Source organism: Hyaena hyaena, unplaced genomic scaffold (assembly GCF_003009895.1).
Source record: "Hyaena hyaena isolate Hyena2069 unplaced genomic scaffold, ASM300989v1 scaffold_271, whole genome shotgun sequence".
In the NCBI taxonomy this organism is placed as follows: domain Eukaryota; kingdom Metazoa; phylum Chordata; class Mammalia; order Carnivora; family Hyaenidae; genus Hyaena; species Hyaena hyaena.
In genome coordinates, this window is record NW_024080902.1 from 804,798 (window position 1) to 939,646 (window position 134,849).

Consider the following 134,849-nt stretch of genomic DNA (forward strand, 5'->3'; position numbering starts at 1 on the left):
TTTTTCCAGAAAGTCTTTTTTTGTGCTCTAATGTCATCTCTTTACAATTTATTTTTAATTTTTTTGTCTTCACTTCCTCAAGGGTTCTATATAATCAGTTTGGCTTTCCTTTTCTGGGGTCCCCTGAAGTGTATTCTGATTTTGCTTTGCTTGCTCATGTTGTTTCTTCAACATTCAGATTGTTTTGCACCCTTCATCACTGTCCTCAGGGAGCGTCTGTTCTGGTGGATCGGTGGCGAACAGGCTGACCAATCATTGCCAGTCCTGGAAGGGAAGAATTCTTGCCAACAGGGGCAGAAAAGGGATCACAATTAAACTGAACAAGTGTTTTCTGCTCTCAGCTTCCCCTCAACCAAGACTGCTAAGGTGTGGCAAGCCCTCACAAGACCAAAGATAGCAAGCAAGCAAACTCGTTGCCACGCTGCATCCTGTGTCCCCTCAGGGACCCACAGAAACACCAACATGCTTAGTCCTGGAGGAAAGACAGGGCCTCTGAGCCACCTTTGGTATATCAGCTGTCTTGGGCATCAAGGATAATAATTTCTACCCTGAGCTTCATGCCACCTCAGATGTACCTGCTACCCTCTACCAATTTGACTGTTCTGCTTGTTTGAGTCCACCAGAGAAGCAATGGAAGGAAGACAGAGTCAAGCTGCTACAAGAACTGTGTATATTAATGATTTTACTAATTCTAATAGTTTAGCAAATAGTTTTATATTTCCCATGTATGCAAAAGAATAAACTACATATAATAGCATTTTTGTTCCTTTTTATGAAAAAGGGCTGAATCATTCATTTTATTACCTGCCAAAAACAAAATAATAAGCCTGTGACTACTAGTTCTATATAATTTAGCTTGAACCCAAGCTTCAGTGCAGCTTAACAACATCATCATTACACTGTGAAGAAAATGGAGACATTGCATTGTGTTTCCATGTAGGGATCAGATTTCGGCCTCAGTGTAAGAAAAGTTTAAGATATGTTTTAGGAGAGGGGCGCCTGGGTGGCTCATTTGGTTAAGCATCCAACTTCCACTCAGGTCATGATCTCATAGTTTGTGGGTTTGAACCGCATGCTGAGCTCTGTGCTGACAGCTCAGAGCCTAGAGCCTGCTTCAGATTCCATGTCTCCTCTATCTCTGTTCCTCCCCTGCTCATGCTCTGTCTCTCATTTAAAAACAAATAAACATTAAAAAACATTTTTAAAGATATATTTTAGGAGATTTAGATCCAGTTCAGAAGACATAAATAAAATCTTAAATACCACACTGTTAGTTAAGAAATAAATACTTGCCACTGGGAGTCATTCCCTACTAAGCATTGATTGGATTGGTTTATTATGGAAGTAATGGCCCCTTATTTTATTTCATATTTTATTGGTCTGTAAAAAATTCTTTTTACTTATTTACAGCATTATGAAGTACTACTGCTTTACATAACCACTCATGAGAAATGTTCCTCCTGGGGTGGTGTGCTGTAGCAGCCCTGTCCATGTATAACATTATGTAAATGTGTACATGTGATCATGCATATATACTGATCACAGTTTAGTGAAGTCTGAGTACCCCTCTTGTTCAGTTGAACTCTATCTCCCTTTCACCTCTTTTTTATACCTTTCCCTACCTCTGCTAACCATAAACCATGTAATAACCCACCACATGAGAAACCTCTTATATTATTCCACATTTAAATAATCATGTTTATACCACACTTAATATGTAATCTACAGAATCTTTCTTTTTAATCTTTGTTTTATAGGAGATATTATACATTTGTTTCCTCATTGGTTGTACAAATCTCAACAAATCATTTGGCATAGCTCTAATTTATTTCCTTTTTTAAAAACTTTTTTTATTTATTCTAAATTTTATTATGTATTTATTAATACTTTTATTTATTTTTGGGATAGTGCAAGCAGGGGAAGGGTAGAGAGAGAAGGACAGAGGATCCAAAGCAGGTCCTGCACTGACAGGCTGACACCAGCAAGCCAGATGTGGGGCTCAAACTCATAAACCACGAGATTATGATCTGATCCGAGCTGAAGTCAAACACTCAACCGAGTCACCTAGGTGTCCCTAAATTTTATAATTGTTTTTAAAATGAAACTTTCTTCTGTGAAATACACAGATCTTAAATGTCTAATTTAATGATTTTGATATGTAACCAACACCCTAATCAAGATATGAAATGCTTCCATCATCTTGGAAAGTTCCTGAGTGGCACCTTGAAGTCTGGTTTCAGCTCTCACTGTTCAGACTGCTAAGGACATTTACACACACGTTTTGTGTCGGTAAATCAATCCATTTGTCTGCCCAAGACAAATGAATCAACTTACCACGGAAATATTAAAAATAGCCAAAACTGGGGCACTTGGGTGCCTCAGTCAGTTAAGTGTCCAACTTTGGCTGAAGTCATGATCTTGAGGTTAGTGAGTTCAAGCCCCGCATCAGATGGCTCTCTGGTGTCAGCATGAGCCTACTTTGGATCTTCTGTCCCCTTCTCTCTCTGCCCCTTCTCCAGTGGTTCTATTTCTCAAAATAAATATATTTTTAAAAAATAGCTAAAACTAAAATGATGGACCATATGAAGTGTTGGTAAGAGTGGAGAAGAAACTGAACTGTCATATGCTATTGGTGGGAATAAAAATGGTGCAGTCACTTTGGAAAATGGATTGACTGCTTCTTAAACAGTTGAATAGACATTACTATAGACCCTACCATTCTACCACTGGGACAGGGGTGGGGGGCATTGAATGAAATGGATGCATTTGTATATTGTCCAGGACTCAAGCATGTTGGTGTTTCTGTGGGTCTCTGAGGGGACGCAGGATGCAGTGTGGCAATGAGTTTGCTTGCTTGCTATCTTTGGGCTTATGAGGTCTTGTTGTGACATCTTAACAGTCTTGGTTGAGGGAAAGATGAGGGCAGTAATCACCTGATGGGTTTACTTGCCCCCTTTCTTGCCCTTGTTGACAGAGAATCCCTCCCTCTCAGAACTGGTAATGATTGGTCAGTTTATTCAGTGGTGGGGACAGTGATGGAAGGTAAAAAGCAATCTGAATGTTGAACAAACATAACATGAGCAAGCAAAGCAAAATCAGAATACCTTTCAGGGGACTGTGTAACCCCAGAAAAGGAAGGCTGAACTGATCATAGAGAATAAAGCATTCTTTCTTTCTTTTTTAATTTTTTTTATGTCTTTATTTTGAGAGAGACAGAGAGTGAGTGGGGGAGGGGCAGAGAGAGTGGGAGACAGAGAATCTGAAGCAGGTTCCAGGCTGTGAGTTGTCAGCCCAGAGCCCGACACAGGACTCAAACCTACAGACTGTGAGATCAATCATCACCTGAGCCGAAGTTGGATACTTAACCAACTGAGCCACCCAGGCACTCCTAAAGTATTCTTTAAATACAGAGAACAAACTGTGGATTGCCAGAAGACAGATGAGTGGGGGATGGGTGAAATAGATAAAGGGGAGTGAGAGGTACAAACTTCAATTTATAAAATAGATAAGTCATGCAGATGAAAAGTACAGTATTGGGACTTTTAATAGTCCAATAGTCTTTTAATAATGTTGTATAGTGACTATATTTATCATTGTGATGAGCATGGGCAAAGTATAGAATTGCTGAATCAGCAGGGTGTACATCTGAAAGTAATATGATTTGTATGTTAATTACTCTTTAATAAAAAAAAATAGAACAAAGCATTCTCTTTGAGGAAGAAGTGGAGAAACAAAAGAATTAAAAATAAATCTTAGCAGCCAAAATAGCTCAGTTGAGAGAGCGTCAGACTGAAAATAAATCTTAAAGAAATGACATTAGAGCACAAATATAGATTTTCTAGGAAAAATATGTATATATTACTTAAATTATTTTAATTTATGTTGCCTATGATTTAAACTTAATATAAATTTTAATATAAATTTATACTATATGTTATATGTTATATATAAAATACATAAATTAAATATATTATATAAATAGAAACTAAAATTTTAATTAAAATTATAATTATTATATCATACATATGTATAATTAGTAGTTCAAAATTTCAATAGACAAACTAAAAATGAAGATGGTCACAGCTGAGAACAGCTTTACTAGCCAGAAAAAATAAAAAACAGTCTAAAATACTGAGCAAAACCACAGTGCTGGAGAGAACAGAAGAAGCAAAGGAAAGACTGCTCTGGAAATCTGGGAACTGTAGGGAGTCTTTTCAAGGTACCGTCTGGATAAATCATCTCCCTTAGAGTCTCCCCCTCCCATCCCATTTTGGTGATGCTGATGCTTCTGGTATGGGGGCCAAAGCAAGAAACACAAAACCAGAGAAGACAGAACACCAAACAAGCTATCACAAAGGCAGCCTCTTTTGCCTTGTAAATGTAACTTAGTATTTAATAATAGAAACTTCAAAAAAACTCATGTATAAAAAGTAAAAATTTAATGATATTTAAAGCAAGAAAAATCATAGAAATAATGAATTTCACTATCCCAAGGAAGCCTTACATTTTTCCCAAAAGTAAGGACACAGTACAAGAAATTTGACTTGCAAGATTATTATTCAAGTTGGTAAGGTTGTATTACTTTTTAAGTCAAAAGTATAAAACTGATGCTAATGTGTACATCAGATTCACCTTCTTTTACAGCTTAAAATACACTCCCATAAAGTTGTGTCCATACTGAGTTTCTGAAAACTAAGCTATATTTTCCCCACTGATACTTTCTGTTGTTAAACAGGGATGTTTTTGTTTCAAAAATTAATTAATGTTCTGAACCTAAAAGAATGGAAATACAAGAATGAACACTTTGGTGAAAAATGTGTTTTTGAAAAGTAGATTTGATTAATACTTTTCTCATCATTTACAATAAAGTACAAACTACACTGAACCCAAATCACAAAGCCTTAGGGTTTGAGGAACATGAGAGAGAGAGGAACATAGAGGGTCACAGCACTGTTTTCTAATTTCTACATGGATGGAGCAGACTGCTTCTCTTTGGTATGAAAGAATCCATTTATATGCCTGTAAATATTTGTGTTTAAAATCTCAACATTATAAATCAAAGCCCAGCATTAATTTCCTAATCCTTTACTTTTGACAGGATGTTTACCTAAAGCTTTTTGTATTTAAAAAGATCCTCACCTTTAATTTATTTGAAAAAAAAACCTGATGTCTTTCATGCTTGATCACCAGTGAGGTAGATAAACAGCCACAGTTGGTATTCTGGCCAGAGAAAAATGACAAGAAGCAATGAGGGAGCATAAGGCAAGCTGAGAGCATAGGACAGGCTAACAGCACTCCACCACCCTGGGTAGGATATATGTGACATTCCTCAGACACTCCTGGCTGCCCGAGAACAGGGAAAAGGAAAGAAAGCAAACGGTTGACTGATAGAGATTAGAGTCATTCAGGACTGGAGTCTCCTTCAGTTTATGGATAACTTAGTAAACTGCAAGAAAAAAGCAATCTTATCCATAGCATAATCTTCAGAAACCTATAGACTCTGTTTCTTGGAGCCTGAATATCATCCTCATCAAGATGTAAAGGGGTTTAAGTGTTTGCCGTCATGATGTGGGAAACAAAGGCAAATGAAAAATGAAATTCCCTTACTGCCTACAGCCCACTGTAGGGACTTCAGACAAGTCCCTGAAACAGGCAGAGTGACCTCCCTCTAGGAGTTTAGCTGCTTTGATGAGGACACTTTGCTGGGTCAAAAGGGAATCTTGGCTTAATATTACCCTGACCCCCCCAGGATCCTGTAAGTCTACTTTAACATATAAAAATTCCTTTGGAAACTTCCTTTATCTCAACTCCCCCAAGATATGTGCTGGCAATTATACTCCAAGTATGGCCCCCTGATATACATCTGAAGGGTCTCATGATTGAGGTTTTACTAAACAGTAATAAATGGCATTTTCCTAACAACAGCTAGCCCCTCAAGGTCCTGGAAACCTTGCTCCCAAAATTCCTTAGAGACTTACACTGTCCCTAACCTCCCCCCAACCTAAGGGTATATAATCAGTTAACCATCAAACCCCAGTGCAGGTTTTCTGCCCATACATCCTGTCCCTGTGCTTTAATAAAATCACCTTTATTGTATCAAAGATGTCTTCAAGAATTCTTTCTTGGCTATCAGCTCCAAACCCCACCATCACTCCAAAACCCCATCAAGGAGTATATCAATTACTAGCTTATTGGTACAGTTAAAACTTTAAACAGAGGTATACATATATGGTGTACAAAGTGGATTCTTAAATGCCTGTTGATTGCTGCAAAATGCCATTACAGATCAAGTGGCTTACAATCAGATAAAGAACTTCTTTTTAGCAAAGGTCACTATCTGTGGAGAAGATGCTGAAGGATTTTGCAAACAATGTCTGTACCAGCCAAAGGAAGGTAGGCGTCTTGATGATGAGGGCTGTTGATATTATTGGCCTCAGACACTCTGTCATTCAGTCATACAATTTGCTTTTCTGAGAGCTCATAAGTAAGCCCATTTATGAAATGTGAATACCTCAAAGTTATGGAAGGATTTTGTCTTGCAGGTTGAATTTGTCTTTGTAATCTCAGCATCGCCTGGAGTCTGGCACACAGTAAAAGTTCACAACATGTTCCTGCTTGAAAGAGCTTTGCGTTTGGTAAGTCATCATGACTCCTTATAATAATTACTGCTCTCAGGCAAATAATGTCATAGGAATGCTGCTGTAAATGTAAAGAAAGTTTATCTTGAAATGGTAACATAGCCACAGCTAGATTACCTTCTTAGTATTTGTTAATTGAAGGTTGAACCAAACAGTAACCTTTGAAAAATTATAGAATTCTTGAAATAATCGCCCAATTCTTTTTCACAGAAAACATCTGCTACGTTCCTACATGCTTAAACATTCCCAACAGTGACAATTTTTATCCAGGGAGGGTGGGGGAACATGAATGGATGGAATCAATTAGCATGCCATTATTCTAGCTATTAAGACAAAGAGATGGGTAGTAGGTTCTGTTTGCAGGAACACCAGTGTGTAAAATAACAGCAACTACCTTTTATGAATGCCTACTAAAAGTCAGGTATCAAACTAGGCACTTTACATATAATATTACTAATTCTCACAGCAAGCTGCCCCATATCAAAGTTAATGAGCAGCTGAGCCAAATACAAACCCAAGATCTGCCAGATTCCCAAGACTGTACTTTAAGATTGGTGGGCTTCTCTGGGGGCTGGGGCTGTTCCAGAAAAGCAGGGGCTCAAGAAAAATTGCTGAGCAGCAGCAAACAAAAGGTGTGGGTGATATGCTGAGACTGGATGGGAAGTCAGAGAGAGACTGAAACAGAGGGCTAAGCAAAACCATGTCTGAGAGAACAATAAAGCATGGTTACTCATTCTCCTCATGAAATATTATTCAAGCTTTTGGTTGGGAGAGTTATGTAAATGGCTAATGTAGTGCTGGAAAGCCCTCTGGTGGGGTTCCTGAGGCTGCACCCAAGGCATTCCCCTTGGCCCTACTCTCCATTTTGTGGGGTCATCTAGAAATCCATAGATTCCAATTATTTTACTTTCCTTTAATGATTCTAAAAATGCTTAGTCTTACAAATATATATTTATATCATATCTCTATTTCAAAAGGACAGTCAGAACAGAGAGTATAACTTTGATGTTGCTCTGATTTTTATGTTGTGAGAGCAAACCCCATTTTTTGTCTGGTTTTTGATTACTTCATTTAAAAATTTATAGTAGGGGAATAAATTCATATCTAATTTTGAAATATGTTGAGTTGTTTAGATGCATGTTTCAAAGTTGTTTTAATATATTCTGAGGAGTGGGGCGCCTGGGTGGCTTAGTCGGTTAAGCGTCCGACTCTCGCTTAGGTCATGATCTCGCGGTTCGTGGGTTCGAGCCCCGCATCGGGCTCTGTGCTGACTGCCAGCTCAGAGCCTGGAGCCTGTTTCAGAGTCTGTGACTCCCTCTCTCTCTGACCCTCCCCTGCTCACGCTGTCTCTCTCTCTCTCCTAGAAATAAATAAAACATTAAAAAAAATTTTTTTAAAATATTCTGAGGAGCATGGAGGAGGGCACTTGTGCGGATGAGCACTGGGTGTTATATGGAAACCAACTTGACAATAAACTATTAAATATATATATATATATATATGTTATATATACACTGAGGGAAACGATGGCCCTTTTCCATATAAACAACCTGGATCAAGTAAAAAATTTGCAAAAGCTATAAAGAAATTCAGGAGAAAGAGCTGACTGTGACAGAAAAGGTGAGAAATCACTTTTCCTGAGTAGAAAAATAAAGTCATTCTGGCTAATGTGGAGCCTCCACAGTTGAAATTTCCTTTTTTTCTGTCAAATTAAAGAGAAGAGAAAGATAGTTTTGAAAGGAAGAAACACAAAATCCTCTGAAGAGATTACTTCAACAGCTAAATAGGAAGAGGTTGAGATAAAAGACAGTTACCATGTTGAGAAATACTCCTGGGGGTCATTCATCTTTGATGGTGTGAAATTGTATTTTTATTCCAAAAATTGACACCTGAAGTAATATGGATAAAAAATTCGAGGTTCAGTTTTTAGCTTTAGGAAAGGATTAAGACTAAGAAGACCTAAAGGTAAGACAGAAAAATAATTCACTATATTTACATGTCTTTAAATATTGCCACATTTATTTACCCTGGTCATGCATGATATGCTATCTAATTTTAATTCCAAATTTCAGAAAGAAAAAAACCCAATTATTGAATGGAAAAGCTCCTTGGACAGGGACTATGCTTTATATATCTTTTTAGCTCTCCTCTTCTGTTCACTGGCAGCTCACAGGAAATGTTAGTAAATGAATGCGGAAAGAAATCTGTGTTTTTTATTCAACTGCTCCTTAAGAAAGTCTATCCATTTGAACTCTAGGCAAAGAACCCAGGGCCCAGGGCCAAACTCAAAAGCTTTCTTGGAGCATGTTTTTGCACATGTGATGCTATTGGGTTGAAAGTGTTCCCAACTGGAGAATATATACATCACCAAAAATATATTTTTTTAATGTTTATTTATTTTTGAGAGAGACAGAGAGTGTGAGTGGGAGAGAGGCAGAGAGAAAGAGAGAGAGAGGAAGACACAGAATCCAAAGCAGGCTGCAGGCTCTGAGCTATCAGCACAGAGCCCAACACTGGGCCGAACTCATGAACAGTGAAATCATTACCAGAGCCAAAGTCAGATGCTTAACCAGTTCAATGAGCCACCCAGGCACCCGATACCCAAAAGTATTCAAATTCATTTTGTGTTTAAAACCCTGTGCCTTCCTAAGGCTGTAGGTATGTATAGCAGCTCTTGGTGATATTGATTGAGTGCCTACTATATTCTGGGTGATATGAATCTTTTTGATAACTCAGCAGGTTAGGTATGTGAGCCCATTTTACAGATGAAGAAATAGGCTTATAGAAGCAAAATAATTTGCCCAAGTTCACCAAGCTACTGAGTAATTCAGTTTGGATCTTAACCAAAGTTTTTTCTACTTAACCATTGTTGATAGAAGCAAGCTTGTTGGAGGTGTATGAGGAAACAGAAACTTATGTAATAAATTACAAAGTCCAGCCTCTAAAGCGACAGCTTTACTTTTTGTACTCTGCAATGATGACACGGGTACAATATTTTATTCACTTTAAAAGAAAAAAAAGCTTTCCAAGTGTTATTTTTGAATTCACAATATTCCCATGAAGAACTGCAGAGAAATTCTTCACTTTTTACATTTAAGTAAATAGAAAAACAAAAACCTAGAAGACAAAGGCTGTAATGCAGTCTTTCCAAAGCAACCCAGGAAGGGAGCAATGTGAAGAAGGTGGAACACAATGGCTTGTGCTTCATAATTAGTGCTCTAACCACAATGCACTGCTGCTATGCTTGGAATAACTGGGATGTTGTATTCTTGCATTTCATTATTGGGAGTTTTGAAGTAAAATTTGAAGAACATAAGATCTCTAAAAAAAAAATAGAGCCATTAATAGTGATGATTTACATTACAAAATTTTTCTAAGTCTCTAGGGTTTCTTATACTCTGAGCTTTTGTAATACAATTCAACACTTGCTTTTGAATCTATTAGGTATTGTGACCTACAGGTTGAGGTACAGGATTATTTCTTAAACATAAAGTGTGTAAAGAGTTGATGATTAAAGAGCATTGTGAAATAAAGGAAAGCTACCTTAGAAATAACAATAGTTTGGGTACCTGGGTGGTTTAGTTGGTTAAGCATCTGACTTCAGCTCAGGTCATGATCTCATGGTTCATGAGTTCGAGCCCTGTGTCAGGCTCAGTACTGACAGCCCAGAACCTGCAGCCTGCTTCAGATTCTGTGTGTGTGTCTCTCTCTCTCTGCCTCTTCCTCACTTGCACTCTTTCAAAAATAAACTCCTTCAAAAATAAAATAAGATAAAAATAATAAAAAAGAAATAACAATAGCAAATAAATATTGAGAATTCACCACCTAAAAGGCACTATACTAAGCATTTCATACTAATTTAGTAATCCAGTGGAAGGGATAGTATTATCATTCCAATTTTACAAATGAGGAAACTGTGACACAGAGAAAAATTACTAGCACTCATAATTTTCAACCCTAGAGTCACATTTATAATTCTCTGTAACCAAGAGAGAAATAGTACACAAATATTAGAAGCATAAGGTAACTTATAGATCATTTTGTCCATCATTTCTCCCACTGGTCTCCTTATAAGAAGATATGGGTCAAACGAGTCCCTGGCCAAATAGTTTTGGAGATCAATTTTTTCTCTTTCTTGGTCAGTCACAAGTTCAGATCTTTTGAATTCTTCTACAAGCTTATATCACTTCAGAATAAAAGTTAAGTTTATTCATTAAAAAAACTATAAAACAACATGCTAAAGACATTTGAAAAAGTTCTTTTTCATATATGTTAACAATCCCCCTTTGGCAATTTTATATTTTTATGTCATTAGCCAACTTTTCTTTGTTTAGCAAAACTACCTTAAGCAAAAGTGATTAATTAAAAATTGGCAAACTACAACTACCAATCCAAATCCAAGAGAAAAATGTTTTTTATATTTTTTAAAGGTTATGAAAAGAAAGGAGACTATATAATGGAGTCCTTATGTAGCTCTGCAAAGTTTAATATATATACTATCTGGTCCTTTGCAGAAGGACCAACCGCTTGCCAACCGCTGGAATAATCTAACACTGAAAGGGCAGGTACAATCTAAAGAAGTTTTTCTCACCCAATGTAAACATGACATTGTTTTCTCTATTTCACTACTGAAATAACTAATTTATAGAATTAAGTAGCAGACAAATCAAAATGTTTACTAAGTGTATTTATTTAGATTTGGCAGGCAAAAACATCATTCTACAAACTCAGGAGTATAAGAAATAGAATTTATTTCTGTAACAACTTACTATTTCTCATTCTACCCAGGGAGTTGAAAGTCAATGTCAATTTGGGATTCCTTTCTTTTTCCCAAGGCTAATTTTGAGAGGACATTTGGTTACAGAGTACCACATGTTGGTACTGCTGAGACAGGCCTACCCTTTCTGCTCCTGGGTTACTGGTCCATCTCAACTCTTATGCAGCCCTGCTTCCCACCCACTCAGCCTCTTCAGGACTTTCCTCTCAGTTACTTCCTTGCCACTGTCTAAGGCTACTATGGGATGGCTACATAGAAGCTGGTTTCTTCCTGCTTGGATGATTTATTGCTTATAATTGTTAACATTTACTTGTCTCAAGTCTTAGGCTTTCCCTAAGCTTTAAAAGCCATAACTCTTAGCTTCACTATATTCTGTAATATCTCTTTTAGAGCATTTGTTACATTATTTTCTATTTTTGAATTTATTTGCTCCATGGTTTCTAAACACCTTTTGAGAATAGGCACCATTTTGTTTTTCATTTATGTGTCTCCTGTTTACAGTAGTTGCAGACACATATTAGGCCTAAAATATTGGTTCATATTAATGAATGTATCTCCATTACAGAAGACTTTTCAGACTTGATTATAGCTTTGGCAGCACTTGAGTTCTTGTATACATCAATAATAAACATTAAATTTCCCTTATTCTTTTACTTCCCTTACATCCAATGAGATTTTGTGCATGTGTATATAAATATTTACACACACACACACCTGAGGTCTTTAAAGTTTCACATAAATATAATAGAAAGTGGAACGAGAACTGGCGAGGATATTAGATATTACCAACTTTGATGGAGCTTTTCATTAAATATTAAAATAAGGTCCAGAATAGCTTCTGGCATATGGTAGCCACTAGCTGGGTAGACATTTAATGAACTTTGTACAAATATAACAATCAATTATTTTAGATACACATTTTGTCTTGGCCTACACATACCCTAGCTCTCAATGTAGAAATGAAAGAGCTCTAAGTTCCCTCTAATTTCCGTAAGTATTAACTTTGTTGCCTGTTCATCTGCTATCAAAAATGTACTTCTACAGACAACAGAAGACATCACTTTATATGCCTGTCAAAGAGTTCAACCTTGTTTTGAGTACCATTCAATAGCTTCAATGTAGAGCTGAAGCAAGTAAAAGCCATGAGGGAACCATACAAAAAGCTACATCCCTGACTATATTCCAGCTTACTTCTCCACAGAATTATCCTTAAATTATGACTTATTTGCTTATTGGCTTTGTTCTGAGAAGAAAGGTTGCACATTCCCTGTGAAATCACAGTTGAAGATTATGGGTGGTTCTAGGATAATGTGTCAACTGAAATTCAGTTAAACACAGAGGTATGTGTCTAGGGCTGTATCCTGGACAGCACAACTCAATCTGACAAACTGAGCAATCTGGTCACTCTGGAGATGGTCTCTGCTGAAAAAAAAAAGGTGGGTACTTAATCAAGCATCAGCAGATACCTGAAATGCCCCTTAAAAGTACTTTTCTACATTACTTCAGTTCCATCCACAAGTAGCCTTCTGATTATTACACAAAGAAAGGATATGTTGTGATTTGGAAATGCGACCAGTCCAGTTACTGGAGTGTTTTCCATTGTAATTCTAAGCTGATAAAATTGATTTTTAAAAATGTATTCATGATATCAGACACATACAACTTTAGTAAATATCGATAAGGTCCAGTTATTGCCAAGAACCACTCAGCTAGCTGCAAATTCCTAGACCAAGTTCTGAAAGGATGGGGACTATCTACTTTAATCCTAGAAAATCAGTAGCTGTCATCCAATGCCTGGTATATGTAGGAGATTAGATATTTGCTGAGTGGAATGAATAAATGATGTGCACATAGAGCTAAATTCATTTTGAGGCTTGATAGCCCACTGTAGTTCCTCCAGTTGATTCCAAATTCTGTCTCCTTGAATAGGCCTTCCTATTTAAATTTTAGCAAAGATTTTGTTCATTGTTAACATTCTTTACATAAGAATTCACAGTGTAACTTCCTTCTAAATTCTGGTGCCAGAAAAAATTAACTCCATGAAAAATTAAGTCCTTTCTTTTCTCCAGTGTAAAAACTTCATCATCCATGCAGTCTTTTTGTCTTCACTGCCAGGAAATTCAAAGATATATTTACGTATAATTGCAATGATTATTTTATCTTCTGATAAGATTTCTTTTAAATAATACCTCATTGTTTTAATCTTTTGTTACATTTTAACATAATGCTATTTCTAAGTTATCCATCTTAATATCTACTGACTTTCATGGTAAAAAAGAACTGCCTGCTTGAGACCACTTCTCCTTGCTTTCATTTCTTCCATCAACCCCCAAGTTATTAGTATTTTATGATGCCTTGTTGGTTACCTTTATCTTTATAATTTTTTATCTTTTTTCTTTGCTTCCTCTGCCAGAGACAGTGTCTCTCAATTCCTTTTTTCGTGTCCTCCCCACCTTACCAATCTCCTGTGAAGTAAGGACATAGATGCCCTCTCCCCTTAGGTCTTTTCCACCTCCTTTCAATCTTCCCATTTTTAACAGATGTCGTTTTACATTGTCGAGGTTATTTATATTCAGCACTATAATCAATGTTTACGGTGCTTTATGGATTAATTCTAAATCAGTATATTACTGTAATTATGTACATTCACTGAAGAGTTCAGCAGTATACTTCAAGCATTCTTGTATTCCATATTGTTTTCTTGGAGCTCCTACTTTCTTTTCCCTTTTACTTAAAAAAATACAATATGCATTCTTATTGCTTTTGCTATAGTGGCATTGCGATGGAAGTCAGCTCCAAGGTAACTTGGAGTCATTTTGCCAGTACCTTGCTGCATGGCTGAACAAATTGATTACTTGTTTGAAGTCTGCATGGAGTAAGAGGTACTTGACTTTTTAGAAAGCCATCACTATGGATGATCTCTAAGTTAGGCATTCAGAGGATTTCAAAGAAAGTATGTCCTTCCTTAGTGAAGTCACAACACTCAAATCAGCTTCATAAAATATAAAGTTAAAGCCATTCCATGATTGAGTGAGTGGCGGGAGGGGGAACCTTCAAAGTAAACTTCTAAACAGGCAAGAAGCAAATGTATAGAATATAAGAAAAAAAATGTACTTAAAAAATAGAACTATCCAAATAAAAAGCTAAGAGTTGGTCTGACACAAATAACAACAGAAAGTATTCCTAGCAGTAATAAAATGTATATTTAGTATTTAAGACAAATAGGGCAATAGTTTCAAAATAAAGTAAATCTTAAAAGTAGGTCAAATTTACATTCCCCTTAATCTAATGGTTTATATAGGCTTAAATCAGGTATTCATACTTAAAGCTTCTAACTAGCAAATTCTCCTATCACCTGAGTGCTTTCCAAGTGCAAGGAACTATTCTAGGCACCAGAGATGAACTTGAACCCAGACAGGTGTTCAAGGACTTGCAGTCCAGAGGCAGCATGCATGAAAGCAATAAATCACAAAACACTGTCCAGGGTGCCATGTGAGTAAAGACCACCTGCCTGCCTGAAAGACTTAGGGGAAGAGCACCAGGTGAGATCTCAAGGATAAGGATTTTCTTAGGAGACAAAAGGAAGGGAAGGGTATCATAGAAAGCAGGAACAGTTCAACAGACAAGAGATCTGAGAAATCAGCTGTCTGGATAATGGCTTATTATCCGTGTGAGGATAGCAGAGAAAGCAGGACAGTCAGGTAAGAAACCTACCAGAAAGGCTTTACGTATCACATGACAAAAAATGATTTCATTCTGAAGTAACTGAAAGCTTTTCACAGCAAAGAAATGAAATAATCTGATCTGTATTACCAAGATAAGACCAAAAGGAATTGGGACATGGCACAAAATCCATGAGAAAGTTCAGTATAGTGTTACTTTGCTAGGGCTGCCATAACAAAACACTACAGACTGTGTGGCTTAAACAACAGAAATTTTTCACAGTTCTGGAAGCTAGAAATCCAAGGTCAAGGTACAGGCAGGATTGGATTCTCCAGAGGCTTCTCTTTTTGGTTTGCAGATGGCCTCACGTGGTCTCTTCTCTATATGTGTATATCCCTGATGTCTCTTCCTTTTCTCACAAAGGCACCAGTCATATTGAATTGGGGTTCCACTTAATGGCCTCTTTTTACCTTACTACCTCTTTAAAGGCCCCATCTCCAAATACAGTCATCTTCTTAGGTAATGGAAGTTAGGACTTCAACCCAAGAATTGTGCAGGAACACAACTCAGTCTATAATACAGGGACTAGCAGTAAGAATGAGTAAAGGAGGATAAATGAAGGATAGTTGAGAAGGAGAAATCAAATACTTGACTGGTGAGTCAGGTATACACAAAAGATGAGGAGTTCTGCTTGATCTCTGCTTTAGACAATCAGGTATATGCTGGTGCCATTTGTCAAAACAAACAAACAAACAAAGAAGGAGGCTTGGTATGTCCAGAAAAGTAAGTTCAAGTTGCATTTGAAGTACTCATTTCTAGTTAACAGATAAGTAAAATTTGGAGCTTAGGAAAAAATGATATATTAATGATATGATATAATCTAACAATATAAATGGAAACTAAGGGTACAGAAGATTATCCAGAAAGGAAACATAAAATAAAAACAGAAGGGAATGGAATTTGGTAAATAACATTAAAGGCTGCATGAAGAAGCCAATAATGAAGGCTGGGAAGGTATATCTAGACAGACAAAGAATCAGAACAGAGTGGCACAAAAATTAAGGGCAAGAAGAATTTAGTGGGAGATGGTTGTTAATCCCTAAGACTTTTTCAGAAAGTTAATGGTATTTTATTTCAAAGATGTGCTTTTTAAGAGTTCTCATTTGTGCTTTTGAGTTTTGATTTGCTTATGTGACTAAACTACAATATTGTTTGTGATGATTTCTCACTATCCAAAATATGTTCAAAATACCCTGTCAATATAACATTCCTTATTCTTTTTGAAAATTTTAAATCTTTAGAATGAAAAAATATCTTTAAAGCAAAAAATGTCAAATATATTAAACTAATCTGTAAACTGATTTTTTTCAAGACTAATCATTCTTGAAAACAGTCACATTTATGTTGGAAGGGAAATTTTGAGGTTAGTTATCTACAACAGTGTATGTGCCTTAAACATTGTAGAAATGGCAAGGTATGTAATGGGTTAATATTTGAACAATGTAACACATCTTGGAATGCCATGGTTTTACAGCACCAGGTAGCCTGAAATCTGTTTGTGAAATATATTTGAATGGCACTACTGATTTAATGTACAAAATAGAAAACAAGTTGCAGAGGGGAGTAACATTTGTCAGTTATATTGTGAGTATTATCTTTAGTTATATTGTGAGTATTATTTTTAGACAATCAGCTATAGACACTTCAGAAATCCACATTACTCTAGAGACCCAAAGGCACAGATACAATTGATTTATTATGTTTTTAAAAAGTGACAAAAGGGAATATTAGTTCTGGAAGGTTTTTAATCAATTCAACACTATTATACACTAGAGAAAAAAAAATTCCCACAAACATTCCCTCACAAAATCCATAGTTTTATATTTACATAGAATTATTATAGCAATTTTAAATGTTAATCTATGATACAATATTATGTCAGATAACATAAAAAATAGTTTTTTTTAATAGCCATGCTCCCATTTTTGATGAAAGCTAGTTAGTTCATCCTAGTGTTAAACAGTTTAAAAATGCATAACAGACGTTCAGCCTTATAAAACCCCTAAGACAGAGGGTGTCAAACAGAATAAACAGAGGGCTCATCATCACTTATGTCTGAATCATCTTCATCTACTCCTTCAATGACTGATTTCTTCCCTTTACAACAGGATACAATTAATCCAATCAAGAATACCTGTAAATTTAAAGAAGTTACATGTTAGTTCTTAAATATAAAATCATTCAGAAAGTAATGAATAGAATATCTAATGTTATCAGTACGATACAAATGGGAAATTAAGGATCAAATCATACCTAGGTGTGATGCCCGTACTTACCCCCAGAAAGGCCCAGTTACCAAAATAGTATGCTGCACTAAAGAACCAGAATTTGTGAAGGAACAGGTATGTCCGGGTAACAGTACACTGATCTATAAAAGCAAATAAAGGACTATGATGAGATATTTTCTTTTTTGAAATGGACTATTAATACTTTATCTAAAAGATTATTAACCAAATAATGACCAAGGTCAGTAAAATATTAGAGACAGGATTGAAATCTAGGTCGTTCTCCAAAGTCAACTCTTTCAGTACCCTTACTATAGTGTTAAATTACCAAATAATAGGACATTAAAAAAAATGAATGCCACCACTGTAATCCTGGCTTTTAAGTATAAAACATATATATATTGGCTAGTTTAATTTGAAAAAGAAAAAAGCATTTTAACCTGGAGTGCCAGATATCTGCTAAAACAAGACAGATAAAAATTCTCCTGATGAAGATAAAACAAAGTAATCAGAATTGATTATAATTAAGTTGTACTTTTCTAAGAATCCAATTTTCAGTACAGCTCAGATTTTAGAGTTTTTTGAGATTTATTTTTTCTTTTTAAGAATGTTGTTGAAAAGGCTGCTGCTTTTTTAAATACAAAATTGTTATTTACTAATATGCTTACTGTTTGAATTTTAGATTAATATTATAACTTGAATTAAAAATACATCATACACCCAAATGAATCATTCACATACCTTTCTCTCTCAAAACGTAACTCTTTAAAGAGACTGGTTATTTATCATTTGTGTCAGACTCCATACTAGTTTTATCCAAAGAGTATCTCCATTAGCTTACAGAGTCCTCTAACCATATACACATATATCTAATATTTATTAGATATATCTAATACATATCTAAGGAAATATTTGTTTATTAAAACCATTCAGATAAGTCTGGGGCAGCAATAATATAATGTACCTGACTGAAAAATTATATATGCAGCAGCTAATAGAGGATTCTAATCTTCTAAACTTCAGAGGGTCTTTATTCATTATAGAGGAAAATTTTTATCTTACAAGGCAACTTTTCAGTCTGTTAATTACAAAAAAAGATTATGATTTCTGCATATTTTAAACAAAATTGATAATGGCAAGAAATTCCACATGCAATTGGGAGACCAATATCATATCCTATAGCTGATTAAGAAAATAAATACTGTTGATTTCTAATTTTATGAATTCTCTTCTCATCATCAATAAATGCTATAAACATAAAATTGAGCTGGGAAATCTGTAGTGCAATTTATTACCCAAGGGTTCTAAATCGCTTTATTTGGGGGCTGTCACATGGTTTTCTGAAAGTAGCCTTTAGGTTATGGTTTATGCAAGTACAAGATTTGTTATGTCAAGTTTTAGATATGTTACATACATATATAGATAATCTAAATCTTATCTACTCTAATCCCTTTCACTGTACTTCAAACTTTATTTCTGAATTGTTCAATACCAAACTGGACAAAGCAATCATTTTTTTTTCTGGCAGAGAAACATGCAGTTTAATAAGGAAGCAATCTCTTCCTTTCATAAGCAGGGACCACCTATCTAATGATGATATACTGATCCTCCATCAAGGGCCTACTTCATATTTTGCTCTCTCTCTCAACAGAAAAGTCTAGAAGGAATATTCAAAGCTCTCTAACAAAAACCAAAAAGGCTTCAAGCAGCAGTGTCTAAACAAATGTTTCTCTCCCATCCTATGGTTACCAGCACCCAAGATTATACTTGGGTGCTGTGCTGAGATGAGAGCTCAGTCTAACAGAGGAGAATCCCAGAGAGGAAAGTCATTAGTCATTTACTCTGCTCCCACAGTATTTTATTCTCACCTCTATTACAGCTCTTGCTTCAAAGTAACAGAATTACAAGCATACCTCACAGATATTGCAGGTTAGGTTCCAGAGCACCTCAATAAAGCGAATACTGCAGTAAAGCAAATCAATGAATTTCTTGTTTTCCCAGTGCATATAAAAGTTATGTTTATACTAAACTGCAATCTACTAAGTGTGCAATAGCATGCTGTTGAACAATATACATACCTTAATTAAAAATTTTAATTAAAATTTTAAAAATTTTTTTAAAACCATCACCTGAGTTTTCAGCAACTCATAATCACTGATCACAGATCACTGTAACAAATATGATAATAATAAAAAAGTAGGGATTTTGTGAGAATTACAAAATGAGACACAGACACGAACTGAACAAATGCTGTTGTATTATGGCACCAACAGACATGCTCAGAGTTGCTGCAAATCTTTAATTTGTAAACAATATAATACATTTTTGTACAAATACACTTTGTAATCTGCAAAGTGCACTAATGCAAAGCACAATAAAGCGAGGTACGCCTGAATTCAATTTGCCACTTTTCCCATTAGATAAGCTTGAGTACTCCATCAGTGTACTTGGCATTCATATTTAATGTAACTGCCAAAGTAAGCTAAAAATTTTTAAAAGGGGTGTTTTATTTAAAAATTGTATTGCTAAATAATACCTTTTCTAATTAACTAAAATCTGACAATATTTCAAGGATGTCAAAACAAGACACTTGCATATGTCTTGAAAATGAAGTATAACTAAAATGTCCAGTATGGTAAAGGAAGAGCCCAGACTCTGGTGTCTGACAAACTTAGTGTTGGATATCATTTGACCATTTCTTTGCCATGTGAATGGGCAAATGTGGACTGTTGAGACTATCCTTATAAAATGGAAAGATCACCATACTTCTGTACAGGGTCATTCTAAAGACTAAATGAGGTATACCAAAATCTCCATGTAAAGTGGTAGTTAATATTAATTTTCTTCCCCCTCCTAAAGCATAACTGAACCCATGATAAAGAACATACTTAAGAGTAGCTCAAGTGGTCTCACGAAAAACAATTATTATTAAGATTTTTAAAGTATATGAATGGCTTAGGCATTAGTATCATAACTATTGTGTCTATGTTCATTATTTTTATGTCTCTATAGTCAAAGTGTCACCACCCAGACCCCAAGGCACTACATTTACTGCTCACCTGCTTATATTCACTAATCTCTGTCTTATGTTTTTCCTTAAGCTCTTCTTTCTGGCTTACCTCTTAATTCAAGCAAATGAAACTGGAATCCACCCCTTAGGTGATGGTGACTGCCCTGAGAAGACCTCTCACCAGACCAGACCACCCAGACCATTTAAGCTAAACCCCTAACTTGTGCCGGTGTAGATGGAACAAGAAATGATCCCTGGAATGATCAGCAATTACCTTTACTTCATTATAATACTAAAACCTCTATCCAAGGAGGAGCCTTAGCCTCATTTACATCACATATATGTATAGACATGTTATTTTAAGGTTCATGCGTGACCTTATGCTTCCTCTACATATGACTAGGTTTCCCTATCTAATTATTCATCCTAATCTTTTTTTTTTCATTTTTTAAATTCTAACCTTAAACAAATGGTATTCATTCACCCATTCTTGGGGAGTCAGAGATTTATAAGCATTCCCCATGATCTCCTTATTTGGTGCAAATGAAAGTTTTTTGTGTGACAACTCAACCTGGTGTACTTTCTAACTCACCAAGGAGAGAATTCATGTTGGTTCAGTTACAAATTCAGATATAAATGGATTTGGCAAAATTTAAATGTGTATAATTCACTAATACGGTATCTGCTAAACAGTAATATACTTTTAAATAAAAATAATCCATTTGAACATTTCAAAAATGAAGAGAGGAACAAGCTGGGACTTGTGCAAAAAATGGTGTTAACAATTATTTTAAAAATAAGAACAGTATCTTCCATGGCTTAAGTATTATATAAGTTTAACCCTACAAGTATAAACATGTTTGAAAAAAGTTTTTCAACCTTCTCAACATTGCTACAATGTTCTAAACTTAAAAAATAAAAGTTCTATTACTCATTTCCATACTGAAAGACATTTCTGGAGTCAAAACAGAAATCTCAGGTCCAGAACAGGGATTATAAAATAGAGGCTGAAACGGCAGAAGCAAGTCAAATCAACTTATTTCTCCATGGAGGTCTAACCAACCATTCAGTGACATTTTAACTTGGTTTATCACTACTGATTCTTTTGCCCACCACAAAAAAAACATATCTCATTTTTCCTATCACATTATTTTACATGTTTACTATTTTTAAAGGTTGTAAATTTGACACAAACCTTCTAAAATAAGATTAAAAGGTAGTCATGGTTAGGGTTCATGTTGAAAAATGACACTGGACCACAAATCCCTACACACAGTGAGTATGTAACAACTCTTCATAGCTATTTTTATATATAACATATATATCATTATGTTTATATTGATATAAAGTGAACCAAGCAAGAGTTTTGGTTAATAAGTGCATGCATATATTTTATATTCAAGTGATGATTCCACAGTCAATCAACAGAGGGGGCTTTTCTCTTCACCATCTGCAATCTTCTAGCTGTTTACCTGAGTTATGGATATCAAGGAAATCTATGGATGTCTTTCTACAGTTATCTAAAAAAATTATAATTAAATATTTTGTTAATTATTTTTCAATTTTAGAATGAAAGAGTGCAAGTGGGGTAGAGGGGCAGAGGAAGAGAGAGAGAATCGCAAGAATGCTTTCCCCTCAGCATGGAGCCCGATACAGAGCTTGATCCCATGATCTATGTGATCATGACCTGAGCCGAAATCAAGAGTCAGATGATTAACACATCGAGCCACCCTGGTGCCCCTATAATTAAGTATTTTGAACTTGGTTTGACCCTCAAAGTAAATTTAAATCACTAGGTGTTTCATTTAAGGACTGTGTTCTAAAATCAAAAGTGTTCAGCAAACTTCTGTTGTTCCTCAAAAGGACATCTAAAAGTTCTAATTAAACTAAAGAGTACTATTAACAATGAAAAATTAAAATAGGGTTCAGATAGAAAAAAATTTTTCTGACGACAAGGTGGCCACACAAAAAATATCAAAATTAAGAGCCAAGAAAAGATATCTGGAGCACATGAATAAAATAAAATACTTTTGAATACTGACACTACAGTCTACCCTTCCTCCATCTCTTTTCATTATCATGGAACAAATAACAGAAAGTGAAATTAAATCTTTAATTTTCATATAACGGCAGCCATTATAAATACAACTGATAAATTTCATATATATGAAAAATGTATTTCCTGCTTCCTTTTAAATTATTTGTTATGTCATTGGGTTTTTTTTCAATATTTATTTTTGAAAGAGACAAAGAGAGAAAGAGAGAGGGAGTGAGCAGGGTAGGGGCAGAAAGAGACAGAGACACAGAATCCAAAGCAGCTAGCAGCAAAGAGCCCGATGCGGGGCTCAAATTCATGAGCCATAAGAGCATGACCTGAGCCGAAGTCAGATGCTCAACTGACTGAGCCACCTAGGCACCCCCATTATGTCACTGTTAATGTATGCTGACTGCCACTAAGATAACTTTGGTTATTAACTATGATAGGTCACATCTTCTAATTTAAATATATTTTTAAAACACGTAGTGTTGATTTAAGCCACAATTAAGTCATCATGTTATACCTTCACCTGAAATCAACTCAGAATTAATTATACTCTATATCTGTACTTCGTTTATAAAATGAATCCTTCTATTATATATGCATATATTGAGAAGACCTTTGAGGAAATTCACATACCATGGAGAATGAACTTTAAATTTTTTAAAAATGTTTTTATTTCTGAGAGAGAGAGAGAGAGAGACAGCGTGAGCAGGGGAGGGTCAGAGATAGAGGGAGACACAGATTTTGAAGCAGGCTCCAGGCTCTGAGCTGTCAGCAACAGAGCCTGACACAGGGCTCGAACCCACAAACCACGAGATCATGACCTGAGCCGAAGTCGGATGCTTAACCGACTGAGCCACCCAGGCGCCCCGGAGAATGAACTTTAGAGCAAATATTTTGTCTGACAAAAAAATGGCATAAGACTGGATTATTTAGAATGCCACTTCATTTCTCATGGTTGCCCCTGATTATGCTAACTCTGATTTCTGATTAGGGTCTTGATACTACTGAATATTTAAAATACACATGTAAATCTTAACTGTACACAGGCTAAGGAACTTGATTTTACTGTGATATGATTAGGAATTATTTATCAAATGATTTTAAGAAAGGGAATAACGTGTGGAGTGTAGACTGGCAGAGGGGATTGAGAGTAGATAGAGGTTCACTAAATTAGGAGACAATCTGAGTGAAAATGTGAACTGTCAGGTTAGAAAAACAGGCTGGACTGAAAGGTTTCAGAAGTAAAATTCCAGTATATCACTGTTTTATTGTCAAATATGTATATGAAACATATACATATAAAAAGCTTTGAGATACTAACTATATACATAGTTTATAAAAGGGCAGAAAATTTTTGAAATCTGTAATAAAAACCAAAGTTATATATTTATCTTAAGATTTAACAAATGGAGGTGCCTGGGTGGCTCAGTTGCTTGCGGGTCTGACTCTTGATTTTGGCTCAGGTCATGACCCCCGGGTCGTGGGATGGAGCCCTGTGGAGCCTGCTTAAGATATTCTCTCTCTCTGTCTCTTTCTCTCTCTCTTTCTCTCTCTGCCCTTTCTCCCACTCACTCACTTTAAAATAAATAAAACAATTTTTTTTTAAATTAACAAATAGCATATAGTTAACTCAGTATTTTGTTAAATTTCCCTGGGGAAGCTGAGTAAAAGGGAAAGAATGGTGAACATCAAAAATCAAAATTCTAAAGGAAACAGTTTTATTATATTTTATGAATACAAACTATATCAGGTTAATAAAGATAGCACTTCTCAGATGTTTGACACTAAGCCACGAGTTTTATAGTGATTATTTTTAAGAACCAGTATAACTTGTGTTGAGTTCGGATTACATTTAAGTAAGTTTAAGATATTTCAAAGATGGCTCAGTGGGTTAAGGGTCTGACTTCGGCGCAGGTCATGATCTCGCGGTTTATGGGTTGAAGCCGCGCATCGTGCTCTATGCTGACAGCTCAGAGCCTGGAGCCTGCTTTAGATTCTGTGTCTCCCTCCCTCTCTCTGTTTCTCTCCACTCCTGCTCCATGTCTCTCTGTCTCTCAAAACTAAATAAATGTTAAAAAAAATAAAAATAAAAAAGATATTTCAAAGGTGCTAAATTATTTAGTGCTCCAAGAAAGAATGTTCCTAATTTCATTTGTGTTACTCACCGGTCATATAAATTTATAAAAGGGAGTTATAAAGGTAAGCATTAGCATATAACCTGTAGAAATAATCACAAACTTATTAGTAAACTCTAAATTAACCAGATTTACTATCTATTAGTCTTAATTGACCATGGACAGTCAAATAAAGAAAAGGAATAGAAAACAGTTGTTTTCCACTACCTTTTTTTCATGTAGAAAAAGTTTAGTGGATATAGTAGAAAATATTAAAGTTGAGGGATAGAAAACGGAGTATCAGTTTCTTTGTAAGTGACAATATGATAATATGTGCCTGAGGTATACAGTGATAGGACAGACTGACCTTCTGAGAACTAAAAACAGAGAGAAATCTACATGTGATTGTTTAAAGAAACAAAAGACTGATGTTTTAGGAGTTAGCAACCTTAAGGAAGAATCTGCATATTCGTGGCTGAGAGGTTTCACAAATTACCTAGACTGGTTTTGGCATAGACTCCAGAGAACTTACAAAGCTTATACCTAATTAACTTCACTCTTCTTAGTTGAACTTTTATCATCACCTAGAAAAAGAACTTTGATATCAAGAGACTCTTGGGATCTCAAGCAAAATCCAAGAAAAGTGATGCTCTGGTCAATAACTAATTTTCTGGTCTGCATGGCAAACTCACTTGACAATGGACACAATACATGAGGCTATCTCAGCTGGATTTTACCAGCCAATAAGATCAATGAGGCCCTCTTTCTGACTCCATGCCTACCTAGAAACTATGTGACTATAAGTCTGATTTTCCATACAGATTCTTTCTCTCTGGTGAGAGTTCACTAACCCCAACCTTCTAGTCTCTTTGATAGTTATGCTTCCTATGGTAAATTAATAAACTCACAGCTGGCTAATACATTAGTTTCTTCTCTGTTCAGTTATCTGAAGCCAAATATAGATGGTGATTACCAATGTATGGTAGTATTTAATGGGCAGATTTAAATCGAATAAAGCTATCAATTCACAAACTTATTATCTGTCAAGTAAAAGATTATAAATTTAGAGTACTTAACCATGAAGGACTATTTCAATCTGTTGAGAACAAAGCTTTTTGGTTCAAGATGACAGACTGGGCACGGTCATTTGTCTCTTGTCCTTCCCAGGACCTCATTAAAGTTAAGAGTAGAGGAATAAAGCCAAGAGCAATCTTTTAACAGCAAATAGAATGGGAAGAAGGCCATCAGGTGATTAGAGATTTCAACAATAATCTGGAAGGTGAAAAGCCACATTTAAAAGCTTTCCAGTAAAACAACTGGTTTCCCTCCTATTTATTATAAAATATAATTTAGGGATCATTAGAAACCTCAGTCACAGAATTACCACGATAAGGCTTCCTAGTTCCTGATACTTAAATACAAATTAACATAAATATGAATACATCATCAGATATATATAGAAAATATCAGCATGAAGGAGAAAGAACAAGATAAACAGAATTGTTCCAAGGCAAACAGAATTGTAATTTTATTTAAAGGAAACCATTATGAAAAATTTATAAAACCTCAAGATATTGAAGATGATATTACATCCATAAAACAAAGATGTTTGAAAAAGATCAGAACAATGAAGTACTTGAGGAATCTAAGACTTTGTTATATGAAATAAAAAATTCAGGATATAGTCTGAAGATGAAGCTGAACACATACTTAAGTATCCAGAGTAAAATGGAAGGCATAAAATATGAACTATGGATAAGGCAAGTGATCAACTGAAAATATCCAGCAACTAATGAACATAAGCTCCCCAAGAGAAAGTGGAGAAGAGAGAACTTACCAAGTTAGCTTCAAAAGAAGAAATAGATTGGCATTAGATCTCTCACCAGTTAAAAATGAAAGACAGAAGATGATGCAATGCCTTTAAAATTCTAAAAGAAATAACTTCTTATACAGAATTCTAAGCACAACCAAACAACCCACCATTTATATCAATTGAGGGGAAAATAGTTTTCAGACATACAGGCAGTTTCTGATGTGTATTTCATACAAAGCATGTCTTTTTTTTTTTTTTTTAACTCAAGTAAAGTTAGAGGCATGGGGGAGGAAAAAGATATGGCTTATAATGAATCAAAAGTCCAATGAATAGAAATTATAACATTATAGAGGGACAGCAGATTCAGAAAGCAATTGAACCAAATAAAAGGAAGTCAATAGGTACTTAAAGTACAATGGATTTCATTCAACAGATAAAGTAAGCTACAGGATGGTAGGTATAGTAATATCTTATGATACTTTAGTAATATTTTTTTAAAAGTAAAAGAAAAAAAGTAGTTTAAAACAAAAAAAGTAGTTTAATTCCAAAAATTGTTGTTTTGAGAGAGACAGAAAAATATACTTATATAACATTTTCTTAACCTGAAGGAGCTTACAGTCCTATAAAAAAGGGTAGAACAGGGGTGTCTGGCTGGCTTAGTTGGTAGAGCCTGTGACTCTTGATTTAGGGGTCATGAATTCGAACCCCATATTGGGCAGAGAGATTATTTAAGAAAGAGTAGAAAAGAGATAAGATATATAAATGACTGTAAGTTAAGACAGAGTAAGGTAATGTGATAACAAGTAAATGTTATGGGAATTCAAAGAGAAAAAAGCAGACCACATGTTTGAAGGTTCAAAACAGAAGGTCAGGTTTGAAGTAAACGTCAGATAGTCAGGATTTTGGGTGATGAAAACAGGCAGGATGATGCAGAAACTATTTGTGACATTTCAATAACAAATAGATAAAAAGTAAAAGGTGGAAAAGATGGCCATGTTCAGAAAGTATATGAAAAAATAAAAGCTACATATTTGAAGGATGGTAGTAGTGGTAGTGGTAGTCCATCAATCCTAGACTGAATCTGTCAGAGGAAAAGGGGAAAGGCACTTCAGATTTCTATCGAAGGAATGGCATTACAAGAGTACTTCAGAATAGTGTTTTCCACACTGCGGCAAACCCTGAGAAGATTCTGAAGTCTTACCTCAGATTCACTGAATCAAAAATTTTGCATTCTATGTTTAACAAGCCGTTTGGAGACTCAGATACAAGCATAAATTTGATAATCACTGCTTCAGAACAATTAAGCTGATAGCGCTGTGTAGTGTGGATTAGAGTGGAGTACTAGTTAAAAAGTACAGAAATTCATGAGAGATGTCATTCAGGTGAGATCTGAGAGTCCATCTGAGAGTCCATCCCTTAGCAGCTGACTAGGTGTGAAGAAAGAGAGGGCTGAAGGTAACTGTGCTTTGAATGGTGGTAATGTGAGACATAATGAAGTCAGTAAATACAGTCCAAAGGCCACATCTAATAGTTTGCATTCTCTTTACAAGAACTATTCATTTTATATTTTTCATGTTTATTTATTTTGAGAGAGAGGGAGAGAGAGAAGAAAAGGAGGGGGAGAGAAAGAGAGAGGAGAGAGAGTGCACACGTGTGAGCAGGGGAGTGGCAGAGAGAGAGGGAGAGAGAGAATCCCAAGAAGGCTCTGTGCTGTCAGCCCTGAGCCTGACACGGGGCTCAATTCCACGAACTGTGAGATCATGACCTGAGCCAAAATCAAAAGTTGGATGTTTAACCCAATGAGTCATCCAGGCACTCTAAGAACTACTCATTTTTAAACATTTACCAAAATAAGGTAGGCTCTGTATATTATTTTCACTGGACTGATAAATATTATTTAGAGCTACACACAGATAGCTAAAAGGCTCACATCTTTATTTTGCTTACTTTCTTGACCATGAGGTAATGCCCTAACCCCACATACCACATACCACACTTGCTCTCAGCCATAAAGGAAATCTAATGAGAAAATGTGCAATGACTAACTAGTGAGATAATAAGTTATCACTAGTTCCCAATTTATGAAGAAATACTACAAACCACAAGGTCAAACAGGTTCAATGAAAATATGTATAACCGTAATAGCTGCAAATATTGGTTTTAAAGATAATTATTCTAGATGTTATCTAATAAGTAAATATAAAATATTAAATAACATTATCTAATTAAAACACTAAAAAACACAGGTATCAGGGGGGTGCTGACAGTGTGGAGCCTGATTGGGATTCTCTCTCTCCCTCTCTCTGACTCTCCCCTACTCTACCTCAAAATAAATAAACATTAAAAACAACAACAACAACAAAACCATCGCATCACCTCTGACCCTTTTCCCTCCTATCCGATACTAGATTCCTCAGCAAAGCCTACTGGTACTACCTGTAAAACACATTAGCATCTGACCACTTCCTGCCACCTGCACCACAAGCTCTCCCTTGGGTTACTGCAAAAGCTTCCTGTCAACCTGTTTTCGTCCTTGGGTTTATTATGGGCTATCTCAAGGTTTGGCAAAGTATAACCCAAGAGTTACATTTCACCTGTTTTTATAAGTTTTATTGGAACATGGCCACAGCCATCCATAATGTATTGTCTATGGCAGCTGTCATGCTGCAGTGGCAGAGGTGAACAGTGTGCCCCACAGAGCATAAAATATTATCTTATCCTTTACAGAAAAAGTGTGCCAAGCCCTGGCCTCTACGCAACACAGTAATCAAAGTGATCCCTTGAGAACATCATGTCATTGTTCTACTTACAATCTTGCATCTGAAAGTTAAGAGCGCAAGTCCTTAAACTTGACCGCTTCCTGTTCCTCTGCCTCCTCCAGGACACTCCCACTCTGCACTTGCTGTCACTTGGGTCTAGAATGCTTGTCCCCGGATAGCTGCCTTTGCTCCTCACTTGTTTAAGGTCGTTTTGCTCAAATGACAGCTTCTCAGTAATAATTTCCTTTCTACTCAAAATTTCCAATCGTCCCTCCTCTGGGCACCACTCACTCTCCTTTAGCCCTTTGTCTCTATAATACTTAACATTTGACATACTTATTTGTCTTCTTCTACTAAGCAAGCCTCATGGGGACAGGAATTTGACTGTTTTGTTCACTGCTGTATAACAAATACCTAGAATAGTGTCTGACATAGTAGACATCAATAAACATTTAAGTGAAAAACCACAGGAATAATAGGTAAGTAAAATTAAATGATCATATGGAATCCTAGAATCCTAGACATCTATAAATTTATCTTCGAATTTCAAGACAAATAGGACTGTAATCTTCAGTGTTACTAAAAAAGATTATGTCAATATCTTCTAAAGATGTGCAAACTGCAATAGCCAGTACTTAATGTTGGATTTCTCAAACAGGGTAACTTTCTGAATAAGGCTATCAAAATAATCACAATTTTAAGAGATGACTTATCGTTAACTTCCCACCCTCAAATTTTCAGAGTATAAGACAAAAAGGCCATATAGTTTTTCTTTTTAGGGCCACTGCCCTAATGTGCTTGAGTCTGAGGGTAAGGATGACATGTATTCTCCAGAACTGTATCTTATTAGTTACAAAATTTCAGAAAGCTAAAATTAATTAGCTTCACCCAATATGGGGTAGGAGGTGTTAAACTGATAGTCCATATTCAAATTTTCCTTTTAAATCACCACAGTAAGAGTCTGCTATCATTTTCATTTCAAATTATATTTATGGACCACCCAAGTGGACACAGCACCGCAAGAGACATTATCAAATAGTCATCACAAAACAGCAATGTCCTGTTTATAAAAAAAAATTTTTTTAAACATTTATTTATTTTGAGAGACAGAGAGAGACAGAGCATGAGCAGGGAAGGGGCAGAGAGAGAGGGAGAAACAGAATCTGAAGCAGGCTCCAGGCTCTGAAGCCCAGCCCTGGGCTGTCAGCACAGAGCCCAATGTGGGGCTCAAACCCACAAACCGTGACATCATGACCTGAGCTGAAGTCAGACACTTAACCGACTGAGCCACCCAGGCAACCCAGCAATGTCCTTTTTTTGACCTCAATCCTTAAGGCTTAGGATCTAATGAAATCTCTTGAGCAGCTTCATTTTCAGCCTATTAAAACTGGCTTTCCTTAAAATGTGTATTTTATTTGTAAGTATATAAATCAAACATAAAATGTCAATTAGTGTAGTAACTCCTTTAATAATACTGGTTTTTTCTTTTTTAATATTTATTTTTGAGAGAGAAAGAGACAGAGACAGAGACAGAGTGTGAGCAGGGGAGGGGCAGAGAGGGAAGGAGACACAGAATCTGAAGTGGGCTCCAGGCTCTGAGCGGTCAGCATGGAGTCTGATGCTGATGTGGGACTTGAACTCACGAGCCATAAGATCATGACCTGAGCTGAAGTTGTATGCTTCACCAACTGAGCCACCCAGGTGCCACTAATAATACTGGTTTTTAAACAGAGATAAGCATTACCCACAAAATGCATATTTGCTTATAGTCCAAAGTGTGGGTGGGTAAAAAAAAAAAATTTCACCTGAATCCATTGTTAGTGATCATGTAAAGTGCTTTGAGCAGTACTGCATAGTTACCTAGGTAAGACTTCTTCTAAATTAAAATTTCCTGGAACCTCAGAAGCTTAAGTAGGAATAAATGTTCCATATTCAGGGGAAAAGGATGGTACTAAGAAATTTTTCAAAGTTTCAGTAATTGCCCATGTCACTCACACATTTCAACAAACTGGGAAGAAAAAGTCTTCTCTACAATCAGTGTCTACTTGGTAGATGCATGTTTATTTTATCTATATTACTTCCATCCTTAAGGCTTAACAGTGTTTTATTAAATTATAGAATAAAATCTATTTTTTAAAAAAGAGTATTCACTTCTTGTCTTTACTCCCAATTTCATTTTCCTGAGGTACAGCCAAATTTCTAGACGTGTTTATGAGCAACAGCATAAAAAATGAGGAAATATACACACTGTTCCACCTACAACCATACAGTATATGTTTTTCTATACAGAAACATAAAGCTATATCATTACATTGTATACGGTGTTATTTCAAGAATTCTCACTGATGGATACATATTAAGTTGTTTTGTTTTCTTTTATTTCTTTCCTAAATGCAATGAGACTTGGAAACTGGTTAGCTGTTGGAAGAGCCAAAAAATGTGAATACGATTTCTAGATTTCCGTCTGAGTAATAGCTGTGGGCACAGAAAAGGAACAGGATAACTCCCCATGCTCCCCGCAATAACATGAAGGTGATAGGTAGGAAAAGTTAGTGGAAGAGGGAAGAAAAGATGAGTTCAATTTTAGACTTGAGGTTTGAGGGGCTGGCTGGGCATGCATTTCCATATAGATAAACTAGCAGACAGAAAATAAAAACAGATGTAAGATTCTGAATCACTTGATTAAATTATAATCCCTTCTTAAGTTACCCAAAATGAGTAGGCTTATTTATTGTCAAATAGCAAAGCTAAATTTATTAGACTAACAATAGTAAGGGGAAAGACAAGATATTTATAAGGCTTAAGGAACTGGAATGGGCTGGACCACTTCAATCAAGGTCGTGAAAAGTAGGGAACTGGGTAGAATTGGGCTAGGTTTATGACAGAAGTTTTGGATTGGTGGATACAATGAAATGAGAAGTCTTAAAGTAAGTTTTATTGAGCAATGAAGCTATTTTAGTAGTTTCAGAGTCAGGAGTACTTCCTGAAGCAAATAGATAAAACTATTTTTGTTCTCAGTATTATTTAACATAGGGACAGGATACAGGTCTGTGCCCAAACTTGCTGAACATTAGCAACATTATGTTGGTGTCAGTTCCCAACATTTTATGGAATTCAACAGGTTTTAAAATTTATTGATAAGCATTTGAGAATGGTTTAGACTTTAGATAGTCTATCATGAATTGTTAAAACATGATACTCTGGAAAGGACAATATGGTAAACAGAGTAAATCTGAAAAGTGTTCAGAAAGAAGAAGGGTAGGTTGCGGACACTATCAAAAGAAACTAGTTGGAAAATCTACCTGTTTTAGCTCATAGCTTTCAAAGCAAAAGCTTTACATAAAAAAAATGTAAAAACTGCTCTATCATTAACAATAAGTGATACATTTTGAGAAAAATCTTAAATTGTTTAAAGAAATTGGATTATATTACCATATAAAGAACATCATCTTTATACTTATAAACTGGTATATTATTAATAAGATGAAAAAATTCTTCAGTAAGTTTTAAAGTACTATGTGCCTTTAGAAAAGAAGTTTAATTTTAAAGAGTTTTTAATATGTTCTTTCTGTATTTAAACTGTCCTTCTGCATAGAACCTCAATAGGAATATATACTGTAAAGTTAAGTCAGAGAATGACTCATTTTACATGACTGAATATGTCTATAATTGAATCAAAATTTATTTGATGCTAGAAATTATACCAGAGTGACAGGAAAATGTGAGAGATGAATTATTCTGTAGAAGATTCAAAATTAAAAATAAACAAGAAAGATTAACTCACTTTCATAAAAATTTATACCTTTGGTTCGAAATTGCTTAGGGAATTCACTACTTTTATGTTCAAAATGTGTTCTGTCATCTTGTCGGGCAAAAACAACATACTGAACCACTGGGGATATAAACTTAAATTTATGTAATTTAAGAAGAATATATATATGTGTAAATTTTTAACAGTAATAAATAATGTATAATTGTATAAATAATATAATGTATAAAATCTGCTAAATGGTAGTTAGAAATGGTCATCTTTAGTAGTTTCATATCTTGGCCTATCCTTGGGACTGAGTGTTTAAAACAGTTATCATTTGCTGGTGTACAGCAGTTCCCATGTGGCTGTCCCTTCCCTTTATCATTCTCTCAACATATACACACTTATGTTTTCTGAATTATATATTGTAACTTAACCTCTTAACATGTCTGTATTTTTTAAGCAGAAGGATATCTGCTTTCATAACCAGAGTATAGCTATTTAAGAATTTTAACACTGATACCATATTTTTAAAAAATTTACTTTACAGTTCATATTTCCACCCTGTCATTTATCACAGTTTATTCTTTCTAGTATTTTTATCCTCTATTACAGGATCCAATCCCAGATCATGTATTACTTTTGGTTAACATGTCTCTCTAATATCTTTAATCTGTAACAGTTCCAAGACCCCCTGTCTTTTATGACACTGACATTTTTAAACCATACAGGCTAGTTACTTTATACCATGTTCATCAATTATCGATTTGGTTTTGTCTGGTATTTCTTCATGATTTGATTCATGCTCTCCATTCTTCTCAGGATGTCGTATCTGATGGCACATGATACACTGCCCTTGATGATAGTAATTTTGTTCACCTGGTGCAGATACTGCCCAGTTTCTCTGATGTACAGTCATCACAGCTACTACATTTCCTCTTACATTTAATAAACAATGTGTGGAGAACTCAGTGTGGTTTTAAGCTGTAGTCTTTAAAGTGAGTTTAATTCCCATTACTGTATGTTTATTTCTAAATATTGTATTTAGAATTAATTTGTCAATTACAAATCTGTTACTTTTTTTTATTCATTCATTCTGTTGTCCCCTGCCAATATTTTGATCTGTTCTTATTCCTTTATGAAAGTTAGCTGCTCTGTAATCTGTGTTGATAATTCCAATATTTGGTCTTTGCAAGTCCCTTTTTGCTGCCTGCTATTTTTTCTAGCTTTTTTTCAAGATGCTTTGTTTTCTCGTAGCTTAAATATTTGGCTCCAATGTCTTCATTTGTGCGGTGGAGGCAGTGGTGGGGATAATCCCAAACAGGTTATGCGCATTATGTGTGGAGCCTGACGTGGGGCTCTAAGTCACAAACTGTGAAATCATGACCTGAGCAGAAATCAAGAGTTGGACTGAACCATCCAGGCACCCCTGAGGCTTTTGTCTTAAGATCTTATCAGCACTTTGATACTTTTAAGAAATTTGGTATTTTACTCAGCAGTTTTTTTTTACCTTGGTGTTTCTGCCATGACAATCATTTCACACTTGTGGCCACTCAGCTCCCTATCCCCTCGTTAGCATGCTCCAATCAGGTTTCTGCGGCACTATCCCATCAGAACTGTTGTTGTAAGTCACCCAATTAACCCCACCAAGAGTCATATTTTAGTCCTTGTTTTACCTGACTTATCTTGACAATGTTGAAGTTGACCAGAGCCCTGTGATCTTGGAAACCATGATGGTTCTTTCTAAGCCTTGTTTACTCCTCCCTACCTACGGGAAAAAATCCTCTTTTCTGCCTGACCTCTGAAACAATTGCAGCTTCATGGTCAGAAAGTTTTCCTTATTGCAACATTTCCCCTTTTCCTACTGTCATCAACTGTTCATCTACAGTTTCTCTCTCTCTTTTTCTTTCAATTTGGCAAATGCCATCATCTGAAATGGTTCATCACTCTTCCCTTGGTTTATAGGAAACTATACTTGCCTAATTTTCCACCTAACTCACTGGCTGTCCCTTCTTAGCTCTTTGCTGGTTGCTCTTCTTATTTCTAACCTCTAACCACCGGACAGTCACAGAGCTCAGTCCCTGTACCTCTTCTCCACTTACATTCAGTCTCTTGGTGATCTCTTACCCAGTCTTACAGCTTTACTTCCCTTTGTACCCTGACTAATCCAGCATAAATTTCTCTAGAACTTCAGATCCAACTCTGCCAACTCAAGATCTCCACTTGAATATTTAAGGAATACTCAAACAAAAATGTTCAAAACTGAACTCTATGTTCTCTCTCAATGCATGAATTAAGGAAACAGAAATGTGGAATTAAGAATATACTGACTTTACAAAAAGACTTGAGGACAGCCACAGAGCAAGCTCCTGAATGTATGTTAGTATAATCCCATATTGAAAATTGGACTGAGGGGCGCCTGGGTGGCCCCGTTGGTTAAGCATCCAAATTTGGCTCAGGTCATTATCTCACAGTTTGTGGGTTCAAGCCCTGCGCTAGGCTCTGCATCGACGACTCAGAGCCTGGAGCCTGCTTCAGATTCTGTCTCCCTCTCTCTGTGTCCCTCCCTCACTCATGTTCTCTGAAAAATAAATGTTAAAAAACTGTAATTAGATTGATATACAACTGTAGTAATACCTCCATGCTTTTAGTTCATGTGTCATTTAATATATGGGATTTTTTAAGGCTGTGTAAAAAGCATGACAAAAATCCAAAACCAAAGCCACAACAAGGTAAGGAATTTTCTTCATTGTTAAATCTTTTCACTTACTTCTCTACAACTTTAGCCCCAAACTACCCTACTAACACTGCATTCTCAAAGGTTTAAGACTTGCTTGCTAAATCTCTCTCTGAAGCATCAACACTATTGACCTCTGGACACAATACTCTCTTGGATACTATAATGTTATACTATTCGGGTTTTCAACTCTTGTTTTCCAGACTCTTACTTCCCTTCTCCAATAACCTAGGTTTAACTCTTCAAACCCTGGTTTTCCTTTATATTGTCCATGATTTTCATCCCCTCATGGCTTCAAATAAGTATTTCCCTTACAGTTTTATTTTTAAAATTTATTTTTTTAATGTTTTATTTACTTCTGAAACAGGGGGGGGAGGGGGGGGGACAGAGAGAGAGAGAGAGAGAGAGAGAGAGAGAGAGAGAGAGAGTCAGTCAATCTAAGCAGGCTCTGCACTGGAAACGCATAACCATACGCAAGGGGCTCCATCTCAGGAATAGTGAGATGGTGACCAGACCTGAAATCAAGGGTCTGAGCTTAACTGACTGAGCCACCCAGGCGTCCCTCTGCTCAGTTTTCTGTAATTCACATAGTTCAGTTTAACACATCAACTTCTATTTTATCATCAGCAGCTAACTTGAGTCATCTTAACCATTTGCCCTAGTAAAATTATACCCTAACGTGAAACTCTAATGGTATATAGATCATTTGATAATTTTTTTAAGACTGGCTATATATATTAACAAATATACTTAATTAGAATAACCCACAAAAATCAAGCTTGATTTATACGACCATTTCATTTCCAGTTCCAAGTAAGACAACACAAGTTTACTTCAAGAAAATATAAAAGAATTAAATAGGACAGTGTAATAAGACTTAAGGTTCATGGATTTTTAAAAATAGTCATCTGGAAACATATTATCTTGCTTCATCCTTCACTGAATTCCCCAAATATTCAATGTCCCTACCACAATTTATGGTTACTACAACACGCCAAATATATTTATGTCTTTTTGCCTTACTAATGCAGGTGCCTTCTCTGCTTGGAATATCCTCTAGTATTTTTTGTTGTTGTTGTTCATTTAGATTTATTTAACTTCTTCTGCTTTTGGGCCCAGCTGAAATGTTATACCGCCTCCTGGGTAGAATAAATCATTATTACCTTTTGCTTTCCCATAGCATTTTGTCTATAATTTCTTTATAGCTTGCCACTTACTTTTCCTTCAATTGCAATTATTTATTTTCATATCCAACTGCACTAGGCTGTGTGCTAGTCAATGGCAGAGATATATATACTAGGTAGGTGTTTCCTCTGACACTTTTCCAAAATCTACCCCAGTATTCACAATATCTATTGTGTTTGTTCATTAAGGGACAATGATGAACATTGTCTTATTTTGTTCTCAAAAGAACATCTTCTTATTTTGACTCAAATATTTATACATGTTTATGTTACTTTTAATAATTCTGTGATTTTCTTAACTATTTTTTCACATAAACACCTATATTGTATATTAAGGCTTATTAGATTAAGTAGCAATTAAAGAATATATAAAGCTAGGAATGTAAAGATCCTTTTGCCATATGGCATTAAAAAGTTAAAGCTATATTTCTAATTTACTAAGATGACTCACTTTAAACATATAAGCTATGCACTACCTGTCAAAATAAGTCATATAATATTGTCATTTTAGGAAAACTTTATAAACATAGTATGATAGGTATTCTTCACAAATCTGCTAAATCATTCCCTTCTTGAAGAGGTTATTTTAAACACAAAAAACATGAACCATTTTTAGATGAATGGCTCTTTTGAATCTTAAGACATTATAAGCACTTAAAAGTAGAGTGTCAGTTGGAAACTAATTTGACAATAAACTATTTGTAAAAAAAAAAAAAAAAGTAGGGTTTCAGTAATATTTTCTATACGTTTAATAAATGTGAGACTATCCCTTATATGAACATAATATTACTTAAGAAAAAAGTCTCTAAAATGTACTGATTGATAAGAGATCCATTTAGAAACTGATGTCTTAATATCTTTCCAGGGAGCTTATTTTTCTCAGAATATAATTTTAAGTATATAATATAATTTTAAGTATAATTTTATAAATTATAATTTTGGCTTTTAAATCTGAAACTCTCCAAAATTCTGTTACTTGCAACAGACACATAACAAAGGTGTCATCAAATGCCTTATGGCATATTTATATTATAGCACCATCTATGCTAGTCAAATGTGCCCACCAAAAAGTCACAAACAGTAGTGCTGATTTTTTTCTCTGCATGCTGAGATAGTTCTGAATTTGTGTTAAATGCACACAGCCATACCAGCCTGTTACTGTACATTCCACACCATCCCCACCCCTATGTGTCAAATCTCATGTTCTAATCTGCTCTTCATCTTTCTCCATCATTATTTGTATTTTAAAAATCTACCCTGCTACCCTAAAACTATGATCATATTTTTACCATCCTCTTCTAAGTATGCACAGGAAAATCTAACATTTAAAGATGAAGTAGGAAACCAACAGGAACAACAACAAAAAAAGGTTGAGAAAAATTAATCATATCCATAAATCTAAAGGGTATGCTTTTGTACTGCAAAGTAACGTTTCAAATGATAAGTCAACTGAAATGTTTAAGAAAAATTTTCAACAGTACATATGAAGTCATTTTAACTACTGTAAATCAGATTAGACTGAAAAAGAAAAATCCTAAATGTGATTCATAAAAAGTAATGGTCAAGTGTGTTATGTGACTAAAGCTTATTGATCTGAAATACACAAATACACTCAGTTCAGCAATACAGGGGCATTTTTTTTTAATTAAAAAATTTTTTTTAATGTTTTACTTATTTCTGAGAGAGAGAGAGAGAGACAGCATGAGCAGGGGAGGGTCAGAGAGAGAGAGGGAGACACAGAATCCAAAGCAGGCTCCAGGCTCTGAGCTGTCAGCACAGAGCCCGATGCGGGGCTCAAACCCATGAACCGTGAGATCATGACCTGAGCCGAAGTCAGACACCCAACAGACTGAGCCACCCAAGCACCCCTACAGGGACATTTTAAATTCCCTTTAGCAGCACAACATAATTTTGAAATCCTAATTTTTTTTAATTTATTTTTTCTGCTAGGTTTCAATATTGCCATAAGAATTTTAAAAGTAGAACCTATATTGTCAGGGTCAATGCCCTCTTAGTTCAAAAAAAAAAATTACAAGTCAGCTCAGCAGTAATTTTTCAATCTATTTTCACTTAGCTAAAAATGACCGCCCAAACCATTTCAAATATCAAACTTGTTTGTGACATGATGTATTGTATATTTCAAAGAAAAAATCTGGGACTAAAGTCATTACAAAAGTAGAATTGGAAAGTCAAGTCATATTTTTTATACTGGAAACATTTTACTATTTTTCTTCAGGCAACAAAAGGTATCCCACTGGATTTGTCTTCCCATATCTTCTCTAGCTTGTTCTTTTCTTCTCCCCATTTTAGTCTCTTCCCTATTCCCTATGCATCCCAGACTCTCTGGTTGGTCACTTGATTCTCTCACTCTCAGCTTGTCCCTTGCTTTGCATCCTACTTCAATGCTTCAGCCTACCTTCCCCAGACAGCGTAAGCACTGATGGAGAATAATCATATCAGTTGTGAAGATCCGTTCAACAAAAACACAAATCGGTAATTTCATCTCTGTCCTCTGACATACTTATCTATCACCAACTTACTTTCAGTCAGATCCCTATTTATTCACCTTCATGGCCTATCAGAAACATTTGCCACTTTCCTCAATTTCATGCCCCCTTTGCCTACTCAATTCTCAGCAAACTGAGACAATCATATACATATGACAACTTCCTTCCATACTCACTAAGAAATTGCAGAGTCCATATCCTTGCTTCTTCCCTCACAATCACCCTATCTCAAGCACCCTGTCTTGGATGTTCATAATACCATCTCCTCTGGAACTTGACAGTGTCTCCTCATTCATCCTTTCTGATATTTTTCAACTTCTCCTGCTCCATTACTTCTATCCCATCATCCCTGAAGTCTCTCTAAATCTATTAAAACAAGCAAACAAAAGAATGCAAAACAAAAATTTCTTTGACCCTGCATGCCTTTAGTTTTTGCCTAGTCTCTCTCAGTCCCTATTAAGAATTTTCATGAAGGCTAATATAAACTCAGTCACTGATTTATATTCCTTTTTATCCATGTGATTAGATGTCTCTTCATCAACGTTTTTTTTTCCAGTCCTCGTGTCTACCTTCTTTACCTTCTTGTCCTTAAATAACTTTCCAGAGGTCCAGCCTCTATGCTCCTCTCACTCTCCACCGTCTCACTTCCTTACATATATTTTCATCTGCCTCAGAAACCTCTACCTGAATGTCCCAGAGGTATCTCAGGTCAACTCATCATTTCTTACAATTCTCTCTAAACTTCGTATGTATTTTTATCTCAGTTTGGGGATACCAAAATTCACCAAATGACTCAGTAACTAGGGGGCCATTCTAGAATCTTTTGTCTTCTTCAAAAATGCTTTAGATCCAATCAGAAATCATCTTATTTCACCTGCATTTCTTTCTTCATTTCACACCTTCATGACCACTGTTTAGTTCAGGCTTTTACCATCTCTCCTGGATTACTGTCATAGCTCCTTCTGGCTACCCCTCTCATATGATTTCTATGCTCTAGTCTCAAATCCAGGCTCTGAATAAGATATAACTGTTATAATTATGTTACTGACAATAAATCAGATCATAACTCCTACTTTCTCATTTAAAATTTTTCATTGGAGCTTTTACATTCCAGAACATTTTGTGATCTGACTCCTAACTCTACAATCTCATTTCCTCCATCTCTCCAACCTCTTATAATTTAAAATACAAAACAATAACAATGTTTTAAATTCTTAAACACATACCCATATAGTTTAAGATAATTTAATTTGTGCATTTTGTTCCTCTACCTAGAACAACTTTCCTGGATGCACACACCAGATAAATTCTTCTTTAACTTTGAAATGCATGTCTGGTGTTGCTTTTCTGAAGCCCTTCTCTTGACTACCGCTGCACAATGATTTCCTCCAGGTAGAGGTAATTACTTCTTCCTCTGGGCTATCCCAGTATTCTATGCCTATTCTTCCTATTACTCCATCACATTCTGTAGTTGAAGTTGACCCTGCTAAAAACTCAGAAAAATTTATCTTTTTATTATGGTACCCATGGATGAATTATGAAAAATATACTATATTTGCCATATTATTTTACCCTGAAATAAAAGCATTTTGAAGACAAGAGTAAAAAAACATTGCAAATTCTGATAGAATGTATCTGGAATCCTTCATCAGGAGAGAATACTGTAATATTAAAAAAAATCACCTTAATGCACAGAAAGAAGAAAAAATAATTCTCTAAAAATACACAGAGGTTAAAAGCACAGGATCACAGTTCTCAGAATACACATAAAATACTTAGCATAGTGTCTGGAACACAATCATATGTTCTTAAAAGTGAACTGCCATTATCATTAACATTACTATTATTAAGTAACTAGACATGTATGAATTAAAAGTTCTAAGTCACAGGTACTTTTGGTCTTACTTCTAAGAATTATAGATTCTATTGAAACTATTTTTGAGTTTTATAAGGAAAAAAAGTAATTTAAGAATGATTTCTTATTATATTAGTAAATGTAATAAATAATAACTACCTTCTGTTATTTCATAAGTAACTGATTTATAATGGTCCTTTCCCTAATGGAAATTAATATATCACCAAGAAATTCTATTGAAAAGACTTAACGATTTCTTCTTGCTAAAAATCCCTTTGTTGCCACATATTAAAACAGATGTATCAAATGATTAACACAGCAAAATGCAAGCCAACTTTTTTCTCCCAGAGTTACAAATTTTAAGATTGTTGATAAGAGCTGCCTTACTTACCTTCAGGAGCATCTGCATCGCATCTCTTTGGCACAGGAAGGGTTGAGTTGTTTCTATGGTCACCATAAGTTATATTGCTCTGAAAGATGAAAATATAATTAAAATGTAAATGTTACATTAATAAATATATTTGGATTAAAAAGTAATCAGATTATGAAATTTATACTCTGTTTTCTATAAAACTACATCTAATATTCTAAAAGGTAAGTTTATGCAAAATTACAATTACAAGAAAAAGTTTATGGTAAATTTAACATTAGGGCCTTCTTTTTTTTTTTTAAGTTTATTTATTATTTCGACATAGAGGGGTAGAGAAAGAGGGAAAGAGAGAAACCTACGGAGCCTGACATGGGGCTCGATCCCACAAACTGTGAGATCATGACCTGGGCCAAAATCACAAGTCAGACACTGAACTGAGTGAGTCACCCAGGTGCCTCTAACATTAGGACTTTTTTGCAACAATCTTTAGGTCCTGGATTGAAAAACAAAGCTTCTTCCCAGGGAAACAGCCTACTTATTGTTCCACCATAAACTAAGAAAAGAGTATCTTTTGTCCATGGAAATGCATGATCTCACTTCATTTAACCATACAAGAAACTTTAACAGGAATAACTAGTGAACTAGGAGGAAGGGATAAGGCAAGAAGAGAATAAAAAGATACAAGAAGGAGAAAATATGATTCAAGAGATCTTGCCGTACTGTGTTTCCCAAACTCAGTTTACTCATGGACCTCTATTACAATTTGTGCTTTATATTTGTTCCAGCTACATTATTACTTAATATTTGTCAATGAACTAATTTTTCAACTGTTGGTAATATTATGTATGGTACTGATGGAAGGCTTGATGAGCTTGTTAAATTTTTGTTCCTAATTACATGCTAAATAAAGTAAAGAAAGAAGGAAGTACATGATAAAAAAAGGAGGGATTTGGGCAGATTAACAATCGAAGACTCCATTAAACAAGGCTTGAAATACAATCTGAAACACAGATTCGATTTGCATTATTAAGTAGAGCAAAGTATTTTAGGAAGAAAAAACAAATTACACAAAGGTTAAATCAGGTATGGGCAAAATATTTTAATACATCAAAAAATCCCAACTAGCTGTCTAGTTACAACTAGGAACCGCAGCTGGCTTTTGAAAGATCAACATGAAGAAAGAGTATAACAGTATAATAAAGAGGATACCCATTATTATTTTAAAAGGACGCTCAGATATCCACAAATAAAATATTTTTAAAGCCTCTCCTGTGGGATTCACAGGACTGATGACAAACATACTTTGTTCATCAAAATTTTGGGGGGAGCCATAAATTACTTAAAATATTTATTTTAGAGAAAGTATGATGAGTTTCAATAGAATGCTGAGATAAAGCTCAGCACCTTGGTACCAGGGGATCCATTAAGGGACTATTCTAATAAGATTCAGTGTGTAATTAAAAAACTTGTAAGAAACAAATACAAACATGCTCAAAAATAGAATGAAAATACTAGTTTAGCAATATTAAATTTAATCTGATAAGCTATTACCTTATGGCAGTTTCCACAAATTAAAACCTCGTTTTAAATATCACTATCTTTAAAATGTCAAAATAATGGGGGAACCTGGTTGGCTCAGTCAATTAAGCATCCGACTTCAGTTCAGGTCATGATCTCATGGTTCATGAGTTTGGGCCTACATCAGGCTCTGTGCTGACAGCTCAGAGCCTGGAGCCTGCTTCAGATTCTGTGTCTCCCTCTTTCTCTACCCCTCCTCGTTATTCTCTATCTCAAAAATAAATAAACATTTAAAAATTTAAAAATTAAAAAAATGTTAAAATAATGAAGTTGACAATTTTACACTTACCTCTATTAAGTAATTTTGGCTTCCATACATAACATATTGGGGAGCAAGACTATAAATCATATAGCTAGTGTGAAGGACAATAAGCAGAAGAATCATGCAGAGAAATAAGAGTGCCTGAGGCCTGGTTCTGCCTCTTCTAATTTTATATAGCTGCAAAGAAAAAAAGACAGTAACAATATTTCAGCAATGTGTTTTATGTGTAAGGCACTAAGTCCTGCTCATATGTTAAAGGTAATAATATAGTTCAAAGAACCATTTCTTTTTTCCAAAATAAATTTTAAGAATTCTTAATCATTTTGGGGTGCATGGGTGGCTCAGCTGGGTGGGCATCCGACTTTGACTCAGGTCATGATCTCACAGTTTGTGGGTTTGAGCCCCATGTTGGGCTCTGGGCTGACAGCTCAGAGCCTGGAGCCTGCTTCACATTCTGTCTCCCTCTCTCTCTGCCCCTCTCCAAGTCATACTCTGTTTCTCTCTCTCAAAAATAAATAAACATTTAAAAATTTAAAAAAGTAATTCTTAATCATTTCAAATGATTATGAGAATGACAAAGAGAATTCTTTTCCTGGAAAGCTTAGGTGTAGATTTATGTTAATTTTAAAATCACAGCAAAGCATCTATATTCAAAGGATCCTATAAATGATCCATGAAAAACTCAAGACCTAGAGAATATATTAGTATTCACCTGGTTTGTTTCTAGACAAATCTCCTAAACGTATTATGTAATATCATCTGCTAGAAGCTCATAGAGCTAAGAAGAATTATAAATTACCACCAATTCTATCTTAAGATTAAAGGAATGAGTTTAAACTGTAGGTATTAGTAATGCATTTGTGGTTTTATATAATCCTACTACACAAGAACAGACATGTCACATGTTTATAAATACTCATTTCTATGAAATACTCAGGACATCCTCATAAATTCTAGTTTATAATAATTTATAATAATCTAAATAATTTCATCTATATCTACAATAGAGGGAAACTAATACATGTGGTAACAAATACAATGAGCCATGGGACTTGATTCATTTCAATGTCAGTGACCATTTTTACTTTAGCAACTAAGGTATCACTTCCCTATTTTATTAATAGATTTTGGTACAACATAGAGTAAAATAACTCCCATTCTGGATGAGATGACAATATGAACAGCTAAAAATTGACATTTCCCAGCTTCCCTTACATCTCATCATAGCTAACGGTGATAAAATATTAAACATCAAAAGGAAGAAGTGTGCTGGGGATTTCTGGGAGTGTTGCTTTACTGATACAAGTGTTTTTCTAATGGAACATGAACAGGATAAATGAAGCTGCAGCAGCCATATTATGATCATGCGGGAGAAGCCAAGAGAATTACAGAGATGTTGGACTTGACATTTTCGAGCTACAAAGAAATGCTACATTTGTGAAATTTTCCACAGCAACACATTTTTTATTAGTTCAAACCACTATTCAACTGAGTTTTCTTTTATTCACAGCTGGAAGTAGTCTCTACCTGAATCACCTTTATTTTAAAATTCTTAACTTATCTTGGGGCGCCTGGGTGGCTTAGTCGGTTAAGCGTCCGACTTTCGATTAGGTCATGATCTCGCGGTTCGTGGGTTCGAGCCCAGCATCGGGCTCTGTGCTGACAGCCAGCTCAGAGCCTGGAGCCTGTTTCAGTCTGTGACTCCCTCTCTCTCTGACCCTCCCCTGCTCACACTGTCTCTCTCTCCTAGAAATAAATAAAAACATTAAAAAAATTTTTAATTCTTAATTTATCTCTAAATGAGTTTAAGAAGAAAATAACACTTTTCCCAATCATATAGTAGTCTTTAACTTCTAGTAGGAAGAGCTATCTTTTGAGCTACAGTGTATCCATTTGTACTTCAATACATCCATGCAGCCAAACGCTATGGAAAATAGTGTAGCTTCTCATACCAGGGTCCTTGGCGCTACTGACATTTGGGGCTGGGCAAATCTTTGTTGTGGGAGGCTACCCTGTGCAACACAGAATGTTTAGCAGAATCCCCAGCCTCTACCCACTATGCACCAGTAGCATCCACTAGTTTTATCAACTGAAAGTATCTCCAGACATAGCCAAATGTACCCAGGGGACAAACTTGCCCATTTAAAAACCACTGCTCTAGACAAAAAGCGCTTTTATGTTACCACAAAGGGCAAAAGCAAATACTTCCATCACTTTTAATATCAGGATAGTTACAACTTTTATATTATAAATCTAAGTTAATTTGTAGTATGGAAATTACATACAAAATGATGAAAAAAATCAAAATAATAGTTATACTCACTCTAACCCAAAAGAACCATATGCCAATATTTCGAATTCCTGCCATTGAAGTAAAAATAAAGTACATAATAATAATTGTTATAAGAATATAATCAAGAGGAAACACCTGAAAAAAAGATAAAATTAAATTTAATACACAAACAAAAGGAGTTCTGAAAGTCATATAAAATCGACTGAAACTTCATTATTCATATTTGACAAATGTTTAAAATATCAAGTCTGATTTAGATCAGGCTACCATGATGATACAAAATAATAATAATCCACCAAAAAACAATTACTAGATTGTTACCAAACTGCTTAGGGCCATCATTCTAAGAAAAATCCTGTAACAAATTAAACAAAACTTACATTTATAAATAGAATAAAAGACTGCATTAGTTTAAAAATAAGAATTCATTGGAAAAGTTCATCTTAGGTATTATAATGTATCCCACATTAAATTATGTATAAGATTTCATCAATATATCAATATAACAATCTTGAAAATACAATTATCAATGTGAAAGTTATATGTAAATGAGCCAAATCTGCAGAAGCACAAGCATATATTGCCAAGTATCAATACTCTGTTAACATAATAGTTTGTCAGAATGCAAGAATGTTTGCTGGAAAAGGAAATGACTGATTATTTTTTCTTTTTACTCACTGTTTGTAGTATAGGCAGAAGCATATTCAGTGGATTACTCAGGTTAGCTCCAAAAATTATAAAACCAGAATCTATTCCAGCTGAATGAAGAGCTTTATCCAAACTAAAACAACAACAAAAAGTATAAAAAGTGAATTTATACATTATCCTAGCACATTTTTAATTAACTTCACAGAATGTGTGCTGTAGAGAATGTTACTATACTTACTTTGACAAGAAGAGAGAAATTACAAACAGCAATGCAACTAAGATGAAAAATATTCCCCAAATGATCTAAAAGCAAAAAAAAGCATTAAAATATAATTCTAGAAGCTGATATTAAAAGCACCAAACCATTATGCTCAATATGAGTTGCAAGCATACAACAATGATCCAAATAAAATGATCCATGATATATTCTAATTTAGTATGTAATCCAAGGCATTCATCATCTAAATTTTCATTATGAGACTATTTGACTCAAAACACATACACAAAAGAGACAAAGTATTTAAAAGTCTTCATTAGTAATTAAACAAAGGAGACTCTGCTAGTCACATAAAAGGTTTATATTCAGTTACACTTAAATATAAACTTCAAAGATAACTAAAAGTACACTAAGACTTACTACATACACAAAAAACCAAAACCATGAAACTTATCAGGTTATATAAACCTTTTGTCAAAAAAGGGAATCTGGAACATTTCCCCCACAGATTTCTTATTCAGACAGACAGACAGACAGACAGACGGACACACACACACACACGCGCACAAATATAATACAACATGTAAGCAAAAACTATAAATCTGTGTGTGTGTGTGTGTGTGTGTGTGTGTATCATACTATGGCCCAGATAGCACTGAAGAAATTGTAATGTTAGTATTTCTGGGGAAGAAATGTATTAAGCATTGTAATTAGTATAATACGTTTCCTTCTACTGTATGAACTTTATATTAGAGATGATAGAAAACAAGCAAAAAAATTTTGGAACTCAGTCTCTCAAGAATAAAAAGGTCTGAAATCTATGTTAGTAATAATGTAGGCTCTTTTTTCCCCTGACATCTCCCCTAAGTTCCACCAACAAGTAGGCTGAAGAGTCCACAAAGTCAGCACAGAAAAAGAAGATTGCAATTAAGAGAGTTCAGAGTTTTTGTTTTCTCTTTTGACTAGAATTGATAGGAATAGATGGATAACATTATGAATGTGATGGTGTTTTCCATCTTACTTCACATGACTGAAGTATATTTTAGAATTCTGACAGGATAAATGAAGTAAAACAGCATCCTATGACACTTATAAAGATGAATTTTGGAATAAATTTTAGGTTGTGTTCTAGGGAATTCTTCAGTTCCAATTCTTTGGAACTCACTGGGAAAGAAAGTTGGCAAGAGAAGACCGAAAAGGCTATAATCATTACTTGAAATAGAAAACAATGTATGTACCCATTTTACATACTGGAATTTCACATAAGAATTCATTTATTTAAAAAAGGTCTCACTGCTAAAGAGGTTTGAAGTGAAACCTTTATCATAACAAAAGTTCATTAGTAGAAGCTATAAAGGAGCTTACACAGTCTTTTTCTACTAGATTTGAACACCTTTATTTGATGCTAGGTGAACTAGAAAACAATATGATCACACTGAGGATCTAAAAGTGAAACTTATTACTTCCTAAGAGACAGTAAGAAATAGCTTGTAGCATGAGGGAGTATAACTACCAGATGCCAGTTAGCAGTACAAGAAGATGACACAGAAACAGAAGTTAAAACTCCCTTTCTTTGATGTCCATTTGGGGGAAGGAAAAAAGGAAGAAAAATCCTTGACAATTTTCCCAATCTGTTGGGATGTATGACCCAGAGTTCAACCGTTTAATCACAGCCACTTAAGAGAACACATTATAAATGTAAAACGATAAATTTTATAAAAACCCAGAAAACAACATACTAGTAAGAACTTAAATTAGTACTTGAACTAAGTGGAAACCATGGCTTAAGAACTAAAACTATGAAAAACGTCTCACTAAAGACTATCAAAAGAGTGAAATTACAAAAAAGAACTGAACTGAAATTCTGGAGTTGAAACTGAAAAGAAAATTTCATTACAAGGGCTAAACAGCAGATTTGGGCAGGAAAGAAGAAAAATATCATCAAACTTGAAGATAAAGCAACTGAAACGATCGTGTCTGAGGAACAGAATGAAAACACAATGAAATAAAGTGAACAGAGACTCAGACACATGTGACACCTTGAAACAGAGCAATATATGCTCAACAGGATTTACAGAAAAAGAGGAAGGAAAAGGGCAGAAAGAATTTTTCAAGAAATAATGGCCAAAAACAAACTAAATTTGATGAAAAATAACCTATGTATCCAAGAAACTCAACAAACTCCAAGAGGAATAAATTCAAAGACATTCACACCTTGATATGCATAAATGGAGGGGAGAGCAAATCAAAGATATCTTGAAAGCAGCAAGAAGGAAGAGACTCATGTAAAACAGATTCTCAGCAAGATTAACAGCTCATTTCCTATCAGAAACCATGTAAGCTAAAAGACAGTAAGAAAACAATTTAGATAAACCTAGTAGTTTCTTATTGTTGAGTTTTAAGAGTATTTTATGTATTTAAAAAAATTTTAATGTTTTATTTAATTCTGAGAGAGAGAGAGAGAGAGAGAGAGAGAGAGAGCGGGGGGGGGCAGAGAAAGAGGGAGACACAGAATCTGAAACAAGCTCCAGGCTCCGAGCTGTCAGCACAGAGCCCGATGCGGGGCTCGAACCCACGAACTGTAAGATCATGACCTGAGCCAAAGTCAGATGCTTAATGGACTGAGCCACCCAGGCGCCCCAAGAGTATTTTATGTAGTTTGAATTGAAGTCTTTTTTTAATGTTTTTTTTTTTTTTTAAGTTTATTTATTCTGAGAGAGAGAGCAAGCGAGCAAGCAGGGTAGGGGCAGAGAGAGAGGGAGAATCCTAAGCAGGCTCAGTGCCAGCAGTGCAGAGCCCGATGTGGGACTTAAATTCACAGAACCGTGAGACGGTGTGACTTTTCTTTTTTTTTTAGTAGGCTTCACACCCAGCTCACAGCTCAACATAGGACTTGAACTCACAACCGTGAGATCAAACCCTGAGCTGAGTCAGCTGCTTAACAGACTGAGCCACCCAGGCACCACTATGACTTGTCTTTTTATTCCCTTAACAGTGTCCTTCACAGAGCAGTACTTTTTAATTTTAATAAAGTACAGGTTATCAATTTATTTCTTTCGTGGATCACACTTTGGGGATGTATTTAAAAACTTACTGCCAAGGTTACTGCCAGCCTCAGGTCACCTAGATTTTCTATGTTACTTTCTAGAAGGTTTAGAGTTTTTAGTGGATTTTTTTTTTTAATATAATGGGTCTACAATTCACTTTGAGTTAAGTTTTGTGAAAGGTCTAAAGTCTGTCTATGTTCACTTTTTTTGTAGATGTCAAATTCTTTCAGCACTGTTTGTTGATAAGACTATTCTTTCTCCAATGAATTGTCTTTCCTCCTTTGTCAAAGATCAGGTAACCACAGTATGGGTCTATTTCACGGCTCTCTATTCTGTTGCACTGATCTATGTCTCTTCTTCCACCAATACCACGCCAGTCTTGATTACCACAGCTTTAGAATAAGTCTTGAGGTTGGGTGGGGTCAGTCTGCTGACTTTGTTCTTGGGTATTCTCGTGGCTATTCTGGGCCTTTTTTGTTTTCCCTCCCACATATGTTTTATAATCAGTTTGTCAATATCTACAAAATAACTTGTTGGGATTTTTATTGTAATTGCATTAAATTTATAGGTCAAGTGGGGAAAAACTGACTTCTTAAATGAATGTTATTTTAGGGATATAAATATGTAGAACAGAAACCAAGTTTCTCCTGTGTATTAATCAGATATGAATCATGTAACTCTCATTAAACCAAAATAAAAAGGTGAAATGTTATAACTTATAAACTTACAAAGAATGCCAAGACATTACTTTTTCAGAGTAAAAATACTGTTAATGTTACTAACTTGACATGTGATGTTATCTAAAGCAATGAAGAATCAACTGTCTAGAAAATGTTCCATTACCTACAAAGAAAATTTAAGTTCCTCTGTCTCATTAATAGCATACCATTCCCCCAAATCTCTTCCCTTTTCCTTTCACTAACTTTATTTTATTTATTTATTTATTTATTTATTTATTTATTTAAATGTTTTATTTATTTCTAGGAGAGAGAGAGAGACAGCGTGAGCAGGTGAGGGTCAGAGAGAGAGGGAGTCACAGACCGAAACAGGCTCCAGGCTCTGAGCTGGCAGTCAGCACAGAGCCCGACGTGGGGCTCGAACCCACGAACCGCGAGATCATGACCTAAGCGAAAGTCGGACGCTTAACCGACTAAGCCACCCTGGCGCCCCATCCATCCTTTCACTAACTTTAAAACCCTGTGTTCTTTTCATTTAAATCAGTGGTTCGAAATTGGCTATGTTTTACTCCCTTCAAAGGACATTTGACAATGTTTACAGAAAGTCTGTCATGATTTGAATTGGGGGGGATGTTACAGCAAGCAAGAAAGAATGCAGCTATACATCCTAAAATGCACAGGACAGTAGTCACCCTCTCCAACGAGGAATTATTGGGCCCCAAATGTCAACTGTGCTGAAACTGATAAAATCTGATTTAAATTGAACCCTGCATGATTTTAAAAGCAGAAAGAATAAGCTATCATTTTAGCAAAAATAAACTTTTAATCACTCTCTTAAAATCATTTGTGTTTTAAGAAGAATTAGCCTACCATAAAACTCTTATCCTAGAATTTAATACTATCTGACAATGCGAAACAAAACTTCCAAACAGTATAGAAGGAAATAAAATAGGGTCAGTTTTGTTTGTTTGTTTTTGGACACACCTCTTATCAAATTTCATAGGTGAATTTCCTATATCCATAAAATAGCTTTTGTGTATCCAGAAACATAACCCCCCAAAGTAGAAAGTTACCATACCTAGAGACTCAAACAATAGTTACATATGTAAAATAAAAGTAATTTCCATTGTATTTAATTATTACTGTTACCTTAAATAAAATACCATGCACTGCTTCCTTTTTTGCCAAAAGCAATGGCTGGTCTTAAGAATGTTTTAAAAAATTATGTGTTTTTGAGGCATACTGCAGGTTGTGGACAAGAGAAACCTTTTTCTAGCTTTCTTACTCTTTAATAACAATGAGGACAGGAAACAGAAGCATGTTGTACCTTTAAAACTACTTAGAATCTTGTTAAACAAAGAGTGGTAATGGACCCATAGCATCAGTGTCAGCTAGGAGCTTGCTGGAAATACACACTCTTGAGGCTTATCAAAGGTAGACCGGATCCCAAGTAATTCTTATGTTAAAATGACAAACTGTGCCTTAGAAAAGTCATTTAGAATATCAGATGACTACAATAAAAAGATACCACATCAACCCAGGTTAATAAGCATTTGAAAGGTAACTCTGGAATGGAGAACTGGGTTTAAATTTTAACTCAAACTGAACATTCCTCTCTCCAGGAGTCCATTTGACATTATGTGTCCAGTATCACACAGCTAATGGCTATGGGTCTCAAGTCCCCTAACTCTAAATAGCAAATCAATTAGTCTTCAAGACTTTCCTCAGAGGCAGAAGGTTAAGAACACATAATTTTCATTATCAAATCTTGATAGGACATTGTAAGTTACAGTTCTAGGAAAAGAATTAAGTTTCTTTACATATTGCAAGTGTTCTACATAAAGTTTTTTAAAAAGTTAGAAGATCGATAATATTCAGCTCTGGCTACAAATTATTATATTCTAAGTTGCAAAGATTCTCATGGTGATTTGTCAGGGTAGTACCAGCTCATGATACTTGGTCATTGTTACAATTTACCTTATTAAAAACAATTTCTTCAGTTCAATACTATTCTGATAGAAGAGACTTTCATAAAAATTGACATTAAAAATGAGAGTGGTTAAGGATAATGCCAAATCAGGGCAGTAGGGAGGGGAAAGTAGGGGTGGTCTAGAAGAAGTTAAGACTTTAAAGCTTTATTTTGCTATAATTTCAGATACATGAGAAAACTGCAACACTTGCACAAAGAATTTTGGTATACTTTTGAACAAGATTCCCCAAATCTTAACATTTACCTTGCTTTATCATTCTCTATGTGGCTGAACTACTTTGGAGAATAAGTTGCAGAAAAATTCTTTAATACTTATTCTCCAAAGGCAAATTCTTTTACATAATCATATTTCTATTATCAAAATCAAGAAATTAATATTGATATAATACTATTACCTAATCTATAGACTTAATTCAAATTTCAATTCTTCCATTAAAGTTATTTAGAGAAAAAAGTTATGGTTTTTTTCCTGGTCCAAAATGCAATTTAGCATCATACTTTGCTTTTGTGTTTAGAATGTTTAATTTGGAACAGTTCCTAAATTGCTTTTGCCTTCATGACCTTTATATTTTGAAGAGTTCAGGAAGTTATTTGCGTTGTCCTTCAGTGTGGGTTGTCTATTCACTTACAATTATTTATATTCAGTTCATGTATTTTTGGAAGAAATGGCAGAGGCACAATCATATCTATTGCTCTATTACTGATGAGCTTAACTTGGATCACATGGTTAAGGTGGTTCAAGTCGTATCTCTCCACTGTACAATTACTACTGTTCTCTTTATAATTAGTAAGTCTTGTGGAGAAATATTCTGAGATTGTGTAAATATCCTGTTCTTACCAAATTTTCACCTTCTAATTTTAGTATTCACTTATTTCTCTTGCAAGGAACAGTACTATATATGTGGTGGAATTTAGAGTGTATATTTTTATCCTTTCTTTTTTATTGATAAACATGTTTAAGGCTTTGAATTTCCTGATTCTTATTTCCTGATCACTGTTTTAAATGTATCCCATAGATTCTAATATGATATTTCCATCACTAATTTTCAGAAATTTTGCAATTTGTTTTTATTTCTCCTTTCCTTTCACCCAAGTGTTGCTGAATATAAGGTTAATTTCCAGGTGAAAAGTATCTTAGTTTATTGATTTTGTTCTACTTTCTAGTTTAAATGCTGCATTGTAATCAGGGAAGAGTTGTTTGTAATACACCTACTCTGTAGAATTTGTTGAAATTTCTTCATGACATAATATATGATCAATTTTAGTGAACGTTCCATGTGCACTTGGAGATTAAGTACAGACTCTATATTGGGATACAAAGTCCCAAAGTTATGATACATCTTACTGACTTAGGTTTCCTATATTCTTACCCAGTTTTGTGCACCTGAAATGTCTTACCCTGAGTATTGTGCTATGTTATTCTCCTACTATTAACATATTTCAATCTACATCTCCTTGAATCTCTCATTACTTCTTGCTTCACAAAGGTGGTTGCTGTGTTCTTTGGTATGTAAGTATTTTATCTTCATCATAACTTGTGAATCTGCTTAACAAGTATATTAGTTTTCTATTGCTACAGTGACAAACTACTACAAATGTAGTGGCTTAAGACAACATCCACTTCTTATTTTGTGGGTCAGAAGTCTGGGCACAGCACAGCTCAGATGGTTCCTTGCTTAAGGTGGCACAAAGCCAAACTACCAGGTTGTCAGCAGGGCTGTATCCCCTCCAGGAGGCTCTGGGCAAGAATCCTTTCATCCTCTTTCAGATTGTTTATAGAATTCAGCTCCATGAGGTTGTAGGGCTCGATACAGGATTATAGTCTCTGACCCCTATCAGCCTCTCAGCTCCTTAAGCTGCTTGCATTCCTTTCCATACTGCTCCTACATCTTCAGATTAGTCATGGCAAGTCAATCTTCTATTTCCAATGTCCCTGACTTCCCATTTATACCACATCTCTCTAACTCGGGCCAAAAAGTTCTCTGCTTTTAAGGGATCATGTTATTAGCTTGGGCCTATACAGATAGTCCAGGATAACCTCCTTAAAGTCTGTAACCATAATTGCATTTGCAAAGTCCCTTTTGGCACTTCATGTACCATACTATAAAGGGTTCCACAGATTAAGGCACAGAAATGATTGAGGGAGGAGAAAGGGATTCTGACTACCACAGAAAGTATCCTTCTTTGTTGGACTTCATGTTTTTCAGCTTGAAATTTTACTTTGTCTAGTATCAGGATCATTATGTGTTTTCTTATCATTTCCATTTGCCTAATATATCTTTCAACATACATTTTAGCCTTTGTTGTTCTGTTTTAGGTTATACCTCACTTTGTGAAGAAAATTAAAATCTTTCTTTTAATAGTGAGTTAGGTCCACTCACATTTATGCCTGGAACATTAATCTCAACATATACTGTTGTCTGAGACCTGCCTGTATTTTATATTTCTTGTGTCTCTTTCCTTGTTAATATGCGTTCTTCACTCTTTGATTTTTAGGTCCTTTTTGTCAAGTAGCTTTATACTTTTGTTTTAGTGTATTTTAATTTTTCAAATGTCCTTAGCCCATTTTCTTAGTTAAGTAAAGTTGGTTAGTTTTTATGTATTCAACTCCTACCTACTACCCATAGAGTAATCTATGAGAAATTCTACATCTCTCTCTTCTTAATTGCATGATTTCTGTTTCATCAGAACATTATGTTTACACATATTCCTACCCTTGCCCACATCTTTTCTTCATAGACTTGCAATATTAAATATTCACCTTTACTTCTTTTGCTGATGTTTTCCATTTCATCTCTTGGTTGGTTAGAGCTTGGCAATTAGTAGATTTCTCAAGAGCACATGGGTACAGAATTCCCGGAGTTCTAACATGTTTAAAAATTGCCTTTCTATAAGACAGTTTGGTCAAATAAAACTTCTGGCTTTGAACTTTTCATTTAGGCTATTTTTAATGTTCCCCTCATTCTTGCTTGTTTTGTTAAGTTTTCTGAAAAAATGTGATAATAAGTCTAACTATGTTGACCTCGTAAATCAGTTGTTTTTTAAACCTGGATATCTTAAGGACTCTAATTTTGAAATTAGTGTTACTAGGAAAATGCACATAAGTTTTTCCAGGTACAAAGTGGCTATTTCAATGTGTAGATTTCATGACTATTTTTAGGTAATTTTTTGGAATTATAGTTTTAAATATTAGTTCCACTAACTTCTATTGTTTTTGCCTTTTTTTTCTTCCTTAAATAGTTTATTGTCAAGTTGGTTTCCATACAACACCCAGTGCTCATCCCAATAAGTGCCCTCTTCCATGCCCATCACCTCCCTTGCCCTCTCCCCTCCACCTCAGCCCTCAGTTGGTTCTCAGCATTCAAGAGTCTCGTGGTTTGCCTCCCTCCCTCTCTCCAACTACTTTTCCCCTTCTTCTCCCCCATGGTCCTCTGTTAAGTTCCTCCTAATCCACCTATATGTGCAGCTTTTGTTTTGCTTCTGCATAGACCAATTAAGCTTCTGTTTCTCCATTTAAACATACGTAGTTTTTCCTTCTCTTCCATTCGAACACTTTTTAATTCTTTTTACTTCATCTTGTTTTCTTTCTGTTGGTTGTTTCTTTTACCTTTCTTCAATGCTGCTTACCAAATTTTATTTGAATCTATTCTCCTTTAGATACCCTGTAATTTCGTTTTCATCTCTGTTTTCCTCTCATTTTTTCCCACAGTCCTACTCCATTTCTCCCAGGTTCTTGGCCATTACTGGTTATTTGTTTTTGTTTTTTAAATAATGGTAAAATATAAATAACATAAAGTTTATCACCTTAACCCTTTTAAGTGTACAGTTCAGTAGCATTAAATACATTCACAATGTGCAACCAATCTCTAAGAACTGTTTTTATCTTGCAAAACTGAAACTCTGTACCCATTAAACAACAACTCCCCATATCTCTTTCTCTACAACTCCTTGCTACTACCAACCTACCTTCCGTTTCTATTAATATGACTACTCTAGATATCTCATATAAGTGGAATTACACAGTATTTATCTTTTTGTGACCAGCTTATTTCATTTAACTTTTAGGGGCTTCAGATCAATCTTAGGCCAACCTCTAAATTTCCCCTTTTCTCCCATGCATTTTTCCCCAGACTATCTTTGTTTAAATACAAAGTTTTCCAGTAAGAGCTGGAGGGAAGACCTGCTGGATTGGGTGATTTTTGTTTGTTTGTTTTTACTTAGATTCTCATTTGCAGATTCTGTATTTGCAAATGCATCTACTCACTAAAATTTATTTATAACCTTAAAATCAATACTTGGGGCACTTATGTGGTCTTCTAGGATATGTGCAGAGTAATGAAAAATCTAAGTCACCTGATGTGCAAGTTCCCAGCTAAGGTTGAACAAGGGTACACTTTTTCTTGTTTCAGCTCTCATATTATAAACAAGTATCCTGTAAGTTGTCTATTTAGTATTACATTTTTGCATTTTTGTGCTTTTGTGTTGGTAGTTTTGCTTTTTAAAAGAGCCCCCCAGCAAAGTGTTGAAGTGGTCTCTAGTGTTCCTCAGACTAAGAAGGAAGTGATTACTAAGGATATATTGTGTTAGGCAAGCTTTGTTCAGACCGAAGTAATACTGATGTTGATCTTAAGTTCAATGTTAATGAATTAACCATATATAGTAAACAGGTTGTTCTTAAACACAAACACAAAAAACCAGGTTATGTATTGATCAGTTACTGATTTTTAAGACCCAACCCAAGCTTTTCCGTGCACTTGAGTTTCATTACTATACCAACATAAAGACAGGTTAGTTCACTTACAAGTGGGTATAATCTTTATATGAACTTCCATACCCATACCATAAAGTTACTGGCAATCTACAAAAGATACTGTAAGTTATAGAAACTCTAATATACAATGACTGCCAATCTATCGTAAGAAGCATCTACATTAAGACCCAAGAAAATATCTCTCTCAAATAAAGAGTGATCAAGTAAAAATTTGGAATGCACATTTATACATCCAGTAAAATATTTAATAAGCCTACTTTAAAGTTAGAAAGAGCCAGTCTTTTTCTTTAGACATATCTAAACAGTATGGCCTAAAACAAACAACAAAAGCATATATGCTTTAAATATTATTCTGAGAAAGGAAATCTGTTACATCTTTATTTACATAGTAAATTTCAGAGGCTCCTAGAATGACAAAAATATTAGTAAAAAAATTAAAATATTCCCACATACCTTCAAAACAACTAAATACTGTCTATGTATGATAAAATTATTTTTCACTGTTTGTTTGCCTTATGAAATTTACTTGTGCTTATGTATATGTTGGGGGGTTAGGAGATTAGTGCGACAAGTAGAAATATAAATTTTAATAGTTCTTTATTATGCATCTGATTCAAATAAACAGAATAAACCAGAAATAATAAAAAGCTTAGGAACAAACTTAAACAGTGAGACAAAAGACTTATCCACTGAAAACTATAAAACACTGCTGAAAGAAATTCAAGTGGACAGAAATAAATGTAAAGACATGCCATGTTCATGGACTTCAAGACTTAGTATTATTAAAAGAACAATACCACTAAAAATGATTTACAAAATCAATGCAATCCTTACCAAATTACAATGTTTTTGTTTGTTTTATGTTTTTTTGCAGAAACAGAAAAACCCATTCTAAAATTCATATAGAATTAAAAAAAATCCAAATAGCCAAAACAATCTTGCAAAAGGAAAAGTTGAAAGACTCACGTTTCCTGATTTCAAAACTTACTACAAAGCTACAATAATCAAAACAGCTTGGTAGTGTCATAAAGACAGATATATATCCAATGGAACGGACCCCAAAAATGAACTCTCCCATATATGATCCAATGATTTTTAACAATAGTGTCAAGACCAAAAGGTCAGTCTTTTCAACAAACAGTGCTGGGCCAAGGGCATTTAAATGCAAAAGAATGAAACTGGACCCTTACCCTTAACCATATAAAAAAAGTCAACTCAATATAGTTAAAAAAGGACCTAAACCTAAGAGCTGAAACTATTAAACTTCTAGAGATAAAAAGGGGAAAACATCTTCATGGCACTGGACTTGGCAATTCTTTTTTGGATATGACCCAGAAGCACAGGCCACAACAACAACAAATATTACATAAATTGGACTTCATCAAAATTAAAAACTTTAGTGTATCAAGGACACTACCAACACAGTGAAAAAAACAACCCAAGCTTGGGAGATAATCTTTGCAAATCCTATATCTGATAAGGGATTAATATTCAGACTACTAAATAAAAACCCTTATAAACTGACAACAGTAAAACATAAACAATTTAAAAACAGGCAAAAGACTTGAATGAACATTTCTCCAAAGAAAATAAATATACAAATAGCCAATAATCAAATGAAAAGAGGCTCAACATCACTAATTATTAGGGAAATGCAAATTGAAGCCACCATAAGATCTCTCCACAACCATAAGGCCAGTTGTTATCAAAACAACAGAAAATAAGTGTTTGCCAGGATGCAGAGAAATTGGAACACTGGTGCATTTCTGGTGGGAATATTAAATAGTACAGCTGCTGTGAAAAAAAGTTTGTAGTTCCTCAAAAAACTAAACACAGAACTGAAATGTGATCCAGTAATTCCATTTCTAAGTACATAATAAAAAGAACTGAAAGCACGAACTCAGATACTTGTACACCAATTACCACAGCAGCATTATTCACAATAGCCAAAAGCCTGAAACAACCCAAATGTGCACCAACAGATAAACAAAATTAAAATAATATATATGCAATGGAATGTTATCCAGTCTTAAAGAGAAATGAAAAAAATTTTAAATATTTATTCATTTTTGAGACAGAGAGACAGAACATGAGTAGGGGAGCAGCAGAGAGAGAGGGAGACACAAAATCCGAAGCAGGCTCTAGGCTCTGAGCTGTCAGTACAGAGCCTGACATGGGGCTTGAACTGATGAACTGTGAGATCATGACCTGAGCCGAAGTCAGACACTTAACCGACTGAGGACTCAGGCACCACAATAAATGAAATTTTGATACATCTACAACATGGATGAATCTTGAAGATATTATGCAACATGAAATAAGCGATACACAAAAGAAGAGATACAGTAATAATTCCACTTTATATGATGTACCTGGAATAGGCAAATTCAGAAACAGCAAGATAGAGGTCATCAGGGAAGGCGGGGTGGGAGAGGTGGGTGTGGAATGGGGAGTTATTCTTGTTTAATGGGTATGGTGTTTCTGAGATGAAAAATAGTTCTGGAAATGGATAACGGTGATTGTTACATAATGTTGTGAATGTTCCAAGGTTAATACCATAGAATGCACACTTACAAATGGTTAAAATGGTAAATTTTATATATATTTTACCTCAATTTTTAAAAAGTCTCAAAATATCTGTGATATAATTATGAACATGTATTTATAACTTTCTATGTAAACATGAGATGTATATAATAAGAGCTGTATATATAGTAAAACCGAAAGTTATACTTAAAACCTAATGAATCTATAGGTTACCCAGGCCAATTAGCTGTACAAGCTCAAAGTATGCCCTCTGTCAGGTATTTAATGAACATCAGACTGTATTCTTAGAAATGTGTTCAGTATTATATATAAAAGTTGCTTTAAGGAGCCATTAACTTATTCTAATTAGATGCTTAGTTTTATAAATGTCTACAACACAAAACGGGCATTTTCCCTTGAGTTCTATGGCAGTATTTAAGAAGTTGAAAAATCCTAAATATAAACCTATAAGAATAGCAACTGCAATTTCCTGAGCTGTTTTACATCAGAAGGCACTAACATTACATACATTATTTCTTTTAATTCTCATAAGAAAAATAAGGCAAGTATATAACTCCATTTTAAGGTGATAAAAGTTAAGGTTTAGAAAGGTGAAGTAACGTGAGTTTACACAGCTGGTTAGGATCAGAGCAAGGACTCAAAACCAGGTGTATGCAACAGCAAAGTCCATGCCTCTGAAATGAGGTATGCATATCCTAAGAATGCAGAGCAATGTGAAATCACAAGATTATTAGGTTTCTCATGGGGATCCAGTCTTATGAAAAAAATATTATAATATTTTCTCATAAAAAACTGTAGAATCATAAAACTCTGAATTTTTCCATTTGTAAAAATTTAAATCTAATATATTTTATAAAAAAAAGAAATATGGATTAGAATACAGAGTAAAAGGCAATACTAGCACAAAAGTTTAAGATAGAACATAACTTCAAAGGAATTTTCTATCAGGAGCATCTCATAGGTCTTAAGTCCTCCGGCAGGTAGGGAGCAGTACAGAGGGATGAGTGGACTTGTCTCTACCTTCTTCCACTAGGACTACTTGGATGCTAATGTTTAAGAAGCACTAAGAGCGTATCTTCCGATTTATGAACTATATCAACTATGCACAAACACAGAAGTGATGAATAATAATTTTCCTATTTCATTTGAGTAAAAAAAGTAGTGCTTATCCCGTCACAATCATGGTAAAACCCTCAATTATATAACAATAAGTTTCTATCCCCGGAGTTTTCCTTCAGGCATGTCTATTACTATTTCTAAGTGTTCCTAATGATTTCTATGATTCCTAACTTAGGCCCAGAAAATGAAAGAAAGGTAAGAATTTAGATCCATATTCAAGAATAACACATTCAGATAACAAAAAGAATAAGTGGCAAATTGATTGTACAGGAGGTTTTGGCCAGTGCAATAATGAAGAAAAAAAAAGCTATTGGGACTCTTACATTGGAAAGGAAGAAATAAAGCTGTCTTTAAGCATCTAACATGTTCATGTACATAAAAATTCCTTAGGAAATCTATAAAGCCGGCATCCATCTTGTCAACTCAGATGAAAGAAGGAGCACTAAAGGTCCTATCATCCCCAGGCACGACTGGACTGGCCAGGAAATCTGTAGAAATGCAACTCCACTAGCTTATAAGCAAAGACATAATTACCAAACATACCTTAATGAAATTTCTAACATAAAGAATAAAGGCATTTTTCAGATTGCAAGTCTCTTGAAATGGAAAAGACCCCCAGGAGACCAAAGCAACACCAGAGCACCTGCTAAAATGACCTCCTGGGCCTCCAATCAGTGGGGCCCACCTTCTCAGGAGGGCCCTTGCCCCAAAAGTTGCCTTTAAAAACCCTCACTTGTTGGGATGTATGGATGGCTCGGTCCGCTGAGCATCTGAATCTTAATTTTGGCTCAGGTCCCCTGCTCACACTTTCTCTCTTGTGCTCTCTAAAATTAAAAAACGACAACAAACAACAACAACAACAAACCCTCCTCATTTGTAGCCATTGGGGGAGTTCAGGACTGTAGAGCATTAGCTCCCTGTTATCCTGGATGGTGCCACACCAATAAATAGCCTTTCTTGAAATAGGCTAGTATCAATTTTGTAGAATTCTAAGTTAATTCTAAAATTTATATTGAAATGCAAATGATATAGTATAGTTAAAACAATATTGAAAAAGGAAGACAAAACTGAAGAACTACTACTACTTGATTTTATGACTGATTATATAACACACCAATAATCAGGTTTTAGCATAAGGACGTATAAATCAATGGAGCAAAAGAGAAAGTCTAGAAACAGACCCACATATGCACATGATCAATTGATTTGACAAAGGTACCAAGGAAAGTCAAGGAGCAAAGAACAGTCTTGACAAAAAAATGTTGCTGAAGCAACTGTATCTCTACATGGAAAGTAAGCCCTAAGTCATACCATCCCATAAAATTAACTTAAAAGTGGACTACAAACCTAAAATATAAGAGTTAAAATTATCAACTTTCCAGAAGAAAACATAAGAGAAAATGATTGCTATAAAAATTTAAGGAATATCTCTTTCAATGACAATGTTAAGAAAACATAAAGACAAGCCATAAAGAGAAAACGTTCACAATACATATATTTGAAAAAGTATTTAATCCAGAACATATAAAGAACTCTTGCAATTCACTGATAAAACAAAAATTTAAATTAAAAAAATGGACAAAAGATTTAAACAGGCATTTTAGAGAAAATATACAGGGGTGCTTGGGTGGCTCAGTCAGTTAAGTAGCTGACCCTTGGGCTCCATGCTGTCAGCACAGAGTCGGCTTGGGAATCTCTCTCTTTCTCTCTCACTGCCCCTCCTATGAACTTTCTCAAACTCTCTCTCTCTCAAAATAAGTAAATACACTTATAAAAAAACTTTAGAGAAAATATACAAATGGCCAATAAGAATACAAAAAGTGCTCAATATCATTAGTCATAAAGGAAATGCAAATCGAAACCATACTGAAATACTATTATACAGCCATCAGAATAACTATTACAAATAGTTACAAAATAAGAGCTGACAAGGATATGAAGCAATTTGAAATCTCATATTGCTATAGGTATAAAAAATGGTACAACCACTTTGGAAAATACTTCGGAGTTTGTCATAAAGTTAAACACATATTAAACAGTAGACCCAGAAATTCTACTCCTAGTTATTTACCCAAGAAAAATGAATGAAATGAAAGCACACATCTACACCAGATGTTCACATCACCATTATTCATAATAATCTCCAACTGGAAATAACTCAAATCTCCACTAAATTGTGAGTGGATAAGCCAACTGTGACACAGACACAAATCAGGAAACTACCCAGCAATAAAACAGAAGGAACTACTGAAAAAAAAATGCAACATAGACAAATCACAAAAACATTTTGTTGCACTGAAGAAGTCAGAAAAAGGATTATACTATACTTTATGATTTCATTTATATGAAATTATAGAACACATAAAACTAAACCATAATAAAGGACATCAATGGTCATCTGGGGCCTGAGCTCAGGGGGACAGGGAAAGATATCAAGTAGCTTTTCGGAGTGATGTGAATCTTCTATACCTACATATCTATATTTGGCAAAATCAATCTGCACACTTAGTAAAGTTGACTTAAAAATGCTTCTAAACATTGGTTCAGTGAAACAGGACAGAGCATGTTTAAATCAAGGCAATTAATGTTAGAGACCAGGTTATATTTATAAATAAGTCATATAAAAAATTTAGAATTAAGATAAGGCTGAGGACAAAGAAAAAGAGATAAGGTTGAGGAGGGTTTTAGCATACTTTGGTATTACTAAGATTTCCTTAGTAACATCTTGCAAAAAAGGAGTGGTAAGTCTTTAACAAAATTGATTCTAACTGAAGGTTTAAAAAGTAATACACAATAGGGGCGCCTGGGTGGCTCAGTAGGTTAAGTGTCCAACTCTGGTTCAGAGCATGATCTTGCAATTTGTGAGTTTGAGTCCCATCTTGTGCTCTGTACTATGCGAAACGATGTGTATATTAACTATCTTGATTCTAAGATTTTATTTTTTATTATGTTTTTAACGTTTATTTATTTTTGAGAGACTGACAGCTCAGAGCCTGGAACCTACTTCAGGTTCTGTGTCTCCCTGTCTCTGTAGCCTCTCCTTTTCATACTCTCTTTCTCTCAAAAATAAATAAACATAAAAAATATATATACAATAGATCTGATTATGCCTCTCTCTGTCCTTCTCCTTTTCACACTCTCTCTTTCTCTCAAAAATAAACATAAAAAAATATATACAATAGATCTGATTATGATATATTTTTGAAGAACTCTTTCAAAAGGAAGATTTTTATGGTGAGCAGTCAGTGCATTTCCATATTTCCTTTCTAATTATAAGACAAAAATAAAGCAGAATTCAACCTAACTAATCCTTTCATGGGGCTCTCTAAAACATATTTTTTAAACTTAGCTAAAGCCCACTTTACAGCTTCATCCTGCCTAACTTCCCTTAAGCCCGTCTATTTGCTGCACTTTCTAAATTACAACTTGTGGGGCGCCTGGATGGCTCAGTCGGTTAAATGTCCGACTTTGGCTCAGGTCATGATCTCACGGTTCGTGGGTTCCAGCCCTGTGTCAGGCTCTGTGCTGACAGCTAGCTCAGAGCCTGGAGCCTGTTTCAGATTCTGTGTCTCCCTCTCTCTCTGACCCTCCCCTGCTCACGCTATCTCTCTCTCTTTCTCTCTCTCAGAAATAAAACATTAAAAAAAAATTTTAATTGCAACTTGCATACTATTATATACAAAAGCTCTGGTGATTGAAAAGAATGGACAATATAGAGGTCAGGGGCCAGCAGTTCTAGTGACTTTTTAGATTCAGAGTTGTATTATTATGCCTTTAGTTCAATCTAGGTCCTTAAGTTTAGGTACCACTCACTATCCAATCTGAAGAATTCAAGGCTAGCAAACGATAGTTTCAAAAAAGAAAAAAAGAAAGAAATTAATGGTTTTCTGTCCTAAACAATACTTTTTTAGATACTTTCAGAAACATACCATTTAATAATGAAGCAAATTCTGTTACTTTCAGTTACAGTTCCTGAGTTCTAATACTGGTCCCAGTTTTCCTACTTATAGAAAAGTATAAACTTGTGGGGTACGTGGGTGGCTCCGTTAGTTGAGGATCTGATTTTTTTTTCGGGTCAGAGCATGATCTCAGTTTATGAGACTGAACGCAGTATCAGACTCTGTGCTGGCAGCATAGAGGCTGCTTGAGATTCTTTCTTGCCCTTGTTCTCTGCCCCTCCTCCACTCATGCTCTCTGTCTCTCAAAAATAAATAAACATAACAGAAAAAGGACAAATTTGCAATAAGGTGCTGGCAGCACACATTACTTACCTATATTTTAATTTATATTTCCCAACACCTCTTGTTATAATACTTGTTTTACACATGAGTAAATGAAGCTCAGAGAGGTGTGTAACTTGCCCAAACTACCAAATGACAGCTACGATTCAAAATCAGTTTAACTTCAAAATTCATGCTCATAAGGACCATGCTATAATGCCTTACAAAGGGAACTCATTCTCTCTGAGAGGTCTATATAAACTAAAGAATGCCGGCATAATTTTTTAAAACTCCATTTACCTTCAGGGGACGCAGAGCACCACAAAATTTTGTCCACCAGCTGTTTTCGATGAATTCTAAGTGCCTCTCTCTTTTCCTAAGTGTTCGTAACCTTTCTTCAAATTGTTTTAAGGCGCGTTTATCCCTTGCTGGCAAAGGTCGACCATCTTTGCTCTACAAATAACAGAACAAAATAAAACAGCTTTTTACTGTCAAGGTCTTAGTAAAGTACCCATCAAATTTAGAAAATCATGCAACAAAAGCTTTTTTAAGTTGGATATCCTTAGGCAAATTTACAAACTGAAAAATATGGACAACAACCAGGTGACAACACACACCTCTGAACCAAGGTCAGGCTGAAAATGTAGATGTATCTACATTTAATAATGAACCTCTTTATCCCTATTTTCCAACTATACGGTAAAGTTATGTGGAGGGAGATAAGTATCTTTAAAAATGCCTTTTTTATTTGGTACTTTATTCAATTTGCTCCATTATTCTCCCTCAACACGAAGTTCCTCCTTGTATTCCTTAAAATATTTGGTCATACCCCTTCTCTCCCTTTGGTCAGCCTCTGATTCAAATATCAGCAGAGAGATGCAATGCTAGTATGTGCTATGCAGAGGTTTTTAGAGCAACTGCTGAGAACTGTCACTTTCTTATTCTCCAAGTACTTTTGCAAATAGTCACCATTCTGGTGACTGTAATACAAGTTCTCTGTACTACAACTTCTATCTTCTGGAAAATCTCTCAGGTCCCAAGCAAACTAGGATGCTCCATCAACCTACTTACTACTAAAGAGCTGAAGCATCATTTTATAAATTTCCCTGGATGGTTTTTCCTTCAGTAAACTCTAATTGGGTCTTTTGTTCATTATTTCTATGTATTACTTGTCCTTTCTTCTTACTGACTTAAAGATGTTGTTTATACATGACCTATACTGCAGATTATTTCCTCCCCCTTTTTTTGATGGTTGTTTAACTTCCTTTGTGGTGGTACTTTTTGGGTACATAAATTTTAGAACATAAAAATGTAAAACTCACCAATCTCTCAATCAGCATTTGGGATTTTTTTTGTGTGTCTTGTTCAGAAAGTTCTTCTACACACCAAGATAAAACTTCACTTTCTCCTAATGTTTTGTAAGTTTTGTATTTGATATGAATTCAGGATTGTTTTACTATGTGGTAGGGGGTCTATGAAAATTTCATTTTTTGTCTCCTATGAATTGTACTGAATTTCCACCCAAACTTAAGAACTGTTGTCTCTACAATAATGAATCTTCCCAATCAGGAACTGATGAAGTTCTCCATTTATCTCCATTTATTTCAGACTTCTATTATGTACTTCACTAAATTTTATAATTTCTACCAGGAAGATTGTGACATTTACTATTTTACAGTTTACAGCTATTGTGAATGAGATCATTTTCCATTACATCCTCCAAGTGGTTCCTGATTTCTGCATGTTTGTATCCAGGCACTTTGATGAACTCTATTTAGTTCTATTAATGTGATCAATAATTAAGGTTAATTAATAAACAATTAATTAGGGTTAATTAACCCTAACCCTAACACTGATTCTTTGATTCTTTCAGATTTTCTTGGTAGATGATATCTGCAAATAATAAAGGGTATTTCCCTTCACTCTCTTTTATTCCAATGTTTATCTCTGCAATCTTTCTGACTAGCACCTCCAGGTATATGCTAATGAGCAACAACAATACAGACTGTCCTGACTTCAATGGGAATGTATGATGGTTATTACAGGCTTCCTTTCCTAAGTACTTTCTTCTCTTCTAATTTGGTAAGGCTTCTTTTTAAATCATAACTACAAATTGACTTTTCCTAAATAATTCTTTAGCATCTATTAAGATGCATATATTTCTCATTTTTTATCCTCAACATATTAAACTATTTTATTAATCGATTTTTCTAATGTGTCAGACTTTGCATTTCTATAATAAACCTCATCTGATAATTACAACATATTCTATTATGGCATAGGTTTGAATTGCTAATATTTTCTTTATAACATTTGTTTCTATGTTCCTAAGAGAGACCAGTATATATATATATATTCTTTTTTGTGTGCAATTACCATCTGGTTCCTGTATCAGAATTATACTATGTAGCAGAAAAATTTAGAAAACTTCCATTTGTTCCTAAGGTCTATAAATAATATTATCTGCTCCTTGAAGGTGATAGAGAAAGAAAAATTTCATTGTGTTTTTGGAAGTACATTTAATTAGCAAGTGGTTACATGTAGCTTTTAGCTGCTTATTCCACTAGTACATAAAACTTGAACCTAACTGATAGAGTAAAATATGTTCCACACGGAATCAGTATACCTGGGAATAAGCAAGATCCTCTTCATACCTGAGCAGAATTTTTGTTTTTTCAGTTGTTTGAACACTGATAGAAATTCTCAAATTGTCAGTGTTTTGCATTTCACAGACAAATTTTAAAGCCACAGACCTAGTTTCTTAAGGATATGTTGCAAAAAAATTCAAACAATGTCAAAAATATTGAATTGCCAATGTCTAAGTCATATTGGAAAGTAGCACAAAGACAATGTACTTTTACGCTTCCCAATTACAATAAACTACCAACTTACTTTTGCTTTAATTGTTTGAATGTGTTGCTCCACTTCTTCAATGTCTTCAGTGTTTTCTAACCGTTCATATGCAGCACTTCTAGTGCCTTTTATCAGATTTAAAGGTAATGCAGACATGCCATATGCCTAAAAGAAACAAAGTTAAAATGTGTTTTTAGTACTAGTATTTTACACACAATTATACACAATTCTAAAGGGAAAAGGTCCTTTAAAGCAACTGCAAGGGCTTTAGGGTTGGCTCAGTCAGTTGAGCATTTGACTTTGATTTCAGCTCAGGTCATGATCAAGGTCAGGGTTGTAGGATCAAGCCCCACACTGGGCTCCATACTGAGTGTGGAGCCTGCTTAAGATTCTCCCTCTCTCTTTCTCTGCCCTTCCTTCTCCCCACGCACTCTCTCTCCCTCTTTATAAAATTAAAAAAAAAAAAGCAACTGCTAAAGTGTATGCAGTTGTAAAGGATTATAGTCACTGAAGAACATGGTACATGGGAGTGAATTCTGATTATATTGTCCTATAATTCTCTTATTGATTTCACATTTACAGTTATATAAATTTGTATCTGTAGAATACGATTCACAGAATAGATAATATGTATGGTTCAAAGGTAAAGTTGGAAAATTAACATAAATATAATACTTTACTCAAAGTAATAGCAACTTCAGATCAATCAGGGCTTAAGATAGTGTAATTAGTAAAAAAAATTTACAAAATAATTTTCTATGGAAAAAATTTTACCCAACTATATACAGTAAATCCTTAGTAAAATATATTTTAGTACATACATGTTATTTAATTAGCATACCAATTATCTGAATACAGTTTACTTACAAGTTTTAAGTACATACAATTAGTCATTTTGCTAAGTATTTTAAATATTTTCCTATAAGTAATTTTCAAATGTTAATCAGCATTAAAATAAGCATATTACATTGTATTACCCAACTCTGTATTAGCCTGTTCCAAATGATAACTTTTAATTGTAACCATTAAAAACACTTAATGGCAACCGCAACAAGACCATTATTTTAAATTTTTGAATCTTTAGAAACAAAACTGACACCTTTCACCTCCTGGTTGAAGCAACAAGCTCTAAAGTGGTACATTACATATTTAAAATATTTTTCATTTTCCTCCTGAGCACACAGCCAAACTACTTTAGCCAGTCTCCCCTGAAATCAAGCAGGGCCATGAAACTGAGTTCAGGACAATTAATGTAGGCAGAAGTGATGTTATTTCCTAGGCTTAACCCCAAAACTTTATTCTGATTGATCTTACATATTTTCTCTCAAACATTTTGCTACCTATTTGTCAACTCCAAATATCTTTAGTGACAATTTCAATTACACTTGACCCTTGAACAACTTGGGTTTGAACTGCAAGGGTCCACTTATACATGGATTCTTTTCTTGGTAAATACACTATAGTACTATAAATGTATTTTCCTTTGATTTTAACAACACTGCCTTTTCCCTATTGTAAGAATACAGTTTATAATATGTATAACATATAAAATATGTGTTATTGCCTGTTTACCCTATCAGTAAGGCTTCTGGTCAACAACAGTCTATTAGTTAAGTCTGGAGTGGAGTAAAACATTATATGAAGATTTTCATCCATGTGGGGGGGTCAGCACCCCTAACCCCCATATTGTTCACATACACACATCGCATCTTCTTTATCCATTTGTCTGTTGATGGACACTTAAGTTGCTTCCATATCTTGGTTACTGTAAATAATGTTAAAATGAACAGAGAGACACAGTTTGATTTGCATTTCCCTGATAATTAGTGATGCTGCATCTTTTCATGTGCCTGTTGGCCATTTGTATGTCTTCTTGGATAAAGGTCTGTTCGGGTCCCCATTTTTAAATAAGGTTGTTTTTTGTTATTGAGTTATACAAGTTCTTTATGTATTGTAGGTATCAACCCCTTACTGGATATATCATTTGTAAGTATCTTCTCCAATTCAGTAAGCTGCCTTTTCCTTTTGTTGCTAATTTCTTTCACTGCGTATAGACTCATTTATTTATTTTTGCTATTGTTGCCCTTGCCTGAGGAGACATATCCAAAGAAATATTGCTAAGACCAATGTCAAAAAGCTTACTACCTGTTTTTTTTTTTTTTTTTTTTTTTAAGATTTATGGTTTCAGGTCTTGCAACCAAGTCTTTCCTCTTAGTTTATTTTTGTATATGGTATAATAAAATGGTTCAATTTCATTCTTTCTCATGTAACTATCCAGTTTTTACAACATTTAAAAAGGCTGCCTATATATTAATTTTGTATCCTCCAAATTTACTGAACTCATTTATTATTTCTAAAAGCTTTTTGATGGAGTCTTTAGGGCTTTCTATATATAGTATAATGTCATCCGTAAACAGTGAAAATTTTTACTTCTTTCCAATTTGGATATCTTTATTTCTTTTCCTTATCTAACAGCAGTAACTAGGACTTCCAATACCATGCTGAATTAAGACAGTGAAAGTGTGCATTCTTGCCTTGTGTCTAATTTTAGAGGAAAAGTTTTCAGTTTTTCACAACTGAATATGATGCTACCTATAGGTTTGTCTTATATTGCCTTCTTTATGTTGAGGTATGTCCCCTGTATACCTATTTTGTTGACAGTTTTTATCATAAACAGATGCTGAATTGTGTTAATGTTCTTCCTGTATCCCCTGAGATGATATGATTTTTAACCTTCATTTTGCTAATGAAGTGTATCACATTAATTGATTTGCAATTTTTTTTAATGTTTTTTATTTATTTCTAGGAGAGAGAGAAAGAGAGAGAGACAGCGTGAGCAGGGGAGGGTCAGAGAGAGAGGGAGTCACAGACTGAAACAGGCTCCAGGCTCTGAGCTGGCAGTCAGCACAGAGCCTGGCACGAACCCACGAACCGCGAGATCATGACCCAAGCAAAAGTCGGACGCTTAACCAACTTAGCCACCCAGGTGCCCCTAATTGATTTGCAATTGTTAAACCATCCTTGCACCTTAAAATTAATTGTACTTGGTGATGGTGTATGAGCCTTTGCATGTATTGCTTTCAGTGGTTGAGAATCTTAGCATCTATATTCATTGGGGCTACTGGCCTATAGTTTTCTTTTCTGTAGTGTCTTTGTCTGGTTTTGGTAATGGGGTAATGCTACCCTCATGATAGGAGTTTGAAAGTGTTCCTTCCTCTTGTAATAATTTCAGGCAGAGAGACAGTATTTTTTTTTAAATTTGTGGTAGAATTCACGTGTGAAGTCATCTGGACCCGGCCTTTTATTTCTTAGGAGTTTTTTGCAGATTATTCAATTTCATTACTAGTAATTAGTCAATTCAGACTTTCTATTTCTTCAAGGTTCAGTCTTAGAAGAATGTGTTTCTAGAAATTCATCCAACTCTTCTAGGGTGTCTAATTTGCTGGCATATAATTGTTAATACTATTCTCTTATGATCCTTTTTATTTCTATGGTATCAGTTGTAATTTCTCCTATTTCATTTCACATTTGATTTTATTTGGGCTCTTTTTCTTGAGGAGTTTGGCTAAAGATTTATCAAATTTGTTTATCATTTCAAAGAACCAGCTCTTTGTTTCACTGAAATCTTCTATTTTTTTAGTCCATATTTCATTTATTTACACTATGATCTTTTTTACTACCTTCCCTCTACTAACTTTGGGTTTGTCTGTTCCTTTCTCTAGTTCTTTTAAATGTAGGCTGTTTATGTGACATTTTTCTTGTTTCTGTTTTTTTTTTGGTTAGCGGTTTTTTTTGTGTGTGTGTGGTTGTTGTTAGGGTTCTTGTTTCTTGAGGTAGGCCTGTACTATTATGAACTTTACTTCTCTCTTAGACCTGCTTTTGCTGCATCCCAAAGATTTTCTGGAACACTGTGTTTCCAGTTTCATTTGTCTCAAGGTACTTTTGGATTTCCTCTATGATCCTCTGTGATTTCCTTGCTGAGCCACTGGTTGTTTAATAACGTATTGTTTAGCCTCCATACATTAGTGCTTTTTTTCCAATTTTCCTCTCATAAGGATTTCTAGTTTCATACCATTGTGGTTGGAAAGATGCCTGATATGATTTCAATCTTCTTACATTTGCTGAAAATTGTTTTATGGGCTAACATATGATCTATCCCAGACAACGCTCCATGTGTATTTGAAAAGAATATGTATTCTACCATTTTAGGATGGAATGTTCTATATATATCAAGTCCATCTGGTTTGATATGTCATTTAAGGCCAATTTTTCCTTATTGATTTTCTGTCCAGATGACTGATTCATTGATCCAAGAGGATATTAAAATCGACTACTATTATTGTATTACTATTTCTCTTATTTCTACTAATATTTACTTTATATATTTAGGTACTCCAAATTGAGTGCAAAAACATGTAAAATGTTATATCCTCTTCTTGGATTGAAACCTTTATCAATATGCAATTTTGTTTTTTTTTATCACCTTGGTTTTAAAGTCTATTTTGTCTGATAGAAGTATTGTTACCCCAGCTTTCTATTTTCATAGTATATCTTTCTTCCACCCCTTAATTTTCAACTTGTGTGGATCTTTACATTTGAAGTAATAAGTCTTTTACAGGCAACATATAGAGGATCTTTATTTTTTAAGTCCATTCAGTAATCCTATGTCTTTTGATTGTAGAATTTAGCCCATTTACATGTAATTACTGATAAGTATATATTTTTCCATTTTGTTAATTGTTTTCTGGCTTTTTTTGTAGTTCTTCTTTGTTCCTTTCTTCTCTCTCTTCCCCATGGTTTTTCTTTAGTGTTACGTTTAGTTTCCTTTCTCGTTTCCTTTTGTATAATTACTATAAGTTTTTCTAGTGGTTCCTGTGAGGTTCATATATAACACCTCATGTATGTAAGTCTCTTTTAGGCTGACAGCTAGTTAATTTGGAACACATTCCAAAGCTTTATATTCTCACTTTCCCTACCCACATTTTCTACTTTTGATGACACATTTGACGTCTTATTTTATGTATACCTTCACTATTATTATACTTTTAATTGTACTACTCTTGCTTTTAACTCTTCATACTTGCTTTATAAATGGCTGATGCACTACTTTTATTTACTTAATTTTTCTAGTTTAATTTTAACTTTCCTATGTTTCTTATTATTACTGCCTTTTCTTTTTAGCTTAAAGAAGTCCCTTTAACATTTCTCGTAAGGCCAGGTTAGTAGTGAACACCCTCAGCTTTTGCTTATGTGGGATCTCTCCTTCAATTCTGAATGATAATCTTGCCAGGTAGAAAATTCTTGGGTGGCAGTTTTCCTTTTCAGCACTTTAAATATGCTATATAGCATAAATAAATAAGTAAATTATGTCTCTCCCTTCTGGCCTATAAAGTTTCTGCTGAAAATTCTGCTGATGCCTTTACAGGTTTTCCCTTATATGTAATATACCGCTTTTCTCTTGCTGCATTTAAGATCCTCTCTTTATCCTTAACTTTTACCATTTTAATTATAATGGATCTGAGTGTTTTTCTCTTTGAGTTCATCTTGTTTATAATTCTCTCAGCTTCCAGGACCTTGTTACTTGTTTCCTTCTTCAGATAAGGGAAGTTTTCAGCCATTATTTCTTCAAATAATTTTTCTGGTCCTTTATCTCTCTCATATCCTATGGAACCTTTATAATGCAAATGTTATCCCACTCAACGTAGTCCCTTAAGATGTCCTCACTTCTTTTAATATTTTTTCATTTGGTTCATTGGGTCATTAGACCAATCTCCCTTGGCCATCACAGCCAGGCACTTCATATGAGTGTAGGGTCTATGAGCTGCATGTGTCCACCAGCTGTGACAGAGCCAGCATTGCTGTGTGGAGAGGTCAGGGCTCAGATGAGGTCACTCATCTCATCCAGCTGTGGCTCAGGCACTGTGCAGGAAGAGTAGGGTTCCAGCTGCTTGCTCATCAAGGTTATGACCCAGTCTTTATGCTGGTTAGATGGGGCTTAATTAAGGTGCCTCTGGAACCTAATTACAGTCTGGCTGCTGCTAGGGGACAGCAGGGCTCAGGTGCTCACCAGCCCAGTTGTAGCCCATGAGGTGCATAGTGAAGGCAGAACTCAGGTTGCTGGACCAACAGTGTTGTGGCTTGGGTGCTGCACAGTAAGGGCAGGGCTCAGTGTACTCTCCCAGCCCACCTGCAGCCTGGTTCTCTGCACAAGTTGGGCAGGACTTACAGTTTCCACTTGGATCAACTGCAGCCTGGGTGCTACATGGGGAAAGTGAGGATCATGGTGCTCATCTGGCCAATGTGCAAACTGATCACTGAATGAGGAGTATAGGGGGGACAGTAACCTGGCCCTTTTGCAGCTGGGGTGCTATGTGGTGTGAGGTGTTTGCCAGCCAGGGTAAGGGGTAAATGGACAGAGAATGCCCTCTAGTGCTAGAATGCTATAGGAAGGACGCCAAAAATGGCACACATCTGCTCTGTCACCAACAAGTAAGAATGAGATTCCAAAAATGGACTCCACCAATGCTTCCATCACCAGATAAAGTCCTGGTAGGTCCCTGCCTTTGCCACAGCCACCTCAAAATTAGTTAAGTGGTTTTCTCTCACAGTGTAGGCACTCTTCAACCTTTGCCTTTGTGCTGGATCTCAAGGAGAGCAGGTATGCACACAAGCCACTTATGAGCAGAAATCTGTTCTCTATAGTTGTATGATTCTCTCTCTCTTAATCCCCCCATTGATTTTCAAAACCAGATGGCTTTTTTTTTTTTTTTTTTTTAGTAGGGGGTGGGAGGGGAAGCATATCTTTCCAGTCCCAGCCTCTAGGGTCAAGATGCCTGATAGGGGACACAATCTCTATTTAAGGGAGAGTTCCTTATTTCAGATATCTCTGCTGATTGTGGGGTCACCTGGGATGGGGATCCCTGAGTGAAGCCATGTCTTGGATTCTCCTACACTACTCAAAGTGTCTCTTTTGTCTTTTGTTGTGGAGGTGCTGTTAATCTAGTTCCAAATATGGCTTTAAGTATGCTGTGTCCATGGAAGAAGGTGAGTTCAGGGTCATCTTATGCCACCATCTTCAAACTCCCACCATGGTTTTGTTTTTGTGTGTGTGTGTTTTAATTAAAGGAGAATACAAAGAACACACTAAAAAGAAATCCCAGAAATCAACTAGTTCTATCAGGTTATATCAACTAAATATAATACATTGTATTTAGATAATTATATGAAATTATTACTCAATACTCAAAGCCTTGTAGTTTATAAGGGACAAATATCTCAAAATCTAGCATTTTAAAGTTAATGTTCTCATAATTTCCCTATCATCTCCCCTTCTTCCCGAAGAACTGAAAGCAGGAAGAAGATTATGTTACATATTAGAAGAACATACAATATAGAGTAATTTTCTTGCAATTAATCAATTCTTATCAAATTTATACTTGTAATGACCTTAGGAAAAGAGAAAAAAGAATGAATGTAAAATATTATATCCTTAAAACAGTGAAAATGTAAATTAAAAAGACTATAGGAGTCAAAATATCTCATAGTTCTTTACCCTTTCCTTAGAGGACTTTCCTATCTCTTTTATCATTTAACCCATTTGTTTTTTTCTAAAAAGTAGTTCCACAACTTTTTAAAACATTATTGAGAAAAAGTAACATGATATTTTAAGACTGATTAATAAGCAGTATTGTATGATTATTTACCAATTATCTGCACTCACATATCATTTTAACACCAAGTCTATGCTGCTTTTTACAACCAAATTTCAAGGCAAAAATAATTTGCTAGTCTATGCCCATGTAAATTCCCTATCCTCCCAACCACCTCCAAACAAGCTTATTGTACCCCAATGCTGTTACTCTCTGTTGAATGGATTTGATCCCTAAATACAGAAGCTCAGTATTCAATATTATTTTCAAAAGAACTGTAATTCTAGTCATATTAATAATATGGACTTATTTAGCGTCTACTGTCAAATGCAAGGTCATCTAAATTCTCCTACCTAGTCTACTGGTCTCACTTCCTATAAATCTAACTTCTACACAGTTTGCAAAGTAATATCTAGCACCCACATCAGATTACATCACTCCTCTAATTAACATCCATTAAGATGTCTAGGGCTAATTAAAATAGTTTTCAAAGTGTTCTAAGAGGAGACCCTAGAATTCTGGGTAGATGCCCCAGGTCACCAAAGGAGATAAGAAGGCAGGTAGCCAGGCAGGGACCTACTGCTACTTCAACCACAGCAATTCTATGTTGTACAACTTTTTTCTATCAGAATTTTATGTAAGATTGTTTTGTTTTTTCAATGACAGGTAGAATGACTGGTCTTGTCAATTACTGGCCTTGTAATTATCTAATCCTGGCATAGAAAGCCCATGATGACCCCTACCAATCTTATCTCATGCCTCACACCTCTGAATTGTTCACTGTTCTTAAAACACTCCAGTTTCTTATGGACTTTTCCAGCTTCCACACTTTGGTACGTGCGGTGCCTTTATCTAGAATGCCCAACTTATCATCTCTACTTCTTTAGTAAATTTCAATGCCCTTCAGGTCTCAGCTTAATTACACCATGTCTGAGAGATATGTCTTGACATGAAATATGCCTTGCTTATAACTCAATTATAGTACAAAACACCATACATTAACATTATTGGTCTGTACATTTGTTTCATCACTAAACACACTGCACATTAGCCAATGTGAATCACTAATCAGAATAACTCAAAAATTCTTAAAAACATATATTTATCAGCCAGACTACTAACAAGTGCAGGAAACTATTTGGTATGTAAAAACTAGTTCTCAATTCTTTTTTCTCCCACCTTTATTCCAAGAATAAAAATTTATTAAATTAATAAAAAATTTTCTATCAATATTTAACCAAAAATTATTTTAAAAAGGAATCTTAATTCACAAACCTAATACCTTACATGGAATTTACATATTTATTAGAACAAGCTAAACTAAATTCCTAAATACCTTAACACAATAATCTTAGAAAATAAAGATATGTCCTTGGTCATACCTTGTGCTAACAGGGGACCAGAATACAGTTTTTTATAAATTTTTAATCATCTGAAAAAAACAATTAAAGAAAGTTGTCATTGTTTGGGGTTACCTACCTTTTAGAGTTTTTGGAGGGGAGGGAGGATTGTATGTTTAAGTTTCAATGATTATCAGGAAATGTAACCATAATATTTAGATTATAATAAAATTGACATAAAAACTTAGTCATTACAACCTTAGGTTTTCAAATAATAATCTTTGAATTTAACCTCGAACTTCTTTGGAAAAAATGTATTTGAAAAGCTAGCTTTTACAGAAACAAACTTTTATTGCTAACTACTGCCCTCTAGTGAGTTACCAGAAAATCAGCAAGGCTAAAGAGATTGTATCATTTAAAATGCTACTAGGTTGGTCATAATTGCCTCCAATTTTATTTGTTTCAAGTTCCAAAAATAAAGCTCCATCCATAGTAAAACCTAAAATGTTCAAAAGAATATATACAAATTACAAACATTTCTAATACCTTCTTACACTGCCCAGTTTAGAACAACAACTTTTTGCTGTATCTCTAATATGTGGAATGATAGTGTCTAATCTATGATCCAAGGAATACTATAAAGGGTGAGTATCAAGCACTGCCTGTAGACTGCATAAATGTCTTGCATGTATTTGTAACACCTATTACTAAAGAACATGTATGCCATTATGACTAATAATTCATTAAACATATACTGGATTATGATTTCCCCTTCGAGTATTCATTGATTCTAAGACACATATTTATTTTCTCACACTTAACATTAGTGAAATTCGGATGCATCTTATAATCATTGGCTACATAGGAGTCATGACATAGCTGTCATTACCTGTCCAGTCCGAAATTTGGTCACAGCTGGTTGCATTATAGTTACTTCTTCACCTGAGTTACATGCATTCTTATTATCACTACTGAATTTCACTGTCCCTTAAAATGTCTTTAAGACAGTACTGTGATTTAACATTGAAACAAAAAGCTAATGTGTAGAAAGAGAGCAAAGGAGCCAATAGTGAAGCAAATATTTACTGAAACAAGTATAATTCTATATTTCTTGCACAGCAAGTCAAGTGCTTTATGAGCTTAAAGCAATATACCCAAAGTAAAAGCCAATTTCCATTTGCCCTTCACATGGCAAGATAAGAAACAATAACAAAAACAGTTTACACTTATGCACTGGGTATGTTAGCAGCTTCAAAGAAAATTCCAGAGACAAGAGTGGAGGCTTCAAGAAAAGCTGTGTCACTAATTCTCTTGATAACACAAAAGAAACTTTTTATTTTTTAATTTGAGAGAGAGCACGCACAGGTGAGCTGGGGTGAAAGGCAAAAGGAGAGGGGGTGGGGGTAGAGAGGGATGAGAGAGAGACAGAGACAAAGAGACAGAGAGAGACAGAGAGAATCTCAAGCAAGTTCCACGCTCAGTGCAGAGCCCAACACGGGGCTTGATCCCATGGCCCTAGGACCATGACCTGAGCCGAAACCAAGAGTCAGACTCTCAACCAACTGAGCCACCCAGGTGTCCCAAGAAACAATCTTGTATAGTAAAACATGGACATGAATAACCAATTCAAAAAAGTGATTCAGGAGACTCAGATTCCAAATATGAAGTTTAGGAACATCTTTTCAATTTACTTCACTTACATTTTCTTTATTATCTATGAAAAATGATATGATTTTTAAATGTATTTATATAAGTCAAAAAATTAAAAATAAAAATATTTACATATGTAAAAAACTCATCACTAAACATAAAACAAAAATTATAAATAAGAAAAACCATAGACAAGAGATCATTATAGTGATACGTAAAGTAAAAGAGCATTTTACAATCAGTGGCACAGACTCAATGAAACACAGTATCACATGGAACGCTGAGAAATTTGACTTTTAAAGAACCTTTCTCGGGGCACCTGGGTGGCTCGGTCGGTTAAGCGTCCGACTTCAGCTCAGGTCATGATCTTGGGGTTTGCAGGTTTGCGGATTCAAGCCCCACGTAGGGCTCCATGCAGACAGCTCAGAACCTGGAGCCTGCTTTGGATTCTGTGTCTCCCTCTCTCTCTGCCCCTACCCCATTTGTATTCTGTCTCTCAGAAATAAACAAACATTAAAAACAAATTTTAAATAAATAACCTTTCTTTCCTCAGAGAATAGAGAATTAATGCTCTATTTCTGAATCCTTAATTTATCATTTTTATTTTCTTTAATCCATTACTTTCTATTTTATATGAAATGTAGTTAGATTAGTATGTTATGTATGTGTGTATACATGTGTATATACATATATACATACATATATATATACATATATATACATATATATACATATATACATACATTTTACTGATACGTGTATAACATAAAAAGTTCAGTAGTTACCACTTCTATAGGCATTTCAATGGTCCACAGGATAAATTTTTTATGAAAGTATCATTATTTAACATTTCCCCACTTGGTGGCACCAAGAATTTTAAATATCTACATAAATATTTGTGTCTAAAGGTTTCCTTTTTTTTAAATTTGAAAAGTAGCAGATTCCATTTCAATTTAAGCTGAAAACAATAGTCATGCTATATGTTATCTGACTTTCTTCTAAAATTGAGTGCCCAATTATTGGCTTTTCCCTTAACGACACAGTAAATAGATACAATCTTGGTAAAGTTTAAATAATCAACTAGTTTCTAAATTAAACAATAATGTATAGTTAAGAAAATCATGCTCTATTGAGACATTACAAGAACTTCTCTGGTCTGAATACTAACAGTTGCAGAGTCTATAACAGATATGACTTTACCTTTAATAATTCTTTGCACTCAGGGTCAAAGTAGTCTAAATATTAACTTCCTACTTTGGGTATTTTAATTAAAATTAAATCTCTTCTGTTTCCCGTGAATATGTACTATACCCTCTTTCTACGTTCCACCATGTGAAAAGCTCAATTCTCAAGCTTTCCCATAACAAGTTAGAAGAAAACTTTATATCTACAGGCAAATATGATAATTAAATACTATTAACCACCTCTGTATAATAAAACCACCTATCTACAAACAGTTAATTTTCAACTAGCTTTTTAATAAAGATTGACTATTAATGGCCTTTTAATTTTTTTTTAATGTTTTATTTATTTCTGAGAGAGAGAGAGAGAGACAGCATGAGCAGGGGGCGGTCAGAGAGAGGGAGATACAGAATCTGAAGCAGGCTCCAGGCTCTGAGCCAGCTGTTAGCACAGAGCCCGACGCAGGGCTCAAACCCACGAACCATGAGATCATGACCTGAGCCGAAGTTGGATGCTCAACCGATTGAGCCACCCAGACGCCCCAATGGCCTATTTTTATAGATGGGGAAGCTATGGTTCAGATACTAGATTTTATATAAAGACTTTCACTCATGACTAGCACTCAGCTACAAACACCATGCTACTTCCTTAAACAGGGTCTCTTCAATACACACTAGATAGTAAAATTGGCCAGACTGATTTGGTAGCAAAACATTCTCCCACTGAGTTCTGAGCATATTTTGTGCTATTTAAATGATGTTTGTCTATCCATCCCCTCCTCCACCAAGTAACTACCACCCAACTTTGAATACCTCTTTGACATACTCATCTTTACATAAACCACATTTTCACTGATCATGATACAATTGCTATTATAATCTTGTTTACTTTCACTGCAAGATGTGGAAAGAGGTATACACTGCAGTTTAAACCATACTAAACTGTGAATATTCAACAATGTGAGCTACTAGTGACTACTGAGTGGCCAACAAATTCCGAGACTCAGTAAACTGCTAAATTAAATTTTCAAAATCTTATTAAACATTATTCCCACTTTATAAATGAATAAACTTAGGCAGAAAAGTAGTTCAAGGGACCCACAGACAGAGACCACATTTAAGACTCTTCACCAAGGATCATATTTTACTGCTTATTCTACTTAAAGAAAATATGTAAGTGCTAGGTAGTTTGATCTTGCTATGCTGTTACACTAGACCCTCTCCCTTGGGTTTAGGACTTAAGGGATCCCTCCCTACCTATTCAACATATTTTCTATGTTTTTTAGGTTCCCAGCCTGGGCCACATCATAAAATCCTCTGACTGCTTATCAATGTCCTCAGCCCAGCATTCTAGAAAAGTAAAGTTCTTCTAAGGATAGCTTAACTAAGTCAGTATGATTGTTCTACTGGTTTAATTGATGGCTCAAATGACAATTTTCACAGCTTCAGCTAGAGTAATATAAAATACTACCTCAAAATATTTACTGTACAATAATACTGTTCCTTCAGAGAAGCTCTCTTTCAAAGAATGTTAATAATTTCATATATTTTTCCCATTCCCATACACCATTGCCACAGCTTATGAAATTCATAGCCACCAGAGCAATAGTGTTAAAATGTTATTACTTTTCCATTTAAAACCTTTCAATGGCTTCTAATCTCAATCAAAACAAAATTCAAAATCCTAACCATGGTCTAAAAGGCTCTACGTAACACAGCTGTACATAACATAGCCTCTGGCCATTTCTCATCTAAACTTCAGTCATCCCTTCCCTATGTTAACTGAGTTCCAGCCATAGCCTCTATGCTATTATCTGAACACAGCATACATGTGTCAGCCTCAGGATTTTTGTACTTACTCTTCCTCATAGCTGGTTACTCAGGTTTCTGTTTAAATATTAGAGAAGGCACTCCTGACTTTTACCGCAGAACCAGCCTCTAGTATTGTCTATCCCATTATACTGGCTTATTTTTCTTCATAGCATATATTATTTGACTATTGGAAGACAATCCTCCATGAGTCTCTCATTTCTGCACATCTTGCAACTAATGTTCATTTTTTTCTATACTATCTTTTCAAGGATGTTTATATAGAAAAATAGCCTTGGAAAACAAAGATAGCATCTTTCTCTAGAGCAAAGGGCAAGAAGGCTTACGGTCCATTATAAAGATTCAGGTTCCCTAAGCTCAAAGTTCCTCTTCTACATGAAAGTATCATCTGGTATACTTCATGCTGCCTCATGGGAAGTGGAACTCAGGAAACCAGCACAAGAAAATACTAGTCCTAAGGCTAATGCTATTACTGTAAGTGATATAAAAGTCTTTGTCTTTGACCCTGAGGTCTTGCATCTTTAGCCAACAACCAAAGAGCTGTAGCAGGCTGCACTTAGGATAAAATCTTAAACCTTTCACAGTTCTTGATATTGATCTTACATATTGGTTTCCTTTTTTTCCATTTGTTTCTCCTGACTAATCTTTTATCAATAGTTATAAACTCATTTTCCTATAGTTTTCAAAGCACTTTTACATAGTATCATTTGACCTTCCAAAATCACTAAGAGGCATACTTTTTATTCCCATTTAATGAGAAAGTCAATGACCCAGGAAGGTTAAAAAACAAATGCAAAATGAGCCTAACAAATCAGGTATAGTATTTGAGTAATTTGAGTCCAGGTCTAACTCTTAATATGTTGTTAATCTGTGACTGCTTCTTAAAAGACAAATAAATAACATACTACAGCTATATTCTGTGAGATGCAAGGATAATTATCCACTAATATTATGACAAATTCCTTATGTAGTGATACATGGAAAAAAATGAAAATTAATAAAACAGAGTACCCAAATGAGCACCTGACAGATAATAAAATGCATGTATTTTAGACTTCTTTTATTCCAAATAATGACACGTGAATGAGTACCTAAAGCAACTATATTCTGCTATCACACTAAGAGCTCAATTCTTTCATGTCTAAAGAAAGACATATTAAACAATATCAAAAATTTTTTCTTTATAACCAGTATTTCCCATTTCTGCAAGAATTAAGAATGCTGTAAACACAAATTCCATTAATATTAAAGGGTTCTAGACAATGTAAAGCTTCCTACACCATTCTCTTTCAGGAGGTAGATAAGACACATTTATAACTGATTTTCTATAATTTGAGCAAAATCCTCAAAGAGCAGTCTGTACATAAGACTGGCAAGCTATTAACTCAGACCTTACCATCTCGAGGAAAAATAAAAAGTAGTTTTTCTGAGTATAAGATTAGATTCTATACACTAGGGGAATATCAAGTTATATTAAATATCTAATTTTAAAAACCCCTATATACTCACTTAGTATGAATCTATTGCATCCATAACAGATACTGATCAACAGTTAAGAGTTCTAATATGCTTATAAATCAGTATCTATTACTGCATAGTATATAACTAACTTCAAGGTTCACAAGTTATAAAGTTTGTTTCTGAATATTAAATTTCAAAAATACAGATAAAATAATTGTGACTAAGTAGTTAAAAATTTACTCTCTTCTTACGTAAAGAAAACTTAGGAAAATGAAGAAGAATGCACTAAAATGTTAAAGAGGAAAATATAATTCAATACATGACTAAAGTAAAAAAAATTACCTCATAAAATAATTTCTTAATTCTAACTCAACTATCACCATTACACTTACTGTATAAGTTATAGCTGCCAACATTCCAATCAAGGTCAGAGAACTGATAGAAAATGACAATGCAGCTAAACCATCTGCAAAGGAAGAAGAACTCTGTTAAAAATGTACATATATACTATTCAAATGTTCATATTCAACAAATCAATATAAAAATATAAAAACTGGGTTTCTTAAATATTCTGAAGGAATAAACCCAATGTGTATTACCTCCTCTTTGAAGTGCCAACTCCAAGTGGAGACAAGAGTTTTTAAAGTGCTATTCACAAACTGATTTGCAAAAGGTCTTTTGGACTAAAACCTTCTTTCTTTCACTTCTTAGAAGAGAAAAACTACTGTCTAATTGAGTCTAAAAAGAAATCAGCAAAATATTACATGTTCAAAAGGTGGCAAAAAGAACTATCCTGGACTTTCTCAATAGCAACCTTGAGAAATAACATTACAAAGGAAAGCCAGTGACCTTGACTTTTTCTTCCTCTCCCCTCCATTTTGATACTCCAGGTTTCTTTGTTCTTAATTTTCAATTAAGTTTTCAACATAGAGCCTAAAACTAAAATCTTAGACAGTTTATTTCACCCTTTAATTTGAAGGGAGCTAGCCTGCCCATGTGTTGGGGGGGGGAAGCCACACAAACAAAATAAATTCAAACAAAGCACCAACACAGAATACTATGTTAATAAGTTAGACTCAGGAAATTATTTAAGGAAAGGCCAGTAAGTCGGAGGCAGGTGTGACACTTTTATTATACCAGATTATATGATGAAATACTATGCAAATGTGAATACTCTTAAATGTTAGTAACAATAATTTTTCCAGTTGTAATGTCGGTCCTATCAAAACTGTTTGTTTTTCATTTTTTTAATGTTTGTTTATTTTTGAGAGAGAGAGAGAGAGACAGGGTGTGAGCAGGGGAGGGGCAGAGAGAGAGGGAGATACAGAATCTGAAGCAGGCTGTCAGCTCAGAGCCCGATGCGGGGCTTGAAACCAAGAACTGTGAGATCATGATCTGAGCCAGTCAGATGCTTAACCAACAGAGCCACCTAGGCACCTCGAAACTGTTTTGATATAGTTAAAATGCAAGTCCTGTGGAACCAAATATAATTTTGATTAATTTAATGTATATTAATCTTTTCATGAATAACAATAAAATTAGAATCATCTATCTTCTTAAAACTCATGTCTCAGTTTTATATAACACATGAAGAAAGCATATTATTAACACATTCACAAACTATACAAGGCTAAATTTTAAGCCTCAATCTCATAAAACTAAAATATATTTTATCAACTCAAAAACATTTAAGGCTATTACTTTCTTGATCTTACTAAAATTATCAACAGAAAGTGTTCATTTAAAAAAAGGAGAGATCTAGTATTGCACTGATAGGAATTTTAAAGTACTACCACTTATAAAACACACCCTAGGGGCACCTGGGTGGCTCAGTCAGTTAAGTATCCAACTTCAGCTCAGGTTATGATCTCACAATTCCTGAGTTCAAGCCCCACATCTGGAGCCTGCTTCAGATCTTGTGTCTCCCTCTCTCTCTGCCTCTCCCTGCTCTCTCTTTCTCTTTCAAAATTAAATAATACACATTGAAATTTAAAAAAAATAAAATGCATCCTAATATCAGAAATATAAAACTGTAGGAAACTATGCATCTTACAAGTGATAAAATGGAGTATTACATTAACATATTTGACCAATCAAAACAGTTAAAATTAAAAAAAAGTTAATATTACTGATTTTGATAGTAAAATGTACTCTAGGAATATGGTGTTTAAGATATGAGATAAAAGAAATAATATTAAGACTAAAGAGCATGAGATTACAGAAATTAGAATAATGCTACCTATATAATTACTGATTCAAGTTATACTAATACTCAAAGACTAGCATAACTTATGAAATAATGTTTAAGGCAGAAGAGTAATTACTCAAGAGACCTGAAGGAGTTAAGAAAAGAAGCCATTTATTTCTCAGTAATAGGATCAGGTACATAAATCCTGACAATTTAGTATTAGTAGATGCCAGGATTGCTATCCTAGTTCTTGCTAGTATCAGCAAGATATTAATGGACCAGATGAAATCTTAAGTGGAAAGCAAGAAAATTAAGAAGCTGTATAGCAAGGACTCCAAGGCTTAATTTAATCATCATTTTAATATTGTATCTGGGTAAGGGGAAAGAAAGGCTAATCAAGAATGTATAATATTTATTAAAAATAAATAGAAATGCAATAAAGATTTCTCTGATTTATAAAATATTCTAATGTTCTTTGAAAATAAAGTTATTAGTATGCTCAAATGCACATGAAATTGAGTAATAAGTACAGCTTTATATCAGTTTCTAATACCAACTGTATCTTTTCAATGACTGGGCATCTTTCTTAACCTAACTTCTTAAACCTGCCTATTTTTCTCCTTCTAAAACCCTAAATCACATAAAGAAAACTTCTGGAAAATCAATTCCAAATTTTTGGTGAAGTACATTTATAATAGAATATTATTTCACTCATACAAAACCTCTGTAATTTATAATCTACATAAAAAATTACTGGGGCACCTGGGTGGCTCAGTCGCTTAAGCATCCAACTCTTGATACTGGCTCAGGTCATGATCTCATGGTTCATGAGATCAAGCCCTGCGTCAAGAGGGTGGGCAGCATGGAGCCTGCTTGGGATTCTCTCTCCCTCTTTCCCTCTCTCTCTCTGACCCTCCCACACTTGCACTCAGGTGCACACACTATATCACTCAAATAAATAAACACTAAAAAAATTAATCATGATCAAACAGTAAAATAGCATTCTCTCATTGGGTAAAAGTTAAAAATAAAAAAACAATATATCAAGCACATTTCCTTAACACTATCTGTATAATCCCAAGTGAATTAATGAATACAGAGAAATTACAAGACCTTTACTGCTAAAATTCTTTGAAGATTATATTTTTGCTTTAACTTTTGTTTGTCTTCAAGTGTATGAAGAAGACACTAACTACGTAACAGCTAGAAGTGAGTCTTAACATCACACAACTCCCAATTTTTCTAGCATACTTTTAAACACAAGTCAAAAGAACTATAAGGTTAAATTCTTAACACTCTAAAAACAGACTACAGAGAAATATCCCAAAAGCCATGAAATGTAAATTATTTTGAATGTGTTTTTAAAAAGAATACTTACGACTACTTCCAAGTTCTTCAAACAGGAACTTCACTTTTTCCCACTCTGTAGAATTTTTGTTATTTGGAACATTCAGAGGAACAAAAGCACTACAAAAAAGAAAATAATTCTTCTTAGTGGTTTTAAAGATAAAAATTTGAATAAAAGGAAATGGTCTAAAATTCAATTTCTAGTAATTTAAAAAAAACTTTTAATGTTTACTCATTTTTGAGACAGAAAGAGACACAGTGTGAGGAGGGGGAGGGGCAGAGAAAGGGAGACACAGAATCTGAAGCAGGCTCCAGCCTCTGAGCTGTCAGCACAGAGCCTGACAAGGGGCTTGAACTCACAAGCTGTGACATCATGACGGAAGTCGGCTATCCAACCAACTGAGCCACCCAGGCTCCCCTCTAGTAATTTTTTTATACAAAGATCAACTCCTCCACACACACAGCTTAACAAACCAAATCTATACCATGTACAGAGGGGTGTGATAAGCTTCTTATGTATGTGTTTATTACATTCTAAATTTTATTACTGTATTCAGTATAATGAGTTTTATTTGTAGTCCTATGTATTTTATTTTTTGCATTTAAAATATTTTGGGCAGCTGTGTAGCTCAAGTTGGGTAAGCATCTAACTCTTGATTTTGGCTCAGGTCATAATGTCAAGGTCATAAGATCATGACCCTTTCCCAACTGGGGCTCCATGCTGGGGATAGAGCCTGCTTGAGATTCTCTACCTCTCCCCCTCCCTCTGCCTCTCCCCAAATTGCAGGTGCTTTCTTCTGCTCTCTCTCGAAATAAAGATAAGATAATTTTGAAAAGGAGCCATAGGCTAAAGAACAAAAAGGTCCATAAGACAAAAAAGGCCAAGAACTTCTGTGTTAAATCAGAAGAACAGAATATATGTAATGATTTCAATGTATTTATATAAATAGAAAATAACAGAAAGGAAATATACTAAAATAAACAGTAAATATCATGTTGTGAAGCTAGGGTAATTTCTACTTTCTTTTTAGCATTTTTTTTGGTCATTCAAGAATCGAACCAATACATGTAATTAAAGCAGTTTCTATTTATTTTTCAATCCACAGCTTAAGGGGCATCATTGAAGTAACAGTGAGAGCTAGCTTCCTAGGACTTACTCTAGATGCTTAAACTGTGAGAAAATGGAAGACAGAGATGAAATAAACAAACAAGGGAAAGAAAGAAAAAAGGAAAAAGGTAGACAGTCACTTTAAACAAGTTTTTTAATGTTTTTTTATTTATTTCTGAGAGAGAGAGAGAGCAGGTGAGCAGGGGAGGGTCAGAGAGGGAGGGAAACACAGAATCTCAGGCAGGCTCCAGGCTCTGAGCTAGCTGTAAACATAGAGCCTGACACAGGGCTTGAACCACGAGATCATGACCTGAGCCGAAGTCGGACTCTTAACCAACTAAGGCACCCAGGCGCCCTGACAGTCACTTTAATGTCTAAATCAGAAACAAGACTAAGGTAAAGGACTGAGTATCCCTTAAATTGTACATGTAGATAGGGGCGCCTGGGTGGCTTAGTCGGTTAAGCGTCCGACTCTCGCTTAGGTCATCATCTCGCGGTTCGTGGGTTTGAGCCCCGCGTCGGGCTCTGTGCTGACTGCCAGCTCAGAGCCTGGAGCCTGTTTCAGTGCCTGTGACTCCCTCTCTCTCTGACCCTCCCCTGCTCAAGCTGTCTCTCTCTCTCTCTCTTCTATAAATAAATAAAACATTAAAAAAAAAATTAAAAAAAAATAAATTGTACATGTAGATAATCAAATAGGAATGTAAGAAATAACTCTAACACTACCTCCTTTCTAACCTAATCTAATTGTAAGCAAAGCACAAAGATCTATCCTCTTCTGTAAAGAGGAAAACTTAATGAGTTCAACAATATATATACAGTAAGGTATTCACTCTGATAATGTGTGCAAGTAAAACAAAGCAAAACTTTTCTGTTTTAAACCTTTACCATTTGCTACTACTGATACTTTGTATTCTTATAAAAAGATGAATGATCAGAGCATATCAGGTTATTTAAATTTCTAACTATTGCATTGATATCCATTTACTACACTCAATCTTGGAGACTTCACACCATTTTCAGAATGAAAAGTGATTACTCACACAGTATTAGAGCAATAAACGTAAAAAGTTCATTATTCATTGCCCTGGCCACAAAATCAAAAATAAATAAAAGTAGTAAAGTAGAATCAAAAAATAAAGAAATAAACCTCCTGAAAACTATACTTCTATAATGGTACTAACTTATTTCTTTGAATTTTAACAAAAGTATAAAAGAAGGAAGAAAAAACTATATAATATCCCTCTAATTTATTTGGACAGAGTTTTTTCCAGATATATATATTTATATATTAAAAAGTTTATTTTGAATTTGTAAGTTGGATACAACCAATTCTATGAGTAGGAGGAAAAACTTCTGTGTTGTACAAAATATCACCTATAGTACTTAAATAAAAATATGTATCACAAATATCTAAAAATAGTATTCATGCTTAGAATATTTATTATCTATGTCAGCTTTAGGTAATCAAAGCTTCTGCCCAGAGGCAGAAGGAAATTAAGTCTTAGCTGTTGATCACACGTACATGTACAAACTCCTGAGCCACCAGGACTGTATAATCTAAGAAATATCTGAAAAATATTTTCACATCAACTAAGACAAACATCTATATACAGAATTCAAGAGTTACAACTAAATTCATCTATATATCCTAAACAATAATATTCAAAACATGTAATAACCAATATGGCAAAGACATAAACCAGTCAACAGAGACACTGGCCTTAATTCTGGAAGACCCTGTGGAACCAGGCTTTACCCTTTAAATGGGCCTAGGGTGGGGTATGAAGATTCAAGAAGGTAGAGCTGCAACTGACTTAAATGCAAGTATTTCAACCTCTTAAAAACCAGGAGGGGCAAACCAGTGTTCACTGGCCAAATATCAGCCTGTAGACAAAGATCTATAAAGAGAAAGGAGTATCTCCTAACAGACACAAAGGTAACTAAAACCAAAGTCAGATGTGTCTGGAATATAAATACATCAATTTTGATGAGGAGGCAGCATTTAATAAGGGTATCTATCAGCCATTTACTAAATGATGATGACACTAAAGTAACCAAGAGTGTAATGAGATTTGTGTGGTAGAAAGTACAGGTATTTTCTTAATCTCAGTTTCTCTCAAAAAAAAAAAAAAATGCATACAGAGAACCTCAGCTTTCCAAGACACACCATACTAGATCGAGAAGAGAACTGTGCCCTCATAAGGTTATAAATTTCTCTTACACTCTTAAAACAATGAAACTGAAAAGCTGCTTGGTAAAAATATTTTATACCCAATTTGACTCACTGTATTAGTTTAATACAGATTGTCTCTCATAGGAAAACACAATGGAAAGTCTAATGAATTTCAGTAGATATGAAACTGAAATGATACATTCAGTAGAATAGAAAATAAGATTTTCACATCTTATACCCAATTACCAAGTCATTTTTATCTTCCAAATAGCTTATCAGTTTCTTCCTGTCTGTTCCCTTTGTAACTACTCTAGTTCAGACCCTCATCTATCAGCTGAACTATTACAATGATTACCTAAGTGGTCTTCCTATCTACCATTTATATTTTAATTCTCCAACCCAAATCCCAAATGGCTCTTTCAAAAGCATCCTTCATGGTGTTGCAACTCTTAAAACAAATCCATATATAATTACTTTCATGCATTCACAAACATAAATGTATACACATCTTCACTGTCTTTCAACTGCTCAGCAGGATCAGACTCGAAATTTCTTAAACATAGTATATAAAACCCAGAGTCTACCTACCTGGCTAATGCCATGGCCTGTCACCCACGCAAACACCTGAAATGTCACATCTTCTTTTTTTTTTTGTACTGTGAGAGTTTAAATCCACATTGTATGTTTTAAGGTCATTCTTCAAATATTCCAACGCTAACTACAGCCTCTCAGTTACCACAATGTTATGGACTCAACTGGTCCCCCTAAAATTTTTATGTCAAAGCCCTAACCACCATTTTGATGGTATTTGGATATTGAACCTTTAGGGAGGCAATTATGGTTAAATGAGGTCCTAGGAGTAAGGTTCTAAACCAACAGGATTGGTGTCTTTAAAGAAGAGGAAGAGACTAGAGAGCTCTGTTTCTCTCTCCCCCTGCTAGCAGAATAAAGCCCATGTGAGCACATAGTGAAAAGATAGCTATCTACAAGCCAAGTATCCTCACCAAAATCCAAATGTACTGACACCTTGAACTTTTAACCTCCACAACTCCAGAACTGCAAGAAAATAAACATTCACTAGGACATTCACTGGACTAAGCTATCCAGTCTGTGCTATTTTGTTACCACAGCCCAAGTAGACTGATACAGAATTTGGTACCATAAAGTAGATTTCTACTGTGACAAATACCTAAAAATGTGGCTGTCTCTTTGAAATTCAGTAGTGGGCAAAGGCTGGAAGAGGTTTTTTTTGTTTTTGCTTTTGTTTTTTTAGAGAGACAGAGAGAGACAGGCAGTATGAGCAGGGGAGGGGCAGAGAGTGGGAGATACAGAATCTGAAGAAGGCTCCAGGCTCTGAGCTGTCAGCACAGAGCCCCATGTGGGGCTTGAACTCACAAACTGCAAGATCATGACCTGAGCTGAAGTTGGACACTTAATCGATTGAGCCACCCAGGCACCCTAGGAAGAGTTTTAAGGGGCATGCCAGAAAAATCCTAGGCTGTCCTGAAGGTGTGAAAAAGAATAAAAGAAAAAAAGAAGGTCCCAAATGGAGTCACTTGTGCTGAGTCCCACCAAGATTTAATATTTAACCTAACTGCAGTTTCAGCATCTCCCAGGAGTGAAATTTTTTTTAATGTTTTTATTTTATTTTTGAGAGACACACAGAGCATAAGCAGAAGAGCAGAGAGATAAAGACACAGAAGCAGGCCCCAGGCTCCAAGCTGTCAGCACAGAGCCCGACATGGGGCTCAAACCCAGGAGCCCTGATATAACCCTAATCGAAGTCAGACCCCTAAATGAGCCACTCCAGGAGTGGAATTTTAAGCTAATCAATCTGAAATTTCCTAATCAGTACTAGTAAGGTAATCTGCCTGATAAAACTACCTACCTTCCCCTCAGGGAAGGTGACCTTCCCTGAAACAATTCACTCTTTGAATTTCCTTATCTCACCAACTTCTGCCTATAAAAGCCTTCCATTTTGCATTAAATCCTTAGAGCTCCTTTCTATTTGCTAGATGGATGGTGTTCAATTCATGAATTGCTGAATAAAGCCAACTAGATCTTCAAATTACTCATTGGAATTTTGTATTTTAGCAAAGAGACTATTGATAAAAAAAATGTGCACGCTAAATGCAATTCTAGGAAGGGCTGAAGAGTTATAGAGAAAGTCTTTGTTGTCTGAGAAAAGACATAGATCATCTCATGAATACAATGTTGGTAGAAATATGGATGCTAAAGGTCATTCTGGTAAAATCTTAGCTAGAAATGAAGAACATGTTATTGGAAACTAAACGAAAGAAGATAACATGTTATACAGTGACAAGGACTATGGCTGAAATTGCTTTGTGGTTCTATGAAAGGCAGGACTTTTAAGAAATGAAATTGGGTATTTGGCTGAGGAGGATTCTAAGCAAAGTGTTGAAGCACTAGGCTGGTTTCTCCTTACTGTTTACAGAAAAATGTGAGAGGAGAGAAGTAAAGGTGAAGGAACTGTTAAGCAAAAAGGAACTGTCCCAAAAGTATTGTAAAAAATAATGAAGCATGTTTTAAGATTGTGGCTGAATAACCATTTGATAAGGAGATTAATAAGGGTGGAAACCACAGATTTAATCAGCCATCTCAGAAGCCAGGAATAATAGTGGGATGATACTGGCAGAAACACTGCCAATTTGTAATAAAGGGAACATAGATGGGACAAAATAAGGAAGGCTAGGAGATTTTTGAGATTCACAGGACAGGATGACAGAATTATTTGGCTGAGAACATGCTTTATCCTTCAAGAAAAAGTATCCAAAAGCAATTCAGTTATAATTAGGCCTGCCATTCCCACTACAGGCCCAGGGAAGAGGCTGCTTCCTCTTCTGTTTCCTCTGTTGTGGCCACAGGACAACTGCTACAGAGTCAAGGGCCTAAGACCTATGCCCAGAACCTGGAGGACACAAAATCTATCTGTTTTCACAAGTTCACTACTGAAGAAGAATTTTTACTCCTTTGACTCAGAAGAATGATTCATACTTCAGGTCTCACCTGTATCAGATTTAGAAGATATTTAGATGAGACTTAAGACCTAGAATTGATGCCAAGTTAAAGACTTCGGGGGCTGCTGGGATGGGATGAATGCATTTCGTATGTACAAAGGATATGAACTTTGAGGGGCCAGAGAACAGAATGTTATGGTCTGAATTTGTCCACACAAATTCCCTATGTTGACGCTCTAACCCCAAATTGTGATGGTTTTGGATATAGGGCCTTTAGGAAGGTAATTACTTAAATGAAGTCATAAAGGTGGGACCGGACCGTAGCCCCAGGGGATTGAGTCCTTTAGGAAGAGGAAGAGACACCAGAGAAGACTCTCTCTCAGTGAGACCACAGAGGAAAGATCATATAGGACATAGTAAGAAGGCAGCTATCCACAAGCCAGAAAGAGAGTTCTCACCAGAAACCAAACTTGCCAACATCCTGATCATGGATTTCTAGCCTCTAGAACTGTGAGAAAATAAACGTCTATTATTTACAGCAATCTGAAAAGACTAATATACTATACACGTTAGTCACCTTTTTCCTTTATTTAGTTGGCTAATTTCCACTCCTCAAACTTCAATTCAAATATTATTCCCTAGTAGGTCTTCCCTGATTCTTCAATGCAGAATTCCTACTATAAGACTAGGAACTTGCTGGGGCACCTGGGTGGCTCAGTCGGTTAAGCATCCTACTTCGGCTCAGGTAATGGTCTCATGGTTGGTGAGGTCAAGCCCCATGTCTGGCTCTGTGCTGACAGCCAGAGCCTGGAGCCTACTTTGGATTCTGTGTCTCCTTCTCTCCCTGATCCTCCCCTGCTCACACTGTGTGTGTGTGTCTCTCTCTCTCAAAAATAAGTAAAATGTTAAAAAAAAAAAAAAAAAAAGAATTGGAACTTGCTACTCCATCATCAAAACCTGGTACCTATCTCTTATTAGAGCACTTGAATATTATAACTCAAGTTATATATTTATGTCTCTCCCCACTGTGAATCTTAAGGAAATAGACAACGACCCTACATCTTTATCCCCAAGACTTTGCACACTACTCAACAAAGTGCTCCAAAAATATTAGCTGCGTGAATTAGTTAAACCTCAACAATGTTTTTGCAATAAAATTATCTACTGTTTTAAAAGAAAAAACCACATCACTTAACAAAAATGAGGAGTAGGTCACCTTCAAGAAGATTTCAAGAAATTTAGTCAATCACTTTACCTAAATGTATACCTCATTCAAATATGGTAATAGAAGAACACTACCTCGGGTAACCAAAACATTACTAGTCTTTCATTCACAAATTTTAGGCTTGTGAAATACAGGAATCACATATGCTCCTCTCTATCAGTGCCCTCAGATGAAGACCTCAAATATCAATGAGAAAATATAGGCCAATCAGAGAGGAACACTTTTATTTGCACACAAAACCTAAGAACCTACCTGTACCTCTTTTCATTTTTATCACTCTTATAACAATGGAGGAAATATCCTTCCACCTTAATCAAAGGCTTCCACCTGTATGGGTGCTTTCCTATGCCATTTCTTCTCACCTGTTATCTGCCATGAGAGCCAACATTATTAATTAAATTACAAAAGGAACATAGTATTGAGAAAGGCAGGAGGTGGCACAGGAAATAATCCTTAGCAATCCTTCAGCTTATCTTTCATATTTTACAAAGGAAAAAACTCATTTTCTCAGTGGAGCTAGATACTGATATTGGAAGAGCAGAGACTAAACTCTGACTTTCCTAATGCCTGATCAGGTAGCTTACTCATCATCTATTCCTGAATGCCTGTAAAATGTACCATGAACTGAACTGAGCTTCTGATACTCCCCCATCAAACTTATTCTTCCTTCAGATGTGCCTGTCTCAGATGATGACAACTCCACCTTTCTATGTAGCAAAGAATTTGGCCTTGCCCAAAAAGAAGTGTGAATTTTGCCCCTGGACCCAGCAGGTACCCAATGTCATGACTGACAGGAGTGTCTTATTTAGGGCAGGAGCTGCCAACACTGGCTCATAAGTCCTGGGCTAGAAAGACCAACCATGTGATTTAGGGTGGGGGATTCTGGAGCATATGGCATCCACTGACCTAGAGGCTGAGATAACTATGTGGGCAATCAATCAATCAGACTTGCCTACATAACAGTCTCAATAAAAACTCTGAATGTTAGGGCTCATGTGAGTTTCCCTGGTTGGCAATACTCCATACATACAGTCATACATCAATGCCCTGAAGAGTTACATAACTTGAGGACAATGGAAGGTTCGTATCTGGAAACCTCCCAGACTCTATCTCATGCATCTCTTTTGGTTGATTTTAACCTGTATTCACTTATAATAAATGGTAACAATGGATATAATAGCTTTCAGTGATTTACTTAAATCTTTCTAGAGAATTATGAAACCTGAGAGTAGTTTTAGGAACCTCCCAAAGTAGCAGTTGGTGTTAAAAGTGAAGGAAATGTTCCAAAGACTTGGCAGTTTGGCTAAGTATAGGTACATCCTCAATTTCTCTTTCTCTCACACCCCACCTATTTATCCTATTGGAATATCCCACTGGCTCTTTCTCCAGTGGCTACCATCATGCCTCCTCACAGATCTCATATTTCTACCCTTATCCCCAAAATGTCAAATCTCAAAACATCATCCAGGGATCCTTTTAAAATGTCAGATTATGTTCCTCAAAAACAAAAGCTTCTCGAATAGCTTCCCACCTCTCTCACAATAAATGTCAAAGTTCTAACAAAAGCCTATGATATTCTACTAAATTTGGCAGATCTAGTTACCTCTGACCATCTCTTCAACTGCTCTAGACTTCATTCACTACACTCCAGCCACACTAGTTTCCTCACTTTGTCATATAGAAAATCTGTTAAAACTCCATCGGAATTATGCAAAATGTTACTCTAAATGAGGATGGAAGGTAATTTGCCGTGAAAAGAATGAATAAATTTAAAAATATATTTTTGGGGGAGCCTGGATGGCTCAGTCAGTTGAGCATCTGACTCTTGATTTCAGCTCAGGTTATGATCCCAGGCTCATGGGATCGAGTCCTGTGTAGGACTCCTTGCTGAGCTTGGAGCCTGTTTAAGAGGTTTTCTCTGTCTCCTTCTGCCCTTATCCCCCATTCAAGTTCTCTCGCTCTAAAAAAACAAAAACAAAACATACATTTCAGATACATTGCCAGATACTCTGGCTGTTATAAAGATTTGTGGTTTTACTGATGGTTTTCAATTATGTTCTAAATCATGAGCTGGCAAATCTCTGACTGCCTGTGTTTGTCAATAAAGCATTATTATAACTGAGTCATGTCCTTCATTTGCATACTGTCTACAACTACTATAGAGTTACAGAAGAGTTGAGTAGTTGCCACAAAGACCATACTGACCTCTAACTTAAAATACTCACTAACTGCCCTTTAAGAAAGTATGCTGGGGCACCAAGGTGGCTCAGTTAGTTCAGGTCATGATCTCATGGTTTGCAAATTCAACCCCAAGTCAGGCTCAAAGCCTGGAGCCTAGTTCGGATTCTGTGTTTCCTTCTCTCTCTCTGCCCCTCCCCAGCTTGCTCTCTCTCTCTTTCTCTCTCTCAAAAATAAACACATTAAAAAACAAAGTTTGGGGTGCCTGGGTGGCTCAGTCAGTTAAGCATCTAAATTCGGCCCATCATGATCTCACAGTTCGTGGGTTCTAGCCCCGCATCGGGCTCTGTGCTGATAGCTCAGAGCCTGGAGCCTGCTACAGACTCTGTATCTTCTTCCTCTCTCTCTGCCCCTCTCCTACTCATGCTCTGTCTCTCAGCAATAAATAAACATTTAAAAAAAATTTTTTTTAAAGTTTGTTTATCTCTGTACTAGATAATTTATGTTTCTAGATAAGAGACTTTCACGTTAACAGAGCAAATTCATGTAACTGGCTTTTTTAAAAGGCCAAAAGAGACTAAAAAATATATTCAATACCTTAAATAAGTAGAAAAACTACTAAAAAATGTTCTTTCAATAAGTACTTTTTTCATGACACACAGAGTACTGGAAATATGCCTTGATTATAAAGCATTTGTACTCTAAGAACTCTTAGAACTATAAAAGATTACTGAACAGTTTTACTTCCACCACAAATTGTATTTGATAAATGACATTTTTTATTTATTGAAATATCTGAGAACAAATTACAAAAGAGAACTTTTAAAAGCTTATTAGCACCTCACATATTTCCTAACATTAAAAAAAAAAGAAGACTCAAAACCTATTTTAACAAGGAGAATGTCTTCCGTTAACAAGGACAAATGTTTTTCAAAGAGAAAATTTTAAATGTATAAAAAATGTATAAAGCTTTATTGATACTAGTATAAAACCTTAAGGAAGAAGATTTAAGAAAGGAATTCACTGACAAACATTAATTCAAAGATTTAGACTGATGCATTGAATTTGAAAAGATACACAGATGGGTGTTCACCATCAAAGAACTGTTTATACAAAGAACTGTTTATACAAATGTTTATATGCAAACATCGTAAGTGCCCAAAAAGTCATCACTAGAAGATTAAATAAATTGTATCCTTTAACTTTCATCTTTTTTTCTTAATGTTACTTATTTTGAGAGACAAAGGGAGAGTGTGAGCAGGGGAGGGGCAGAGAGAGAGAATAATCCCAAGCAGACTCTGCACTGTTAGCACAGAGCCTGACAGGAGGCTCAAGCTCACAAACCATGAGATCATGACCTAAGCCAAAGTCAAGATTGGATGCTTAACCAAAGAAGCCATCCAGGGGCCCCTAAATAAACTGTATCTTAAAAAGAGAACGCAATACTGTCAAAAGTGATGAATCTGTATTACTATCCTAAAGATATACCTAAAATATGTCAGCAAGTAGGTTATCAAAAATTACATAAAAACAAAACACATTTCTTTAAAATTATAACATGCAGGCTATGTGTATGGGGGAAAGGCACTCTGCACGTATCTGAGCACATAAAAAATATCTAGGTAGAACAATACAGACAAAAATGGATAACTGTGGTTACAGCTTGGTAGTGATATAAAAGGTGGTTTATTCTTTTCCTTATATTTTATCTACATTTTCTGAATGAGCCTTTATTATTTCCATTATATACTATTTCCATTTTCAGGGGGGAAAAATCAAGACTTACCCAACTAAAAGAAGAAGTGCACAAATTACAGCAAATCCCAAAGTATACTTGAATGCCGTTTTAATTTGCTAGATGCCAAGGGGAAAAAGTATACCATTTAGTAAGACATTTAAAATATAAAATATTCTTGTTACAGTGTAACAGTACTTTCATATCAAATGTACATTTATATTCAACTGTGTAAAATTTTCCTTGTTGAAAAAAATATTAAAATTTAAGAAAAAACAATATATATGCCACATCATAAGTATCTTTGTAAACCATACTAAATTTTAAAATCTTTTCAGTAGTTAGACCTCATGAAAATCGGTATTCAAAAGCACAATCAATTCTTCAGTAGGCATCATTAGTAAAATTATCAGGATATTTAATAAAATATTCCCCCTATCACTAAGCAATCAGAATCTATAATACCCCTCCCCCAATTCATTGAAATGGGTTATAAGAATTGAATAAATATTTAATATGCATATATGGGTATATGTATATATTATATATATAAAATGTATATTTATATACAACAAAAAATATATAAAACATGTAAGTTTATAAGACATTTATCATTATCTCTGTTCAAAGACAAAGAAAAACACAAAGCTGGATATTCTAAATATGAAAAGACAAGTTAACCTCAAAGAAAAGGTTAAATTAGTAAAAAGAAAAAAATATATTTGTCTCTCAGCCTAATGAAGTCTCTAAAAATCACCTTTTAAAATTTAAATTCATGCTTCATATAAACAAATTCTTCACAGAGACAGTCTTTAGGAAAAAACCTAAAGTAAAGGTTAAGGAGGATCCTAAGATCAACCAAAGAGTTGGGGAAGATGAACTTTAGAACAAGTGAAAAGAGAAAGCATGGATCTCATTCAGTTTTCAACATTAAATTCCTAACCAGCCACTTTACCTTATATAAGTTGGGTTTTCAAATAGAGTTTTTTAAGTATCTGCAAATAATTAATTTTGACTTTCTTTATAAATATTTAAACATCTTATTTTTTTCTCCAACAAATTGTACTGATTCCCACTCAGGTAATCAGTTAAAATACTGTTATGTACTTGCTCCTGATCTTAATGCAAATACTTTAAGGTTTTAATAAGCCTGATTAAGCATAATGCTGGCTTTTGAGTGAAAACTGCATATATTTTTTGTGTTTAAAAACAAAATATAAGCAAGGTATAAAACAGAGTCCTGTAACTCAATAAAAGGACAAAAGACATTCCTTCTATGCTCCTTTTTCCCTTAAATCAGAAAAAAACTATTCAATTTTAGGAAATACCTATCAACACAAAGTTTCTTCTTTGACCTATTAAATTACTATATATTAATAGATATGCTGATTCTAAACTACCCATGTAATCTAGACATAGGCCTAGTTATACTACATTAATATATTTTTAAGATACCTCTGAATTAAATTTGGTAGAATTTCAGTTAGGATTTATATACCAATACTTACGTGACAATGGCCTGAAATTTTGGACATGCATGTATGTTATATTTATCAGGTTTTTATTTCAGTGTTATCCTGGATTAGTAAAAACTGTCTGCAAGTGTTCTTTCTTTACGTTCTAGAACAGGGGTCAGCAGACTGTCCCATGGGCCCCATGTAGCCTACCTCCTACTGTACTGGATCACATCATTAAGTACTGCCTCTGGCTACTTCCACAGTACAACAGCAGAGGTGAGTACTTGAGACAGGGACTATATGGCCCACAAAGCCTAAAATGTTTACTACCTGGCCTTGTAGAGAAAAAGTCTGTCAACTCTGTTCTAGAACTGCTCTACAAAAGTCACATGTGGCTACTGAGCACTCAATATATGGCTAGTAGAAATTGAGATGTGTTCTAATGTAAAATACATTTTACATTTCAAAGAGTGTGAAAAAAGAAACTTAATATCTCATTAATAATGTGTTTTGACTCTATTTGAAATTATAATACTACTTGGGATCTACTACATTAAATACAATATATCATTAAAAACAATTTCAACTGCTCTTTTTACTTATTTCAATGTCGTTATTAGAAAATTTAAAACTTCACATCTGGCTCACATTCTATTTCTATTAGACAACACTACTCTAGAATAAATTCAGACAGTCATGTCATTCTTTGAGAAAGGAGGAAATAATCTTTCCTCTTCTCTTTAAAGTAGAACCTATAAAATTACATACTTACAGTGCATTTACTAGTATCATCATCATCCTTTTCTTCATAGTAGAAGTAGACAAAAGGGATCCAGAAGAACACACAGAATAATATAACAGAATATAAGGCTGTGGAAAGAAATAATAGACTGAGTTCTACAGAATACATATGAATTTAATAACTGTTATACTTATATTCTTATGTGTGTATATATTAACATACAAATTAACTTACCAAATTCACATTTACATATCAAATTTGCTCCCCCATCTGATCCTTACACCCATAACTCCACGTTTATATGTAATACCCAAATCAGCCTTTGATGATCCCTGACCCAACAAATCAATAGCACCATTAGATCATAATTCAAGTTAACTCTGGGTCAATTTTCAGCAATAATGATGATAATAATTGTGCCTATAACAAGTGTGACAACTAACATTTGAGCTCTTTGCTACATACTCACCACGGTGCTAAGAGCTTCCAATGAACCATCTCATTTAAGGGAATGTTAACTTTTATATTCCTTCCAACTTAAAATCAAATAAAGTTGAGAAAACATTTGCTAGTTACTCAAATTAAAGAAACAGCTATAACAATACTGTTCTTTTGGTACAAATAATTTCCCTAATCTAAGTTTAAAATATGTAGTGTTATAAAACTGATCTTATACAAATTAAGACTGAGAAAAATTAAGAATGATAAAACAGTAAAATCAGACTCAAAGTTAATAGATAGGAATTACTATTTATGTTTTAAAATAATACTAAAGATACTCTGGCCCAGTAGTCAAAGTATTTTTTAATTCAGTGTAGAACTTAAACTTTGAACAGCAAAAGTATATTTGACAATAAAAACAGCATAAACAACTTTTCGGGTCTTCATAAATCTAAGAAACATGCTTTTAAAATTTTCTGTTAATTTACATTTATTTGCATGTGCATAAGTTCATGGAAAGAGTGACAACATAATTATATAAGACAATCACAGGATTATAATCATTATGCTCCTTTGTAAAAAAAAAAAAAAGCATTTGTTAATAATGTATAATATAACCTCAATTACTTTATTCTGTTGGAAGGAATGATTGTGTAAGTTACAGAACTTTTAAACATGATCTTAATACTTGCTAGCACTATCTCATTTATCTGGAGGCCATTTATGAAACAGCCCCTATTAAATGCAGCATAGCTATAAAATTCAGCAAACAGCCCTAAATAACCAATAGAAAAGTAAAAGGTAATTTTTATTGAGCAATCATAAAATAACTGTCAGTAAAGTGAATTTGGGCACTACAGATGTTTAATGAAATGTATGTAGTCTTTTAATATTATGAGAAACTAATAATGGCAGTAAATCTTCAAGGGTAACGAATATTGGTATTTCTATCACAAGCCAGAGAATACAGTTAAGTCCTGAACAATGTGGGGACTGAGGCACACCAACTCCCTTCAGTGGTAAAAACCTGCATGTAAGTTTTGGCTCCCCTAAACCTTAACTAATAGCCTACTGTTGACTGGAAGCCTTACTGATAACATAAACAGTCAATTAATACACAGTTTATATGTTACATGTATTATACAATATATTCTTACAATAACATCAGCTAGAGAAATAAAATGCTATTAAGAAAGTCATAAGGAAGAGAAAATATATTTATAGTACTGTATGGAATTTATCAGAAAATATCCACATTAAGTGGAACTAACACAGTGTTAACCTGTGTTGTTCAAGGATCAGCTGTAGTTATTATTAATATTTCTATTATCAATCAAACAGCCAATGGAAATGAACACATATTCCAAAATGTAACCAAAATAAGTATTCTAAAAATGTTAAAAAAATTAAAAATAAAATGGACAGGACTATAAATCACTCTAAATACCATTCTAATAATTATGATTAAAATAATTGAATAGGGATGCCTGGGTGGCTCAATCTGTTGAGTGCTTGGACTCTTGATTTCAGCTCAGGTCATGATATCATGGTGGAGCCCCTCATGGGGCTTTGCCCTAAGAGCTCAGAGCCTGCTTGGGATTCTCTTTCTCCATCTCTCTGTCTAGCCCCCACTCATATGCTCAGGTGCGTGTACTATCTCAAAATATAAATAAATAAATAAATAATCAGTTAATGAACTAACTTATATAGAATAGGAGAAACCCTAAATCAGCATAATAGAGTTTAGTGGGGTGATAGCAGCATCTCTCAAATTTTCATAAATTAACAGATGCAATAAGGTTTGGCTTCACTCTTGGCATGTTGCTTATGTCTACTACTTGATGGCTGAGGCTTTTAGATAGCCAAAGAGCCTATAACTATTTCATAAATATTCCTGGTATTCCTGAACTTGTATGTGTGATCAGTGATCTTGTAAATGCAAAAGTTAACATAATATTCAATTAGCATAACAAACTATAAAATTAATTCCTAGAACTCACTAAAGTAAAAATAACCCATTTTTTAAAGTGAACAAAAGGCATACACTTCACCACTGAAGACATACAAAATGGCCAACAAGTACATTTTAAAAGGTACTCATCATTTGTCATCAAGAAAATGTCAAACTCACAATGAGATACACATACCCAAAAGAACAGCTAAAATTAAACTGACAATACCAAGTGCTGCCAAGAATGTAGAACAACTGACATTTTGATACTTTGCTAATTTGCAACACTACAGAAAACGGTTTAATAGTTTCTTACCAAGTTAAACATACAACTACCATATGATCCAACAATTCTATTCCTCTTTCAATGAAGAGCAGCAATGTATGCAAAGTGTTTCTTCCCAGAGAAGCCTGCTTAGGTTACAGAGTCCGGGGCTTTTACTGGGGATTTGTAAAATAGGCAGAATACAGAGTACATCCAAGCATTAGGTTCACAAGAGTTGGTCCAGGGTCAGCCACACAAGCAGGCCCTCCTCAAGTTATGTGATTTACTGAACAGGCTCAGATGTCCTGCACTAACTCTCTCATAACAAAAATGTTCTCAGCAAGATTATTCACAGTGGTCAAAAACTAGAAATGATCCAAATGTCCATCAACAGGTAAACAGATAAACAAACTAAGTGGTATTATTATATTTATATAAATGACTAGTACATAGTAACAAAAAGAACAAACTATGGATATACATACACACAACAACTTGTGGCACCAGGGTGGCTAAATCGGTTGAGCAACCAACTTCGGTTCAGGTCATGATCTCATGGTTTGTGGGTTTGAGCCCCGCGTCAGTCTCTGTCTTAACAGCCAGCTCAGAGCCTGGAGCCTGCTTCAGATTCTGTGTCTCCCTCTCTCTCTGGCCCTCCCCTGCTCTCTCTCTCTCTCTCTCTCTCTCTCTCAGAATTTAAAAGGAAAAAAAAAAAAAAAGGATACACACAACAACTCAAACAAGTCCAGACACAAGAGTACATTTTTTATGACTGACCTTAAGGAAGTTCTAGAACTGGCAACTAATTTATTGCAACACAAGTCAAAAAAGTGGTCGTGGTAGCTACTAACTGTAAAGAGAGGTGAAGATGTACAACAACCAAAATTTGCATATGTTGCTGACAGGAACATCCAGAAAAAGACAGTTTCTAGGAATCAACACCTGAAGGAAGGAAGTGGGGAACAGACACAATTTTGAGAAGACTCTAGAATATCCCCTCAGCAGCCTGTAACTCAAAATAGATGTAGAACAATTGCTCTTAATCTTTGTTTTGCTAATACCACACACTAAATAAACTATCTTCTGACTATTCTTTCTCAGTACACTTCATAAAGATCTCTTCTTTTAGCCCATAAGTGTTAATCGGTAAGGAAAAAACCTAACATTTTTGTGTTTCAGATTAGTTCTAATGTCCCAGTGGGTTTATATATCTGCAAATGGAAAAAAAAAAAAAAAAAAAAAAAAAAAGTTGCTGCTACTACTATCATGAAACAGAGAAATGCTTCTTTTAAAGTTCTACTTCAAACTGATAATTATGTTCAAAGGAAAACTATTTTTAACAGTGATGACAACTCTGATATCATTACATCTTTATAAAGTACGCTTTAATTTGTAAATGTTTCTGTTAAAAGTCTGGTACTACCAAGTAAATGATAGACTGTTTGGTTTAATAGTCCCACTAACATCAAAGAAAACATAGTAAGAACAAATTTTAAAACCTTATGTCCACAAAAAATTGGCCAGAATTAAACTCATAAAACAAGCTCTTTTTTTAAAACTTAGTAAGATAGCAGAAAAAACAAGTGAACAGAGAGCCATCAACTCTTAAAAGGACATAGATAAAAACTAGGTCAAAGAATATATGATAATTGTTATGATCTTCTCATACACGAAGCAAACAATCTACCTTTTAAAAACTGTCTATCATTGAATTCCAACTCACATGAAAATGAACTTGGATAAATTAGGCTTTCTTTTTTTGCTCATTTATTTTGAGAGAAAGAGGTAGAGCATGCACAGGGAAGGAGCAGAGAGAGAGTGGGAGAGAAAGAATTCCAAGGAGGCTCTACACGGTCAGGACAAAGCCCAGGTGGGGCTCAAATCCATTAACTGTGAGATCATAACCTGAACAGAAATCAAGAGTCAGACGCTTAACTGAGCCACCCAGGTGCCCCAACTTGGATAAATTAGGCTTTTGAATTTTTAGACATTCTTTATTCCTCCCAACTACCAATGAAAACTCTAAGACAAAAAATAACTTAGTCAAATTATGAGAATATAATTAATCATTACAAAGCATTTTGTTTTAGAAGGTCAAAGTATAAAGATATTCTGGGAATTCTAAAAGCCTTCTAAAATTATCCCATTTACCCCGCTGAAGGAATCTGGGATCAGGACTGCTAGCTGCATATCCAAATAATCATTTTCATTTCAGCTGGTATGCCCCTTTATGTCCTTCCCTTTTCCTTCAGCTTCCTGCCTGACATGGATACATGACAGCTTAAATTCCAGCCACCATTTTGGACTTTGTTGCCCATAAGTTGGAATTCATGTACTGAGGATAGAGAGCAGAGGAAAGAAAAAAAAAACCCACACGTTTAGGATCCTCCTGATGCCACAGTGCTACCATATGAACCCTAAATAGACCATTTCCATCCTTATTTTAAATGAGTCAATATTTGCAAGACTGCTGTATCATCTGCATCTGAATTTTTAGGACACCAAGTCTCATAATGTTTGTTTTAAACTGCTAAATTTGGAGCGCCTGGGTGGCTCAGTCAGTTGAGCACCCAACTTCGGCTCTATTTCTACAACCCCTGAATGCATGCAAAATCAAAACAAAAGTCAGAGAAACTATTAAGTAAAATGAAAATTCACTTAAAAGAAATTAAAGGAAACAATCAACAAAACCAAAAGGCAATCTACAGAATGGGAAAAGACATCTGCAAATGACATACTGGATAAAGGGTTAGTATCCAAAATCTATAAAAAACTTACCAAACTCAACACCCACAAAACAAATAATACAGTGAAGAAATGGGCAGAAGATATGAACAGACACTTCTCCAAAGAGGACATCCAGATGGCCAAGAGACATGCAAAAAGATGCTCAACATCACTCATCATTAGGGAAATACAAATCAAAGACACACTGAGATACCACCTCATACCAGTCAGAGTGGCTAAAATGAACAACTCAGAAGACTACAGATGCTGGTGAGGTTATGGAGAAATGGGAACCCTCTTGTACTGCTGGTGGGAATGCAAACTGGTACAGCTGCTCTGGAAAACAGTGTGGAGGTTCCTCAAAAAACTAAAAATAGAACATCCTATGACCCAGCAATAGCACTACTAGGAATTTACCCATGGGATACAGGAGTGCTGATGCATAGGGGCATGCGTACCCCAATGTTTACAGCAGCACTTTCAACAACAGCCAAATTTTGGAAAGAGCTTAAATGCCCATCAACTGATAAATGGATAAAGAATATATGGTTTATACATACGGAACACTACATGGCAATGAGAAAGAATGAAATCATGCCATTTGCAGGAATGTGGATGGAACTGAGTGCTGAGTGAAATAAGTCAGGCAGAGGACAAATATCGTTATGTTTTCTTTCATACGTGGATCTTGAGAAACTTAACAGAATACTACAGGACAAGGGAAGGGGAAAAAATGTTGCAAAGAGAGGAAGGGAGGCAAACTATAGGAGATTTAAATAGAGAGAACAAACTGAGGGTGGATCGGGAGGTGGGGGAGAGGGGAAAATGGGAGACAGGCATTGAGGAAGGCACTTCTTGGGATGAGAACTGAGTGTTGTATAAAAGTGATGAACCTTGGGAATCTACCCCAAAAACCAAGAGCACACATTACACACTGTATCTTAGCCAATTTGACAACAAATTAGATTTTAAAAAATAAAATTTTTTTAATTTAAAAATTTAAAACAAGAAACTAAAGGAAAGTAGACAGTGAAAGTGTTCAAACTAAAAATTTCAAGAATGGTTAGAGAAAACATTAGAATAAACTTTACAATAAATTACAATTAATAGAATGTAAAAATGTAAAGATTAAAGTAAGCTTGAAATGTAAAAATAAAACTCTAATAAAAGGCCTAAACACGTATGTGAGATAAAATCCTGAATAGGCTCAAACATGAGATTAAAACAGAATTGAAAACAAAAAAGTCAGACAATTTGTTAAAAGAAAATATCAAAGAAGTCGAAAGATAAATCAAGAAATAAAACGTTCAAAAAGGAAAAAAGGACTGAATCCTTAATGTTTCTAGGATGAACAACAGCCTCGGATGAAGGAGTCTCCTTCTGAGTACAGGATCCCTATGAATATAGGGCTCAAGGGCAGAAAAAAACAACTTTACTCTCTCATCCTTCAACAAGCTCCATGAAACTCTATCTCCTTTGCAAGCAGCTTTAGGACTGGTAATAACCAATCAATAGCTAAGGGAGAAACAGCAAGTAGAAGCAGCAGTTGGCTGGCCTGACTTCTACCAACTTTCCAGGAGAAAAACACCCAAGTTCCACTAATGAACCAGAAAGCTCTCATAAATGTGGTTTCCAGAGCCTAGAATTAGCAGGGATCATTTCAGGGTATGCAAAATATGAAAATTATCTTTATAATACTATCAAAATGTCATTAGCCTCTCCATTAACAGTTATTATTTTTTTTATGTTTATTTATTTTGAGAGTGAGAGCAGGGGAGGGGCTGAGAGAGAGGGAGAGAGAAGTCCAAGTGGGCTCTATAGTGTCAGCATGAAACCCGATGGGGGGCTTAAACTCAAGCCCTATGATCATGACCTGAGCTGAAATCAAGAGTCGGCTGCTTAATCAACTGAGCCACCAGGCTCCCCGCAGTTATTATATTTTTTACCACCAAGCACTCACCAGTGGGGAACACTTTTATTTAGGAAAGTCCCTTTTGAAGCAGTAATAATTCCATTAGATGTCTACTTTTGAGAACACACCTTTTTAACACTCTGTGAGAAGAGAAGTGCATATAAATTGTACTTGTGAGAAGTACTCTGCTATTTCACTTGTGAACTACACTAGGAACTTTTTTCAAAGAACACTATTTTTCTTGAAAGAACAGACAAGCAGTAGTTATCTAGGCTTGAATATTAGATGGACGTTCCCAAAGAAAATAAGTAACAGTATTTGCTGCCAATGATAAAATCTAAGTTTTCAAAAGAAAATTAAGATTTTGGGGGGCATCTGGATGGCTCATTTGATTAAACGTCCAACTTCAGCTCAAGTCATGATCTCGTGGTTCATGAGTTCGAGCCCCACACTGGGCTCTGTGCTGACAGCTCAGAGCCTAGAGCCTGCCTCAGATTCTGTGTCTCCCTCTCTCTCTGTCTCGCTCACACTCTCTCTCTCAAAAATAAGCTTTAAAAAATTTTTTTTAAATTAAAATTAAGATTTTTGGAAAACTTAAATCCACCACCTTGAGTTTTACAACTTTCCAATACATAAACACTTTTCTAATAAGAGCACTGGTGACATTAATGGAATATGAAAGTAAACCAGAATCCCCTTGGGTGTAATCTAGCATTCAGTATTATATAAAAAATCATCCCAGATGATTTTTGGAACTGCCCTGGGGGTTCAGTACTGCTAAGAATTCATATAGGAACCATTTATTAAAAGGCAGCTCACTTAATGCCACAAAGCTCCAATTTAGGAAATAAAATCCACCTTGGGCAATACCACTAACTAAAGATCAACAAAGTGATCTTTAATATCACTAAATATCAATTTCTCCATCTGTAAAAGATAGAATTTCTCTATCTGTAAAAGACAGAAAATATTTGCCAAAAAATGACATTCATGAAAATTAAGTAAAATGTTGAACATGAAAGTCTCATACAGTTCTTATGTAAAGTGGCAAAGTTAGTCAATGAAAACGTGTTGATATGTTAGGAGAGATTAGATGAACTATACAATCTCACAGAACGGATATATAAAAATAGTTCTTTGGATAACATCTAGCATTTCTGGAGAAACAGCTGGGCTTGAAGATAGTAACTATTTCAGAACCTATACATTCCTTTTAGGCTCCTGGATTTAGGTCACCATCTAGGTCAAAGTCAAAAGCCTATTAGCCATAGCTAAGGTGGATATGACTAACTTTATTACAAAATCATTAATACTAGTCTTGCTTTGAAACCACAGTCATCAAGAAATCTTCTATCATTATTTGGCTTCTCATGCAAATTTCTTCCCTAGATCAGTATGTCAATTATATCCCAAGGTAGTTATGTTTCTAACTATAACTCAAGTTCTGCAGAAAATAAAACAAACCCTAAATCCCTAAGTCCTCTACAATTTATCTCCCATGCATTTAAAATAGTAGGGACATACTTTCCTTAGGAGAATTGAGACAAATACTCATTAAAATTATTTTAGGTAGACTTAATTCTCTCCATAAAACAACTGGAAGGGCTGCATTAATTAACATGCCTGTATAGAAGTTTTTGTAACCTTGGTTACAATGGATTAATCCGGTAGCCTCTAGGTTCAATGATAAGATATGGCTCTTTGACCTGGACTGCACCAAGATAAAAACTGCCTTATCTTGCCATGTGCTCTATTGCACAAATACACATTAGTGTCACATAGAAGAGAGGCTCCCTTCCCACAAAACTGTTTTTGAAGTGATTTACATCCTACCAAAATTTGTACTGAAAAGACAACATTCTGTTTAATACAGCACCATTTCAAAGATTTTAACTTAACATGTCAAATTTATATTTTACAATTTACATTTAATGTACTCATCAGAAATAATGAATTCTACATTAAAATACCATAAATATTTCTAAAATACAGACCGGAGGGATAGAATTTCACGGGTTCTGAAGATTTTAGATCAGGAAAGAAGGCAAAGGCAGAGCCAAAAGAACTAAATTAAAATTCAATGAAAGTCTTAAAAAAATTATCGCATCAAAAGAACTTCTGTATTTTCAGTTTCCAATTTAGTGTCCTGCTAAAATCTTATTCAACATCTTGATTTATTGCTGGAAAAAAAATGACATCCCTTTCCTAATTCAGTACTTAACATTTTTATAAAAACACGTCTTATGTATATCCAGAGAGAACATCTGGGAAACATTTAGGTGCTTATAATAAGCTTTTATAATTGAACATTCAGGAAGGAAGAGAGAGGGAAGACCCAATCAACCAGAATCCCTTGGATTAACCTGGATCAGTAAAGCACAATAAAGCGGATGCTACAAACTCCCCAGTGTACACTCTACTAGTGTCAATACTTACAAAAAATGTCTAGAAAACAAGAGATTTTTTCAATCAAGAGTGCAACTGGGAAACTGGTAACGTTAACAAAGGACGAGACTTGAAATTTAAAGTAACTTGACTGAAACTCCAAAGAGACATATAAGTGAACCCAAAGAAGCAGAATAGGTTAAAATTTTCCAGATTATGGAATGAACGCTGTATTACTTACTCCTGGTATTGAAACAATAATCACAAAAGCGATACCAAAATTAAATGTTTATACATAGCTTAATTCTACATTTTGGTTAGTAGCCCAGATAGGAAATGAAACTGAGATACTTACTATAGTAACCATATAATACAGTGTCCTCAATCTGTCTGCTGACATTAGCATTAGCCCAGTCCTGGGATAAAAAGGAAATAGAAATATTAATGAAACATCCATTTGTTTAACAATTACAACTAAGTTTTAATATGAGTGAATGTCATTTATAAATGTATCATCAACTCAAACAAGTATGGCCTGTGCCTTCAATAATTAATTAAGAGACAGGTAAGTAAACACACAAACTTCAACAGGTAAATACTGACCTAAGATGACAACATAATTCTAGTGAAACACATAAGCAGGAGGCACCAAACTCAGCCTAAAGATCAGGGATGGCTTCTCAAAATGACTCTAAACTGAAAAATGAAGAAGAAAGGTCCTTCTCAGAGAATAGGAGAAAAAAACCAGTAGGAAGTATGGAAGACAGAAGGAACATATAAGCAAGTTTGAAAAACCTGCAAGATGCTAAATATAGTTTCATTAACGCCTTTGGAAAGCTAAGAAAAAGCTGGTGGAGCAAGGGAGGGAAAGACCCAGGTTTAAGGCATTATAAGTCATGCTAAGTATTTTGGACCTTGTCTTAAGGAAAACAGAAACCAGTGATGAATTTTTATACAGAGAGTAAAATACGATTGCCTTTTAGGAAGAAGATATTTGAGTACAATATACATTCTTTTTAAAACACATAAAAAAATAGTCAATCTAAACTCCTTTGCCTTCAACCCACACAAGCGTTCCTTTAAATTAGTAACTGAAATGCAGTAATTTAACTTAGATAATATAATTCAAATTAAATTTTTCAAATAAAAAACATCTGTTCACTAATGAATCAGAACTCAGGTATAATGGCAAGTCTTTTTATTTAATGTCCTAAACTTTATGTATATGAAAAATTAAACCTGGAGAGTCCAAGTGACTACTGCTATTAAGTAGTAAGGCTCAAACTTGTATCAAGGTCATTTCTTTTCTATGAACACTTTATAAGCTCAAGTGGTATCAACATCACACTAGACTGGCACTTAAGGAAGGGTATCAGCATTTAAAGCTTCTAAAATAATTTAGGTTGGTTTTTTTTCTTTTTCACCTACAAACACTTCGAGCAATGAAATCTATGAATTCCTTACTGACAAAGTCTTAAAAGAACAAAAATGTGGAAAATCCAAATTTAGCACCACAAAAGGAAAACCTTGACACACAAAGTAGAATAAAAATAGTATTTTTTCCAATTGTAATAGATACTATAAAAAACTTAATAGGCTAAATAAAAATTTTACATTAACTATACAAAGAAAGCTAACTTGATCTTAGAACTTTTTAAAAATCTAAATAAAGCCACATGTTCCCACATGAAAAGATTATAAATATCTAATCCCTCCAAATTAATCTATAAAAACTATATATACTGCCAATCTAAATCCCAATGTACTAGGAAGTAGAGTATTTTGACATGCTAATTAAAAAGATCATCTGAAAAACATATATAGGCAAGAGCTAGGGAATTTTCTGAAAAGACCAACAACGAGGAATTTACCAATTACTAGATTTTATTAATAAAACATGAAAATCTATTATTATAGTAACTTTTCATTTACCTAGGTGGCAAAATTTAAAACACATTATTAGTGGCAAATGTGGAGGAAAAGCCAGCCATCTCCTACATAGTAAGAAAAATAGTCTATGATCTAGACATTGTTTGTTGAATATATCCTAAAAAGATTCACACAAATCAGGACAGATATCAGTATACAGATATGTTTGAAAAACAAATAGTACTGTCTAATGAATGACCTCAAGAGCTCTTACTAGACTGCATGGCAACAAGCTACCAAAATGAGGCCTCTCTTTCCCATGCAGTAGGAGGAGCTAAACCCATCCCTATTATTCACAGGACTAAAGGGGCCCAAAGTCTCTAGGTGTTCAGCAACTGGATGTCCAAGCACCTCATGAACAGCTTGTATCTAAGTGCACACTATCTGGTACCCAAGTCCATAGTGTTTATCTACCTGCAAGGCCATTCTCCTTGCCATATAAGAAGGGCAAACAAAAGGGGGAAGAGGTACCTCTGTTAAAGCACCTGCACTTTGGGAAAGGTCATTTTGTTGAATGTCAAGTAGATAAGAGCCTGTGTACCTGCTGACCGTTCTCTCCATAAATTCCAGCCTGCACCAAATGTTTATTGATTCTTCACTCAAGAGCTCCTTATCCAACCATATTCAGTGCAGTGTTGTTCAAAAAGTCAAAAACAGTAACAACAACTAGAAATAATCTTAATGCCTGAGAAGAAACTGTACAGACATTAAAAACAATGAAATCTATATAAACTGGCATATATAGATATCCATGAAGTACTTTTGAGGGGGGAGCACAGAGCACATTGCAACTAACAGTTTTAACACAAACAATCTTTGTCTGAAAAATGAAAAACCCACACATATACAAAAAAAAAAAATGCAACACTGCTTATTACCACACAGGAATGGCAAAACACTGGGGAGAATTTTGTACAATGACTGGAAATGTTTTCATCAGTGATTCAAGTATCCAAATGAGTATGTACATAATCAAAACTTCAGCTCCTAGACGTTTCTTTAGCTGTTGTTTATGCACAAAACAGAATTTTAAAAAGATTTTTGAATCCTGAAGATTTTTTGAAACAGAGGATAATTCATCTATCCCTAATAGAAACTACCTTCCAATTTCCAAAATAATCCCATGAGATATTAATGCGGCTATTGAGAATTACTTAAAAATTAAACTTAAAAATTAAAGACCCCAACCTCAGAAAAAGGTTAAACGTAGAAAGAATGTTAAGGTAATCTAAACCCTAGGTTCATTGACATTTAGTGCCTTTTTCCCTGCAAGATTCTTTTGTTTAACCAAATCTTATGGCAATAAGAAAATATTTCTGTTACTATTTTAAAGCTAAAAATATGCGTAAAATATACAACATCATTCAAGTACTAATAGTGCATTTGGCTTTTATACAGTTTTGCCTCCAAGGTATATACTGTCCAAAGAGCTCAGTTTATGAAACCTTTCTTCTTTTGCATTTTGAGAACCATTATGCCCTTGATATGTTTTGTAAACCACTGCCTCCCAAAGTAGAGACCAAAAGGGACTACAGAGTCACTCAAGGCCCAAAGGATTGGAAGACCAAGAATACTAGAGAATATTAAAGACCATTTCAGATGAAAGGAAGAGAACAGAAATTCCATAGAACAAAGATATAGTGGGTCATGTATGTAAAATTTACTTTCATATCTTTCAAGATGACATTTTGAAATGATCAGCCCAAGGCAAAAGTACACAACTCACCTCGATTTTACCTGGCATTCTCACTTTAGGCCAGTGGTTTTTATTCAGGGGTGACTCTGGCCTCCGTGGGCATTTGGCAATGGAGACCCAGGAGCCCGGGGGAGTGTCAGTGTGCTACTGGCATTTGTGTGTAGAAGCCTAAGATCTGCTAAGTGTCTATGATGCAAAGGACAACCTCCACAATAAAGATTAACCAGCACAAAATGTCAATGCCTAAAAAACGCTGACTTAAAGTTCCCTAAAATAATTTGGAGCCACAAGACAAGGAGCCTACTCAACCTACTACCAAATCTAAAACCTACCTCCATCTGTATTCAAATGTTCGTCCTTCCTGCTGACAAGTACCTATACTCCTATTTAAGGCCAATCCTTTCACATTTAGATCTCCAACCCCTCTGCTTTCTCAAAAACACTGTCCCTGCAATGGTATCCTATCTCCACTTTCAAAAATTTCTCTCACTCCACTGAATCCTAAAGTATACCAACCCTAGTAACTTCCATATCCACAGATATACACATAACCACCACAAATAAAAACACCTCCCTTGATCCCACCTCCTAACCCCTTAGAGAACAAAAGTTCTTGAAAAGTTTTCAGCATTCCCTATCTCTACTTCTTCTTCTCCTATCCAGAGTTAACCCACTCCAACCTGACCACCCAAATGCTCCAATGAAACGGTCGTGTTCCTTGGTTACCACTGACCAAAGCCAGCGGTCACTTCTCTACCCCTCTCACTACCCCTCTAAACAACACTTCCAACTCCACTTTTATATATACAATAGACATTTTGGAGGTAATTTGTCCAAAATACAGTTCTTTTAACATGACTTAAGGTCATAAACAATTCACCGAGCCTTTGTCTTAATCTCAGCTAGTACAAAAGTGCAACACCTCAATACCACACTTCAGCCAAAGAATGCCTGAGAGCTTCTGTATTTGCTATTCCCTCTCCCTACAGGATTTTCCCTCTGGTTCTTCACCTGACTGGCTTCTCCTCATCCAGGTCTCATCTCAAGGAACCTGTTCCAGCAATTTGGCCTTCCTGTGACAACTTAAACTTTCACATCCACCTATTATATTTCCTCACAGAATGTATCAACATGAAGTTAGCTTGTTTTGACTGTTTACTGTTGGCCTGATCTTACAGAATGTTAAGCTTCATGAAAATAGCAGCTTCATGTGTTTTATTAATCTTTATGCTGACAGCTTAGAGCCTGGAGCCTGCTTCAGATTGTGTTTCCTCTCTGCCCCTCCCCTGCTTGTTTGCTCTCTCTAAGAATAAACAAGCATTAAAAAAAATTTTAAGTAATAATTTGAATAATTGGAAAAAAATCAGAAATCTTCCAGTCCAACATCTTTCATTTTAAAAATGAAGACCTTGGGGCGCCTGGGTGGCTTAGTCGGTTAAGCGTCCGACTTTCGCTTAAGTCATGATCTCGCGGTTCATGGGTTCGAGCCCCGCGTCGGGCTCTGTGCTGACTGCCGGCTCAGAACCTGGAGCCTGTTTCTGAGTCTATGTCTCCCTCTCTCTCTGACTCTCCCCTGCTCACGCTGTCTCTCTCTCTCTCCTAGAAATAAAAAAAAAAAAAAAAAAAAAATGAAGACCTTGAAGTCCAGAAAACTTAATGAATTTAACCAAGGACATAGCCTAGATAGTAAAGAATTAAGCCTAGAACTCAGGTCTTTTAACTCCCAGCTAGCTTAGTGGTCTTTTCCATATACCATACTGGCTCAAAGTACTCAATATGAAACAGACTGCAGTTCTGATCCACAACTAAAAGCCCTTCTAAATTATTTACTGCATTAATGTAAATCAACTTCAAGGGAGCTAGGAGAGACACAAAAATAAAACCTATTTCAATTACTTAATATATTTTCAGATTAACAAAGGATTCTTCACACTTGGACAGTTGTTGAATTAATAGCAGTTCCTTTCTAGTCTTCCATGTTGGCTGTCGCATTCTTAGCGTCTATGCTGCATATGCACCCTCATTTATTCCAAGACACAACAACAGAAGCACAATATATACTGGACTACTAAGCTTAAACACTTATTTGCCAAGAATCTGAAAGGGAAAAAAAAAATCACAAAGTATGATAGTAATTACCTTAAATGTACCATTTTGATTTTTCATGTAAGAAACCAGAAATATATCCACAGGTAGAAGTGCTGATGTGATAAGTGCAATTGCCAAAGAAAAAATTGCCGTTATGGTGGAGACAACTTCACTTTCCCGCTGACTTTGGTATTTACGAACATATATCCAGCAGAATGCCAAAATAGCCTGAAAGAGAACAAAAAGAAATGTTTTGTTACTGCATATGTATTCTCTCTGACTTTAGTATGTGTTTCAAAGTTTTCAATGGGAAACTATGTCAAATGAAGGTCCTTTTAGATGTGTAATGAAGGTCTACTACCTCTTATAATCTTGTTCAAGATTTATAATTTTCAAAGCCTTTTTCATGAATGTAGTACAACCTCACTTAGATACAAACACACAACAGAAAACAAAAGTTATTGATAACAGTGCTCAGTTACATATATCCTCACTGTACACACTATAATCATTAATGGTTTCATACAATGTCATAGTTGTAATTAGCTTTGAATACGTTTTACCTGTAGATTTCTCCAAACTAATACAACTTGAATTGAAATTAACTTCCGCCCCATTATGACTATTCAAGGGTACCATTCAGCTAAAGATTAACTGCCAATAATCACCATGCAATTGATGATTCAAATTACAATTGCAAAATTTTAAAGGGCATTAAACAAAGAAAAGTGAACATTAAAAATGAGCACATGTGCACTGCAAGGAACTTTCCAGGGATAAAGGTACACTTGGAGGCACTGACGATGACATCTCAGAAACCCACCAGGTACTCTTAACAGCTACCAACGCCATTCTAATGACTAACACAGAGCACGGGACTTTGCTCACTATTCTCTAATTTTAGGGAATACCAGAATCATATGGAGGGCTTGTTATAGTAAAAAATGCTGAGCCCAACCCCCAGAGTTTCAGATTCAGGGATCTGGAGTGGGCCCAGGAAATGTGCCTTTGTAACAAGTTCCAGGTGAGGCTGCTGTTGGTCCAGGAGCTACATTTTGAGAAACTCTCCTCTACTCAAATTTAGGGAATTGCAGATAGGTACTAAACCAGGGATTCTCAGCCAAGGCCGTGTTAGAATCATTTGGGCAGTTTTTAAATACCTTTATGTATTAGTTACATGTTTTTAATTTATGTCCTTATGTTAGTTGTGATTCCACAACTCTACTCCCTATGCAATGCTCACAAGTGTAGCTGCCATCTATTACCACATAGCACTATTACAATATAGCGGACCTTTCATCCTCAAGACTTACTCATTCCATAACTAGAAGCCTGTACCTCCAGCTCCCCTTCACCCGTTTTGCTCACCCTCTCCCTTCTGGCAGCCACCAGTTTGTTCTCTGTATTTATGGGTCTGTGTCTGGTTTTCTGTTTTGCTTTTTACATCCCACATATAAGTGAAGTCATATGGTATTTGCCTTAATGCCTTTGGCTTATTTCTCACATTGCTGTGCCAAATGGCAATGGAATATTACTTAACCATAAGAGAGAACCATTGGCTTATTTCACCCTCTAGGTCCATCCATGTTGTGGCAAATGGCAATGGAACATTACTTAAACATAAGAGAGAACCATTGTTTTAAATAAACTCTATTAAGAGCTCTGGGACAAAAGAGCTGTTTTGTCCTTTCACTCTTCAACAGATTCCACTGTTACTTCCTTTCTGGGTATCCTAATTCAGGAGCCTGAACTGAACTACCACCACCACCTAACTTGTTTCACAGCTTCCAAATTCCCCTACCACAACCAAGAAAGAAGAACAGTTCCACCACCACAGAAAAATCCCCTTTGCCCCTGTGGAGTCAACCCCTCTCTCTACTCTCCACACTTGACAACCACTGTTATCTGTCCCTATAGTTTCTGCCTTTCTAGAATGTCATAACATACTATATTATATAGCATGTCATCTACTGAGTCTGGCTTCTTTCACTTAGCATAATGCATTTGAAATCCATCCAGATTGTTGCATGTAATTCCTTCATATTACTAACATTTCAGCTGGTCTCAGAACAGCAGAAAAAATAAAGTGAGAAGGGAAAGTAGACTCTGGAACCTGGATGCTGGAGGAAAAATAAGATCTTGGGTCACATTCTGGCTATTCATGAATTTATTTTTGTCTTAGGAAAGCATTTTTTTTATTAATTTATATTACTATTTTAATGGATGTTTTTGTTTTTAAATGAACTCTCCAATATTTAAAACACTCCTCAAATTGTTTTGAAGCCACTGGAAGTTGAGCTTTATCATTCTATCCTTAGCAGGACCTGACACCAAGTAGTCAATACGTTTTTTTCAAAAAGATCTGGGCTTTATGAAGTTCAAAGTGTAGGTATTACTGCAAAGGAAGGTGTTTGCCAACACCAGACAGACAAGCAGGGAATGGGCAACCCAAGCAAAATAGTTAAGACAGAGAATCCTGAATTTCTTGGTGTCAGGAGACATTTATACTTTTAAAACTGAGAACCCCAAAGCACTTATTGTTTATGTGGGTTAAATCTATTAGTAGTGACTACATTATAAAATAAACCAAATGTCCTCATCTATAAAATAGTAATAAGAATATTCCATAGCAGGTGATAAGACTTAAATAAAATGTAAAGAGTTTAGCACAGAGCCTGGCCACAGTAACTGTTTAACAAATAGCAACCATCATATGAAACCAAATGTCATGTGAAATAACATCTTAAGACCATTTTATAAAAGAAAAATACAATTTTGCTAATACTTATAAAGAAAAGTTTAGAGCAGGCCTCAATCCCTCCCAAGAGATTCTAATTTAACTGGTCTGCGCATTAGGATTTTTAAAAACTCCTTAGTTGATTTTGATGAGCAGTCAAGGTTGACAACGACTGGGGGAGAGATAGGAATGGGAATAGATGAATGTTTCTTAAACTAATGAGCAGAGATCCTTTAAAGAATGATCCTTTAAACATAGATCTTGTTAAGTTGCAGATTCTGTATCAAAAAGGCCAGGGTCTTATATTTAGTAGTTCCAACAAGTTCCCAGGTAATGGTCACTTTGAGTAACAAGAGTAAATCCGCTTCATGGAAATGAAGACCCTGTCTTATATAGCAAAAGAAAATGCAACTGAGTAATTCAGGAGACTTATATAGAAAGGCTTAGATTTCATATAGTAAACATAGACAGATAGATTATAGGCTTAGAGGACTGAATCTAACCATGCCTCAGGTGGCAGAAGAAACTGAAGTCCATTCTGTTTGCCCACGATCACACAAGTAAGTCATTCTTAGTGTCTGATTCTTCAGTAGGTTCCTGGCAGCAGCTCTCAAAGTGTGGAGTCCTCTGGCAGTCCCAGAACCCTTTCTGGGGATCTGCAAATTGAAAACTATTCTCATAATACTAAAAAGCCATTTGTCTTTTTCACTATGTTCCTATCTGCACTCATGTTGCGTAAGTCATGGGTAAAACTGCTGGCAAATTAAGCATAAATCAAGACAATGGCACCAATTGTGCCATTGTTACTGTATTCTTCACTTCCACATACACATCCACAGAGGACAATTTAAGACTGTACTTAATGAAACAGCAAAAATTAACTTTATTGAACTTCAACCTTTGAATCTTTTTTAATACTCCATGGAGGAAACTACGAAGTGTACATTGGAGTTCTGCGGCTGCACGTTAAGGTGTGCTGGCTGTCTCTCAGGAGTAACTGAGGAGCTGAAAGCCAACTCAGGCACTCGTTTCAAAGTACGTGTGATTATGATTATTCAGACTTGTATATTTGGCATATTTTGTTGAAATGAACAAAGGGAACCTATCACTTCAAGATGAAAAAAGAAAAAATGACAGTATTTGTTCCCAATGATAAAATTCAAGCTTTTAAATGAAACTCAGAATTTTGGAAAACTTGTATCCACTACTGTGAGCTTGACAGTTTCTCAGTACTTATTTCTGGGACATTCCTTCTGACAAGATCAGTGGTGGTAATAATGAATGTGATATGTTGACATTATGTATTGAAATACATCCATATTTGGAATATCTGCATCACTCAGTGAACCAGTATTTTCCAAATAATCAGTGCATCATGTTATAAAACCATGCATGGGGTAAAAAGATTTATTCAAAGTGCAACAGGGACCAAAAAATTTTAATGTAACAGAATGAAGTTCATTGACAAGTTTTCAAACTCCATTACTTCAACTAACCTGTAGAAAGTTCTATTTGTTGAGTTTTGGTGTAGTATTTAAGAACATCCACAATTATCTAAAAAATATTTCTCTGCTTCCAAAGGTACCACTAAAATGGGTCTAAATTTAATTTTACCACTAAAATTACTAATTTTTTCCTGCTCCAACATCTAGTTTAAAACTCCTTAACTCCCTTGTCATTGATTTTTTTCCTGGTGTATTATCACCAATTTCAATGTCTTGTCTTCTTCATCTATCCAAACTCTACCTCAATTCCACTTTCTTCTGATATTGCTCTCTATTCTCTGTAGTCCTATTTCATTTATAAAATCATACTTTGGTTTTCAGTACTTACAATACCTGTTTTAATAATTTTTGTTTTCCCACCTATCTTCAGGCCCTCTTAAAGGCTACTTTGTTTTGTTTACATCCTCCCACAATTTATAGCACAACTCATACACATTAAATATTTATTAATTGGTAACTGCCAAGATAATCCCACTAGACTTTGATACTGGTTACATGCTCATTTCTTTTCTTCTAAACCAACTGAATTACGATGGTCTAGAAAAGCCAGTGCACTCCTCAAGTACAAGACTGGATGGGTCTGGGGACCATCGCCACCCTCTAGGGTTTCCATTGTCTCCACCAAGAAAAGTTAAAGTATGTTCCAGTAAAAAGTCAGTATTATTTTCAGGGAGAGTGAAATAGCAAAAGATAATTTTCCATAAATTTCCACACATTTTTTTCTTTGTAGCATTTTTTTCTGAAACATTTACCGGCAAAACACTACCTGAGTTGCAGACACTGCAGTGGGATCTAACAGGTCTTGATTTCCAGAATTGAAGTCAGCCCTTTTGGAGGTTGATTTTTGTTTTCTGTTTTAGTTACTGCAAAGCAGCAAAATACTTTGAGACACAAAGTACCCAACAGGATAAAGAGAGTGAGAATGGGGAAGGGTATGGAGAGAAACAAATTGAACCCCAAAATAAAATAAGCTCAAGAGTTTTAATATGAAGCAGGCAAGTAAAAACTTGCCATTTGGGCTATTGAAGCCCACGTTTTGACCACTAGATAAACAGGAATAAGGCGGCTGGGAAGGATGGTACCTGGGGTTAGATACGTTTTAGTATATACACATCCTGATACTGGCAGTAAAGAGGGCTACAACTCTTCCCCACATAGGTTTCTACACGTATCAAAAAAGACTGAAAAGGAATGTGAAACCGGGAAGTCAGAACGAACACCTCGCGTCATCAAGGCAGCATCGCACAATGGGTACATAAGGTTGGAGATTCAATGACCCCAAGGGAACACGGACAAATAATTTTGGGAAACAGAGGCCTCCTTCCTGCCAGATCAAGGCCAGCGCCTACTGAACTTGGAAAGATCAGGCGCTGCTGCCCCACACCTTGTGGTCCCGTCTCACTTGGGGACCAGAGGCCACTTCTCCCTTCTCAACCCGGAGGGTCTCCTCCGTCCCCAAACTCGACCCGTCCCGGTGCCCTAGTGAGGGACGAGGGCAAGGGTTTCGAGAATGGAAACCTACAATACTAGACGTCATCAAGAAAAATACATGTAAAGCGTCCGGAAACCAGTGCCTCCTTTACCCACTCCGAGAGCAGGCCCCGCCCCGGAGCAGAAGAGCCCCCCACAGTCCAAAGTAAAAGGGGGGGCGGGACGAGGAGGGTCTCCCGGACCCTAACAGACCAGCTGCCGGGCCGGCCCCTCCCTCTCTCCCACCAGTCCAAACACTGGGAAAACTACGAGCACCTTCCCTACCAGTAATAAGAGGCCGAATATGCACCAGCCGATCACCAGCTCTGCCGAAGCTGCGCCAGAAGGCGCCGCAGCCGCCATCTTCACTTCCGGCCCAGAAGACATGGGCATAGGGGGTGGGGAAAGGGGAGGGGGAAAGGGGAAAGAGTGCGAAGGAATCTGCGCCGGTGCACCCTAAAGGTTAAAGGGGCGGAGGAGGCACGGGGGCGGAGCAAATGGTTGCCAAGGGGACCCAGCCCTCGAGCGTCCCCTGGCGCTGAGCCGGGCGGGGGCGGGGCGCGCCCGGGACGCCGTGACGTCACCGCGCTGCTCGCTCCGGAGGTGAGGTGAAGGCTTTCAGCCAGGGTGTTGTTTTACTGCATTGCAACCTCATTGGAATAATTGATTCGGCCTAAGCTGATAGACGGGAAAGTGAGAGGACCCCACAAGCCCTGGCTTGGATTTTTCTGGAAATCCAAGGCAACATTAAGGAGTTTCAACTTTGTGCTAGAAAGGGAGTTTGTTCCCAGTGTGAAAGACAGAATGGGCCATGCAGTTAGCAGAGCTCACCACGTTGAAGGAATGGCTGTTTTAGAAACAAAAAAGTTTGCCCAATGCCTAAATGACTCCAATTTGCTGGCATTGGGGCCCAGCCTGAGTAACTGTTTCACTGTGTATCACTGTGGCTTTTCTATTTAGCCCTATACATGCCTGTGAATTTCCATCATGACTTTGTGAACATATTCACAGAGAAATTGTAGCTCTCCTAATATTCATTAAGGAACGAAATAGTAGGGTAGGCCCTAGTGAGGCAAGGAGATAGTTGCTGGGATAGCTTGCCTGGGTCCCCCGCATTCAGAGTACATATTAAACTACTGAGTTGAAGGAATGTAACTTGTAATCAGAACACAATTTATGAATTAAGCCTGCCATATCTTTACAATGCATTATGTGGTGGTAAATTATCCCCTACCACCTTACCTAAGACCTACTTCTAGCTGAATCTGTAGGTAGGGAAGGAGTGGAGAAGAGATGAGGAAAGAAGAAAATAGAGAACGATTTTAACATAAATTGGTATTGTCATAAACTGGCTTCATGCTTTCTGGACCTGTGAATGTTTGATCATGACTCTTCTGTGCAACAGTCACTTTTCTGGAGACCCCTTTCCTATAATTTCCTTAAAGTGGATAGAGACATCTCTATTCCAAGTGGTCACTTAAATGCCTTCACCAGTTCCCAGGCATACTGTGTTCCCAGTATGTTCCCAGGCATATACTTTTTGTTTTAAGATTTTATTTTTACGTAATCTCTACAACCACTTGGGGCTCAAACTCAGAATCCCAAGATGAAGGGTAGCACCCTCTCAGGCTGAGCCACCCAGGCACCCCTGTGGTTCTCTTCTGCCTTTTCCTGCTAGTCTCCTAATCCTCTCCTAGGTGCTCACCTGGCTTACAGAAAAGGTCTTAAGACAACCTCAGGCCAGTTTTCCTCCTTTCCCTCATGGCCCAAATCACCTCTATAGGAAATGACCATGCATACCTTACACAACAACCTTTGGAAGTACAGGCCAATCTCAGTGTAGCTGCAGTCTCCTACTTCTACCATCAAAGCTATCAGCCCTTGGATATTCCAGACGGAGTCAGCCTACACTCCACAGTCTGCTATAGTTCTCCAATGCCTGAGTCAGGCAACAGCCCTTCATATCTCCCGATTGCAGGGATCATATTTCAAATTCTCCAAGGAGCTCCACTGAAGCCTCACTTATTAGTGTAAGATTAGGTGGGAACATCCTAACCCAGTATTCCCTCACTCCCAAACACACACTTCCTTTTGGAGGTAAAGGTGGAGTTCCACAAACCAGCTACAATTCTCATGAAAGAAATCTCTGCAATTTTTCTTCTCCGAACTCCAACTCATTTACTGGAATTTTATCTAGCTGAGGGGTTCGAGAGTTATAGGATAAAGTCCTTTCACATCCTTTTTTTTTCCTTAGAGAGAGCATGCACTCACACAAGAGTACAAGGGGGGGAAGGGCAGACAGAGGGAAAGAGAGAATTCCAAGCAGGCTCTGTCAACCCTGTCAGCTCAAAGCCTGACTCAGGGTTCCATCTTATGAACCATGAGATCATGACCTGAGCTGAAATCAAGAGTCCAACATTTAACCGACTGAACCACCCAGCTGGGCACCCCCTTTCACATCCCTTTTTAATTCTACATATAAAGGAGAATTTATTTATGGTTAGGAGGGAGAAGACAAGAAAGAATTTTTAAGAGAAGAGTTAAAGACCATAATCTTCCCTACCACTTTACATTTTATGTGAAATTGGAGCTTTTAGCAAGATCAAACAGGCTTTTTAATACCCGATGTACTGTCCATTGAATTAAGTCTATTTAATAAACTGCTGACTCTGAATACCTAAGTTTTGGGGTCCTGTTGGGGTTGCGTGATTTTCAAGTTGGAAAGCCTTACAACCTGTGTTGCTGACAACTATGACTACTTACAAGAATAGTAATAGTTTGAATCAGGAAAATTGGGAAAGAAAAGAAAGAGAATGTGATGCATCTAGACAGATAGAGATGTGCATTATCAACCTGTCTCTTCATTCTTCAGCCTAGTCAGGATGGACTGTTCGTTTAACATACAGACAGGCCAGCAAGGATGAAACAACAGATACTATCTGTTGATACAGATAATCCTTTCCAGCTCTCCCAGTGCTATAGATGGAATATCCATGTCACACACAAACACACACACACACACACACACACACACACAAATTCATATGTTAAGTCCTAAAGCCCAAGGTAATGGTATTTATTGGTAGGGTCTTTAGGGGGTACTTAGGTCATGAAGGTGGAGCCTTCACAAATGGTTGGTGCCTTTATAGAAAGGCACTTTCTTGCCTTGCCTCTTCTACCATATGAAGTTATGAGAAGCCAGCCATCTATGAACCAGGAGGCAGGCCCTAGCCAGATACTGAATCTGTTGACACCTTGATCTTGGACTTCCTGGTCTCTAGAACTGTACAAAAAAAATTTCTGTTGTTTATAAGTCACCCATTTTATGGTATTTTTGTTATAGTAGGCTAAAGAGACTAAGATGCATGGAGTTACTAAAGAATGCCCTTGCCCTGCACCCCACCAGGAAGGTACCAGGATTTCTTTGGATTCCCTTCCATGTTAAGTTCAAAGAAACTCCATGTACAGCCAGCCCATAACTCCCAAGGGATTTAATAAGAGGTCACCTTGCAGAAAACCTACCCAAACCTAGCCCCCATGACTGTTAAGAAAGCTAGAGACCTCTTGGGGTGTCTGGGTGGCTGGGTCAGTTAAGCATCTGACTTCGGCCTACCTCATGATCTCACGGGTCCTGAGTTCAAGACCTGCATTGGGCTCTGTGCTGACAGCTCAGAGCCTGAAGCCTGTTTCAGATTCTGTGTCTCCTTCTCTCTCTCTGCTTCTCCCCCACCCACAGTCTGTCTGTCTCTCTGTCTCTTTCTCTCAAAAATAAACATTAAAAAAAAAAAAAAAGGACTAGAGACCTCTGGAGGAAAGCAACATTTCCAAGATAGCAACTATCCTTCCCCATTCCTCTGTCCTTCAGGTTTTGAGTAGTCCTCCTTCCCTAAAGCCTGTGAGAAGAGGACACACAAGGGAATCACCCATATGGTTAGAGGGTGTAACCTGAATTTTGGGAGAGGCCCAGCATTTTGCTGTAAGTGCTGAGAGTGGCTGACTCACAGAGGTGCCTAGTGATGAGCAAGTATAGAAACCTGTGCTGGGAATATCCCGGTGTTGAAGGCTGTGGATTAGCTCCTCCTCGCCCTTCCTCCCAGCCCCACCCCACAGTAGCCCATTAAATTCGGACTGAAGACTTTGGTAGATGGCCCCTGGGAACCACCCTGTCTATATGCTTATTCCTATGGACAGATTCAGCAACCTGTACTGGAGGAGGCCTTTCTAAGAATTCTGAGAACCAGGAACATGTGGACAGCAGAAAGTTGAGGGAGAAGTCCCAAGTGGGACAAGCCATGATGACCTACAGAAATGTCATTTTGGTACCAAAAGCTGACAAAGATGGGATAAAGAAAACTGAAATGAACACAGATGCCAAAACTCCCAACAAAAGAGTTCATGAAGAAAGGATAATAATTTCTCTCATCCCTGGCCCCTATGGAGCTCAAGTGGTTCTTCTCCCTAAGCTGGAGAATTGGGGATGGGTTTGGGAAACAGGAGATAGGAGAATGGCTTCTCATTCCCTTTCAGAAGTGCTTTTGGAAAAGCAAAGGTTGGATTATGATATCGTGACACATGCTAGTAGGTAAAATTTATAAAACAATCTTATATAGGAATTAGTAGAAACAGCAAAAAGAAAACTGAAAGTTTCAATTAATTAAGAAGAAAAGGAAACGTAAACAGGCTGGAAGAAAAATTGACATCAATGGGACACAAAGGGAGTAGAGAATGAAAAGTTAAGTAGGACTTAGAGGCCTAACAAGGCCTAGATCTAGAGGGTAGAAGAGAGGATGAGTTAGGACACATAAGGATTAGGACCTAGAAGAGGGATCAACAGTCCAAAAAAGTCCATAGTCAAACTGATCACCCAATAGGAACTATATGAGTAGAGATGGCTTTTGCTCTGAAATTACATTTAGACCATAGCAAAGTCTGGTTATGTATCCAAATTAACTATTAACATGCTGTTGTTTTCTTTTTAAAATAGCTGATATTTACCATCATTTTTTTCTTATTTTGTTACCTTGTTGAAGATGTAAAATACTAGGACTCTCTGTCAAAATAAGACACTTAAGTGAAAAGCCTCAAAATTTCTCTTTCTGTCATGTTGTCTGTGCTTCTGTTGCTAACGAATAATCCTTCTGATTGACAAATTCTTTCTTCAGCTTGTTTAATACCTTCACTCAGATTACAGTTAAGCCTTGCTGGCCTCAGATCCTGGTGATTTTGCACATGTCTGTCCTGATCCATTATGTGTTGATTTAGAATTTAGCTCTTTTTTGTACTGCCTACACTTAATCTTCTGTCAAAAAGATTTAACAGTGATCCTCAGTGAACATTACTGTGGGCCTGAGGAGGTTGGTGCAAACCTTTTTCTCCCATCACTACATTACCTCCTTTCCCTTGTAATCCTTCCACTGTCATCCAACTAAATTTGTCATCACAGCCCTAAGAAGTTTCTTCTTTTCTTTGTAAAGGGCTAAAAGTGTGTTCATGAGGGAACTGGCACATATGGTGGAGAGGCCCACTTGGTTCTGCTAGAAGATTTGTACATTTGTATATAATTCTGTGGGGAGCCAGAGGTTTTTGCACAAGAGCCAACCAGTGAAAAATTAAATGTTTATGGTCTACATTTTTTCATTTAAAATAAGAATAGCTTTTATTGAGCCCCAAAATATAAGGTATATTCAAAAGTATAGTTCATCTGTTTCATTGTATAGAAAGTGGCACTGAAATGTTAATATCTGGGTGTTTCTGATTTGTGGACACAGAGGGGACTTTCCAATTTGTCATCCTAAAATTAGATTGCACACAGTATCATAATGTGAATTGTAAAATTCATATTTCCATATTTTTGCAATTATAAACTCTTAATGGATACCATTTGTATACTTCTAGTGGAACAAACATTCCCACATGAACTGGTGGTGTGTGTTAGTTTTCTTCTTAAGACTTTTCTTCTGGCTATGAAAGATATTATTTAAACATAGTCTAGACATGCTAAAATGTCACTTAATACATCCAAATGTTTTTCATGGTGTCAATTCCTAAACCTGGTGTTTATGTACTTTAAGGTATAAACAGTAAGTTTGCATATACAACTCAAACATAAGGGAATGTCAAAACCATTTATGAGTAGAAATTATGATAAAAACTGATTTTAAATTTATATTTAAGATAATCCATAACATACTCAATAATTTTAATAAACGATGCACTTTTTATTTGTAGCATATGTTGTGCTTTTTTCTAACAATAGGATTCCTCTCCTGACTCCAATATCTATTCTTGTTCATTGTGTGGTTCTTCTTTCTTCATTTTCTGGACAGAGCTTCTCAGCTTATATTTGAAATCAAAATATAACTTTTGGTGTTATATTCCCACATGTTAATAATTTGTAAATCATAAAATTTTGAAAAAGCCAATTGTTCTTATTAGAATTTATGGAGCTAAAGTAGCTCAGGTCTAGATTGCTATATCTGTAGCACAATACAAAAGAATTTTAAGTCTTTAACTTTTTAAACAATGGATAAATTAAAGACATTTGTCCTTATGTTTTTATTGGTTGCCAATAGATACTGTAAATTCTTCTATTGTTTTTTAATGATATAAAGTAGGAAATTTCAACCACTATGTCCAAATCCCTTTTTAAAAAATATTTTAATTAAAAATATGAAATATATTCATTGAGGTTTAGAAATGTTTCCAGGAGGCAACACTGGGCTATGTTTTAAAGGATGAAAATGAGTTTATCAACATAGACACACAGGGAGAACACCATGTGAAGAGATTGAATTAATGTGTCAATAAGCCAAGGAACACGAAGGATTGCTAGCAACCACCGTAAGCTGGGAGAGAGGCAAGGGACAGAACCTTCCCCCATGCCCCTAACTCCAGCCTAGGAGGGAGCATGACCCTGCTGCCACCTTGATTTTGGACTTCTAGCTTCCAGAATCATAACTGACTATTTTTCTTAAGAGTTTATCAAATAGCCTAGAACAAGAGTGAGAAAAGATTCTACGAAGGGTATAGTATTTGTAAAAGCACAGGGCATGAGATACTATATTCAGTATTACTCGAGCAATCAGTGTGAGAAGAGTAGGAATTAGCCAATTAAGAGACTAAGTCAGGAGGGAATGTATATTCCCCACTAAGAAACTTCAGCTTCATCCTCTAGGTGATGAGAACCCATTAAATGTTCTAAACAGGGAGAGATATAATGAGACTCGCATTTTGGAAAAGTCCCCTTAGGATAATCTGAATGCTGAGTTAGAGATGGAGAATACTTGCAGGAGAGTTTATTTCAGTTAAGATGCTGTCACTACAATCGAGGCAAGAGATGATGAAAGCTAAGCAAGCTGTCAACGTGAAAGAAGAAGATAAATTTATGAGATCGTAATAAAGATTCATTTTTAAGACATGGTGTCTCAGTGTGAAAGGTAAAGAGAGAGAGAGAGATTTATAGCAAGGAATTGGTTTATGGAATTATGGGGGCTGGTTAGGCAAGTCTGAACTCCATAGAGCAGGCCATCAGAAAACGCAGACTGAAAACTCTCAGTAGGAACTAACAGAAGAACTCCACAGGCAGAAGTTCTGCTTTCCCTGGGAAACCTCAGTTTCTCCCCTTAAGGCCTTTTAACTAATTGGATCAAACCAATCCAGATTATCAAAAATAATCTCATTTACTTAATCAACTATAGATGTTAATTGCATCTACAAAATACCCGCATAGCAACACTGTTGCTGGTTCTCAATGTCACTGACACTAAATGAGACAGGGAACATATTAGGAAAAACAGATTAGGAAGAACAGATTTGGAAGGAGGAATGACTAAAATCTATTGTATTTCATAGATTCTATTTTTTTTAGTTATTTTTATTTAAATTTCAGTTCATTAACACACAATGCAATATTGGTTCAGGAATAGAATTCTGTGATTCATCATCTACATACAACATCCAGTGCTCATCACAAATGCCCTCCTTAATGCCATCAACTATTTAGGTCACCCCCTTCCTACCTCCTTCCAACAAGGAGGACAAACAAACAAACCTTTAGTTTGTTCTCTAATACTAAAAGTCTCTTGTGGTTTATTTCCCTCTATTCTCTTATCACTCTCTTCCTTCCACAAATAGTCATCTATTTGGTTTCTTAAATTCCACATATGAGTGAAATCATTTGGTATTTGTCTCTGATTGACTTATTTCTCATATTATAATACATTCTAACTCCATCCACATGGAGCCTGTAAATACTAGGATTTCATTCTTTTTGATGGCTGAATAATATTGCACTTTATATTATATAATGCAATATATATACTATGAATGAATAATATATTCATATATATATTATGTCTTTTTTATCTCTTCATCAGTTGATGGACATTTGGGCTCTCTCCATACTTTGGCTATTGTTGATAATGCTGCTATAAACATTGGGATGCATATACACCTTGGAATCTATATTTTTTACCCTTTGGGTAAATATCTAGCTGCAATTGCTTGATTGTTGAAGTAGTTCTATTTTTAGTTTTTTCAGGAACTTCCATACTATTCTCCAGAGTGGCTGCACCAGTTTGCATTCCCACCAGCAGCACAAGAGGGTTCCCCTTTGTCTACATCCTCGACAATACCTTTTGTTTCTTGTTGTTAATTTTAGTCATTTTGACAGGTGTGAGTGGTATCTCATCATGGTTTTGATCCCTATTTCCCTGATGATGAGTGATATTGAGCATCTTCATGTGTCTATTAGCCATCTGGATGTCTTCTTTGAAAAGTGTCTGTTCTTCTCTTCTGCCCTTTCTTAACTGGATTGTTTGTTTTTTTAGGGTATTGAGTTTGATAAGTTTTTACAGATTTTAGATACTAACACTTTATCAGATATTTCATTTGCAAATATCTTCTCCCATCCCGTAGGCTGCCTTTTTTTAGTTTTATTGTTTCCTTTGCTATGAGGAAGTTTTCAATCACAGATTTGAAGATACACTTTTTTCCATTACATTTTAACATCTCTGAAGTTAGAATGTATCTTATAATTGATGAGACCTTATCACTGTAATTGGAATCTTTTTTCCTTACTAGTGTGTAAAATGATAGTGTACCTTATAATCAATGATACCTTAGATTGAAGGAAACAAGGTAGTGGAATTGATTTGGTATCTTGAATTTGAGGTGTCTGGGGGACATGGATCATCCTTGTTCTTAAAACACATAGGTAGAAAACAACGAAACTCAACTAAGAGACTTGCTGTAGGAGATAGGACTTCTAGAGTCATCTGTACTCACGTGAAAGTTGAAGCAACAGAAATAGATAAAATCCCTAGGGAAAGCAGTTAGTGAGGATAATAGCTGAGCAGATAGCTGTTCTCAAAATTTTAAAGAAAGAAACAAAAGGAAGGGAGCGGTGAGAAAAAATCAGAAAATTACATGAAAGCAAAAGGAGAAGATAATTTTTACAAACTATGAGGAATTATCAATATCAAATGCAATGAAAGGACAATACCCACTGAGTATAGCAATATGGAGGTCACTAATGACTTTTATAATGACTTCAGTGGAGTAGTGAGGAAGAAGACAGGGGCATTAAATTGAGGAATGAAGGAGAATTAAGACAGCAGAGGACATGAATGTGAACATTTCTTCAAAGAAGCTTGACTTAGGAGGGATGGGACAATGAAAAAATAAATGGAGGGAATGAGGTCAAAAGTGATTTTGTTAGAAGTGACTCAGGCTTGAACTTGTTTCTAAAACAAGTAGTAAAAACAAGAGCCACAGTTAACATATCAATCTAAATTTCATTATCAGGTCATCTCTTTGACAACTTGAACTCTGAAGAAATGAGGTAGTCAGGTGAGAGGAAGGAGATGATTCAATCAGCCAAGATTCTGGCAGAAAAAAACCATAAACAAAAGAAGTGATTCAAGACAGTTTAATGACTGCACTATTTACAAAAGTGTGAGCACGAAAAGTGAAACTAAGCCTAAGATTGGTAACAGTAGGAAACCAGTACCACTATGGATAAGAACAAGAAGTTACTGAAATCTGGCAAGACCTTAGGGAAGAGCTACCTAGTAGCCATTGTCAACCCAAGGCCACCTAGAGAGAGAGTCAAGGGAATAAGTCCTCTGAATTCTCTATTTTTCCATCCTCTTATCTCCTGCTCATGCCTCCTTTGCATAAACTCACAAAGCCAAAGGGGAAGGGAGTCCATCTGATGCACAGCATAATAGTTAGCCTCCCTGGGTACACAGCAGGGAGGAGTACACAGTAGAGAAGGGTGGAGAATGAATTTGGAGGAGTAAATGGAAGACAATTAACAGAAAAGGAAGTGTTTGTCCAAAAGGGAATTAAGATCCAAGACAATGGAACTTCTGGTGAAGACAAAGAGGTCATTTTCTATAGATTCTGTGTTTTATTCTAGCAGTAAAGACAACAAAGACTATTCTAATTTTTGACTAGTTAATGAGAAACTTATATTTCTAAATGAGAAAAGGCCCAACATCCTTGTCTTAATTAATATCCATTGTGCATTTTGTATTGTATATGATCAAAACAACCAATGATATGTATGGTTTAAAAAAGATTCTAATTCTCCACAGAATAACAAAACTATTGAAGTTTTGTCTTTTTATATAAAAACAGCTTGACAATTAAGAGGACTCTTCTCTTTTCAAAAATTTGAAGAAATTGATGTTTAAAAAAATAACTGCCACTGGTAACTTTAGCCCTGAAAATAAAATAAACAATGTTAACGCTTTCTTTAGGTCTTTCTGTATATTTTTGTGCCAGTACCATACTGTTTTGATTAGTAAAGCTTTGTATAGCTTGAAATCTGGGATTGTGATACCTCTAGTTTTGTTTGTCTTTTTTAAGATTGCTTTGGCTATTCAGGGTCTTTTGTGGTTCCATACAAATTTTAGGATTGTTAGTTCTAGTTCTATGAAAAATGCTGGTGGTATTTTGATAGAGATTGCAGTAAATAAATCAATGGAATATAATTGAGAGCCCAGAAATAAACCCATGGTTATATGGTCAATTAGTCTTTGAGAAAGAAGAAAAGAATATGCAATAGGAAAAGGGAAGTCTCTCAAATAAATGAAGCTGGAAAACCTTGACAGCTACATGGAAAAGAAAGAAACTGTACCACTTTCTTATAACATATGCAAAAACAAAACAAAACAAACAAACAAAAAAACTCAAAATGGATTAAGGATCCAAATGTGAGCTATGAAACCATAAAAATCCTAGAAGAAAGTATTGTAGGATTTTTTACCACAACATCTGGGATTGGTTGTCTTACCATTTCACACAAAATGAGCAGCAGGCAAAAGTTTATTAGAATATAAGATTAGAAAAGAAGAATAGTGAGAAAGTTCTCTTTACAGAGAAGGGACATTTGAAAGAGAATGTCCAAGGATTCTAGGGGAAGGTCCTTCTTTTATAAGGTTCTGGTCACCCCTCCCCTTATTCCTTCCCAGATTCTACCTTTATTGGCTTGGTAGTTCTAGGTGTTGGGTTGTCCATTTTTGATTGGCTTGTTTCCATTGTATGAGGGGTGGTCTATGGCCATACTAGTTCCTAGTGGGTATTAGGTTTTATGGTCTATTTATTTTTAGTCAGATGTTTGTCAAATTCCTGAAGAAAACCTGAGGGGGAGTTACCTGAGGGGGTTTTCTGCAGTCAGACACTCCCAGCATTGTTCCAAAATATGTCTTTCCCCACCCAGGGACCTCAGGTCCTAATCCTTTCCCTCTCAGCCTATTTTACCCTATTTTTTTTCCTATCATAAGAACAGTAATTTCTCTGACATAGCAACATTTTTTTAGATATGTTTCCTTAGACAAGGGAAACAAAAGCAAATATAAACATTTGGGACTACATCAAAATAAAAATGCTTCTGCACAGCAAAGGAAACTAACAACAAAACTAAAAGATGACCTACTAAACAGGAAAAGATATTTGCAAGTGATGTATCTGATAAAGGGTTAGTTTTCAAAACATATAAACAACTTATACAACCCAACACCAAAAAAAAACCAAAAACAAATAATATGATTAAAAAATGGACAAAAACATGAAAATCTATTTCTCCAAAGACACACAGATGGCCAAGAGATAAATGAAAACTTGCTTAACATCACTCACCGTCAGGGAAATGCAAATCAAAACCACAATGAGATATTACCTCATACCTATCAGTATGGTTAAAATAAAAAACACAAGAAACAAGTGTTGGTGAGGATGTGGAGAAAAGGAATCTTCCTGCACTGTTGGTGGGAATGCAAACTGGTGCAGCCACTCTGGAAAATGGTGTGGAGGTTTTTCAAAAACTGAAAAATAGAACTACCCTATGCTTCAGTAATTCCACTACTGGATATTTACCTCCAAAATACAAAAACACTAATTTGAAAGGATATATGCATCCCTATACTTATGAAGCATTATTTCCAATAGCCAAAATATGAAAGCAGCCCAAGTGTCCATCTATAGATGAAGGGAAAAAGATGTAGTATATGTATATGTGTATATATGTGTGTGTATATATATATATATATATTGTCATCGGTACATAAATGTGCCCACATACACACTTTCTGGATTGACACCTTATGTCATTGAGAGAAACCTTTTCTCATATTAAAATGGTAGAGGAGTGTCTGGGTGGCTTAGTCAGTAAAGTGTTCAGCTTTGGCTCAGATTGTGATCTCATGGTTCATGAGTTGGAGCCCACATCTGGCTGCCTGCTGTTAGCACAGAGACTGCTTTGGATCCTCTGGCCCCTCTCTCTGCCCTTCCCCTGCTCTCTCTCTCTCAAGAATAAATAAATAAATAAATAAATAAATAAATAAATAAATAAAATGGAAGACAGTTTTTGTAATAAATTTGGTAGAAACCACTTAAGAAATTTCCTTTTCATAACTTTTAAACAAACTAAAACAAAAAACAAAAACACTAAGCCAATTACACCAATTAATATCTGACCAATTCTAGAATATGCCTAATTTTGAAGGGCAAATGGAGTTCTGTAGAATATAAGATACTATCCCACGTCAGGTGTTTATAGCTCATTTTTTTCTCAGGCCAGAGTTGTTTTCTGATAAATGCAACTTCAAGTTTTCACAACTTTTTTTTGAAAACATTTGGTCTTTACCTTTACCACCTACCAAAGTCAACTACCTGTTTACCAATATTTAATTATCTCATAACCTGTATGATTCTGGGACTGCTCATAATACAGTTTGGAGTCACATTCAAAAAATTGTTCCATTTGGGCATAAAAATATAATTAGAAGCAAGTGAGATCTTTACTCAGTCTCTTGAGAAAACACCAAAGGATAATTAGGGTAATTACACTTCTTTAAAATCCTCTTTAGATCTCACTCTCATTTCCTCTCATGTCTGCAGGGGCAGATTTACAGTGACACTAATTAAACTTAAACTTCAATGACCTGCCTGAATAGGCATTTTCCATGGTCCCTGAAAGAGAGCCTAGCAATGTGCTCACATACTTTTATGGTTTTTGTAAAATATTTTTAGAGTAGGTGCACCTGGCTGGCTCAGTTGGTGGAGGATGCAACTCTTGATCTTGGGGTTATGTAGAGATTACTTAAAATTTAAAAAATTCTAAAAGAAAGAATGAAAGAAGGAAAGAAAGAAAGAAAGAAAGAAAGAAAGAAAGAAAGAGAGAGAGAGAGAGAGAGAGAGAAAGAAAGAAAGAAAGAAAGAAAGAAAGAAAGAAAGAAAGAAAAAAGAGAAAGAAAGAAAGAAAGAAA

At 35.5% G+C, this 134,849-nt stretch overlaps 1 protein-coding gene across 2 annotated transcripts; it reads right to left on the minus strand.

Annotated features, from left to right (window-relative positions):
• Nucleotides 1–16,689: 16,689 nt before the first annotated feature.
• On the minus strand, nt 16,690–121,621 carry LMBRD1 (LMBR1 domain containing 1). Of its 2 annotated transcripts, none has more exons than XM_039245808.1 (16): nt 121,363–121,621; nt 115,417–115,593; nt 110,008–110,068; nt 100,002–100,099; nt 97,824–97,891; nt 86,407–86,495; nt 83,233–83,306; nt 67,769–67,894; nt 65,177–65,329; nt 46,527–46,591; nt 46,319–46,421; nt 45,671–45,775; nt 43,375–43,524; nt 41,529–41,607; nt 17,415–17,506; nt 16,690–17,272 (listed from the first exon to the last, which is right to left on the minus strand). In XM_039245808.1, the coding sequence occupies exons 1-16, from the start codon at nt 121,468–121,470 to the stop codon at nt 17,156–17,158; spliced, it is 1,665 nt and encodes a 554-aa protein (XP_039101739.1). In that variant the 5' UTR covers nt 121,471–121,621; the 3' UTR covers nt 16,690–17,155. The 2 variants fall into 2 exon arrangements, with proteins under 2 accessions (XP_039101739.1, XP_039101740.1); XM_039245809.1 differs by lacking the exon at nt 121,363–121,621 and adding an exon at nt 120,374–120,448.
• Between the last annotated feature and the right edge of the window lie 13,228 nt (nt 121,622–134,849).

Bases quoted from the DNA above. Each gene is read 5' to 3' on its own strand.
- LMBRD1 (XM_039245808.1), bottom strand. From the start codon at position 121,470: ATGCCCATGTCTTCTGGGCCGGAAGTGAAGATGGCGGCTGCGGCGCCT. The intron at 115,594-121,362 runs GTAGGGAAGGTG...GTTCTCTTTCAG, and splicing joins TATTCGGCCTCTTATTACTG to GCTATTTTGGCATTCTGCTG. The intron at 86,496-97,823 runs GTAAGTCTTGAT...TCTTTTTTGTAG, and splicing joins GCACTTCTTCTTTTAGTTGG to TGCTTTTGTTCCTCTGAATG.